Source organism: Amborella trichopoda, chromosome 6 (genome assembly GCF_054954075.1).
Source record: "Amborella trichopoda isolate Santa Cruz 75 chromosome 6, AtrichopodaSantaCruz75HAP2 v2.0, whole genome shotgun sequence".
Taxonomy (NCBI): domain Eukaryota; kingdom Viridiplantae; phylum Streptophyta; class Magnoliopsida; order Amborellales; family Amborellaceae; genus Amborella; species Amborella trichopoda.
This window is the reverse complement of record NC_142341.1, coordinates 41629701-41765142: the sequence shown is the minus strand read 5'-3', so window position 1 is coordinate 41765142 and position 135442 is coordinate 41629701. Positions and strand designations below refer to the sequence as shown.

Sequence of the window (135442 nt, the reverse complement as noted above, 5' to 3'; positions counted from 1 at the left end):
CAAACAAAAGGAAAAATTTTGTTTAGTTTTTTGTTTTAGCTGAGTTTCTTTTGAGGGTGCACCATGAAGGTTGCTCCACCACCATCACCCAGAGTGAACTGCTTGGTGGGGGAGGTAATTCTTCTATTTTTATTTTCTCCAATAGTAAACTCTTAATAGGTGTTGTATTTGACTCGGTGACCAGACAAGATTGATTCTCAATGTTTTATATTCAATGAAGTACGACAGCAATGGGTTACCTCTTATTGACCTTTTCTTTAGTGGGATATATTGGATTTTGGAACGCCTTCATGTATATTTTAGCAGAAGGTGGGTGATGCAAGTGTTTGGAAAAGAGATTTGACTTTGAAAAATATTTTCAGAGCGTGAGAAACGATGGACATATTATATAATAAAAAAAAGTTTATTTAAGGTGTCAGCTTTATGTTATAGAAATAAGAAGCATCTAAAAATTACATTAGCAACATTGCATAACTCACTTAATAGCCACTTTTACAAAACTTCCAACTATATGGATAGAGAACCTTATTCATAGCCAAAACAAGTGATTATAGGAAGTGGTGGCAATGGGCAGGACCTGCGCCGAGCCAAGCCGGCACTAGTCCCTACAGGCCCGACTTGAGGCTGAAACCTAGCCGACCCAGACCGGGCTAAAGAACCCATACCTAGGCTCATCCTTAGTAAGCCAGACTAGGCTAGACAATATATAGTAAAAGTAAACAAAAGAAAAAAACCAAGAACAAAAAAGGTCGGGGCGAATGGGCCAAATAGGTGAGCCCAGTCATAGAATTGGCCCAAGCCCGGTCAGGCTAATAATATGGCTGGTGCATAGTTTTTTAGGCTTAGGCAGACCAACCGGCCCATTGCCTGCCGTAATTATAGGAGAACATTCGAACATAAAAAATAAAATAATAATAATAATAATAAATAACTAAATAAGAGATTAGGTCAGATCACACATGCAAATAATGGACAATGAGTGTTTACACATGGTTAAAGGACATTTCGAGACCCTATAAGGAAAATTTTTCTTCGCAGCCAATAATTGGTAGCTAATTTATTTGCTTATTTACATTTAATAATAAAATGTCAGATGCTTATTTCTTTAATAAATGATTTTAGTAATTAATCATAGTCCAATTGCTCAATAGTAAGGCAAAGTTGAAACTAGCTATAATATATAATGCTCCAATCATTTTGTTAAATCATTTTAAATGCCTATTTGTCCATTGATATTAAAATTTTCATTAAAAATGGTGGATGGAGATACCTCTTCGATACGAGGTTAAGCTGAAAGGCCACGACTACCTACTATTATAAAAATGGCGCGACTGTGCTCTTGCATCAGCATACTTCTCATTTGTTCCCTCCTATGAAACATTTATTGATGAACATATTTTGAATATGAAATTTTGGGATCTAAGGGTGTGGTTTGTATAGAGTCGAGGCTCTAAACAATCAAAATAAAGCGTACCTTCAAATAGTGTCGAAATTTTTTTTTCAATACTGGAAATCTTTGTGATAGCTTTAAAATATATTTTCATCTTTAATTATAAAATTTAAAGTTTCAACAAGATGCACTATTATGAAAACTTGAACTGTAATTTTTTCCTCGTGTCCATGCATCTTGATGTCAAGATGATCAATTCAAGGATATTTGGACATCAAAATAGCCTCTTCTAGTGAAATTTTTGACGTGGGTTCTAATTTGATTATTTAGAGCCTCGGTTCTATATAAACTTTTCCCTTGTAAATATGGATGTGGTTTTTATGATTCCATGAAGAAATAAGTCGACTCTTAAAAATCTATTTTTGAGATGCATTTTTTAATCCAATTTTTAAGGATATGTAATCTCTAACATGGAGATCATGAATAAATTAAATAAATAAATTTTAAAAAATAAAAATAATAATTTAATAAAGAAAAAATTTGGACTGTCAGCTTCAATTGTTTTAAGATGAACCACCTATTTGCATCCATCTCTAAAATGGATTAAAGATGTATGCTTTATACCTTGAGGCCGTATGGCTTAGAGATACGGTCCAGCCCGCATGAAACAATTTTCCTTTAAATATTGACAAGCACAATGAGTTAGAAGTATTCTTTTTGGACTGTAGTGTTATTCAAGACGGTGGGGAGAGAGAGGGAGGACTGTAGAACCAAACGTGCAAACCCCTTGCCTTTCTTAGATAACTATTCTGTTTTTGTCTTTTTTTGTAAGTCAATACTATAAAGTATAAACTCATTAAATCAGTGATTGAAATCTTGGTGAAATCAGTGATTGAAAACTTGATGATTGTTTGTCCGAATAGCTGTTTTTTTTAGGTCCCTTAAAGTCTCACTTCATTAACCCTCATTTTAATTTTAAGCTTTAATATATTTCTGAATCCCAAATTCAAACTAATCCGGACCTCTGATCCATTGATCCAACGAAGATACGGGGGTGAACAATCCACCCCACTGTTCTGGGTTAAACACCACATTAAACACATTGATTTTCGCCATTCATGGTTAACATTGGGCTGAGTTGAAATCTCCGAAATTGGCATGGGACTGGTGGGTTACTGGGCCAGTTTCGATATAACACTTACTGTAACAAGATTTGAGAGAAACCCTAGTTAAGGTTTAAACAGGGTTACTAGACAGTAGGGCCATCATATGTTTGGTATTAGTGTGCTTGATGAATATATAACAGTGCTCTCCATCCATACATATCTAGGTAGTAACTTAAGGATTCCCCACTAATCCCATTAATTAGTAGGATGGTCCACTACCGAATAGAAGGGCCCATAGCCCTGAATAGCATATGGACCAAATTATTTTCTTTGTCACTTCTAATTTAGGGGAAGTAAATGGACTTAATGGTAGTTCGACAAAAAAAAAAATGGAGATTTTGATGCAGGTATGTAAGTAGAGACATGATATCTTGTTACCACTAGAGAAAAGACCTTAGCACCTGATGTTCAGAGTATGCAAGTGATTCGGGGTCGATGAGTTGTGGAAAGGTTCAGCAGGAGGCACATGGGTGATATTGGACTCCATCTACTTTGAAAAGAGGCGTCATTATGATTGGAGCCTTTTTTCAACTATTTTAGGTCGGCTACACATATTCTGATCTACTATTCTGTTTTATCAAGGTTCCTACCCTCAGTGAGCTTATTTTTTCTCGCAATATTTTGAAGAAGATACATTTTGTTATAGGTGATAAGACTTAAGACTTGCTCAAGATTTTAAAAGGATTGTCTTGTATATTTGATCCAAACACTTATATTGAGAAGATCTTTTATGGATGGCATATCTATCATACATAATCAATTTCAATTACCATATTATGCGGCGGATGATTTCAATATCATTAGATGGATGGATGAATCGAATGCCCCAAATTGCATTTCCCCATGTATAAGATTATTCAATGGGTTTCTTGCTTTGAATGATCTCATAGATATTCCAATCCTTGGTGCATAGCATAGATGGTTCTGCGCCCCACAGCCCGCACACCAATGGTGGCTCTTTTTATTGCTGCATACATAGTAGTAACACAAGGGATAAGGAGTACCACTCATTGTCAATACCTGTAGACAGTTTCCTATCTATCATTTTCATGTATTATACATTTTCCTATAAGGATAGATTCTCCCTTGCAGTTTCCATTGTCAGTTGTGTATGATTTTCTTATAGAAAATAACATCAAATATAACAATGTAGACTTTCCCAGGATAAATATTTAACATCAAATATAACAATGTAGACTTTCCCAGGATAAATATTTAGGTCGCAGTGTATTCATATTGTTTCCGTGAAGGGAAACTATAGAATGAGACCGTTTACCTTTGGTACAAGATGGTCACATTAATTTTGACCATTGGATGTGAAATTACGTGGCTGCAATTATTCCATTGATGAAGCTCAAACTTCAAAAGAAATTTTCTCGAACTTTGTGACACATCTAAACTATCAAATTTTACATCGGATGGTTGTAAGTAATTGTAACCACCTTGTATCAAAGATAAATGGTCTCATTGTATACAATCCTTTCCATGAATGTCACTCTTTCTATTAGGCTCTAGCTTTGAAGAAAAGAATAATTATTTCATGTGGGCTGGACCACATTTCCACAATTTGCGGTCTAGAAGTATAAAGCATCCATATTAAAGATGGATGCAAATTGGTGGTCCATCTAAGAACAATTGTAGCTAAGGTCTAAATATTTCCTAATATAATTATTATTTCTAGTTTTCAATATCTATTTATTTTTATATTCATGATCTCCATGTTAAAGATTATATAGTCTCCAAAAATTAGGATCAAATAATATTTAAAATATATATTTATTTGCTAAGCCTGCATATCTACATGTGCAAGGGCTTGGCCGCATGCTAACCGGGTCCTAAAGAAAATATCATCAGATAATTTAATTCTCATGCTGCAAACAATTTGGACCTACAAAATTTAGGTTTGAATCATGTTGGTTTTGATGAAGGGCTGCATGATTTAGTGAACATGTGTGGTGTTCCATTCGTGTCTTTGGTCATGGTTTTAGAGTACCAAAATTGTAGCTTCTAAAGCAGCAGTTAGTTTTATGGAAAAAGGACGAGTTTAAGAAATTTTTGAGAAAAATTTAATAAAAATTTAGAATAAATGAATTCAAATGATTAAACAATATCAAAATGGCCAGGACCAGTTGCTAATAGAAGAAATAGAGGGGCTTTTTCTAATATAATTAAGAAAAGGAAAAAGGGGGCAAGAGATCCCAATTTATTTTCTAAATTCAATAGAAATGGAACTTTTATTGAAGTCTCCTATGAAAATACAAATTACATTCTTAAATTCAATAACTTTTTCTTCATAGGCCACCACTATTTGAAACAGAAACTTGAAAACCCCAAATAAAGCAATTAAATCTTTCTTTCGATTCCCACTGCATTCTTACTTGCAAGGAGTATGGGCCACAAGTATACATATGTTTGGAGATGTTTCTAGAGCCATTTTGGAGCCTATTTCATGAGTTATGAAGGACTTTTCTAGAGCTTCATGAAGCTACATGAACCTTTCATAAAATGTCTTTAGAATACGGTAACATGTAAGATTAGTAAACAATTGTCCTTTATGTTAGAAACTTCGACCCAAATTACAACTATGCCTTTACAAGCATTTTTTTCCAAAATTATAAATATGCCCTGAATGATAACCTTCAAAAATAACCATTTTAAAAAAGGAAAAAAATTATATAGAGCCGAGGCTTTAAACAATCAAATTAAAGCGCACTTCAAAAATTTCATTAGAAGAGGCTGTTTTGATGCCCATATATTCTCAAATTGATCATCTCCACATCAAGATGCATGGACATGATAAAATAATGGATTTCAGATTTTGGAAATAGTGCATCTTATAATGCATTTTTTGAACCGCCAATTTTCAAGATTTTCAAGTTTTCATAGATCTACTCTATCTACACTATTTTTTAAGCTTGAAATTTTATAATTAGAGATGAAAATGTATTTTAAGGCTATCATCAAGATTTTTAGTATTGAAACCACATTTCTCGACACTATTTAAAGGTGCATTTTATTTTGATTGTTTAGAGCCTCAGCTCTATACAAACTGCACCCTTTCAAAAAATATATGATAGAATATATCCAAATGGTGAGGAATGAACTAGAGTGTGAAAGAAAATTGAAACAAATATATTCAAATGGCGAGAGAAATAACTTGGAAAATATGAAATAGCATAGGAATACATATACCGCACACCGGAAGCTAAGCTTTTAAGTGTGTCGCTTTTGAGCATTATAATGGTGACACTAATACAGAAATAGTTCTTCAGAGCTACTTAGCTTTTATTCCTTTTATTTATATTTTTTACTCATTTCCAACATCAATATCATGAATAATGTATCTTCTCAAACCGCTTGTTAACTTAGCACAAAAAAATAAAAAATAAAAAATAAAAAATAAAAAATAAAAAATAAAACTTGTTTAGGCTTCAGGTTGAGGAACTATGTTTCTAGCATCTGATTCAGGTTAAGGAACTCTGTTTCTAGCATCTGATTAAGAAACCTAGCAAGTTTGATGGATGCTTCAGAGTGTGCAAACCATGAAATCTTTTTCTTTGGAAAAACCTTTTTATATGGTAGTAGGTGTAGAAAAATTATACATATCATTCCTCTCTTAATCATACGATCTAAATAGATGGTGGGGATGACTTCAATCATAATGTCAGGTCTGAATACTATTTTATTTTTTCTATAAATCATCTTAATGCAAAATTTGGGGCATGCCTTCTTCTTATAGCAGTGCACTTTAAGAAAATAAAAATTTAATATTTAAAATAAATAAAATAATAAAAATAATAAAAAAAACCTTTAAAAGTTGTAGAAGTGTTTTGGTCATTTTATTTTGTTAGATTTCTCTTTTTGCAAATTTGTTTTAGTTGAGCCCCTATGAGAGGAGGACACACACTAAATTTCAAGTTCAGGCAATCTATACAAAAATAAAATACTCTAAACCGTCTTATAAAAATCCAATAGGTAGAGGCTAACTTATGACATTGTGATTAAGCAGGCATCCATTTAGATCAAACGACTAAGAGAGGGATAACATATATAATTTTTCATGTGCCTAGAAATTCGCATTTTGTGAAACCTTAAACACAAAGTATTTCTTTTAGTCGAAGCCAGCCAAAGTGCTCTATCTTTTCAGTCCCATAAATTGCTTCAAACTGGTCTGCATTCCTATTTATTAGTTTGGATAAGAGACTATCTGATTTAGAATTCTTTGGTTTATATATATATATATATATATATATATATATATATATATATATAAACCAAAGAATTCTAAATCAGATAGTCTCTTTTATTTATATATATATATATATATATATAAACCAAAGAATATATATATATATATATATATAAACCAAAGAATTCTAAATCAGATAGTCTCTTATCCAAACTAATAAATAGGAATGCAGACTCATTTCCGTACGAAGGCACAATGCCATAAGCAAAGAATATTCTTGTGGGAGTATATAAAGAGAGCAACGACTTTTAGTACAAGGAGGTGAGGACTATTATTATTCATCAAATTTCAAATCAAGTGGTTTTAAGTGTACTTGTGACTAAATACAAAGCTCTATAAAAAAAATTCTTGAATTTCGTGATGTATCCCAAGACATCCAAATAGACATTTAATAGTTAAGATTAATTATGATCTTTTTGTACTAAAGATTAATGGTCTCGTAGTATACAATACCTTTTAATAAATATGGACTGAGCCTCGGAACTAAACCTTGGCAAAGTTGGGCTCGATTCCCATTTTTTATTCAAATAAATGACCTTAAAACGGATACTTTTTTTCTCAAATGGACTTTTTTTTTTTTAAAAAAAAAAAAATGAACAATTGATAGTGGGTTAGCAACTTTTTAAATTATTAGTTGTTTTCAAAAGGAGTTAACAATGGAAACCGAGACTAATAACCGAGTCAACTGGTGCTACCCCCTTGACCTCAACCGCATTCCTTCCCAAATGGACATTATAAAGGTATCGATTTCAAAAGGATAATTGGTCCTATCACAACAGTAATATACTATTTTGGTCAACGGTTGTTATTATAAAACAAGATTTAAAACACGATTTGGTGACATGGATGCCACTCTGGAAAACAGGTATAGATTGGAAAATTAAAAGCATTAACAAATTGAGGAATAAAAACTAGAAAATTTATTAAAAAAAATAAATTAAGAATCGGCTGGTTCCCGATATTTGAGGGGATAAGAATCACTCTAACTAATTCCCAATCCAAACCACCTGACTTTTAAAACCTCAACGAAAAATATAGAAGATATCTACAACATTACCGGAGTGAGATAGGGCTTTGAATTCACAAAAGAAAAATCTAAAGGGAAACTATAGAATGAGACCATTTACCTTTAATACAAGGTGGTCACATTAATCTTGACCATTGGATGTGAAATTGGGTGGATACAATTATTCAATTGATTTGTGACACATCCAAACTATCAAATTTCACATCAAATGGTTATAAAGAATTGTGACCACCTTGTATCAAAAGTAAATGATCTCATCGTATATGATCCCTATATAAAATATGCATGCAACATATGTGAAAGGTGCGCCAAAATGGGTTCCAAGGCTAATTTGGCCATATCAGGAAAATACCAACGCTATTATTGTAATATACATTAGATATTTGTTTTTTTAAAGACATTGAATAATTGTTTCATGCGTGCTGGACCACATTTCTAGAATATGCGGTCCAGAGGTATCCATCTTAAAGATGGATGCAAATAGTTGGTCCATCTAAAAATAATTGTAACTATTGGTCCAATTTTTTTTTAATATAATTATTGTTTCTAGTTTTCAAATTTTATTTATTATTCATATTCATGATCTCCATGTTAAAGATTATATATTCTCTAAAAATTAGGATCAAATTATATTTAAAAAATATATTTATTACCAAGCCCGTATTTCTACATGTGTGGGCTTGTCCGCATGATTTTTATAGTGTTTCTATATATTAAATCCTTGTTTTTCTCCTCTGAAATTAGGCATTCTCATTATTTTTGCAACAATATTGGAGATAATATAGTTAGAAATTTAAAGATAAATTTTATTTATTAATTTTAAAAATAGTTCTATATATTTTATACTTTACATGTCAGTCCCACATTTAGTGAGCAAAACAATATTTTAAAATTTTATCACATGCCTAAAAAAATATTAAAGAAATAGTTTAAAATAATAATAATAAAATACCTATAAATATTCAAGAGTATTTTGATAGATTTATTTATTTTAAATAAATTTTTATCGGTGGATGATGGTGAAAAATATCAATACACCAAATTTAAACTCAAATTTAAGGGACACGTTATATGCTTTTAAAAAGTGAGACTGTAAAATATGATATATATGAAACTTTTTTTAAATTCCAAAAATAGAAGAGGACTTCTCTATAAATTTCCTATTTTTGCCGACCTTTCCTTTCCATTTTTTCTATTTGCATTTTATCCAAAAATGCTAGATTTCCAAGGGACGTCACCAAAGTGCATCCAATCACCACCCTTATCTTCGTAGGTCATATTCTGTGTCGTTTGATATGTCAACTAATTTGTTCTCACTTGAATACTCGCTTTGATTTGAAAAATACATATAATATAATGGAAAAGTATAGAATGAGACCATTTACCTTTGATACAAGGTGGTCACATTAGTCTTGACCATTGGAAGTGAAATTGGGTGGATGCAATTATTTCCATTGACCAAGCTCAAACTACAAATGAAATTTTCTCAACTTTGGGACACATCTAAGCTATCAAATTGCATATCAAATGGTTGTAAGGAATTGTGACCACCTTGTATCAAAGGTAAATGGTCTCATTGTATACAATCCCTAATATAAATAAGCAAAACAAAGGAGTAACTTGTTTTTTATTTTATTTTATAAGTCAATTGGAGAGAAGGCCCTCTACCCGTTTTTCATTAATATGAAAAAATAAAACAGGTTACTGCTCATTACTCTTACAACCCTAGAATAGGGCACTTGTACCAAATCATGAGTTAACACATGAGAAATATAATCAGGCAGACAAGAATGCCAAACTGTAGCTTGAAAGCGGGTATCAGCCACCATGTTGGCCTCACGGAAGAAATGGTTCACCTATGATTAAAAAGTCGGTGTCGACAATTTGCTGGAACCGTATATAACGTCAATGGATGTCGGCAACGTTTTTGAATAACATTAATGAGCAAAGCTGAATCACTTTCAATCTGAAGAGGAGCGCACTGCAACTGAACTGCTGACCTTCATCAAGAGCGAAGAATTCTGCATAGTGATTAGAAGCAATTCCAAAGGATTTAGCAAACGTCGAAATAAATGTACCATCACAATATTTAATAACACCACCCCACCTGCACGACCTGGGTTATATAAGGAGGCCCCATCAATGTTTAACTTGAAGTGGCTAGGGCTAGGAAATGACCAAGCTACCAAGATGGTGGATTTAGCCTCCTGCTGATGTCATGTGAACTTTAAGTTATCAATAATCACTTTTTCTGACAAATGAAAGGTTTAGGATTTAGCATCAGCTAACTCCCGAATATGAGAAATTATATGTCTAAGCAATTGTTCTCTTCTATTTGACATTGACTGGAAAAGCCTTCGATTACACCCCGGCTATAAGAACCATATAGTTGTAAAAATAAGAAAGTCTAGATATTGAAAAAAGCATATGATTTTAATCTAAAAGACAACTAATTATTCTTTCACTAAATGAGTAACTACAAAAGGCATCATGCTGAAACTTTGCCCAAAAAAAAAGCCTTCGTTAAGTTTGCGATGTATTCTCTCACTAAATGGGGTTGTAATGGAGGAGAGAGAAAAATATACAGTAAACAAAAGAAAGCAATTATTTCTCTCTCTTTTACACTCAGCTATGTATGGAAGGGAAAAGGTTTCTATACTTCCTCTATGAATAGAAGATATATACTTCCCCATCCAACAGTATGATCTAGATCCGATGCCTCAAAGTATTTTTTGTGTTTTTTGTTTTGCCATCATGTCAATGAGGCATACCTAAAAAAAATATTAATTTTTTTTGATAAAATATAATGATCAAAATGTCTCTTAAAACTTTTAGGAATATTTTAGTTATTTTATTTTATTTAAAATATTTATTTCATATTTTTTATCGGTGCGAATTTAAGAAAAGAATGTACGCCCAAATTTTCGTGTCAAAATATTTTACAAAAAAAATTAAAAATAAAATAATATAGAGACATATGATTGGGCTCATCTATGGCGACCATTTAGAATAGACGGTTGGATAGGAGAAAAGTATATAAATTTTATCACCATAAAATGCATCCACGGTTAGATAGGAGAAAAGTATATAAATTTTATCATCATAAAATGCATCCACTAGAAATTGTTAAAAAAAATTATTCACAAAATGCATCCACTAGAAACTAAGTTAAAAAATTTGTCTTTATATAATGCATCAACTAAAAACTAATTTAAAAGAAAGTGAAAGGGTATACTTGCTGCCTCTGTGTGGGAGAGATAATAAGCAGCAACCAAATTGAATTGGGTGAAACAATAAAGATATGCCAAACTTGTCTCCACTAAAGAAGGTCAGTGGTTCCCAACTCTCTTTTCATCAACTCCTCTTTCATCATCTTTGCTCCTCCTCCTCTCTTTTTCACCTTGATTCTCACATAATACAGAAAGGCCCCACAAATAAATTATGAGGGTTTTTCTTCTCCATTTTTGCATCACCATCTCCATCATTTTACAAGCTCCATAGTATTCCAGTTGCTTCTATTTGATAAGCTTGCTGCGATAAGCTTGCTGCGAAACACTCGAATTCTCTCCAATAACTTCTCAAGTTGTTCAATAAGGTTGTTGCGAAACCCTCAAATTCTCTCCAAGACCTTCTCAAGCTCTTCAGTTGCTCACCTGAAATAATCCCGGGTTCCGAGCCTCGAGGCTGAAACCTAATGATGTCCTTAACCTCCTCTTACTTCTGCAATCCCAAAAAACAATCTCAAATGCAGCCTCTCTATTGTAGAAGCTGTTCAATTGGGCCTCGAACTAATACCATTTCCGTCATCTTTCTCGATGATATATAATTTTGTTATCTATGCTTGTCGAAGTGGGGTTTATGAAAGAAACAAAATCCATGATTCAGTCCATGGAAGATATCGAGGTTGTGCAGAATGTGGGAGCTTTCCATATGTTCATTAAAGTGTATGTTAAGTCTGGAAATTGGGAGAGTGCCGAATCGGAAGGAACCAAACCCAATTGGCATTTGACGTTTATTTGGATATGATAAAAGCTAGTATCTATATAGATGTTCATGCATTAGAAATGCTTGTTGCATTGTCATGCACAATGTTTTAAAAAACAGTCCGCCTGGCGCTTAGGTGCTTGCTTGGGCGGCCTGGATAAAAAATTTGCCCACCTAGATCCAGGCGGCCCTACACGGACGAATGTACTTGGGCGAGTGCCTAGGCGGGTGCCCAGGGTAGATGTACTTGGGTGAGCACCCAAGCAGGCTAGGCGGGCACCCAAGGCGGATGTACCTGGGCGGGCCCCCAAGCAGGCTAGGCGTTTCTCAGTTTTTTAAAACTACGGGGCGCCGGCCTAAGCGCTGGGCCCAAGCAGGCTGCCTAGGGACCACCTAGAGTTTTTTGAAACCTTGGTATGCAAGGACAAAAGGGTTGGAGAAGCTCGAAATCTTCTTGAGCGAGCATCTCATTTTGGTTTCAAGTGGAGCCAAATGGTTGTAAATAAGATTGTTAATGCATATTGTGAAGGACATGATTTTCACAAGCTTTTGTGTTTCTTGAATTAACTGGAATGTGCACCAGATGCTCTTGTTTGTAATAAGATCATAACTTTTATTTGCAGAGAAGGGGGCACAAGAGAAGCCTAGTTATTGGTGAAAAGGTTGGAGGATATAGGTTTTAAGCCTGATGAAATAACCTTTGAAATTCTTATAATTTATGGTTCTAAAGAAGGCAATCTTAGATGCGAACTCATGTTTTTGTCTGAGCTTTTCTCAAGAGGATTGAAACTTGATTTCTACACTTACAATGCTATCATAGCTGGGGTGTTTAAAGAGAGAATGGGCCATCATGCCAAATAAGTCCTCTACGATATGATCAAATGAGGGATTGCCCTTGATTTATCTACTTTTAGGATTCTATTGGCTGGCTATTGTAAAGTGCTTAAGTTTAAAGAAGCCAAGGACATTGTGAGGGAGATGGTCACCCATGGTTGGATTTCACCACCCTTGGTCTATGAGGATCCTTTAGCGAGGGCCTTTGACATCTTGGGTCTAGATCCTTTGATTGTCAAAATTAAGAGGGACAAAACTTTAGGGCTTCTCAAAACCAACTTCTTTGACACTTTGGGTAATGGACTGTACTTGGACACAAACATTCAAGAGTGTGAGAGTATTCTTATGGGTATCTTGGATGAAGCGATGATGTCTCTCAACTTCTCTCTTTTCATAGTGAGAGAATGTAGTGTAGGTCATCTTGAACCTACTTTGAAATTGAAGGATGCAATGGTTTGAGTCCCACTGCAATTGCCTAGTCTGAAATAGTTAAGGGCCTCTGTGCTGGAGGTTATGTGGAGAAAGCTCTTGATGTCATAGAGGAAACACTCAAACTTGGTAAAATATTGGACCAAGAAGAATTGAGTGTCCTGATCCAAACTTTTTTTGAGAGAAAAATGTGATGTCGGTTGTTTCCTGGATTCCCTCAGCGCACGAACGGGAAAACCCTCTCTCGAAAAACCGCTGAGGTCCGGCATGCCATGGGCGCGCAGGAGCCTCCTACTTGCATATAGGAGACTGACTGTGAGTGAGATTTTGTGACTGAAGCGCGAACCGCTCTTACACTGCTAAAGGGATTCGGGGATACGCCTCGACAGATGACCTTTTAGAGCAATGACGAAGCCCTCCGGTTGTTTATCAATGCGGTTTGGACAGGAAGCCTCCCCAGGATCTCAATCTCTCTCATCTCCCTCCTTCGATGCTATGGGGATAAGACTTTGATATCCCACCTTTCTAAGTACCCTCGTGGAAGTGTTCGCTGGCAGCTAAAAGAAAGAAAGAACAACAGAGGGGGGCGAGTGAAAGCCAACGGCGGAGGCCTACAGGTTGGCTAGCGTCTGTGCACTCGTGGGCGGGCATAAACGAGGTCACATGCGAGGAGAGAGGGATATATATATATATATATATATATATATATATATATATAGAGAGAGAGAGAGAGAGAGAGAAGGGATGACTCGACTCAGGAGAGGTTAGGTGGCCTGCATGATCGGGGTGTCTATGGGGCCGCACACTCAAGGGGAAGGGGCCGCACACTTAGGGGTATCCGTCCCTTTCAAAGTTTTCTCTTTCTCCCTTTCAAAGGAATAGCCTTCATTCCAGCCGAGAGCTCTCAATGGGGAAACCAAAAAAGAGTCTCTACCTTACCCGAATTGTGTCCTCTTGTGTGTTTCCCTGTGTCTTTTATAAATGGGGTAAGCTTGCTTATATAGAGGATTCACCAAACAGAGGTGAAAGCTCAAAATTCAAGCTTAATTACAATTAAAAATATTGAAAACAAATCCAAAAATTAGGTGTAAATGACCAAAATGCCCTTATGATCTTTTGCCTGAATGACGAGATCGTCCCTGCATGCAGGCTGCTCTACCATGGGAAGACCTTGGAAGCTAGTCTGGGTACTTGCGGCAACTGTTTGGTTGTTTCAGCAAGATATTCTTGTTCTTCTTTTGATTGCGAGCATTTTGATTGCCTTCAATCATGTTGTAGTGGCCTTCTTCCCCAGGGTGAATGTTTGACCATTTTTGCGAATTTTGTTTGCCAGTGCATCTTCAAGCTGTGTCATTTTAGCTCCTGGCTCTGCTTGTAAGTCAGAGAGGAGGTTGTTGCAGTCGTTTAGCACCAAGTTTGGTCCGATTTGGTGTTGATTTGCGCCTTTGCTTCGTTCGAGAGGTTGCTGGAGAAAGAGATTCCGGCAACCGACTGGATTTGTTTCCTCGGCATCCTGAGGACTTGCATCTATTGAACAGGGGATTGGATGCAAAAGTTACACCAGAATGTAGCCTTGTGCGAGGTGGTTCTCCTGAATCTGTCCTCGTGCTGGTCCATGATCTGGACATCGAGCTATGCTTCACCGAATCCGGAGCTTGCTGGACCCCGTTTTCCTCTTTCATTTTTCCGATCGCTTTCTTCTTCGGAGCAATGGTTGTTCTCGATCATGCCATAGTGAATGCCATAGGTCACAATGAAGAGGCTGGCGTGATCCATAACATGTTACAATTTGGGCTCCGTCTAATTCCGGAGGAAAGCGTCGTGGGTTGAAGAAGCTGCCACCGGAAAACCTTGTCGCAGTCCTCATTTCCGGGAATGGTAGGGTGAAGCCGCATCGTGCTATGGTAGAACCCGTGAGTTGTGAGGCCGCATAACTGTAGACCGTTCTAGAATGGTCTGATTGGGCCCAAATTTGGTCCTCGGGAGTTCTTTGACGTTTTGAGCACAATGGCGATAGTCTGGTGCCGTGCTGCAACCGCCATCACAGGTTACAGTGCAGGGGTCCTCTTTGGTCCAAGGGTACCACACCTAGAACACTAGGCTGAAGGCTTTATTTTTCAGCACAATCATAGCCTGCAAGTGTCCTGTGAACCTGCGAGACCAGCATATCGCCAGCTCTCTCCTTATTCACAGGGGCTCATGGAAGTACGTCAAAAATGACATACAACAACTTGCCTCTCCTGATGTTGTGCTTTAAGAGAAGCGAGAAGTGCAACATTCGGAAAACTTTAATGTCGCCGCTCTTCTATCCAATCCTTGCCGAGACAGGTTTATTGTCTCTCGAAATTTTTTTTTTTTCTTGATCACCAGCACAACACAATCCTCGAGAGGTAGACCTTGTCAAGCTTTTCCCTTGCTAGGGGGTTGACCAAAGTTCTAACAGTCCAGTGCCTTATTGAGGGGCTTGCTTTGGGTCCCACCAGAATCTATTTTTTTTTTGTGGGAGATCACGCTGATATTCTGCCGTCGGCGAGCTCACGACTTCTCAAACGCGGACTCCCGATTTTCCAGCCAGTGGGGGCCGTTCTTGTGAGCCTCTTCCCATTCTGGCCGGTGAGGTCATGACGTTCCAGTTGGCGGGGGCCCTTCTTGTGAGCTTTATCCCTATTCAAACAAAAATGCTAGGAGCAACCGAGGTACCTCTTCGGCAATCATCCTACTAGCATAGTTGGGGGTTGCTTGGCTCGTCCCGATTGTCCAGGCATGATAGGAGGATGGTCTCAGAAGCAATCCCATTTTTGGGGACTTCACCTTGGATGCTTGTTTCCTCTTTTTTTTTTTTTGGATTGGCAGCACTAAGGCCTGGAATGAAAAAAGGTGGCCCGAAGGCCGAAAAGTTTGAGTGGTGGCATTAAGGCCCAGGATAAAAAAAGGTGGCCCGAAGGCCGAAAAGTTTGTGTGGCGGCACTAACGCCCAGGATAAAAAAGGGTGGCACCGGAGCACTAAGGCTCCAGTGCCAAAAATAAGGAGGCACAGGGGCCGGAGTCATTTTTTTTTAGAAAATTAATTGAGAGACTAGAATCATTTTTCCCTGAAAAGAATATAACATAAGGGATTGTCCATAAAGAGACCATTTGACATACCCAAGCTATCAGATTTCACATTGAATGGTTGTAAGTAATTGTGACCTTCGTGTATTAAAAGTAAATTGTCTCATTGTATACAATCTTTTTATCTTTTGTACAAAGAGGTCACAATCAATCCCGCTTAGTAGATATCAAATTGGATGGCTTGGAGTGAGTCATGAAGTCCGAGAGTATTTTTTTAAAAACTTTGTGTCTATTAAAGACACTCTTACAACCACCCATTTTGAAATTTAAGGGACTAGAATAATTGCAACCTCCGTAGATAAAGGTCTCTTTACAAATAATCCTATAACATAAAGGTGAAGTTTGTATAAGGTGTGTCATTTTATACTAGACCATTGAGATGTAACTCAAAATTTTACTAGAAGATATAGTTTCGATATTGAAAACCTTACAATGGCTGGTAACTCTATGTAGAACGTGAAGATCTATCAAATCTATAACACTTGAAAAATCTTACAAATAGACGGTCCAGATAACTTGTTACAAGACATACTATATTTAGGACTTAATTTTTTTTTCTCTTTACATCCATACATCATAAGATCGAGATGATCAATTAGAAGGTTTTTTAACTTCTGAACGTTCTTTTTTTACAAGATTTTTGAGATGCACTTACTTCTACAATACAAGGTTATAACCTTATATAAATTTTTCGTAACATAATCAAGTTTTTGGAGCCCCACTAAAAAGTGGAAATTTAATATATAGGAGTAAGGCCAAGTGGGAGTCTCTCTTTCTCTCTCTCTCTCTTCGTGGTTATTAAGCCATGGTGTATATGGCCTTCTCATGTACACTCCCACATAATTGATCTAAAATTTTGGAATCCACATTTTACAAATGCTAGAAGAGTATTTTCAACAAAAAAAAAAAAAAAGGAAAATTTGGTTTAATGACCTACTCATAGGATAAGCATCGTTATTATTATTAGAGGAGTATTTTCAACCAAAAAACAAAAGATTTTGGTTTAATGACCAACGTATAGGATAAGCATCATTATTATTATTTTTATATAAATTTGAGATTGTTAGGTTGAGGAGATTGCATCAATGAGATTTGGGGCATTAAAAAAAATGCTATTCAATAGGATTCTTACTTGGGGGTCATACATACAATCCTTTGGATGAAATCCTTTCGTTTTTTTGCTTTAAATGTAATTTTTTTAGGAAAAAAGTTTATATAAAGTTACATCCTTATAATGTATAGCTATTGATGCACCTCAAAAATCCATTGGAAAATGTAGTTTTAATGTTAAAAAACCCTTTGATTGATCAGCTCAACATTAAGATGTATGACCATGAAAAATAAAAAGATTTTAAGTCTCAAAATAGTGCATTTTACAGCATATTATCTTTACCATCCATTTTCAAGATTTTCATATGTTTATAGATAGATCTACTTGATTTTAACCATTTTTTAAATTTAAAATTTTATAATTAGATATAAAAATAGATTTTGAGATAATCCTAATAACATTTTACATCAAAATTATATACCATGATAAAATTTGAAGGCGCACCTTACCACTACAGCTACGGATGCATCCGTATGCCAACTGCACCCTTTTCTTAAAGGTACTCTATAAATTAAAATAAAAATTTTCAACCCATGATTTTGGAGTTAATTAGAAAATGTTATTTCTCAAATTTGAAATATATTTAAAAATTTCCATAAAATTATTTTTCTGTATTTTTGTTAATTTGCAATCAAATATGCAAAAGGTTTCTACACTTCCCCTACAACATAGATCATATATGCTTCCCCTACCATCCAGCCTTCCAATTTTGATCAAGAGAGCCACACACCATTTGATCTTAGATCGACGTCTCAAAGTATTTTATTTTTAATTTTTTTATAGAAATTGTATTGATATAAAATTTGGCAGTTGCCATCTTCTCATTGGGGCGCACCTATAAAAAAAAATATTAAATATAATTTTTCGATAAAATAAAATAACCAAAATACCCCTTGAAGTTTTCAGGGGTATTTTGATCATTTTATTTCAATGAAAATATTTTTATATATATATTTTTTGCTAGTGCGAGTTTAATAGAGGATTAGACATACAAAATTTGGTGTCAAAATAGTTTATATAAAAAAAATAAAAATAAAATAGTATAGAAATGTGAGATTGTGATCGGGGCAATCTTAGCTCTCCAATCAGAATGCATGGTTGGAAGTCTATAAGTTTTATGATGTAGGAGAAGTATAGAAAGCTTGCCCATCATATATATCCCTTTATTTTTTAGCAACGAGGTCTCTATATTAGTTTATTAATTGACTTACACTATAAACTCAAGTTTTTATATTTTCTAAAAATTTCTATCATTCCTTATGTTTTCTTCCATAAATTTTGGGCCCTCATCCCTGAGGAACTCCTTTTTATGGTGAGAGGGTTTATGTCAAGGAACGAATTTTTTAAAGGGGTAAGCTCGACTTTCATTGTTTTAATTCCTAAGAAATCAATCATCGTATAGTTAAAAACGTGAGATATATATTGGTTTTTAAAGGAATCTCTCTTTCTCTCTCTCAATCTCAATATGCTCTCTCAATCTCTCTCTTACACGTACTCTCTCTCTCTAAAATTAGTTAAAAACATAAGATACATATTGTTTTCTCTCTCTTTCCCTAAAATAGGTTCTCTCTCTCTTATACATACTATGACGACCCTAAAATTTGTGAATTTAAAACATAATATTAATAGTATTGATAGAAATAAACACAAAATAAATAAATGAAATAAAATAAAATACTTAAAAGAAATATTCATAGCGATAATTCATTGTGCATTATAGGGATCATTATTTTCACTTATACGATTTTAGCAATTCTTTTCTTAAGTTTGTGCCTCACAAGTTTGTTAGTATGGACCCTTGGTCCACCAACTTTTTGTAAGAAGCTTTGGGTAAAGGTCAGTGGAACGTCCACCTGGGAGCTCACTTACATCATGTTAAAACACTCGAGGGTTCAGCTTCATTTGGGTGGACCTTAGATCCACCATCTTGAACTTCATATCTTACATATCATTGCTTTTAAGGTGGCAGCTTCATAGTTCCAATGCACCACGACCATCTTTGTAGAATTTGTAGATATGATTGACCTTCCTTTGTAACTTTTGATCAAATGCATCATTATAATTTTTGTTGGATAAAAAAGATGTATATATCAAGACCTTCATGTTAATATCAGTTGTGGGCAGAATTTGTACATATTAAAATTACACTATTTGGTGCAATTCGAATATACTAGTAGAAAAAAATAGTATGTCACACCTCGGAAAGGTTAATGAACTCAGGGTATCACAAAAATAGTATCCGAGCAATAGATTTAAGATCTTATGAAATCTGAATAGAAGTATATTCTAAGTCATACTTATTGTATGCAACCATAGAGCCTAGTATACTCTAAGTGATACTTATTGTATGTAACCATAGAACCTAGGAGAATATGGTATGTAACCATAGAGCATGGGAGAATATGGTTGCTTTATGTAGCGTTGAATGGGGAATGCAATCCACCCAGGCAGTGAGTTATGAGTAATGCAATCCACCCAAGCAGTGAGTTATGAGAAATGGTGGGTATATATCGAACAATTAGAAAAAATATTTAAAGTAAAGGAATGATCATGATAATAGGAAATTGACCCAACACTACATCGTAACATTTGAGCAAATGAGCTCTCAGATGTTGTATTCTAGAAAGAGAAAAGTTTGCTAATAAATTTATGAGGTGGTAATGTGTTCTTAATAAGAGGACTGGTGCAGGAGAATATAGAAAATATTTGAAAAAGAGTATATGTGCCATAGTCATCGCGTAGCGGAGTTGTGGTGGGCCCATAACCCATATAAACAAAATTTAGAAAACTAAATTTCTTTAAGGGGGGAGAATGTGACGACCCTAAAATTTGTAGAATTAAAACATAATAGTAATAGTATTGATATAAATAAACACAAAATAAATAAATAAATAAAACAAAAAAAATTCTTACAATAAAAAAATATTCAGAGCAATAGTTTGTGCATTATAGGGACCATTATTTTCACTTATACGAGTTTAGCAACTCTTTTCTTAAGTTTGTGTTGACAAGTTTGTTAGTATGGACCCTTGGTCCACCAACTTTTTGTAAGAAGTTTTGGGTAAAGGTGGGTCGAACCTCCAACTTACGTGGCAGCCCAGTTACATTATGTTAAAACACTTGAGGGTTCAGCTTCATTTGGGTGGACCTTAGGTCCACCATCTTGAACTTCATATCTTATATACCTTTGCTTTTAACGTGGCAGCTTCATAGTTCGAATGCACCTTCATGTTCATATCGTTTCTGGGCAGAATTTGTAAATATTAGAATTATTACATTTGGTGCCCTTCGAATATACTAGTAGAAATTTTAAATTTGTTCTATAAATAGATAGATAGTACAAGAATAATATATCCCACCTCAAGAAGGTTAATGAGTTCGGAGCGTAACGCATACTCTCTCTAAACTTAGTTTAAAAGATAGAAAATATATAATATAAAATATCACCCCATAAAATTTATATGTACTCTCCCTCTTCTTTTTTTTTCCTTTAAAATATATGTACTCTCTCTCTTCTTTTAGAGTTAAGATTGTGTCTTACAACCTTTTACAATTAAATACCTAAATTTATCTATACTCTCTCTTTTTTCTTTTTTTTTTTTAAATATAGGTACAGTCTCTCTCTTCTTTTAGAGTTAAGATTACGTCTTATAACCCTTTATAATTAAGAACCTTACCTATTTTCGCGACATGTGTCTACCCCTTAACTCTTACTTAATATAAATATAGATGACTCCCTTAATATTATCGAGCAATATAATATAAGGCATAAGATCCCATTAAAGTTGAGATCGTTTTCATCCATATCCCTCAATCTCTATCTATCTCCTTTTAGCATGTTTTTAGGGAAACTAATATGCATATCTCTCAATCCCTATCTTTATCCTTTCAGCATGGTTTTAAGGAAGCTAATATGGATGCTGATAAGTACGTTAGAGTGGAGGTTTCTTATTTTTTAGATTTTTATTTTTAACGACATAATTATCTCGTGTTCAACGAAGTTTATCAATAAATTTATTATTATCGGTAAAGAATAAAACCTAAGTTATTTGGGTCAAATATTTTCCACTCTCTGTTTTTTTGAGCTTTTTAAAATCTTATCCTAAGGATAACTAATTTTTTGGACATATAGCCATCATTATATTAATTATATTAAGTTTTTTGGACATATAGCCATTATTATATTAATTATCAACCATAGTCACAACTTCAAATAAACCATTTTTTTTTGTCAATGGGTCATAAATTTTTAATAGTAGGAAAATGATTTGACAGGGCTGCAGCTCTATCAAAATAAGTAAAGCCTCACCTCATAACTCATTGAAAATTTCAATTTAAGCATGGAAAAACCTTTACATTGAAATGAACATTATGGTTGTGAAAAGAAATTAGAATTTTAAGTTCTAAAAATAGTTTATATTATAACAAATTACCTAGACCATACATTTCACATTGAAAAAAATGTTCAAAGCTCTGTAAGTTCTGTGCTATTTTTTTAGTTTCAAATTTTACTGTCGGTGTTGGAAAATAATTTTATTGTCAAAAAAATTTATTCTCGATGTTGGAAAATAATTTTTGAGCCATCATAAAGATTTCTATTACTCAAAAGTGTCATCAGGACAAGGATGTAATGTGAGGTTTTATTTTGTTTTCATAAAGCCTAGGTCTTATAGAAACTTTGTCCAAAAAAAAATACGTGATGACTGATAAAACCCAAATTAATAAAAGGGTGTGGTTTGTATAGGGCCTAGGCTCTAAACAATCAAATTAGAACTTAGCTTCTAATAATGTCGAGAAATGTGGTTTCAATAGTAGAAACCTTTGTGATGACTTTAAAATATATTTTCATTGTTATTTATTAAGTTTAAAGATTCAAAACTAGTGTAGATCGATAGATCTGAAACCTTAAAAATCATAAAAATTGATGGTCCAAAAATACATTACAAAATACATTATTTTCAGAACTTCAAATCCAATTTTTTCTTATGTCCGTGGATCTTGATGTCGAAATGATCAATTTGAGGATATTTGGGCATCAAAACAACTTCTTTTAATAAAGTTTTTGAGATAGGCTCTAATTTGATTGTTTATAACCTCGGCTCTATATAAACTTTTTCCTTAATATAATCTCATTTCGCTCGCACTATAAAGTGGCCTAAGGAGAAGACTTGTTTTGTTGTGTCGGTGGATAAGCTTATTTCAGAATTAACTTTTTTTTCTTGTGAAAATTATCGCCAAAGGATGCTCCCATAGGATTATTATATAGGAGTATACTGTTCATATAATCTCTCGGACTATATCATATTTTAGAATTTTTTTTTGTCAAAATTATTGGCTCCCATAGGATTATATCCAAGTATATTGTTCACATAATATATCGCACAATAACCCATCTAGGGGTAATTTTGGGAGCCCAAAGTTTGAGACTTCAAACTTTCTAACCCATGGACTAAACTCAATAAAAAGAAATCCACGTTGCGCTCACTAACAATAATGTCTCAAGATTGAATTGCGAACATCCATTTTTTTTTAAGAGCGAGATATAGTATTATAAACCACAAAATTCAAAATTTTTTTATGAAATAATTATTCAGTGATTTTTAAGTGGTTCCCATCTTTAGAGATTGAAAGACAATAATAGGTGTATGTTCCTACAGGAGCATAATATAAGCACTAATAATTATTTTTCCACTAAAAAAATTAGTGCTTAAGTTTTTAAAAGCATATATCAATGGTGTACCAGCTTGAACGGGCTTATTTTCGTAGGTCCCTATCATTTTTACTTTTCGAGGTCACTTGCTAGGCTAGGGGAGGTTACATCACTCGAATATGACGTATATAAATAAGTATAACATAAAAGAAAAGTATGCAAGGAGACCAATGGGGATGATAATTACTCTCCTTTATAACGTTTTAAATTAGGTAGTTGTGAATGTGTCATTGGTTAAATTTATATTAAAATAAAATAAAAAATTCAAATTTTAACGTACATCTGAAAGCATCCAATTTGATAATTAGAGACCTCATTGTACCAAAGATCGACATAGCATACGACCCCATATAAAATTGGTCTTTAACCGAGGGAGCATACACCACCTGCAGGAGCATAAAATCTTTTTCCGGCTTGTACGAAATTCCATATCCTCCGAAACTCATCTTAATTTCGCCGCAATAAACCCGAAACGTTGACTATTCTACAGATCGCTAGTACGTGAGCAGAAGCCCATTCTATTATTTTGCCCCTGCTCGTGGTTTTACTATTTTGCCCCTGTCAGTATTTTTACCATTTTGCCCCTTGCAAGATGTATGCTCCCTATGATGAGCACGTGCAGCGTCGCCATGAGGAGAAAGGCCGCCTCCATACCTGGTCAGTGTATTCTTCTTAAAAAAATATATTTATATTTATTTTCTTCTATTTATTTATTTTTGGGGAATTTTTTTCTATTTATTTGCTATATATGTATGTGGTTTTTCTTATCTTAAAACTTTTGAGAGATGTTTTGATTTTGTGATGTTTGTGGGTTATTCTGTTCTCTCTTTATGTGGGGTATTTCAGGTTTCCCTAAATTTTATTTGAATTCCCTGATAATTGTAGTTTTACCACATTATTCCCTTTTGTCGCGCTACTTCAAATTTACTGATTTAATTTATCTTGATTGTAACTTGTGCATTTTCTAAATAAAAAATTTATAGAAAGTCTTCAATCATAGATCTAAAAGTATATTATTTATATAATTTATGTAGTTTGGTGATTTTTAATTCATTGCTTTTTTTTAGATTATTTCTATGTCTAAATCAAAAATTTTCAATAATCGATTTTTGTTAGATTTTTATAGACAATAGTTTCTTTTTTTTTTTTTTTTTTCTTTTAACAAATTTGTTTGAGTTTTTAGCTTGTTATATCCTGTACAGGCCCGGTTAGTCAGACAGCTCGGGGCAGGGCCGAGTCCAATGCCCGAACCGAGTTTGAAAACATTGCTAATTCATGTGAATTTCCCTCGCTTCCTTATTTTCTATCATTTTAACGTCATTAAAAAAGAGACAAAAAATTGGTGCACACTTAATGAACAAGAAAATTAGAGTTAAGTTTGAATTTTTTTTAGAAAATTAGGGGGTTATTAGCTACAATTTTTCATTAGCTTTTTATTCAGGCTATTAGGATTCTTTTCTTGTAGTGTATGCGGGTTATTTTGGAGTTTTTTATTCGGATATTCCAAAATTTGCTGTAATTATTTGACTTATTGATTTCTCTTCTTTTTGGTTGCAGTCTTTTTGCACGGTGCTCTGCTTTTGCTATCGCGAGACATGTCAATGCTGCCTTGATGTCCTCATTAGCTGCCGCTAGGTTTTTTTTTTTTTTTTTTTTCTTTTTTTTAGATTATTGGAAAATATAATAAGGGATTTGTATACTATTTTAAGAATGAATTTTCTGTGAGATCATGAGCTTGGAATGTGATCGGACCTGTATATATGAATCCGCTAAACACTAAGTTAAAAAAATTTGCCTTTAAAAAATGCATCCACTAAAAACTAAGTGAAAAGATAGAGAAAGAGTGTACTTTCTGCCACTGTGTAAGAGAGAGTGTTTCTTATTCTCTCCATAATAAGCAGCAGCAGCAGCCAAATTGAATTGGGTGAAACAACAAAGTTATGCCAAATTTGTCTCCACTTAAGAAGGTCAGTGGTTCTCAAATCTCTTTTCATCAACTCCTCTTTCATCATCTTTGCTCCTCCTCCTCCTCTCCTCTTCACCTTGGTTCTCACAGAATACAGACCGGCCCACAAAGAAATTATTGGGGTTTCTCTTCTCCATTTTTGCAACACCATCTCCATCATTTTACAAGCTTCGGAGGAGATTCCAGTTGCTTCTATTCTGACAAGGTTGTTGCGAAGCCCTCGAATTCTCTACAAGACCTTCTCAAGCTCTTCAATTGCTCACCTGAAACAATCCGCAGGTTCTGGCGGCAGGCCTCGAGGCTGGAACCTGATGATGTCCTTAACCTCCTCTTACTTCTGCAATCCCAGAAAACAATCCCATATGCAGCCACTCTGTCGTGGAAGCTGTTCAATTGGGCCTCAAGCCAATTTCATTTCTGTCATCTTCCTCAATCATATATGATTTTGTTATCTATGCTTGTCGAAGCGGGGTTTATGAAAGAAGCAGAATCCATACTTCAGTCCATGGAAGATATCGGGGTCCTGCCGAATGTGGGAGCTTTCGATATGTTCATAGAAGGGTACGTTAAGTCTGGAAATTTGGAGAGTGCCATGATGATGTATGATAGAGCCAGAGGTCGAGGTTTGATCATCTCTTCAGCCTGTGGTAGGGGTCTTCTCCATTTTTTGATCAAAAGGAACCAAACCCAATTGGCATTTGATGTTTATTTGGATATGATGAAAGCTAGTATGGATACAGATGTTCATGCGTTGGAGATGCTTGTTGCATTGCTATGCAAGGACAAAAGGGTTGGAGAAGCTCGAAATCTTCTTGAGCGAGCATCTCATTTGGGTCTCAAGTGGAGCCAAATGGTTATAAACAGGATTGCTAATGCCTATCATGAAGGGCATGATTTTCACAAGCTTTTGTGTTTCTTGAATGAATTGGAATGTGCACCAGATGCTCTTGTTTGTAACAAGATCATAACTTTTATTTGCAGAGAAGGGGGCACGAGAGAAGCCTGGTTATTGGTGAATAGGTTGGAGGATATAGGTTTTAAGCCCGATGAAGTAACCTTTGAAATCCTTATAATTTGTGGCTGTAGAGAAGGCAATCTTAGAGGTGCACTCATGTTTTTGTCTGAGCTTTTCTCTAGAGGATTGAAACCTGATTTCTACACTTACAATGCTATCATAGCTGGGGTGTTTAAAGAGAGAATGGGGCATCATGCCAAAGAAGTCCTTTACGATATGATCGAACGAGGGATTACCCCTAATTTATCTACTTTTAGGATTTTGTTGGCTGGCTATTGTAAAGAGGCCAAGTTTGAAGAAGCCAAGGAAATTGTGAGGGAGATGGTCACCCATGGTTGTATTTCACCACCCTTGGTTTCTGAGGATCCTTTAGTGAGGGCCTTTGCCATCTTGGGTCTTGATCCTTTGAATGTCAAAATTAAGAGGGACAACACTTTAGGGCTTCTCAAAACCGAATTCTTTGATACTTTGGGTAATGGACTGTACTTGGACACAAACATTCAAGAGTATGAGAGTACTCTAATGGGTATCTTGGATGAAGCAATGATGTTTCCCAACTTCTCTCTTTCCATAGTGAGAGAATGTAGTGTAGGTCATCTTGAAGCTGCTTTGAAACTGAAGGATGCAATGGTTCAAATGGGTTTGAGTCCCTCTGCAATTGCCTGGTCTGAAATAGTTAAGGGCCTCTGTGCTGGAGGTTATGTGGAGAAAGCTCTTGATGTCATAGAGGAAACACCCGAACTTGGTAAACTATTGGACCAAGAAGCAATGATTGTCCTGATCCAAACTTTTTTTGAGAGAAAAATGTCATCAAGGATCAGGCCATTTTTGAATGATGTTATGCAGAGAGAGCTTCCCATAATGAATGATTTATATACAACTTTACTTATAGGTTTATGTGAGGAAGGGAGCATAAAAGAACTTGATGAGTATTGGGCCATTGCTAGAAGGAAAGGGTGGTTACCCGGCTTAAACAATTGTAAGACACTTGCGGCCTGTCTATGCAGAGAAGGAATGCTCGGGAAAGTGATGGAACTTGTTGAAATAATGATATCGAATGGCAATCACTCAAGCTCTAAGATGTGCAACCTCATTCTTGAAGAACTTTGCTGCAATGGTTTCGCACAAGTTGGGTATGATTTGGTGCATCAAGTTCATAGAAGTAGTCTGACTTTGGATCATGAAGCCTATAAACATCTCTTAATGGGGTTTTGTAAAGAAAAGAAGTTTTCTGAAGCCATATACATTCTTGACATATTGTTGGAGAAGAAAATAGCCTTATGTTTTGATGCATACAAAGTAGTGGTACCTTGTTTGTTTAGGTGGAACAAACTGGAGGAAGCTCTAAAGATACATGAAATATCCATCAATAAACAGCTTGGGGCAACTGTGGAAGTCTATAACATTCTTGTTATCGGGTTATGTGAGGCCGGGAAGGTCTGTGAGGCAACAAAGCAATTGCAAGGTTTGTTGTCTAAGGGCTTCTTTCCAGATAAAGATACACTCGATGCCATTCTTCAAGGCTATTGTAAAGAAGCCAACATAACCAGCGCAATGTTGCTTCTATGTATCATGTTAAAGAAGAATTTATGCCCTTCTATCTCAAGTTATAGGCAATTAGTACGTCAACTATGTACAAAAAGCATGTTATGTCATGCTTTGAGGCTGGAAGAGCTCATAATGTTCAGTGAAACAGAGAATCATCTGAGTGTTCATTGCAATATTCTACTCTTCCATCTATCTCACATGGTAGACAGCTTGCTACTATCAGGAGTTGTAAACAAAATGAGGAGTAATGGCTTCGTGGTTGATCAGTTTACGTGCAATCTGCTGATTGCTAGCCATTGTAAATGCAAGAATATCTCTAAATCATTGCAAATATTAAAGCTCATGCTTCAAAATAATCTTCAACCAAGCATACGTAGCTTCAACATTGTTATTAGTTGTCTTTGTAGGCAAGGTTCCCTTGGTGAAGGACTGGAATTGAGCAGCATAATGGAATCGAAAGGTTGGGTGTTTGGTTCCATGGTCCAAAGTTCTTTGGTTGAGGGCCTTCTCTTGGCTGGTAGAATTGAGGAAGCTGAAGCTTTTCTAAGTCGGATTGAACAGAAAGGTTTAGTTTCTTGTAATGTTGGCTATGACTTCCTGATCAAGAGATTGTGCAATTATGATAGGGTGAATAAAGCTATCAATCTTCTCAATGTAATGCTTAAGAAAGGGAGCATTCCAAGTGATACCAGTTACAATTCAATCATCCATGCATTGTGTGTCCGAAAAGAATTCGATGAAGCTCTTGACTTCCATGCGGAAATGCTTCATAAGAATCTTGAACCCAGCATGGAGGCATGTGAGGCATTGATTTTTGGTCTTTGTGGTGATGGAAGAACAGAGGAAGCAAAAAGGCAATTGGATGATATGTTGCGAAGAGGTCAGATCCCTACAAGTATCATGTACCAAACTGTGGTTGATACGTATTACCAAGCAAACAATGTTAAGGGAGCATCACAAGTACTGAGAGATATGCAACATTGTGGTTATGTGCCTGATTTCAAAACTCATTGGTCTCTCATAAGCAATTTAAGCAACGATGACAAGGAAAGTAATAATAAGGGCTTCTTATCTCGACTTCTTTCACAAAGTGGTTTCCTTTCAAAGGACTCTTCTTTGGGGCGTGGATGAGCTCTTGAGGTCATATGTAGTTTTCAAATGATGAGCCTCCTCAATTCTATGCATCTGTTTTCTGCGTTCTTCATATTAAAACCTTGGGACATTTCCTGCACATGTGAGTAATTACTGGGTTCCTCTAGGTATACGAATTCTTTCTTGATAGGTAGTTGTTTTTAATTTTCATTTCATATTCTTTGGAAAATGAAAAGATATCTGCTTGTGTATGATGTTTCGAATTTTGGGAAAACGTTGGCTCTAATTTGGTTTGAATTTTGGGAAATGTTGACCATAATTTGGTTTTGGAGTATAGTTTTGGGATCCATTTTTAGTATTTGTAGCCCAAATTGGCTGAGATATGCACATTTTAGAAAGAGAAATTCAGCTGTTTCCAACTAGATTTCAAGGTTATTTTCTTAATGCATATTATGACATTGCATGATTTTCGAAACTTGCATCCAAAGTTCTGCTGAAATTTACATTAGAAAGCGGGGTACTTTTCGAAACTTCTCTAGTTATCTTTTTTTTTTATTTTACTTTTACTCGGAGAGAATTTTGGCCATATTTCTGCCAGACATCAGAAACTATGATTTTTTTTTTCATTGTATTGAAACTTTAATTCAAGAAGTAGGCCTCTTATTTGTAGTGGCACATTCTCTATGTATATTTTCTGTCCTTGTGGTTAGTCTTGCTCTGAGAGTCCGAAGGGCAACAAACTTGGATTTGTTTTAATTTATTTTGTTCCTTGGCAACCTCTTCTTATAGTGTTGACATCTTATTTTCAGCTGTTTGAAAGTCTTTAATATTTTTAAATTTCATAGTTACGATTTGTAAATTACATTAATAAGCTTGCATGTACTTGAAATCTGGATCAAGGGGTGGGCAGGTATGTTGTGAGGAAAAGGCCACTTCTCTGCAGAGCAACTTGATGCACTTTATCCAAATGTATCTTTGGATGCATTTTAATAATTTCCTTTTCTATGATTTCAAACTATTTGTTTATTGGTATGACAATCTTCTATAGTTGTAAAAACTGCCAATCGGTTAAAATCTATCGTGCATGGGATTTTAAGCATGGGCTTGATTGGTTCCGGCATTGAGATTGCAAAACTATGTCCTAGGTTCTAATCCCACCATTGACCTGCCCAAAAACGTAATCTGTTATGTATGCCCAAAACAACATTTAATTATGAAGTATGCTTTGCTTGTCGTCTTACAAACGATCTCAATATAAGGTGTTTTTGTCTTTTATTTTGATAGTCATTGATAATGTGTACTTTTGAGAGCAAATTGCATGCATGTGGAATCATTTATATTCACCGAGTACATTCAAGGAATTATGAGATGAATACCAGATATCACTGGTTAAAACTGTCTCGCTTGCTTTTTTGTTTTTTTTTTAACATAAATGTCTCACTTGTTTTCTGTTCACAGAATATTGACTTCCTAATGCATGGGCAATGACATATAACATAGGAGCGCTTGCTTTACGGGGATGTGGCCAATGGAGTATGTGAAGCATAGCCTCCATGGTGTTCCATTTTCGAATAAATATCTCGGTACTCAGGTGCTTCAATTTACACCCTTCAAATGAGATATCTGTACAGCTAAAGGAGTTGCAAAAATTTATGTCAATTAAAAAATGAAAAAGAGAAAGGAACTATTAAATTCCTTAAACAAGTATAGTCCTAGGTCTGGATACACGAACTAAAATAAATTTTTTTTTTCTGGTGTATCTATTGGGAATTGTTGTTTTACTTTTCTGATATATTTCTGAATGTCTAGTTTGTCTTCACTTTCATAAATTTTTTTGTGGAGTTTCCAAACGAAAAATTGTATGAATTATTTTTTGATTCTTGCCTTCTTGGTGTCTTCTAATATTGCTTCCATCATTATTCCTTATCAAAATATGTGTTTGTAATAGATCATGGGACTTGGTCCATGTTCACCTGTGGTCTTCTCATCTTGCCTTTTCTGCTCTATTCCCTGTCAATCGACATGATGAAGTATGTTAGACGTGCAGCAATTCTCAGTCTTGGGATAGTGATATCTACATACTTTGGGCAAGAAAACTGAGTGGATTAGAGAACAAAGGGCCCAAATCATTGATGTCAAATGTGGCTAGATTTTATCTGCATGGTTTAGAGGATGAACTCTAGGACATGCTATTTGGCCCCACCAAACATTTTGTGCCAACCATTTTCCTATGATATGATATTCTATGTACTGCCACAAGAGTAAAAAGTTATTACTTTTAATTTAATGTGTGCTTGTAGTTCTCTGGGCCAATTTTTCTCCTTTTCCTGTTCCTGTTCTAGCTCATAATCATCACAATCAGTATCAATGTCACTCTACATTTGGTTTTTTTATTTCTGTCCTTCTACATTTGTTATTTTCTGCAACTAAAAATAAATAATAAAATGACAGGTCAGCTTGTTTGTGGTTTTGGAACAAACTTACAGGGTTCGAGCCATGACCTCCCTCACCTAGACTAAAATTGTCAGACTTCATGAAGTTTTACAAAGTTTCAAATGTATTTGTTACGTATATAAATAAAATGCATTTGTCTTTTTTTGAAGGTAAGAAGATTCTCCACAAGCAATGTCTCGTATGGAGTCCTTGATTGCTGGACAGTTCAGGAGAAACATATATATCCTTTCTCTTCGAACCACCTTGGAATGAGATAGCCAGGGCATACTTCTAAAAGGCAAGTATAAACCTACTAGTTTTCTCATATTCATTAAGAATGAGGGGCTACATATCAAAATGATCAACTCGTTTTCTAGTCTGCATGCTTGTAGTCATTCTCTGTTAACTCTGATATTTTCCTTGAGAGTTAAAGATTTAATATAATATGATTTACGAGTTTATGCTCTGTAGTTTCCTGGGATGCTGGTGGATAATAATGCTTTAATTAGTTGTGAAACTAGAAAACTGCTTTGAGTAATGATGCTGCCAGACCTAGAAGTGTTCAAAACCTTATTTCTGGGGTCTGCTTTGAATCGAATGCCCCAAATTGCATTACCCCATGTTTGAGATTATTCAATGAGTTTCTTGCTTTGAATGATCTCATAGATATTCCAATCCTTGGTGCATAGCATAGATGGTTCTATGCCCCACAGCCTGCGCACCAATGGTGGTTCTTTTCATTGCTGTATACGTAGTAGTAATACAAGGGATAAGGAGTACCACTCATTGTCAATACCTGTAAACAGTTTCCAATCTATCATTTTCATGTATTATACAGTTTCCTATCATGATATATTCTCCCTTACAGTTTCCATTGTCAGTTGTGTATGATTTTCTTATAGAAAAGAACATCAAATATAACAATGTAGACTTTCCCAAGATAAATATTTAGGTCGCAGTGTATTCATATTGTTTCCGGAAGGGAAACTATAGAATGAGACCGTTTACCTTTGGTACAAGGTGGTCATATTAATTTTGACCATTGGATGTGAAATTGCATGGCTGCAATTATTCCATTGATGAAGCTCAAACTTCAAAGGAAATTTTTTCGAACTTTGTGATACATCTAAACTAACAAATTTTATATCGGATGGTTGTAAGTAATTGTGACCACCTTGTATCAAAGATAAATGACCTCATTGTATACAATCCTTTCCATGAATGTCACTCTTTCTATTAGTCTCTAGCTTTAAAGAAAAGAACAATTGTTTCATGCGGGCTGGACCGCATTTCTACAATTTGCGGTCCAGAAGTATAAAGCATCCATCTTAAAGATGGATGCAAATAGGTGGTCCATCTAAGAACAATTGTAACTAAGGTCCAAATGTTTCCTAATATAATTATTATTTCTAGTTTTCAATATCTATTTATTTTTATATTCATGATCTCCATGTTATATAGTCTCTAAAAATTAGGATCAAATGATATTTAAAAAATATATTTATTGCCAAGCCTTCATTTGTGCTTGACTGCATGCTAACCAGGTCCTAAAGAAAATATCATTAGATCATTTAATTCTCATGCTGCAAACAATTTGGACCTGCAAAATTTAGGTTTGAATCATGTTGGTTTTGATGAAGGGCTGTATGATTTAGTGAACATGTGTGGTGTTCCATTTGTGTCTTTGGTCATGATTTTAGAGTACCAAAATTGTAGCTTCTAAAGCAGAAGTTAGCTTTATGGAAAAATGACAAATTTGAGAAAATTTTGCAGAAAAATTAATAATTTAGAATAAAGAAATTCAACTGATTAAACAATATCAAAATGGCCATGACCAGTTGCTAATAGTAGAAAGAAAGGGGCTTTTGCTAATATAATTAAGAAAAGGAAAAAGGCTGGAAGAGATCCCAATTTATTTTTCAAATTCAATAGAACCATTTTAAAAAAGGAAAAAATTTATATAGAGCCGAGGCGCTAAAATATCAAATTAGAGCGCACTTCAAAAATTTCATTAGAACAGGTTGTTTTGATGCCCAAATATCCTCAAATTGATCATTTCGACATCAAGATGCATGGACATGAGAAAAAAATGGATTTCAAGTTTTGGAAATAGTCCATCTTATAATGCATTTTTTGAACCGTCAATTTTCAAGATTTTTAAGTTTTCATAGATCTGCTCTATCTACACTATTTTTTAAGCTTGAAATTTTATAATTAGAGATGAAAATATATTTTAAGGCTATCACAAAGATTTCCAGTATTGAAACCATATTTCTGGACACTATTTGAAGGTGTGCTTTATTTTGATTGTTTAGACCCTCAGCTCAATACAAACCGCACCCTTTCAAAAAATATATGATATAATATATTCAAATGGTGAGGAATGAACTAGAGTGTTAAAGAAAATTGAAACCATTATATTTAAATGGTGAGAGAAATAACTTTGGAAAATATGAAATAGCATAGGAATACATATGCCCCACACCAAAAGCTTTGTGTGGCTTTTGAGCATTATAATGATGACACTTATACACAAATAGTTCTTCAGAGCTACTTAGCTTTTATTCCTTTTATTTATATTTTTTAACATCAATATCATGAATAATGTTTTTTCTCAAACCCCTTGTTAACATAGCATAAAAAAATAAAAAAAATAAAAAAAAAACTTGTTTAGACTTCAGGTTTGGGAACTATGTTTCTAACATTTGGTTAAGAAACCTAGCAAGTTTGATGGATGGTTCAGCATGTGCAAACCATGAAATCTTTTTCTTTGGGAAAACCTTTCTATATGGTATTAGGTATAGCAAAATTATATATGTCATTCCTCTTCTAGCCATTCGATCTAAATGGATGGTGGGGATGACTTCAATGACAATGTCAGGTCTGAACACTATTTTATTTTTCAGTTTTCTATAAATCATCTTAATATAAAATTTGGGGCATGCCTTCTTCTTATAGCGGCGCACCTTAAGAAAATGAAAAATTAATATTTAAAATAAATAAAATAATAAAAAACTCCTTAAAAGTTGTAGGGGTATTTTGATCATTTTATTTTGTTAGATTTCTCTTTTTTCCAAATTTGTTTTAATTGTTCCCCTATGAGAGGAGGACATACACTAAATTTGAAGTTCAGGCGATCTAAATAAAAATAAAATACTCTGAACTATCCTATAAAAATCAAATAGTTAGATGCTAACTCTGAAGCAGGCATCCATTCAGATCAAACAACTAAGAGAGGGATAACATATATAATTTTTCATGTGCCTAGAAATTCGCATTTTGTGAAACCTTAAATACAAAGTATTTCTTTTAGCTGAAGCGAGCCAAAGTGCTCTATCTTTTCAGACCCATAAATTGCTTATTAGTTTGGATAAGAGACTTTGGTTTAGAATTCCTTGGTTTAAATACTATATATATAGATTGCATAGTTGCAACTCATTTCCGTATGAAGGCACAAGGCCTAGATTTTGAATTGATAGCCATTTAAGTTGAATATATATAGGGAAAAGTTTATATAGAGCCAAGGCTCTAAACAATCAAATTGGAGCCTACCCCAAAAAATTCACTATAAGAGGTTGTTTTGATGCCCAAATATCTTCAAATTGTTTATCTCGACATTAAGATGTATGGATATGAGAAAAAAAAAATGGATTTCAAGTTTTGGATATAGTGTATTTTGTAATGCATTTTTGGGACCGTAAATTTTCAAGTTTATATAGATATGTCGATCTACACTATTTGTGAAGCTTTAAACTGTATAAATAAAGATGAAAATATATTTTAAGGCCATCACAAATATTTTCAGTATGAAAACCACATGTCTCAACACTATTTGAAGGTAGGCTCTAATTTGAGTGTTTAGAGCCTAGGCTCTATACAATATATGTGTGTCTGTGCATGCAGAAAGAAAGTAATGTTTTCTTGTAGTTGGTGCTAAAGAAGAGCCGCATGTTTCATTTGTTCTTCTTGTTAAAAACACTAAATTGAATAAAGTTTCATTATATATTTTTAAAAGAATAAGTATGTAAAGAGACCAATGACTTTTCGAAAAGGGGTCACAACTCAACTATTCGTGTTAATCAAATTTCAAATCAAATGTTAGTAAGTGTGCTTGTGACTAAACTCAAAGCTCAACAAAAAATTCTTGAACTTCGTGATATATCCCAAGACATCCAATTGGACATCTTATGGCTAAGATTGATTGTGACCTCATTGTACTAAGGATTAATGGCCTTATAGTATACAATCCCTGGATTGAGCTATCTCAAAAATTGCCTGAACCGCATGAATCAAATCGGAACTGAACCTCGGCAAAGTTGGGGCCGATTCCCATTTTTTATTCAAATAAATGACCTAAAAATGGATACTTTTTCTCTCAAATGAATATTTTTTTTTTTGTTTTTTTTTTTTTTTTTTTTTTAACATGAACTGTTAGTAGTGGACTATCAATTTTTTAAACTATTGGTTGTTTTCAAAAGGAGTTAGCAATGGTAGGGATGGAAACCGAGACTAGTAGCTGAGTCACAGGAGCTACCCCTTAACCTCAGCCCCATTCCTTCCCAAACAGACATTATAGTGGTATCAATTTCAAAAGGATAATTGGGTCCTATCACAACGGTAATTTAGTAATTGATAGGGGGCATTTTGGTTAAGGGTTTTACTATAAAACAAGATTTAAAAACACGATTTGGTGGCGCAGATGCCCCTCTAGAAAACCGATCTAGATTGGTAGATTAAAAAAATTTAAAAAGTTATCAATATTTAAGGGAATAAGAATCAATCCGAACCACGTTACTTTTAAAACCTCGATGAAAAATATAGAAGATATCTACAATATTACTGGAGAGTGATAGAGCGTCGAATTCACAATGGCAATTTTTGGTCTTTAAAGGAAAAATCTCAAGGGTGTTATTGTCATATATAAAATGTGCGTGCATGTGAAAGGTGCGACGAAAGGGGTTCACAAGGGTAATTTGGTTATATCAGGAAAATGCCAGGGCTGTTATCGTAATATACAAGATATTTGTTTTTTTTACCATTAAATATACATTAGATATTGAACAATTGTTTCATGCGGGCTGGACTGCATTTCTACAATATGCGATCCAGAGGTATAAAGCATCAATCTTAAAGATGGATGCAAATAGGTGGTCCATCTAAAAACAATTGTAACTAACAGTGCAAATCTTCTTTTAATAAAATTATTATTTTTAGTTTTCAAAACTTATTTATTTTTCATATTCATGATCTCCATGTTAAAGATTATATATTCTCTAAAAATTAAGATCAAATTATATTTAAAAATATATTTATCGCCAAGCCCGCATTTCTACATGAGCAGGCTTGGCTGCATGATTTTTATAGTGTTTCTCTTGATTAAACCCTTGTATTTTTCCTCTTAAATAAGATGATTTTCAATTTTAGGCATTCTCATCATTTTTGCAAAAATATTGGAGATAATATAGTTAGAAATTTAAAGATAAATTTTATTTATTAAAATTTTAAAATAGTTCTATATATTTTAGATTTTACATTTCTGTTCCACATTTTGAGACCAAAAACATATTTTTAAATTTTATCGCACACCTATAAAAATATTAAAGAAATAGGGTGTGAGATTACTATCTTTTCATGACATGTTGTACCCTCTAATTTCATTAAATCTCGGGAGTTTGAGGAACCTTTATACTTAGGGAATATATATAATGAGACCATTTACTTTTAGTACAAAGTGGTCACAATTAATTTTGACCATTGGATGTGAAATTGATTGGCTACATTTATTTCATTGACCAAGCTCAAAGTTCAAAAGAAATTTTTCCAAACTTTGCGACACAACCAAGCTATCAGATTTCACATCGGATGGTTATAAGTAATTGTGACCTCGTTGTACCAAAGGTAAATAGTATCATTATTGTATACAATTCCTTATATATATATATATATATATATTAGAATGGTTTCAGGAACCTTTGTAATAAATTAGGCATGTCTAAAATGCCGTTTCCATGTTAAATGAAAATAATACAGAAAAGGTATTTATTAATTAAGATATTCAATGCTCACAATCTTTGATTTAAATTAGATAATCCCATCAAAACAGGGGTCCCTCTCAATAGAAACAGAAAAGTGTCCCATTAGGATAGATTAGATAATCACTCTTCCCTCCCTCCAATCCACACGCGCGCACACACAGAGAGAGAAAACCCAAACTGTTCCAACAAAAGGGAATATATGAGAGAATCCAAACTGTTCCAATAAAAGAGAATATGGGCGTGTTTAATAAGTGGGAGTTTCTGGAAGTGGGAGTTAAATGTCCCACTTCCATGTTTGATATTACTGTGTGGAAGCTGTAAGTGGAAAGGCGGCCTTCCATGCAGCTATTTTTTAGTGTTAAAATGAGTTCATTTTTGGAACACATCCCTTCCATAAAAAATGATGGAAGAACAGTCTTCCATAATTTGTGGGAGAGTCCCTTCCACTTCCAAAAACTCAATGGGTCAAACGCACCCATATGTTAAATTTGGAAAATAGTTGGTTGAGGTTTTTATGCTACATTAAATTTTAGTAGATATGGTATGAAGAAAAGGGATGACGATTACGCTATAGAGTATTTTTTTTTTTTGTTAATAATACTGAATGACTCTAAATTATGAGGAAATAAGAGACTCTTTTTTGTTGAAATTAAATATTTCAAAAAATAAACTTCCCAACTAATTTTGCAGTATCCAATGCCCCTCTAATTGTTGGACAATTTGAAACTTGCTTTCTATTTAATTGAGTTCCTTCAATTTTGATGCTCTCTCTCTCTCGATTTCTGTGGTATTCTTTCTAATGAAGAAATGGTTTTGCAGCGAGGCGATCCAATTGAGGAGAGACACAGGGAAAATACAGAACGAGGGCCTATTGTGGAGCAGCTCATTTATTGCATTAACGGCTATAGAGAAGCAGCACTTTCAAAAGATCCTAAATTTGATCACATTGAAAGATCCTAAATTTGATCACATTGAAAGATCCTAAATTTGATCACATTGATGGTGCAGATAAGCAGAAGGTACAGAAGTGTATCTGTTCAACAACAAATAAGCTTTTAGTACATTATCACTATATTATTCATTAGTAAATGTTGTCTACTTGTATATTGAAGTTAGAAAGTGTTTAGGGGTTCGAGGGCTTGATACCTCTTCAGGATTTGATTATCGCTTTTCTTTTCCTGTTTTCTGAGTATAAATATTTATTTACTTAGATGTGGCGAAGTAAAAAAGGAATGGGGTTGAGGTCAAGGGCGGTAGCACCACCTGTGCCTCAGCTACCGATCTTGGTTTCCATTCATACCAATGCTAACCCCTTTCGAAAACTACTAACGGTTTAATAAAATTGGTAACCCACTACTAACGGTTAACATTTAAAAATATATATTTATTTACTTCGGTGTTGACCTGGTTTGGGTCTCATTTTACTTAGGTGTTGACCTGGTTTGGGTCTCATTTTACTTAGGTGTTGACCTGGTTTGGGTCTCATCCAATAATAGAATTAGTCAAGAAATTGTTATCACTTTCCTTCTGCTGGACCACTTGCGGTGGTTTGGGTCTCATCCAATAATAGAATTAGTCAAGAAATTGTTATCACTTTCCTTCTGCTGGACCACTTACTGTGGTTTTGCCTTCCAATTTCTATAGTCTCGTAAGTCTTCAGTCTTCAGTCTTTGTTATGTGAAAACAGATTACATACCCCTTGTAAGTCTTCAGTCTTTGTTATGTGAAAACAGATTACATACCCCTCTGTACCTCATACCAAGGGTCTGGCTGTTGCCTTCCAATTTCTACAATCTCGTAAGTCTTCAGTCTTTGTTATGTGAAAACAAATTACATACCCCTCGTAAGTCTTCAGTCTTTGTTATGTGAAAACAGATTACATACCCCTCGTCAGTCTTCAGTCTTTGTTATGTGAAAACAGATTACATACCCCTCTGTACCTCATACCGAAGGGTCTGGCCGTTGGTATCTTCAAGCCCTTAACTGAAATTGAGCAGAAACTAAGCATGTTGAAACAGAAGAAGTCTCTGTTCGTATGTCCCAGAAATAGTTTGTATGAAATAAGTTTTGGTTGAATGTAGATCGCATCTCTTTTATATGTGAATAATTGCAAATTTCTAAATTAAAAAGCTAGAGATTGGCTCGGAAATTGTGGAGATTTGTTGAAGAAAATGGGTGCAGCCATGTTTAGAAGGGACACTGTTAGGATCCCAAGATTGGGTATGAAACAGGAACATTAAAGAAACAACGAGTTTTTTATTTTTTATTTTTGATAATTCATGCAAAGTACACTTTCTAGCAAGGAAGATCCAAAATAACTTTTTACTCTTCTTGCTGATCAGTGAAACTAAAGTTGCTTTTCTTTTCTATTTTTTGAAACAAATTTTCCCGTTGTTTTCTTTTAAACCCTTTTTTTTAGGGAAAATTATAATTTGTACTCTGCAAATTACTGCAAAACTCAATTCCATCGAAATCTTCTCTCTCGAAGAAAAAGAACCTACTCTTTTTTCTCTCTCAAAGAAAAAGAACCTACTCTTTTTTACCATACAACCTCACTTCGCTGTTGTGATTACTCTATACTTTGCAGGGACATCATTGAGCATATGCTTTGATAAATTTCCTTTGAGAGGTAACATATGAAGTATCGGTGAAATAAACAGTAAAAAGCTTTTAGTAAGGCTTCTATGATCTACTCTTTAAGAGCCCAAAACGTGCACCTGCTTGTTCCTCATCATGGTGCAGTGGAAAGGATGTGTGTTAATTGGTTTCCTCCTCGCACCTATAGGAAGAATTATTGCCTTTAAACTACTGTGAAACTTCTAAAATAAGTTGTTACTATTTAGGATTATTTTTCTTTTGATGAGTATTGTAGCTTATCATCGCTAAAAGTCCTCCAGTTCTGTGTCATGTGGTAATTTCTTAGTAATGATGACTAGTTACATATTATTTTAGCAAAGCTCAGTTCATGTTTGATGCTTCTTTAACTGTTTGGCTGAGTTGAAGTCATATTTGATGTTTATTAAAATGTCAGGTTGTGAATGAGTGTACTGAGGCAGAAGCCTGGTTGAGAGAGAAACCTGGTTGAGAGAGAAAAAGCAGCAACAAGATGCATTGCCCAAGCATGCAAATCCTGTCCTCTTTTCTTCTGACTTGAAGAAGAAAGCTTAGACCTTAAGACAGGTAATCTTGAATGCTATATCTGCTGGTTCTTTCTTTATCAATTATTTATATCCTCACTTTTTTTCCCCACGAAACGAGTTACTCTTCTCTATAAATTTCTTTTTTTTTTTTTTTTTGTTTTGTAAGTTACTCTTCTCTATAAATTTCTTTTATTTTTTTATTCTTTTGGGTGAGTCAGTGGGGAGAGGACCCCTTCCCTTGGTAGGAATTGAGCCTAGGATGTAGTGTTGCAAATCGTCAGGCGCTAACCAATTAAGCCTGTGCTCTTTTCATGTCTTCCCAATAAATTATGAATGCCATATATGCCATTTCTGTTTTCCTTTTTTAGTAACATAGAAAAGGAAATCTAAGCGGATTTCAAATGAATTATCTTTTCTACAGTTATTCCAGAGGAATTCTTATGAGGTAAAGTATAGAGCACACATGGTAACCACCAGGGCCTTGTTTGACGCTTCTCTACATGTTACATGTGGGTCATGTTTTCCTCCTGTACATGCGAAAACTATTATGCATATGGCCGTTGTGTCAAAATTAACAGAAATTTAGTTCCATTCAAGGATGAAATTCAGGGTTCAAATGCTTTGACGTCATAGTAGCCAGCTTTTCTTTCACTTTACCAAAAGCAAAAAAGCAAAAAGAGGAAAAAGAAAGAGGAAAAAAGGCTTGTCTTGATCGATTGAAAATTTGCCTCTAATTTATGGGGTGGAGTAAGTCAAACTCCTGTGGTTGTTTGCCTACTGTTAATCTATTGAATATCTATGATACTGTCAATTCTTTCTATAATGATTTCTTAACATGGGAGAGAGATCTTCAACATTTAAAACATTAATACTAACTCAGGAATCTGGCTTGGGTCAAAGATGGTAGAGGCTGAGTTTTTATAGCCTAACGTCTCAAGTTCCATTCCTATGTAAACTTGTCCAAAAAAAGAAAAAAACATTGATTTTAACTCAGGTTAACTATTTCTTTCCTTTTTGGGTTCAGGTAGCTGACAACAGGTTCTGTAGACCTATCATGACAAAGCCAAAGCCTGCACCTGCCAAATCGCCAGCTCCTGCTGAGGACCTACCCCCTCCTCCCCATCCCACCGAAACCCAACAAGAGAGCGTGAACCCTAGTGAACAGGGCCCCGAGGCTGAGGGCCAAGCCCCTCCCCCTGACACTGAGCCCATGGAAACTGACAAATCTGAAACCGCCTTTCCTGAGTGAAAGCTCAAAACAACCTCCCAAGGTATGAAAATCGTTGGGAAGTTCTAAAAAAGCATGCTGCCTGTTCAGTTGTTATTCATTAGACGAGCCTCCTTTTTTTCCAGTAATCATATTTGGTATGTATTTTCTCTTGTTTATTTGCCCCATTATCGGCAAAAGCATTTTGGTTTGTAGCTGAGGTGGGGAAGGCAGTCTTGTTGGTGGTGTGTTTGAAAGGTTGGAGCCTCTAAACTTTTGGGGGGCCTCCATGATTTTGAAGGTCGAGAAAAATTTAAGAGTTCATGCCCTTAGAAATGGGTGCGTTTGTAGGCATTGTGGAGTGTGGGCCGTAAACCTATTGACTCCAACTTCGCAAATCAGAACTGGATGCAGACCTCTTTGTTCTACAGAAAAAATGTGACAATCATGGCAGGGGAGGTGGAAATAAGCCTCGAATCAATTCATGGAGAGAACGTAAGGTGAATGTGTTCGGCCAGTTGAAATTGTCTTCTGGGACTCCTGCCCCTCGAAGATCTTCTAGCCTTTGGAATTAATATTATGGTATCGTATGCGATGGGGTCGAGGGCCCTACAATTGGGTAGCCCTACAATTGGGTAGTTAGTCGTGGTTGTTCGCTTTGCAAAGTGGGCGCCTGTAGCGTACTTTGTTGTGCAATTTTTTTTTTTTTGATAATCAACTTTGTTGTGCATATTGTATAAATAATTTTCAGGTCTTCAAATCTAAAAAATTGATACCTACGCATCATTATCTGGAAAATGATTTTTTTTTTTATTTTGTCTTATGTAAAAGGTTCATATAAGGTTACAACATTAAAATGTAGAATTAAATATGCACTTTAAAAATCGAACGGAAAAGGTCGTTTTAATGTTGAAAAACCTTGTAATTGATTGTCTTGACATATGGAAAAAAAAAGAGACTTTGAGTCTTAGAAATCTAGATCATCCATTTTCAACATTTTCATATGTATATTGATCTATTTGATTTTAACTATTTTTTTAGTTGAAAATTTTATAATTAGATATAAAAATAGATTTTCAGATAATCCTAAAATTTCTTATACCAAACTTACATGCTATGATAAAATTTGGAGCTGCGCTTTAATTGGATTGTTTAAGGTTCTGTGTTTACTTCTAGGGTGTGGTTTGTATAAGGTTGAGGCTCTAAATGATCAAAGTAAGGTACATTTTCAAATAGTGTGGTGACATGTCCCAAGCCATCCAATTGCACATCCAATTGTTAAGATTAATTGTGACATCTTTGTACTAAAGATAAATGTATGATAGTATCTAATGTATACCATTTTAATAAAATAATTAATATAGATTATTACAATCTTATTTATACATATAAGATTAAAATTTTATATAAGCTTTTTGTATTTTATATACCCTATTTTATAAAAAAATATACAAAATGACTTTTTATTTTCTACATAAGGAGGTCTCAATCCCTTTTGTCCGATTTTAAATCGAGTGGCTATGAGTGTGTCATTGATTAGACTCAATATTTAAATAAAATTTTTCAAAATTTATGACACATTTCATACTATTCAATTTGAAATCTAATGGTTAGGAACAATTGTGACCTCCTTCCAATAAAGATAATTGGTCTGACAATATACGTTAAAAAGGGTGCAATACTATAGCGAGATTATATATTGTTCATTACTCCCTCACTCGAGAGACTGACTTGGCGAATTTCTTCAGTATGAAAATTTAGGAACCACCTAAAATTGCTAGATGATTATTTAAAAAAAAACTGAGTTTTGAAATTTTTTGACACATATTTTCCTTAAAAGATTAGATGGTTTCTATACAAGCTGGAGACATTTTTTTTTTTTCACGGCATAGACGATTCACTTGGGATTTTTTTTCTTAAATTAGCAAATGTGACAAAGTTACATCCCAAAATTCAAGGTTCTCAAATTACAACTACATTGGATTTTACTCAATAGTAAATACATATTATACTCCCATACAAGTATAAAATTTCTAAACTTTAATAACAACTTTGACCCATTGGATTTTACTCAATAGTAAATACATATTATACTCCCATACAAGTATAAAATTTCTAAACTTCAATAACAACTTTGACCCATCATCATCATAGCCTTTATCTAACTATTTGGGTTCGGTTATTAACAACACCAATAATCCTGCTAATAATAATAATTAAAGAGGGCCAATATTCTCCACGTTTTTCTTTGATGCACTCAAAACATGGGTGGGCATAAATTGCAAAATATTTTCTATTTCCATTCATCTGACATGTTTTGACCTTTTTTTATGAAAGGAGTGAAGAGGAAGTAAGGAAAAATCCAAAGATAAAAATTGGCAAGGAAAAGGAAAAAAATATGGCATCTTTATTAGGGGGAATAAACTGAAAAGTTTGTTGGAAATTGGGACATAAATATAGTTAAAACTTTATTGAAACTTTGTATGCGAAAGAGAATTTAAGGGACTAGAATGATACGCGTAAGAGACTTAAGGGACTAGAACGAAGTGCTTGCTGTGAATCTTGGGATTTTGGGTAAGCAATAAAAGTAGGGGCAAAAGAGAAAAATACCCGTTCTTGCATCTTTCCATTGGACATCCGATAGCCATAGAGGTATTATGCAGATAGTATGCTACATGTAAAATCAAGTGTGCATACTCCACAAGAGATAGCTGACATGAATCTCACATTTGCTCATGCCCATCGCTATAAAATCAAACGGTGGAATGAGTCATTTAGCATCCTGGTGCGGATGGTTTGGTTGAGATTACATGTATATTATTTAAGGACTGTACACTATGAGCCTATTTATTTTTCGCATAAAGAGTTCAAAATTATTTTTAGCCTATGGATGTGATATTAATCAGAGTAGAGTGCCTCACAACATTTGAGAGGTTTTTTATTTCGGACTTTGTGCCCAACAAGAACACGTCAGCAGCAACTCAATCTTAAAACTAAGGGTCAATGATGATTGTGACCTCTTTGTTCGAAAGTAAATGGTCTCGTTATATATATTTCCTATTATTTATGTACCGCATGTCGTGCCAATATGGGATCTTTTTACAAAAATCACTAGTATAAAGTTTGGGATTGTCTACAAAGAAACCATTTATCTTTTGTACATAGAGGTCACAATCATTCTCACTCATTGGATAAATTGAATGGTTTGGGGTAAGTCCGAAAATTCGAGAAGTTTTTTTTGGAACTTTGTATCTATTTAATGATACTCTTACAACCGCTTATTTTGAAATTTAAGGGTACAAAAAGACAATTTATCTTTTGTACATGGAGGTCACAATCATTCTTATCCTTTAAATTTCAAAATGGGTTTGGAGGAAGTGTCACCAGAAAGAAAACCTAATGCTGTGTTTCGATGAAGATATTCTTTGTGAACAATTTTTTTTTATGTTATACATATAAAGTTTATTTTTAAAATATCTTTTAGAAAAATGTAGGAATGCTTGGATGACATCCTATTAAATGAGTCATTTGTATACTAGTGATAAGTTTAGCTCAAAGGATTAACATTTGGGTGACAATGAGTCATTAGTATACTAATGACAAGTTTAACTCAAAATATGGGATTAATAGTTTGGTGACAACTTGTTAATCGGTAGTTTTTTAGAATGGACTAGGGCTCTAATTGGAGCATTGGCAGTAGCATGCTAAGCTTCATGACTAATCCCTTTTTTTTGCTTTCTTTTTTGTTAATAAGTATATGCGAGTCTCAGAGTTACACTCGGATCTCAACTCCTATAGATTATTGATGTGACAGTTACTACTTATATGTTATCTATAAAAAGAAGTTAAGCCCCCAAGAATATAAAGAAGACACTATATAAAAAGAAGAAAGAGAAACATATACAGGGAATGAGATCACTAAAGGAACTCTTAATTTGCCGCCAACTTGATGACTTGGTCTACAGGATTTGAATAGAAATTTAAGTGTGTATGTAATTTAATGACAAATCTGAATAAGTTGTTCATTAATATCAATTTTTACTTCATTTTTTTTTTGAGTAAATTACAAATAGCCCCCAAGACTAGACTTTCTATACGAGTTACCCCCAATCAAACTTTTTTGTCTTTTTTTTTATCGTAAAATATAAGTTCTTAGCAAATACCCCCTACCTAAATAAAAAATAAAAGAGGTCTAAACTACCCTCCCTTACTTTTCGTTTACCCACATCCCTCTTTCCTCTTTCCCAAGAAAAGGCGGTCTGACGTATTCTTAGGGTGGTTCGACAATGCAATGTCGATTCGGTAAATAATAGTGGTCATCCGGTAGTACAAGTGGAGGTCCAACATTGACAAAAAACGGTCCAGCAATAGGCCCATGCAGTCTGGCACTGCCAAAAAGCAGTCCGACAACGAGCCCATGCGGTCCAGCAATAGGCCCAAAGTGCAATGTCAAAGAGCGGTCTAACAGCCCATGTAAAGCCATGTGAATGTCCGGCCAAAGTTAATTTTTTATGGAAGAAAAAAGGTATTTTCGTCAAAAAAATGTACCATTTTTTACTTTAGGGGGTATTTGCTAGAAAAATGTATCTTGAAGAAAAAAATGAGAAATTTTTTTGGTTAGGGGTAACACACATAGTCTAGTCTTGGGGGTTATTTGTAATTTTCCCTTTCTTTTTTTTATTTTTTTACTGGGATGTACAATGTCATGGATCAATTTTCCAAGGCTCCAACCTAAAGTTCCAGCAACTTTGTCATCCATCTCCACGACATTGTTTTGATGCCTCAAGGTACTTCACCACTAGCCGCATAGGCACAAACATCTGTGGTCCATGCCGCACTTTCCTCACTCTCACCGAAGGTTGATCTGGGCCTGGCAATGCCCCGAGCGGCCCAGCCCTAAAAAGCTACGGCCTAGGTTGCAAACTGTGGCCCGAGGGCCAATGTCAGCCTTATCCATCTTTTCTTGTTTTTTTTTTTGTTTTTTCTTCATCTTATTTCGGCCTTGTTCATATTTTTTTATTTTTGGGTAATTCAGTGGAAAACATACACTTATATCGCTTTTTCAAATGGTTCAGGAGTTAGTTTTTTTAAAGTTAGTTTTTTTAAAATGTTAATGAGATGGTGACTAGAGTATAAGGATGCTACTATCACGACCCCAACCCCAACCCCACCTTTTCCCTTTTGGCCTGGCTGTTACCACCCTTAGGTCGGTCAAGACAAGGCAGGAGATACTCATCAAGAGAGGTAGCTAAATCCCCCCGTAGTGGAACCATAGTTAGTAAATCACCGTATTATACACGATTTTTTTAAAACATCGGAGTTTTTTACAAAACCGTTTTAATCAGCATATTATTCAAAACAACGTAAAAAAAATCACGTTTTTTTCATTAAGAAGTTTAAAACGTGATTTTTTTATATTTACAATAAATCGTTCCAAAAAAAACTTGACTATTAATAACATCTGAATTTATTTATTTTTTTTGAAAAGTTCATTTACCTGTTTCAAGTTTTATAAAAGTTCATTTTTTATACCTTCAAAAAAAGTTCATTAACCTTTTTTCTGCTTTTTGTTTCTTTCCTTTTTGTTTTTTTAAATCCTAAAACGGGCTACTTGCATATGGCGGCTGATCAATTGTAGAAAATCATTGAATGCTCACAGAGATTTATAGGTTTTATTGTATTGGAGCTTTATATTGTAGTGAACACTAGTTTATTTTTATTTTTTGAATTAAATCTCATTTAATATCTGATTTTATTTATGATTTATTTACTAGGTATTAATCCTTACTTATAAAGCTCGATATAAAGCTCCAATACAGAGAGAGAGAGAGAAAGAGAATAACTCATAGAGAGAAATTAAAGGAAAATAGATTAGAAAATTTATTTACTAATTATCAATCACGGTTTATAATGCTCGTTATCAAGCTCCAATACTGAGAGAGAAAGATAACCACTAATAGAGAACCATCTCAAAGAAATTAGAACATACTTCTGGAAAAAACATAGACTGAGATATTATAAAAAGTGTGCAGTTAGCATACAGATGCATCCATAGCTGTAGAGGTAAGGTGCACCTTCAAATTTCATCATGATATATAATTTTGATGTAAAATGTTCTTGGGATTATCTCAAAATCTATTATTATGTCTAATTATAAAATTTTAAATTTCAAAAATGATTAAAGTCAAGTAGACCTATAAATATATGAAAATCTTGAAAACGGACGGTGTAGATAATATGTTGTAAAATGCATTATTTCTGAGACTTAAAATCTTTTTATTTTTCATGGTCATACATCTCGATGTCGAGATGATCAATCAAAGGGTTTTTCAACATTAAAATTACCTTTTCCGATAGATTGTTTAGGTGCATCCGTAGTTCTACATTATGGCATCCCTATATAAACTTTTTCCTTATAAAAATTCCCCAAATTTAACATCCTAAAAAAAATTTAGGGAAAATAGATTAAGGCAAAAAAGAGAGCCGTGTGATAGAGAAAACTTTCAAAGCACATATTCAACATTAACTATCAAAAATCCCGAAATTCAACATAGCTAAAAAATCCCCAAACTTAATCATAGCTCAAAGAATATTACATTAAGGCAAAATATATTAGGAAAAAACAAATAGGTTCTGCTTCAAAAGACAACACCATCTGAAAAGCCTCTGCAGGTGGCTGCTCTTCAGTGGTACTCTCTGAGAGATCCATAGTCACCTCCTCCCCCGGTTCTCTTTTTCTCTGCGTTCATTTCTCTCTAATTCTTCCACGCAACAACTCTCTTCCCTCTCCTTCCTCCATTTCTTCTATTAAAAACGATTGCTTTTTAGGCACGTATAGAAAATGATGCTTTAGCTTTTTGGGTAAGTATGACACGTATCATAAATAAAATGGGTAAGTACCTCAAAGAAATTTGGAATTCATCAATGTGATAATAGTTAGTAAGGTGCAGAGCTTTGAATTACATGTCTAAATGAGTAATATGGCACGAATTTTTAATTTGGAATTCAACAGGACTAAATGGTTAGTATGGTGCATAGTTATGATAGTTAGTATCATGCATAGTTAGCAGTGATAACCTATCCGTTTTTTTCACTTCGATTTTTTTAACCTAGTCCGATATATTTGCGATATCTTTGTATAGAGTTTTTTTGCCTATCTGTATTTTTTATCAGATTTTTTCATCTGATTTTTTAAAATAAAAACTATTTATTTTTTATTTTATAGTGAACCGATATATTACTATTCCCGACTTGCTGACTGTGAATGGAACGCGTCCATAAAAGACGTGTCTTATGTGATTTGTTCAGTCACCGAGGGAGATGCATGATGCTATTAATAACCCACCTTTGGAGCCGAACAAACCCAATCAAAGAGGGACCTCCACAAAAGAAAGAACAGGTGAGAAGTAGTTGTAATGTGCGTATCCATCATGTTCTTAACAAATCTCACTTATGATTAGTAGTTTCCTATACCTTTCTATTCACAACTGCTTGTAAGTCCGCGTTTAAAACGTGACTTTTAAAAAAATATGGAGTTTTTTCTCAAAAACGTTTAAAACTGCGATATTTTGAAAAGACCGACAAAAACAATCGTTTTTTCACATAAACGTTTAAAACACACCTTATTGATCCTTATGAAAAAATCGGTTCAAAAAAAACTTTGCCTTTTTTATCTATATTTTTTTCTTCTAAAAGAAGAAAATTTTTTTTTATTTTATGTAATTGTTATTTCCATGCTTTCTAAAAAGTATATTATTTCCAAAAAAAAAAAAAAAGTTCCCTAAAAAATACATTTCTATCCTCAAGTATATTGTTAGAGTTTATTATCTTAAGGTTTATGCACAAATCCATTAAATCAAAATAGAATAAAATACCATAAAAACCATTGAATAAAAAATCGCCAAATTTTGACTTGGCAAAATTCCACCAAAAAATCCTTCCAAATTAGGGCTCAAAGACCCGGATTATCACAATTTGTACAACATCTTAAATCCATAAAACAAAAGCTTAAAAAAAAAAAAAAACAGATTAGAGCTCAATCCCCAAACCAAATTCATGACTGGAAATCTTGGATTAGTAAATCCCTAAAACAAAAGCTTAAAAAAAAAAAAAAAAAAACCAGATTAAAGCTCAATCCCCAAACTTAATTCATAACTGGAAATCTTGGATTAGGGTTTATGTCTACCATGTTCTTCATTTTCTCTAAGATTTTATGTCCATCTTGTTTCTCTGTGCCTATGCATGCTCTCTCTCTCACTCTGCAGTTCTTTATGAAAGATTTTGTGTTTGCTTCTCTCTCACTTTTGCGTAATATTCATCTTCTTGTTCTGTGTTTCTTCTTGGTCGACCGTCTATGTATGATGGGTAATGCTTGTATGGAAGGTGGATAACCGTGACCCACTAGCTCACGGTGAGTATGGATGATGGAATGTCTCACCGGGTCATGAGCATAGGCCCGACTCACTGGAGAATGTTGAAGGGTATTGGAGATGGGCTCACTGGGAAGGACGTGAAGGTGGTATGGGCGTGCGGATGGGCCGACTAGGGGAAGCATGCATGGAATGACCTGTAAAGGGCATGCGTGCAGTGGAGGGGCACACGTGTGTGGAGGTGTGTTTAAGGTCATGCCACCGGGACCTGAGCAAAGCAGTTTAATGTCATGCGGCCAGGACGTGTGCTACAATTTAGGGTCATACAATTGGACCGTTGTGTAAAGTAGTTTAACGTCATGCGGCCAAGACGTGTGCTACAGTTTAGGGTCATGCAACTGGACCATTGTGCAAAGCAGTTTAATGTTATGCGGTCATGATGTGTGCTACAGTTTAGGGTCATGCAACTGGACCGTGGCACGAAGCAGTTTATCGTCATGCTGGACCGTGGCACGAAGCAGTTTATCGTCATGCGGACAGGATATGTACTACAATTTAGGGCAATACAACTAGACCATGGCGCCAAGCAGGACTGTGTATGAGTCGTCATGTATGTGGGTTGCCAATGAGGGGTGGACTCACTGGGAGGTGTAAAGTCGATGAGGCTCTATGGGGAATGGGCCTGTGGATGGTGGTCTAATTCACTGGGGATGAAATGGCTGAGACCATTTATGGATAGTGGGTTCAGGTTGTGAAAGTAGTTTAGTAAGGGATGGTAGGCGGAAGTGAACTCACTGGGGATTAGGAAGTGGGTACGACTCCCTGGGATAAAAGATTAGGGCATGAATATGACTCCAATGAGGATGGCTAGGTGCTGAGGGTTGAACTTTGCCGATGCGCACGTGAACGGCAGGTAGGGAAGGCATGCGGGGAGGTGCATGCAAAAGGTGTGGGCATAGAGGCAGAAGGGTTGCGCTCGACAACTTGCACGGGTGGTGGAGGTGCCCTATCAGATGTAGGGGTATAAAATCACATGGTTGAGGTTGCGATCACCTCTTTGGGATACGGCATTGTAGAAGCGATCGCATGCTTTGCTTTAAAGCCTCACAATTGAAACTATGGTATACCTCTTTGGGATATGGCATTATAGCGGTAGTCGGATGCCTTGCATGCTTTGCTTTGAAGCCTCACAGTCGAAAGTGTGGTACACCTCTTTGGGGTATGGCATTATAGCGGTAGTCGCATGCCTTGCATGCTTTGCTTTGAAGCCTCACAGTCGCAAGTGTGGTACACCTCTTTGGGATATGGCATTGTAGAGGTGGTCGCATGCCTTGCTTGCTTTGCTTTGAAGCCTCACATCGAAATTGTGGTACACCTCTTTGGGATATGGCATTGTAAAGGTGGTTACATGCCTTGCATGCTTTGCTTTGAATCCTCATAGTCAAAACTGTGATACACCTCTTTGGGATATGGCATTATAGAGGTGGTAGCATGCCTTTCATTCTTTGTTTTGAAGCCTCCCAATTGAAAAATGTGGTACACTTCTTTAGGATATGGCATTGTAAAGGTAGATGCATGCCTTGTATGTTTTGCTTTGAAGCCTCACAGGCGAAACTGTGGTACACTTCTTTGGGATATGGCATTGTAGAGGTGGTCGCATGCTTTGAAATTTCACAGTTAGAACTGTGGTCCACCTCTTTGTCGACGAGGTGGTTGCATGCTCTGCTTCGAACACTTAGAACTAGAACTGTAGTACAACTCTTTGTGATACGGCTTTGTAAAGGCGGGCGCATGCTTTGAAGTGCACGCTTTGCTTCGAAGCCTCATAGTCAAAACCGAGGTACACTTGGATTAGGGAGGACACCTCGGAGGGGTGGAGTCCTTTCACCGGGGGCTTGTGAAAAAGGATGTGGTAGGGGATGTGTAAGAGGGTATCATGTGGTAACCCCATGGAGACATGTAAGAACATAAAGCAGTTTATAGTCGTGCGACTGGACTGTACATCACACAGTTTAATATCTTGCTACAGGGACGTGACGTGACATTTTTACTTGTAATGACCCGTAGGGCACGATCAACACTCTTATCATTCGAGTGTGAGTGCCCCCAATGGTTTTCACCATACCCCTTTTATTTTGACAATCTTGCCCATAGTGCCCTTGCAAGTTTTAACTATGCTCCTCTTTTTTTTTTTTCCTTTTTCTTTTTGATATATTTTGCCCATGGTGGCTTTTGGTAGTGCACACCATGTCAGTCATTTCTTTTCTCTTCTCTCTTCTTGACATATTTACCCATAACACTCTTTTGGGTTTTCGTCATGTCCGTTTCCCTCTTTTTTTGTGGAGGCGTGTATAAGGTCATGCCACCGTGACTGTTTATTTGGCGTGTTTTTTTTAAAGTCATTCGTCGAGACCTGAGGGCATGTTTAAAGGTCTCGCCTCCAAGAAGGTGGAGGTGGAGGTGGAGGTGGAGGTGGAGGTGGTCATAGGAGCACGGGCAATTTTAAGATGCCAGTTTTTTTAAGTATATAGAGATTGAAAATTAATTTTTCTTTTTTTGGGTATATAGAGATTAAAAATTAATTTTTGTTTTTGTTTTTTCTAGATCATTCTCTCATGGTTTCCATGCAATTTTAAGATGCCAGTTTTTCGTTTTGGTATACAGAGATTGAAAATTATTATTATTATTATTATTATTTTTTGAGGTTGGATGTCCGGCCATAAAGATCACATACCCAGAATTTGGGATACAAAAGATGGTGCAATTTGTATAGAGCCGAGGCTCTAAACAATCAAAGTAAAGCCGACTTTCAAATAGTGTCGAGAAATATAGTTTTAATATTAAAAATCTTTGAGATAGCTTTAAAATATATATTCACCTTCAATTATAAAATTTAAAGCTTAAAAAATAGTGTAGATTGAGCATTTCTACTATAACTTGAAAATCTTGAAAATTGACGATAAAAAAATGCGTTACAAGATGCACTATTTTCAAAACTTTAAATCCATTGTTTTCTCATGTCAATGCATCTTGATTTCGAGATGATCAACTTGAGTATTTAAGTATTAAAACAACCTCTTCTAATGAAAATTTTGAAGTAACCGCTTTGATTGTTTAGATCCCCGACGCTATATAAAATTATCGGATATATGTAATTTAAGTTTCGCCGAGGGAGTAGATGGATAGTATACTCCCTCGGCAGTGGAACTCTTTTTTGCCGAAGTGTTTGTAGAAAGAGGGGAGAGAGACGGTGTTTTTGGCGCGTTATCGAGAGAGAGACCGTTGTTTTTGGCGCCATTGTTGGAGTTCGGGTGTGACGCAGAGAGATATCAGGCTGAAGTGTGATGCCTAAGATCGTTAGCCTTGAAGAAAAAGCAGAGAGAGAGAGCATTCGTCTTATTTTCGCTTTTTGTCAAACCTAGTATGCTTTGCGTCTAAGCGAAATTCAACCGAGTTTAAAGCCACTCATGCTGAGAGAGAGAGAGAGATTTTCATACCTGCCCAAGAGCCCCATTCCTGTTAGATATCTGAGATTCTGAGAGAAGAGAGATGGATCTCTGTGTTCGTCATCACTTACTGGTTTTCATGGTTCTGTTCCCTGTTTCTACTGCATTAATCATGGAACCAACTGATTATGTCTCAGCTCTGGGTGATTCTAGAATGAGAAGGCATTGGAGTCATGGAACTTCTGCAATGAAGTGGGGCAAGAGAATGCCAAAATGGGTAGCCCAAGATTAGCTGATTGTGCAGATTTAGACTGTCATCATCCAATTTTGGTGGGAAAATTCTATGATTTCTCAGTAAAATTTTGAATTTCAGATGAGTTGTTGAATTTCCATGCATTTTTCATGATTGAATTTCGCCCCATTTATCTTAGTTGTGACTAGTTGGTATTGAGAGAGAAAGATTCGTTCTTGATGAGAGAGGAAGTCTAATAATGTATAAGGAGAGAGAAAAATTGCTTTTTGATGAAAGAAAAGGGGCAAGCCCAATTGTTGAATTTATTTTATTTTATTGATTGAGCTATTGGCCCATCTCATCTCTTATGTGATAATCACTTTAGAGAGATTTAATGAGCATTTTTTATACTTTTTTTGGGTTCATTTTTTTTTAGTTCCTTTTGTTTTTCAATAAGGACTACAAATCATACGTATTAAAGATATGATAATTCTGCCTTGAATCACAATGCTGCAGATTTATTGTTATTTTAAAAAAAATTCCCCCTAAATTGAGATTTTTGAAATTCTACCCTTGATTCCAAGATCTGAAATGCAGGTAACCAACCAAACAAAAGGTAGTTTTTAGTAGTTTTCAAGTTTTTATCATAATCACAAATAGATATGAAGAATGGGACCATAAAAGAAAGAACGTTTAAGTAGCTCTCATATCCTTGTTTCTGATCGGAAATTTCCATCTTTAAGGAGTCCACACCACAACTGACACTTTGATCTTCTATTCAGTTTAATAATACCAAGAAAAAAAAAGGAAGAAGAAGAAAGGACATGTTTTTAAGTACAACTATTGTGCCTTCAAATACATTAACATACAGTTCTGGACATTTTCCTGTAAGATTTATCAAGATATGAGATGTGATAATCTTAAACAGTTCCATATGACCCCTGCATCTATTGTTCCTTTATTATGTATCATTTTATTCTTTCCCTTTTCTTTCTTTTGCTTCTAATTTGCTTAATTCAATTATTAGTCTTTTTTTCTTCCATCCAGGATTACTTTCTTCTCCTAGCAAAAATTGTTAAGATCATAGAATGACATTTCATTGTTTTTATTTTCTTTTATTCGGTGCTAGGCATTATCTTGGTTATTTAAACTTTTTAGAATCAGATCTGATCGGTAGTCTTCAACATGGTAATGCAGGTGAATGCAATGTGGTTTAATTGGTGACTGATGAAGACAACAAACTTCGGGCGGGTGATGTATTTCCAAACCCTTCGTTTATACCTTACAATGACACTGATTTGTATGCTGTAGAGAAGGAATTATATCTTGGTTCCCTTTATGAAGCAAACGATTGGGGAAGCCCATGGCAATTTTGGATGCTCATGCTAAAAAATGGGAACTTTGATACTAAAAGTGCACTTTGTCGAGAAAATGGGGAAAAGGTTAGCCCAATAATCACATATAGAAAATTCCCATGCATTGGTGAAGGTTGTATGAATCACCCTCTCATATATCATAATTGGTCAACGGTTGATACTCTACCTGGGTCTCTATTGGAACATTTAGTGGGACGTTTCTATGGTACTTATGATATAGAATCTGATCCAAGAGATGGGTTTGGGAACAACTCATATTTTTCGGTGACATGGGAGAAGAATATGAGCACTGGAAGTGGGGTCTTTACTCATAGATTGAGGACTTCAAATAAGTATCCTTGGTTAATGCTATATCTTTGTGCTGATGCATCAAAAGGATTCAATGGTGGTTATCATTATGAAGGTCGTGGTATCATGAGAAGGGTAGTTTTCTGCATAGTTTCTTTTTTTTGTTGTGTGTATATTTCTGGTGCAAAGGGCTGTAGGTATTTTTCTTTTTATTACTGAAGTAAAAGAATTTGTTCTGTTTAAATAATTATTAACTATAATAGGCTACAAATAATCTACATCTAAAAAGAAGAGTTAGGCCTCCATTTCCTGCAAATTGCATTGACATGGATAGAAGTACTCTTGAGATATGTGAACTTAACTTTCAAGTTTTGCAGGTGCCTGAGTCACCCAATTTTAAAGTTCGATTCACACTAAACATTGAGCATGGGGGTGGTTCAAAACAGTCAGTTTTATCTTGGATATTGGTAGCTGCTGGAAAAACAATGGTGAACCTTGTGATGGTGATGTTCTTACAGATGTAACTAGATACAGTGAGATGATTATAAACCCAGATACAACCAGTTGGTGTCGCCGTGATAACATTGCTAGTTGCCCACCTTATCACCTAACCTCCACTGGAAAGAAGATTTATAGAAACAATACTCACATGTTTCCCTATTCTGCATACCATCTCTATCGTGCTCCAGGAAATGCAAAGTACCTTGAAAAACCATATGATATTTGTGACCCATATAGTAATCCTCAAGCACAGGAATTGGTTCAGATTTTGCCTCATTCTGAATGGGCTGTTCATGGCTATCCAGTGAAAAAGGGAGATGGATGGGTTGGGGACCCTAGAACATGGGAGCTTGATGTTGAGGGCCTTTCCAGTCGATTATAATTCTATCAGGTAGTTAAAAGTGATTTTTTTTTTTTTAGGAAAATTTTCTTTTTTAGGAAAATCTGTACTTGAAAACCTCTTTTTTTGCAGGGAAAGTATACTATAGTCTAATGGGCTATGGAAAACAATATTCCATATGGATCCAATGGAATGATGGTTGATATGGGAAGAGTGGGACCAACCATTTGGGTCATGTCCTGATTTGGTGGGTCTCTCTCTCTCTCTCCATCATTTCATTGGCCTAAAAAGGCCCCAATGGCTATAGTTTTCCATGGTGCATTAGCTTATCTTGTACTTAGACTTTTGCGCAGGGATCGAATAATGGGAAACCTTTCTATATGGCACTAGGCTTAGGAATTTATATATGCCACACTCTTCCAGTCATCCGATCTAAGTGGATGCTGGGATAACTTTAGCCATAATGGCAACTGAGCTCTCAACGTTTGTCTAGATCTAACGTCTCAGAGTATTTTATTTTTAATTTTTTTTTATAAACCAACATGACATTAAATTTGGGGCTCCCATCCTCTCATAAAGTTGCACCTACAAAACTATTTTCAAAAAAAAAGAGACCAACCTACCCCTGAAACTTTTTGGGGTATTTTGGTCATTTTATTTTTTGAAAATATTTTTGCTAATATTTTTGTAGGTGCAACTCTATGAGAGGATGGGAGCCCCAAATTTGGTGTCAATATGATTTGCAGAAAAAAAAAAAAAAAAGAGTGTTTAGGCGTGACATCATGATTAAGGCCATCTCAACCGTCGATTCAGATCAGATGGTTGAAAGAGGGGTGGCATATATGAAATCCCTATACCTAGTGGCATAGGAACAAATTGTTTCTTGTGATATATTTGCTCCCATAAATGAGTTAACAGTTGCTTAGCAAAAGACAAAGTGATTTAGCAGTTCATGGCAAAAGTATTTCGTTGGATGAGTTTAATTTTATGTTCTTATTTCTAGCTTATCTTTCTCTAATGGTCCACATGATTTTTTTATTCTTGCCCATCTGCCAAAACACTTTGGTTCTAAATGTCTTTGCCACTAAAATAAATTTTTTTGGCGGCCATCATTTTCCAGGTCTTCGCCTTTCTCTTTTCTATTTAATTGGCCTTATGTAAATGCCTTGTTAGAGATTATGGCTTACAGCCTCAATTAAGGCCCCTGGGATCAGTGGCTGTCTCTCGAACAGAATATCTCATTTATCGGCTTTCATTGGTAGGCCACATTTGTTTAACTGGCTATAGTGTAAAATTCAGCACATGGGTTTGAACCCTGTGGGTGTCAGGCCCTTGCGAGTTAGTCTCATTTTGTCTCAGCAGATTGGCTAAAGCTCATGGATTCAATTTCAAGTGTAAGAGCGACCACTTTTAAATGGCTAAATATCTCATGCATTCCAAACAGATTTGGAGAGGCTGGTTGGTTAGAATACTTTCAGATGATGGAGACCATGGCACCTGCTACCCCTAACACCATTCTTGGATATATGGGTGCTTTCATAATGTTTTAGGACTATCATTGCTTATTTTTAAAGGGGCACGCACATGAATGAAGCATATTACTTTCAGTGAAATTCTTTTGGCTGTTGCAGAAATTTCATGGATGTATTAACCTTATAACTGGTGGCTCTGGTAAAGTATTTTTGGTTAAGATTCTTATGAGATGTGATCTGCATTTGTTCTATGAAATTATCATGAGTTATAGATTAGATGTCGACTATCGTTTCTACCATTCCTAGATTTTATCCTTTCTTCACAGGTCCCCTGCACTAGCTGCCTGTTAGTAGTGAAGTCTCTTACATGCTTAATATCTTTTGGATGTAAATCTACCCTTTTGTCTTTATTACTATAGATTTGTGGACAAGGGTTTCATTCATCATTTGCTAGAGGCAATGACTGAGTTTCACCATAAAGCAATGGTGACATCTTTCTTATGAAGCCATGACAAGCATTTTATTATGGTAGAATTTCTGGCATTTCTCTTAGGTGGAATTTTATCTTGCCATTTCGATATAAGCATATGTGGTTAATCCAACTACAACACTTCATTTTTCTTTCTGATGCAGCTGGAACCTTATAAAGCACCTAGTTTTACTGCAATGCTTATGCTTACTGATGCAAAAGGAGCCTAGAAAATTAAATCCAACCTTCTTTCGATCTTAAACAAGCAAGAATTTGATAATAATGGAGGAAATAAAGTGGCTGTAAATCAAGCCATGGTGAAGAAGAAGCTCTCTTTCGTTATTCATAGCACTCTACAAAAAAATATCCAATCCCCCCCCCGTAGCATAAGCCTATCTCTTCAATATATACTCCATGAACACTCTCTATTTTTGACTCTTGTGCCCCATAAACCCATTAGTCATCCCTTAAGTCAACTAATCCCACTAACTCCTATCCCAATAATATTTTCCTCTCTAAGTCCACAAATCCCACTGACTCCCATCCCAAGAATGTTTTCCCTTTTAAGTCAACAAATCTCACTAACTCCCATCCCAATAATGTTTTCCTCGCTAAGTCAACAAATCCCAGTAACTCCCAGCCCAAGATTGTTTTTCTCTCTAGGTCAACAAATCCTGCTAACTCCCACAAGAATGTTTTTCCCTCTAAGTTAACAAATCCCGTTAGCTTCCATCCCAATAATGCCTTTCCTTTACGTCAACAAATCTCATAACTCCCCTCCCAAGAATGATACAAATCTATCCCAAATCAACAAATGCCTCAAATTTAACCCAATAATAATAAAAGTAAATAAACAAGTCCAACCACAACTCCTATAAAAAAAAAAATCGAATTAGCCCTATTCTTGAACATCCTGGATGCGATTTGCATCACTTACTATGGAGAAAATATGTAATTCTAAGGGATTTTTAGTTTTTTAGGAAAATAATGAACCATTGGCTTACTGATCCAAGGGTAGATCAATCTTTTTGACTTTCATGTAATACATTACAAGGCGTGTGGGACCCTATAGGGTGATTGAAAAAGTAAATGTCAATAGTTCTCAATTTTTTGCAATTTTATCTATTTTAATTTTGAGATTGTATACTATCAAACCACTCACTTTTGATACTAGGAGGTCATAATCACCATTATCCATAAGATGTGGAATCTGACAACTTAAAGTGTTGCACATAGTTTGAGAAATTTTATTATGAACTTTGTGTCCAATCATGGACATACCCCCAACTACCTGATTTCACATATAACAGTCAGATAACGATTGTGACTTCCTTATACCAAAAGTTAAAGGGTCATATTGTATTCATTTCCTTTAGTTTTGCGTCTCTCTCTCTCTGGTCTTTGTATGTGAGAGTGTGCACATCAACATATATTGCCAAGTGTTTATCTAGTTGCTAACAAATGGACACTGCAGGATCCTGGAACGGAAACTGCGAGGAGGTTGTGGACATCACTTAACGTGGGTACTGAAATTTATGTGAGCCGTAAGAGTGAGACTGCTCAATGGTCTGTAAGTGATTTTGATGTTCTTATACCAAGTAATACGGAACTTGGTTCTTCAAGATGCTATAATTATTTATCAAGATTATTGAGCAAGTAAAACTTGTAATTCTTTTTTGCATACATGGCACAAGAGAACATTCAACCTTGTATGATTGGTGTACATTGATTGCGTACAGGTTAATGTAAATAATTTTATATTTTCTTTACATAATTGCAACCATTTAAAAAATTTAGATTTTACCAAAATAACCATGGTAAGTTCTAGATAAAAATAGGGCCAATTGCAGAGATTCCCATGACCAAATTCACAATAGATTTTTGGTAGTAGCATTTCTTTTGTTCGTCATTTGTGCTCTTATAAGTTTTTTGAAACTATTGTGCTCTTATGAGTTTGTTTTGATAAAAGAAAGGTTCCTGCTCTAAGAAAAGGATATGAATGAGAAGGGCACTTCATTTGTTTCTAGAAAGATGAATTTTGATTTGTTACCAATGACAGGCCTTATTGGATTGGAGTTGAAATTTTCAAGTTGTCTGTTCTTACAGAGTAGTTGAATTATTTCTTATTTTGTTATTTTATTTTTCATTATCCATGTGGGGCAGTTAGTGGCTATGTTGATCAACTGAAAGTTTGTAACCCATACATCTTGGTGCAGACTTTTGATCCTTATGTGGATAAGCTCAAAATTCATTTGATGTTAAAGAAAGGCACTTTCCTTTCTCAATTGTGCAGTCTCACTTTCCTGTCTCATACAGGAGTTACAAACAAGCATTCTTCGATGTATTCTCCATGAATAACTCCAAAAGAAACCAGTCTTGGTTTATCCTCCTTGGATCCTGTTTGCCGTCTAACACTCCAATACACGTGATCCGTTCTTCTATCAATTGAGAAAAGAACCAAGTCTAAGAATTCCTACATCCCTCAAGGCCTTCTAAAGTAAGTCAAAAGGCTACTTCCTTCCCACATTCCCCAAAGGTTTGAAGAAGAACGATGGCCACGTTTTGGATTAACATGAGCAGTTGTTTCCGACATATGGCTTACATAGATGACTGGCCTAAAAAGGGAAGATGTCACTGACCATGTCCTCATCAGGAGAAAGATTCAAGCATGGATCTTCCAAAGGGACTACCGATTACAAAATTGCCGAAGGATAATTGGAAACCGGAGAGCCAAGTGGCTCAAGTGGCCCAAGTCTCTGGTGAAAGACCGGAGGGTAAAATCTACTATAAGCCTGGGGCCAATGGAGAAGCATTCCCAATGCTAAATCCTTCACAAATAACACAACAGCCAGCACCAGAAAGGTCAACCTAACACTGTTCGTGACGACCTAGAAGAAGAAAGACAGAGAAGGCATAATAAATCAGTGGAAAGAAGAGATGGAATGGAGAAATTACCACTGAAGAAACCAATCAAGGTAGGAAGTAGCTCCATGGAATCAATAGAGATAAGGTTTGAACCACCAGACTCAGCCATGCCAAAACAGAATCTGCCCAGGACCTCAGAAGCAGCTATCAAAAAGGAAGAACATGAAGAACAGGAGGATAGACAAGGCGAATACCATACTCCCTAAAAACCCTCCGACGGGCCACACTAGGGCCCATTGCCCCAAAAAAATAATTATGAGCTCCCAGGGTCCACAACTGAAAAATGGGTCCTGTTGTAGGGCCCATGTAGAGTCCACATAGTGCAAAATGACATCATTTGTTGCATCACTAAGGTCCCACTTAAGAAGTGCGCTCACTATTCGCCCACTTATACGTGGAACCATCCATAAAAACCCACTTCCTTCTTAATGCCCCATTGTCCCTATACTTTCTCCTTTTTGACTCCACTAATGCTCCACCTTCTCCCATTTCTTCCTTCATGTAGTGATGAGAGGCTCTCCCGTCATGCTTATATAAGGGGGAGAGAGCCCTCATTTTTCTTAGTTCAACAAATGTTTATAAGTGTGAGATGTTTGAGTAAGATGTATAAGAACACTTGATTCTCGGGTGCTTACATAAAAGAGCGTGTGGTAAATATGAGATATGTATTAAGAATATCTAGGAACCCAAGCCTTAAGTACTAAAGTGGAGTTCTTATGTGTGATTGCAAGCGTGAGCTGCTTCATGTTTAAAGGATAGATTGAATAAAAGGAAAAGTTTATTGTGCCTCCCCTTAGTTCAAATTTAATATAGGCTACAGATGTGCCATTGAGCAAGTTGTTTTCCTAATACTTCTTCTTATTCTTCATTCCCTAGTTCTTACCCTTAAATTTCTAATCTAGAAACTTTTTGTTTATGTTTCAACTCCTTAAAGAAATCTTCATTCTAGTTTTCTCTCATACCTTCTACTTCTAGAGTCCTTACCATCTCAAAGTTTTTCAAGTTTCTCTCCAAGTTTCTTGGAAACCAGTAAGTCCCAAAAAAAGAGAATGAGATTAAGGTTGGATGGCAGCTATGACAAGAAATTTCAGAAATATAATTTTAAGTAAATGACTTTAGAAAATCTTGCAGGTCAAGGAAATGGGTAAAATTTCCAAGCTCTATAATAAATGGAGTTGATATTGTACTCATTTGCAAGACTAATCATGCTCTGTGCTTTGCCTGCTATTGAATCTTAAACTAAGACAAGCAGTAAAGAATTTGCCTTTCACTGGATCTTCACCTTATGGGTTTAGGGTAAACCATAAACCCTAAATATTTCTATTTTAGACTACAAATTTTTTTACTGCATGTCTCAGTTGCTAATGTCCTAAGATCCAATAGAAGGCGAAGCACATAACATCAGTGATTAAACCAATGTCTTGCGAGTCTTGACCTGCAAGATTTTCTAAAGTCCTTTTCTTGAAATTATATTTTTTCCAATTTTTGGTCTTACCTGCCATTTGACCCTAACCCTATCCTCTCTTCTCATGAGTTACAAGACTTACCGGTTTCCAAGCAACTTAAGAGAAATCGAAAAAGCTTTGAGAGGTATTCTAAGGCTTGTGGAAGTAGAAGGTATGTGTTTAGGAGAAGTAGAATGGGGATTTCTTTAACACGTTGAAACATAAAAAGGGCAGAAATTTTAAGGGTAAGAACTAGGGGAAGAAGAATACGAAATGTTAGGGAACCAATTTGCTCAATGGCACATCTATACCCTATATTAAATCCAAAATAGGGAGAGGCACAAGAAAAATTTACTTTAAACACATAGAAATTGATTTACATACCAGGGTGTGGAAACACCTTTTCCCTTTACTCAATCCATCCTGCAAACAGGCAGCAACACACACTTACAAGCATACAAGAGAACTCCGACTTAGTAGTTACGGTTGATTTCCTAGACACTCTTGATACATATCTCATACTCACTATACACATTTATTAAAGTACTCGAGAATCAAGTTCTCTTACATATCTCACTCATATACATCTCACACTTAACACTCAATTGTTGAATGAAGAAGAATGAGAGCTCTCCCCCCCTTGTATAGGCATGAGAGGACAGCCCTTCATCATTACATGAAGGAAGAAATGGGAGAAGGTGGAGCATTAGTGGAGTGAGTGGCTCAGAAGTTACGTATCCCTACTCGGCCATATAATTGTCCAGACCAAGAAGGTGTTTGGCAGTGTCCCAGACGTTCGTCTACCAATTTTATTTAGGAACAGTTGCAAGTATGTCTTCAAACTCATTGGCTTCCCATCATGGGGGAGTGTTGAGTCGATCCCTGTCCATCATTGCAATGCTATTTTTCCTCGTACAGTCTCTGCATCTTTGGTTGATCTTGTGAGATATTCTCAAGTCAGGAAATCTTGAAGGGAATTCAACTTGCCTAGTAATAGTCTCAATTTTGGAGTCGTAGATGGAAAAATTGGTCTGCCATCGCCAAAGATCTGGGTTGATGCCAAATCTTTAGCATTGTTTTCTAGGATTCCTTTTAATGGTTTGCAATCCACCCCTAATGTAAATCTTTGATTTATAATTTTTATTTGGAATTTTTGGATGGACTTTGGGGCAGCTAGGACCTCTCTTTTGACGGGGGCGGATTTTGATTGGCCATCATTCGAGGTTCCAGAAGCAAACTATAAACTTTCTTCCTCCTTTTCCCTTACTTGTTTCAAGACCCCTCCCCAACCAATACCAGGACCCCTTCCCTATTTTGGTTTTATGTTTACATAGTTCTGTGTATCTGTTTTTTCTTCTTTCCTTCTTTGTTCTGTATAGCTCACCTCCCATCCTAAGGAGTATCTTGTTACTTGAATAATGGGTTCAAATTGTAGAACTTAGATTTCTGACTTATGTTTAGGCTGATGGGAGAATGATCATTGTATATAAAAAGGGTCATTGAATAATCGGTTTAAATTGTAGAACTTAATTTCTGACCTATGTTTAGGCTGATGGGAGAATGCTCATTTACATATAAAAAGGGTTACAAGACACTTGTTTAAATTGGGATAATAAGAAAATACCACCTTACTTGGAGATGTTAAGGACCATTCCAAAATAGAATTAATTATTTGATAAATAAATACTCAAACCCTGGAAAAAATTAGGGTATCAGCATTGAAAAGTGAGAAAGGAAGTGTTGGGAGGGGTTCATTTTCTTAAGGGAGTCGGATATTTGCTGTTTCAATGAAAAATAGGGTAAAAGAATGAATCTACATATGATATTCTTTGAACATTTGAATTGCGAATCTCCATGTTGTTCATGCTAAAAAGTCACTTGGGAAGTGGCAAACTTTCATTGTGTATAGCCAAATTTATTTACAAATCTTAGCAAATATTTTCATTGTTGCTTTGTTTGTTCTCTTTTCTAAGTTTTTCTGGGTGATGAAAGCATTCCAATTATATCAAAGACTTGAAGTGGTCAAGTCCAATTTATCTGTTTGCTAAACAAGTAAACTAGTCATGGGCTCTAGTCCTCAAGGATTTCCATGCAGTTGGGAAATGGGATGATGACTTGATGTGAGCATAGAGACTGGTGGCATTCTCAAATCTCAAGATCTGAGTCTTGCTCAATTTAACAAGCCAAGCTAATAGAGGAGTCCCTAGAGTTCAACTTCAATGGAAGATCCATCGAGAAGGCAACCCATTTGTTGTAGTTGGGCTTTTCAGTGGTAGATTTTCATGGGGTCTACCATGTCCTGGAGGCGATCTGTGACTTTACTAAAGTGAAACCCGTAGCTCACTTGACATACCTTGTTTTCTCTCAGTTTCTAAGGGATTTTTTATTGTGGAGAATGAGCGGCTCAATGTTGTCAGGTTGACATCGAGAGAAGCTGCATGCGCTTGGAGGAGCACATACCTTATAGATGAGATTTTTGACATCAATGACCTAATGACAATCTCTTTACCAGGTACTTAGAGATGCCAATAATAAGGCTTGTTCACAAGGGAGAATCTTCCATTATCTGACCCTGCCTGTATATATGTCTTATTTGCTGATTGTATTTCTTGCATAACTAGATGGAAGCCTAGTAATTTTATTCTTAAAGAAAGTTCAACTATCAACTTACAAGCATCTTTCCCTGTGCTTGTTCAAGTGGATAAATCACTTAAATAGTACTTGTGCTATGAGATTGCTCCTGATTGTTTCGAGAACATGACAAATATTGCAACTGATTTTCATTTTACATGTTGAAGTTTTCTTCTATCTTCCTTCACCATGGACGAGGTGACATTAAATTTTTATGTTCATTAGAGACAAAATGTCACTGCCTTTTCTGATAACAATATTACTGATTAACTTGACATTCCCAAATCAAGGGAAAGTGTTAGGACCAAGAGTACATATGTTCTGGTGATCTTCTTCATAGATTTACTATGTATTTCCTGGAAAAGTAGTTTGTACTTTTGTATGTTTATTTTGTTGTTTCGTTGTTGCTGCTTCCGTTTTCCCTCTATATATGCACAAAAGTTTGTCAGTGAGCTATGAAATTGATCTTTGTCATGGTTCTTGTTCGTTTAAAGCCTAAATTTGAGCAAAAGCCATTTTGCCTGATTCACTGCAGCTAACTCCCCAAGAGCCACTTTGCTTGATTAACTGCATCAAACCCTCCTCAAACCACCCCCCCCCCCCCCCCCAACCCAAAAAAAAAAAAAAAAGCTAAGAGAGTAGCACGAAATCCAACTTTGCCTGATTCACTGCATCAAACCCCCTAATCGCTATGAGACTAATTTTGCAATTAGGTGGTTTCACAATTTATACTTGATTTGATTGTGCAAGTATAAAATGTGAACTGTGAAGCACATACCAAACAACCTACCAAGTACTTTGTTTTGACACGACATCAAAATCCAGAGTTGATTTCATACAAACAGAACTTTTGTGCATCATTTGCCACTGAACCCCCGAAGATTTGGTAAGACCAACTTAGTCAGAGGTGACTACTAGATTGCAACCAATTTAATCTACATCCCGTTCAAGGAAAAGATGGAAAAGAAAATAATTCTCTGGTCAAGTTTCAAGACCTCTTTCATCTTCTTGGTAGTGATATGGAAAAAAGACCTTCTCAAAATGTACTAGAGAAGGTGATTACAGAAAGGGGTAGTCAGTGTAGCTAATGACCGGATCAGGGGTATAGAAAGTCCCTCTGTTATATTTATTCAATGGAGCATTCAGTTCGAATCTCTTAGGTAGGTCCGGATTAGCCATGAATTGGCGCCCATAAGCAATGAGATCAGCAGATCCCTCCACAATGGCCTTGTTCCCAGTTTCTTTAGTGTGCCCCCCTGTTGAAATAAAGTTCCCCTTAAAAGCTGTCCTCATTGGTAGAAGGCTATGGTTGGTCTCAGCTTGACCCTCAGATTTCACGATTCTTGGCTCTACATAGTGGGCATAGAGAATGCTGTATTTATTCAAAGCTTCAGCCATGTAGAGGCCAAGGGCCTCAGGATCACAGTCTTCGGCTTCTGCATGAGCTCCAAAGGTGATAGCCTTATTCCCAACTTTATCGGGTCCAATCTCTTTTGTTACTGCATCCACTACCTCTAATGGAAAGCGGCAACGGTTCTCTAATGTTCCGCCATAGTGTTCGGTCCTATCATTTACACTATATTTCATGAATTGATCAAGAAGGTAGCCGTGGGCCCCATGGAGCTCAACTCCATCGAAGCCTTTTCCAAATTCAAAAAGAGCATATGAAACATTTAGTTAGATAGCAATTTTCAAGTAAAAGATGAAGTTCATAAAGCCATTTAAGATGTTTGCTTTAGGTGGAAGGCATGGACAAATTGAAGAATGAGCATATAAGAGTCTCTTCAGGTAGTTGATCTGACACAAAGAAGTTCCATCTAACTTTTTCAAATAATTTTCTGATAGAAGGCATGCACACATACCTGCTTGCATGAAGTATTCCAATTTCCAACTATGGAAATGTTTATGCTCTTAACATTTGCATGCTAATGGATTGTGCATGTAAGGGTTGAGGTGTTTATTCAAATAGGCTGTTACGCATTTATTGTGCTAACATTAACCCTAATGGATCACTTTTGGTCTGCCTAACTGAGCAAATAATCATCAATATAGGTTATTGTGAATTGCCTTTGGCAAATTATGTAAAACACAGCTATTTGAATTTGTGCTGGAGTTACTTAAGATTCAAACGTTTGGCCTTGTATTATGGGTAAAATTTGTCACACCAAAAAGCCTTTTGTTAAGATTAGAAGCCTTCCAAGTTGTTATCCTTGGTGTGAATGCCCTAAGTTAAATTTTCATTGTAAAGTATCCCTTAATGTTAACTTCATCAAAAAACAAAAGTATCCCCTAATGTTTTTTCGTAAATGCTGACATTCAAATAGGCTGATACGCATTCGTACCAACTTTTCCTTCCTCACATTTACAAGTGATAATCCCAGCTTGGTCTACCAATATTCATGGGGAGCTGTTTCTTTGTAACTGCATTTATCTGGAAAAAGTGGCTAAAACGCCTGTGCGACAAAGAAAAAACAAACATGTCTTCCCTCTATTTCCTAAAATAAGCAGTCTATTTCTTTGATATGACATTAGCATGTCGAAATGGAGCCTAAGAGTATTTGAATGTGAAATACCTTGTGTTTTCCTGTAAGTCAACCAAACTACCCTAGTCTTGTCCCTGGTTCCTTGCATGGAGTCTAAACACAAAAACATGTTTGGCTTTCCTTGGATATGGACTAGAAGTCCAAATTGACTTTGGTGATGTTGTATATAACTGAGGTATCGTTTAATTAGATAAGAGCAAATTCTCCTCCTATCATAAAAATACTAAAATTCCTTAATGATCATAGATCAAATTTCCTGTTGATTAACAATGGCCAAATTAACTTACTACTAAGTTTTCAAAAGTTTACCTGCCTCTATGGCGTTTCTTGCTGCAAGCCTGAAATCATTTACAATGATAGGGATTTCGTCAGTGGCCAATGGTCGGGGAGGCGAGAACTCAGCCACATCCAATTCGTTTGATTTTAGCTGTGGGGTTAATGCCTTGTTGCTAGAAGAGATTGGAGCTTGCCCATTAGGCTGATAATCTGAAGAGAAAAATTTAAGGACTTAACAAAGACGAGATTTCAACGTAAATTTAAGAGGGTTTTATGTGCATGTTTTAGGTTCCAAATCTTGCAATGGGTGGGGGACCCATGGATGTCGATTGAACATATTCATGCATGTTAGAGGAGTAATTGTCTCAAAAAAAAAAAAAAAAAAGGACCCGGTTTTTAGGCAGCCAAGCCTGCATATATAGAAATGCAGGCCTCTTAATAAATCTATTTTTGAGATGTATTTTAAGACTTAATTTTTAAGGACATCTAATCTCTAACATGGAGATCATGAATATTAAAAATAATAAAAAAATATTTGGACCGTTATAGATGGAACACCTACTTGCATCCATCTTTAAGATGGACGATTTACACTTTCTGGACCGCATATGTAGTCACGCGGTCCAGCCCGCGTGAAACAATTTTCCAACAAATAAAACACAAACTGACCCAGCCTTCTTTATATGATACATCAGTAGGACAATTATGATCATGCCATTAGATGCTGTATCAAGGTGCCCACCTTGCAAGAAATGATTACCATACGCACTGTATGGTTTCACTCAAAAAATACACACTGTATGGTCCGGTTAACATCCTTTCATCTCCACCACCTGTACTCGGTAATGGATGATGAAGATCAATCGTCCCCTTGCTTAAATGAAAATGACAAAGATTGAGACTACCGTAATGAGAAACTCTCCCTACATGCCAAATTTGGCAAAAGAAGACACCACCCTTGTCATGAACAGCATCCACAATGGGTTTCCAAGCCTCAACCTGCTCCTCTGTCCAAATACCAGGTGTATGTGCGTACCTTAGTAGAAAAACCCACACTATAAGATTGAAAAAATATCAAGAATTTGATGAACACTACTAGAAAGAAATCCTATTTAATTGAAATAAAAATAACAATAAAATCTGTCTAAAATTTATGTATACCAAGATCCTAATTCATTAACATAAAAAAATTTAAAATAAAATTGACTAAATCCTTTGTATACCCTTGAGCTGTGTCGGAGACTCCAGTGGCTTCAGTGATGAGGAATCCTCCTTTAGAGGTTCTTTGGGAATAATATAAGATTGCATGAGGCTGTGGGACATTGCCATAGGATCTCTCTCTGGTTACTGGTGCCAATACCACTCTGCAAAGAAAAGTTGTTAAGAGGAAAGGAAAAGCAAGTTTTAAATTCACACCTCTAGCATGAAACTTACAAATGTACATCTCTCTCTCTCACTCCCTAACACACGCACATTTTACTAAGACATTAGTAAACTTGAAGGACATACTGCAATTTTTATAACCAAAAGGGACCTCTAATCATGTGTTTGTGACGATCACCACTACCTAATCAATGGTTTGGAATGGCGATAAAGACCGTGTGGAACCTAAAAATAGGACATGACTAGGATGGTGGATTCCACTCACTAGTCTCGATCTCCATCCAACTCATTGATCGGATGGTGATGAAACTCATGAGCACAATCTGTGACATTGTTAGCTTAATTCCAACCATCTAATTAAAATCAGATGGTGGTTGTCTTGAAAAACGAGAAGCATAGATGTATGGTGGCACATAGAAAGGATTTCATGAAGAAAAAATCACGCTTGAAAAAAAGGGAAAATATCTCCATACCCTCTATTTTTAAGTTTTATTTCACAATAGACCCAAGGTTTTAAATGATATCTTGGGGTATTAAAATTGTAGATTTTATTTCTTCTAACCCTTGAGTTAATTTAAACTTGGTTTTATAGTCCAAACAAATCTAAAAAGATGTGTCTTTTATAAAAGCTATCTTCCCAAACTTCTAGAGAGAAAAGGGCTTCATGGATGCGAGAGGTCACTTGGAGGAGAGAGAAGGAGAGAGAGAAAGAGAGAAGTTTGGGGTATATAAATGAAGGAAGAAAAATAATTGGGTTTAGAAATAACATGTTTTTCTCACATTTGTTTAAGTTAAAAAACAGGTTTAAAGTGGTCAAGGGTTAAAAGATATTTTTTGAAAGTTTGGATTTATCAAGAAATGAAACATAAACATAGGGGATATGGAGATATTTTATCTAAAAATAACAGTTCTTAGTAATTAGTAAAAAAGCAATTTAGGGACTATTGCTCTAAAGAATACTAGACAATCGCAAATTGTTTCAGAAAATTACAAGGGAAAAATAACGGGAGGTTGTACATAGATAACTTCCTCAACCATCCGATGTCAACAACAGATGCTCTAGGTCTGATCAAAACCTCCCTGGGTTGCACAGAGGGAGAGAGATAGGGAACCTGCTTATTTACTGTGTCCGTGAGAGAGGGGTTGATGCTAAAGCATGCATATATACCTATGAGAGAGGAAAAAATTGCCCATTTTGTAAGGTGTTAAGAGAGGCAATGTATCCATCTTAACTTCTTCTTCTCCCTTCTCACAAATTGCCATCTTTTATGACCCAAAGTTTCATTCACCAAGCATGAATATATATGGAGAGCTTAGCCAACCATAGGGCAAAGAGAATCAGACAAGAATAAAGTTGACACCGGAAGATTTGTCTTTTATGGGAAAGATTTGGTCCAAAACCCCTATCTTTTTCGTATATAACCAAGTTACCCCTTTTCTCTTTACATCCAGCCATTATAATACTCAATAAGTGAAAATAAAAAAGTTCAACTCCAATTACATTGTTATTTATGAAGAAGATTGTGTCCTTTGTGAGAAATATGGGGCTATTTTTGTGCATAATGCCCCCAAATCATTCTATAACCCCATTTTTCTCGATTTCAAATTCTAGGGGTATAATGGGTATAATACTTAGAAGCATGGGCATATGAGTCATTTGGCATAGATATCTTTGAACCAATTGTTTAAAAAGCCAATCCGGATCGGGAATCAGCTGAATCGTTCGGATTAATGCTTCAAAAAAATCCGAAAAAATTATTAAAATTCATTATAAATGTTGTTTTTTAGGAATCCAATAAGAAATGAGAGTACTACATTATTAACTTTCATTTTTTTCATCAATTTGTGAATATTGAGATGCTCTTTCCCTGTATAAACTTAAGTATTAAATTTGCATCACATAAAAGAAAAATCATAGAATTATCATAGATAAAATATATAATTATACATGGACTATAATAAAAAGTAGACTAAATCATTGAAAGAATGGCTATTAAAATCTCGTTTTGGCGAAAAACCCTAATGCGCTAAACTATAATTCAAAATTATTACAGTCAAACTAACTATAATCCAAAATTATTACAACTTAACTAATTATAATATTATATATTGAAATTATAATTATTAGTTTACATTTTATAATTATTTTATTAGACAAATAATAACAAATTAAAAATATTTTATAATATTATCTAATTTAAAATGTATTATTGACAACTGTAAGAAAAATAGTACATTACATGATTTATAATGTTAAAATTAATAAATAAAATAAAAGATTTGATTATCAATGTAAAAATTAATAAAATGCGTACAAATTATGAAAATAACACTTCAATTTTTCAAAAATTTAATTTTTTAGGTTTCTATAATAAATTTAGTGAAAGAGATTGTTAGTAGAAAGAGGGAGATTTCAAATAGAATAAACTTTTTATTTTTTATTTTTTTATGCCTTTCATATTGTTTACAAAAATAATTATACCACTATATACAACAAAAATTAACTGCTATACAAAAAATTAAATTTTATTTTTCATTTTTTTATGCCTTTTATATTATTTACAAAAATATTTATACCACTATATACAACAAAAACTACTATACAACATATATACAACGCCCAAGGTGATTCAACATTGGGACATCAAAGCCAAAATCAGAGGTCATAATCATCACGCCGTCTCGCCGGATGTGATTATTAATTGCTGATTAATAGAATATATTTACATTCTTTTTTTCATTTTATGATGTTTGGAAATTATCTCATATCGAATGATGGGCATGCAACATTGCTATATAAATACCTATGTACTATGAAATAAGGTATACGCGTGGAAACATTGGGGCAACTTCACACGTAGTGTGTGGCACGTGATTTTGTCACACGTGTTCGTGTTGGAGTGGTGACGTCAGAGCCGCTGGTTGATGATGTCATCGATGGTTTACTGTTTAAAACCGCCCGGTTCTCTCTAAACACGGGCGGTTCCCATTTTATGTGTAGAACCGGCTCGTTCTGTGGTGATTCCCGAGTTGAACCCGGTGAGTCCGGCTCAACTCGGTGTTTTTTTAAACCCTGCTTTGAACCATGTGATTCATTGAACTCACCGCCAGGCCTGCCTGTTTTAACTCAGGAGGCCCATTTGCCATTGGGTAGGTCAAGTATCCCGTTCACCTATGTGGACGGGTCATATGGCCATCTCCAAGGGCTAAAACTTAGTGCGGACATGGCAAGTGGGCGTGAGGGTGCACAGTATGAGTGAAGGGGAGAGTGGACATGAGGGAGCACTACATAAAGTAGGTGGACATGCAGAGAGAAAATGCAAGAAAGAGAGAGAGAGAGAGAGAGAGAGAGAGAGAGAGAGAGAGAAATGTCTAGCTCAGCAGTGGGTACTGCCTTGCGGACATAGAGAGAAGAAAGAAGAGAGAGAAAGAGACGAGAGGAGAGAGAAAAGAAGAAAGAGAAATGTCGCTCTGTAGTGGGTACTACCGTGCAGCCGTGCAGACAGAGAGAAAAAGAAGAGAGAAAGAGGGAGAAAGAAAGAGAAAAGAAAAAAGAGGAGAGCAAATGAATGAAGAGAGAGAAGGGGAGTAAAACATGGACGACGACTTATGCTGCCATCTATGAAAGAGATCAGAGAGAAAAAAGAGAAGAGAGAGAAAGAGAGAAGAAGTTTGACCCGATGGCTAGACTGACACAGTGACAAGACTGGCGTGGCGGCTGGTCTGGCGTGGCGGCTGGTCTGGCGCGGCAGCTACATGGGCATGATGACTAGACCGGCACGACGACAAGACTGGCACAACGGATGGTCTGACACGGCAGTTAGACGAGCACGATGACTAGACCGGCACGACGGCTAGACTGCTTGACGACAAGACTGGCACGGTGACTGGTCTGACGAGGCAGCTAGACAAGCACGGTAACTAGACCGACATGGCGGTTAGATTGCTCGGCGACAAAACTAGCACGGCAGCACAAGGCTCAACCTGCCCTCTGATTAAGCAACCAAAGGTGGGAAAGAGGAGAGGAGAGAGAAAGAAGAGAGGGAAAAACGAGAGAGAAATGAGAGAGGGAAAGAAGAGAGAGAAAAATATAAGAGAGAAAGGATGAGGAAAGAAGAGAGGGAAAGAAAAGAGATAAAAGAGGAGAGAAAGGAAAGAGGATAGAGAAAGAAGAGAGGACAGAGAAAGTTACTTTTGAGGCCTAAGGTACCCATCCAGATTTTTTCTCTCCTTCGTATTTCTTTCAAACGTGATCCAATAGTGAACAAAAGATATGATTTTTATTAAGCCAAACTGAATCCTCTGTATAATGTCATCACGTGATATATATATAGAGTGTAAGTCCAAACATGGGTGGAAAATCAAATTTTGACCTAATTGATGAAAATTAACATTTAATTGACTTAAAGAAATTCTAAAAAATTGGGGGCAAAATGATATTTTGGCCCCTACACCAACAATCTGTGAAATTTCAAATCAGTCCTTGTAATGATCGTTCATCCGTCCAAGGATTTCGTGGCTGATTCGGGGCCTTTCCGACTCTCTCCTTGCCAAAATAATATTGTATTCTTGATAAGTTCGAGAAGACGGTCGTTCTGGAATACATTTCGAGCCATGGATCAGAGTTTTAGATCATAATCATGACGTGGTAAAAACATGAGAAAACGTGCAACTTTAGATTTAGGATTCACCCCGTTTCTTAGTGTTCTTCGCTGTAGCATGATGACCAAGTTGCCACGATCATTCTGCAAAATGAATGGCTCAATTTGATGCCTGGATGACCGCTTTCCAAATTGGAAAACTTTAGTTGAAATCTAGATTCCGGTGGTCGGAATTTGCCACTGTTCATCCCTGATTTCTAAGGAATTTGACCATCCATCACGTGTGAGGTTTTACAAGAAGGAAGCTCCCGACCTTGTGGTCGTAACGAGTTCTATTTTATGATGATTCGATCCACAAGCGCTGTGATGCAGGCGTTCGATCAAGGGGACGTGTTGCTGAAAATTTCATGTTGCTTTTGGAACTTTCCGGCGAACTTGTCTCTTCTATTTCTCTCGACTCAGGCCGTGCCATCGTGCGTGCCACATATCAAATCGACCGGGTCAATGAGACAAACATGCTCTCAAAATTTGGGCTCCATCTGACCAGGGATGAGGAAGGTACGGCCATGTGAAGTTTGCTGCCAAAACTGAGAACCACAGTTTCTATTAATGGAAATTTGTTCACCGAGGTTGCACCGTAATAGTGTATAAACTATCCATTTTGGGTAATGTGACGATAACTTGCTCTAGAGGCATCTGAATGTGTCGAAAATTGATACCCCGGGATTTTTTGACATTCTGAATCCAATGACGATGATTTGGAGACCATTTGACACTCTGATAATGGTGTTGTAGTTCAATGTCCATTTCAGCATGATGGAAGCAAAATTTCCCGAAATTGTTTTGTTGTATGCACTGCTTTAACTCGTCTGATTGTGACGAAACTTGGCAGGTGTTCTTAGGAGACCCTAAGGCACAATCTTGAACCTTCTTGGGCCATTCTGAGACTTTTGAAAATCTCACTTCTATATTAAGTCTTATTATCCTACAGCTTCCGTAGTTCACAAGCATTTTGGTACCTGCGGACCTAGGTCGCAAAATGCTTTTTCCTTATTAAAAGCATAGTACAAATAAGGTTGACACCTTAAATAGTAGAATTAAAGTGCACCTCAAAAATATATCGGGAAAGGCTATTTTGATGTTGGAAAATCATCATCTCTGCCTCTAAATTTATGGATATAGAGAGAAAAAAAAAAGATTTTAAGTCCCAAATATATTACATCTTGCAACGCGTTATCTAAACCATCCATTTTCAAGATGTTCATGCATTTATAAATCAGCTTGATTTGAATCATTTTTGGAGTTTAAAATTTTATAATTAGAGATCATCCTAAAAATTTTCGATACCGAAATGTATGTTATGATAAAATTTGGAGGTGCACCTTTGACTGTTTAAATTTTTATACAAACCTCACCGATATTATAATACTAGGTAATTATGGATCACAATAAAGGGGTGTGCTTTCCATCCTAATTTAATTTTGCACTAAATGTGATAAGAGTGCGCACCCCACTTTCCTTCTTCAGGACAGCATTCAATCAGGCTCCACACATGGTCTATTTCTCCTTTTGAGAAGTTATAGACGTATGAAAGCCATACCATTGTGTAAATTGGGAGCACCGACAAACTCAAGCCATGTTTCTTGTATGGTTGCAAATGAAAATGAATTTGGAATTTTCTTATTTAAAAATGCAGATCGTGCCTGCTTGATTTTCATGAATTGCACCTGGATCAAATTGTCATGATAGTTCAGCTCTAATCTCCCTTATTAGCTATTGCCTAATAGTGGGCAATGGGCACAAAATATATACTTCCAAAACATTTTATGGAACTGTCAGTAATGGGTATTTTGCTAATAATTTGATAAAGAAGAATCACTCTCCATTGACCTCGATTCCTTCCTCCTCTAGAGCTATCCTGGTTTAGACCATAGTGAGCAACTCGGGGAATGCTTTAAAACCATTGAACTATGTCCTTACTTAGTATCAATTTTTATATCCTTACCATGTTGTTACGGCACAAAACATATGATAGATTTATTGCAAGCATACAATAAGACCACAACGGTGTATGCAGATGTTGCAAGCATATTGAAGTACGGAATTATTTTTTATTTGTTGGAAGCATAGCCCAAGGTATGGGATTATCTTTGGAAGTAAGAAACAAATATGATTTTCAATATAGGATTGCACTTCACAGAAACACATGAACCCAAAAATGAATAATAGTAATTCATCTAAATTGCTATGTTATATATAATAATAAAATGGAAAAATTGAAACAAAGGAATTAAACAGACTTCTGTGGCAACGGAATGCTTAAGCAAATCCACATATTTGAAGCTCACCCTGAATTCCTTACTACTTAAATTTTAGTTGTGCTCTCACTTGCTATTTATAACGACTCTCTGTACTTAGAAGAAAATTAGATTTTTCATCGAACGATATATAGTGGTTTTGATGGATCATTTTTTTGGAGAATATTTTGCATTTCCTCTTTAGGGCACATGTTAGGAAAAAGTTTTTATCAAAATTTTTGTTAAATCAAGATTCCTAAATTACTTCCACTTTTAATATGCTTATCTCTAACCTAATTCAAAGATATTAAATCAACGAAATGATAAAGGTGTAGGAAAGAAATTTTTTAAAATAATTATTTTGAAAAATATAAAATGCGGACTTATATTATTTCCATTAAAAAAACACAAATTTTAAATATCTTTTAAAAGAATCTAAGTTCTTCGTGGATTTCAAAAGATCATAGATGTTTTTAAAAAATTATGTTTTAAACAGAGCTCAAACAAGATGGATGCCTTACGAACCCAATTCAAGACTTTCACACTATTTTGTCTCATCCTTTACCCCAAGAAGAAAAATGAGGAAAACATGAAGAAAGGGAGACTCGGACCCGCTTGTTTGAATCACTGACAATTCGGGAAGATTCTACTGTGACAATGACAAATGATAAGGCGAATATTTTGGTTTATTGCAACCAAAGCCGAGCCCCAAACTAAAGGGAAAAGTTTATATAGAGTCGAGGCTCTAAACAATCAAATGTGAGCCTACCTCAAAAATTTCATTAGAAGAAGTTGTTTTGATACCCAAATATTCTCGAAATGATCATCTCGACATCAAGATACATGGACATGAGAAAAAAATAATTTTTGAAGTTTTGAAAATAGTGTACTTTGTAACACATTTTTGGACCGTCAAATTTCAATATTTTCAAGTTTTCATAGACCTGTCAATCTACAATAGTTTTGAAGCTTTGAACTTTATAAATAAAGATGAAAATATATTTTAAAGCCATCACTAAGGTTTTTCAGTATTGAAACCACATTTCTCGATACTATTTGAAGGTAAGCTCTAATTTGATTGTTTAGAGCCTAGGCTCTATACAAACCGCACCCCAAACTAAATCCATTAAACTTTGTACAAAACATCTCAAATTTTCAGTGAGGTACAATTTGATCTACTATTACCGAACACCAAGCCCCAAGTTCAAAGCATTGAATCCACCAAAATTTTGGCAAAAGAAAACATCCCAGAGTTACGGTGAAGTAGAGGCATGGCCTGCAATCCTTCATCTCTCTCTCCCTTCCACAGAAACCCAAGAATCAGTTCAGGCATGATCTTCAAATCCTGCATTTTCTTCTTTTCCATGGAAACCATTTAACTGCTTCCAGGAAAGGGCTCAAAATTCACCATTAACTTTTCATGTACGAAAAATACGAGCGTAGGACCTCATTTTATTCGATTTGAAAATGCCTCCAAACCATGGTTTGGGATGGAATTCCAATGCACTCTTAGCAATTTAACTCGAAATAGACACGAGCAATGTAATGCCTCAAGTTTGATTCCTACCACTGAACTAATTATAAAGCTATTTGACGCTATTTGACTCATCAATACATAATGAAGCTATTTGACGTTTCCTTCCATCTTTTGAAAGCATTGGCATCTTATGCCATGCCTATATGTGTTTTTATGGTACCCTTTTTACTTAATAATAGTTGATGAATACTTCTTGTTAACTCAATTGGTGAACCTTTTTATGCGTTTCCAAAACCTTTTCCAAACTTTTATGCATGTCATTGGTTCTTGTTAACTCAATTGGTGAACCTTTTTATGCGTTTCCTCTACCTTTTCCAAACTTTACTTTTTCCAAACTTCTCCTGCATCGTTTTTATACATATATTTGATCATAAAGCTTAAGAATAGAACAAATAGTTCAAATGAATGACCCGGGTCTTATTTTTTTTTTGGGTGAGTCAGTGGAGAGAGAGCCTCTACCCTTCGTAAGAATTGAGCTTAGGACGTTGCGTTGCACATCGTCAAGCAGTAACCAATTAAGCCCGGGCTATTTTCCCAAAAAACTCTCCTTTCCTAAGACTTGAAGAATCAACAAAACTGCATGGCATCTTAGAGTGCTGCAATTCATTTGGAATATCGTTGACGCAAGAAAAGGAACACTGTTGTGGCGGCTGCAATCAAATATGGAAAGACCGTCCATATGCCCTGAATAAATATTAATTAGTATGGAAACATTTTAGAGTTTGACAGTGCATATAGAACAATTGCAAAAGAAAGAGAATCAAAGGTGGGCTTGCTCATACCACAGCTGTAGCAACACTGGTAAGGGCCACAACTGGCCGCTCTCTCAAAAAGAATCCAATCCCGAACTGTCGCAAGAATAACATTTTTATGAGTGATAATCAGAACTGAACATAATGAGCATCTGAAAGTGGAGATGATCATGGAATCGAGATAAATGAACAAGGGCACAGTTGAAGAGATACGATCAGACATAGTGGTTCAATGGAAAACATATCCATGAAACAAGGCAGTGCCATTGTATGACCTGGATGGGAAGAGTTATTAAACCACCACAGCAAACTCCAGCAAAAAAACACTCAGAAGATATCCCCTGCATCACCATTCACAACATAAAGCAAGAATTGTAATTATCATATATTCATATTTTCTTAACATGTTCAGGCAAACATCGATTTGAAGAAAAATCTAGCAATTATGCTGAGTCAAAAGTAAATGACTTTTTTTGGTGAGTAAATGTATATGACTAAGCCAACACTTTTTTAAAGCAAAGACTAAAAAATCTGGGAAATGTCTAGAAGAAACCTAGAAATATATTGTCATAGGAAATATTTTACTGGCGTAATGTATTAATATATATGTTCAGAAGAAATCTGGGAAATGCATTATTACTATTTTGGCTAAAAAATATTGTGTTAATTTTATCGGGGCAGTAAGGTGGTTGTTTGACATCTTAAAAGTTTATACCTTCTCTCGCTGGCCATAAACTCTCAATTTTATAGGCACTCATCCATAAATTTTCTCTCTTCCAACCAATTTCTCTCTAAAATCTGCAGGAGCATAAACTCTCAAATTTAAGCACTCATCATCAAATTTTCTCTATTCCAACCAATTTCTCTCTCTAAAATCTGCAGGACCATAAACTCTCAAATTTACAGGCACTCATCCTCAAATTTTCTCTTGTCCAACCAATTTCTCTCTCTAAAATCTCCAGGAACCCATCATCAGAATCCCCTCTCTGACCATAACCCATTGTCTCTCTCTCAATTTTACAGTACTCATCTTCATAATCTTCTCTCTGGAACAGTGGCGAAGAAGAATTACCCCAACCTTCTCCAATCGCCCAATTTCATTGGACATAATGAAATCACCTGTGAGCCTACGCATTGGCATCACCTACACTTGATTGAGCATCCAAAAATGGCTCGACAATGGCTACAATATTTGCCTTGCAACTAACCAAATCCAGCAACAACATTTGCCCTGCAACCTGTGAATAATCAGAGTTTCTTCGTGGTTCCATGGACCGGGGAGTTTTCTAGGGCGAGGGGGTTTTCTAGGCCGGAGTATGGAGTATCCGTTAAAGCAGCAGTCATATGGAGAAGACCATAGCTTCTTTGCAGCTATCCTTCATTAAATCCCATAAACTTAGCTTCTTTAAAACCCAACTAAAGGCCCCTAACCGCCATCAAAACGCTAAACCAACAAAACCCATCTCCAAAAGGTCTTACATCAAAACTCCCCCAAAAGAAGAGCTCACCCTTACGATCCCTCTAGGACTCAGATGATGGATCCCTCCTAAACTTCTTCGTGGAATGCAAGGCCCGAGCAAGGAGTTCCGCGACATGTTGTTGAGACTCAAGAACCATCTCTTCGTGGGTCCATGGACCAGGAGGTTTTCTAGGGCAAGGAGTGAGAGAGGGCTCCAGCTCTGTGTCTCCTTCGGGTAACGAGGAGGAGGAGGTGGGAGTCGCGAGAGCCATGGGCAGAGAGAGAAGATGGAGACAAGGGTCGGGTACAGAGAGAAGAGGGAGAGTATGGTTGGGTAGAGAGAGAAAGAGGGAGGCGAGCTTTTCTTTTTATTTGAGGATGCGTGCATAATGGATTACTTAACAGGCGCGTAATAGATTTTTTAGTCCCTCCCTACTCGTAATGAGTTTCATAAATTTTTTTTAAATATCAGATAATTTATTTTTTATTTTTACTTTTTTGTAATTTGTTTTCAATTAATAGATTTTCAAGTACCCAAACGACCCTAAGCGAGAAGATTCTAAAATGCTTCATGTTGCATTCATTGCTCAATGCTAGTTTTGATTGTTTTCGTGTCGTACTTAATAGTTCATAAAAGAAATAACAAATTGAGAAAAGGCAATTCTCAAGCATTATTAGATATCTAAATGAAATCACAAACTTGGATCTACAAGAAATCCACACTAAAATTGAGAACCTAGAAGCAGCAACATGCAACCATGGGACGGTCTTGACACATTGAGACAGAGAGAACGTAGAGAGCAGAGGTAGGAGACGTGGTTGTGACTCAGGAAGGGATCATGGTAGAGGTGATGGAGGCAACCATCATGTAACTCAAAAGCATACGCATTGTGGGTAATTAGTGTTGGGATAAGATTGGCAAGCCTTTTAGGGAAAATCAAGTTACTTACACCTCTGAGGGCAATGATGTCTATCTAAATGGGCCTAATCATCACCTATAGTCACATCCTGCAAACAGCTGCCTTGTGCTTATAAGAGAAGAATATAATAAATTTGTTGAACAAGTACATTAGCCTACTGCCCATCCTTCTACTTCCACAGCCATCCTTGCTCAGGTAATTTTATTCCTCATGCATCTCACAGCCATTCTTGCTCAGGTAATTTTATGCCTCATGCATCTCAGAGACCTACTCCTTGGGTTACTGACTCAAGAGCTTCTGACTACATGACTAGCTAGTCCCCTATTGTTGTATCTCTAGATAAGTGTATTTCTTATTTCTCTGTTACTTTGGCTGATCAATCGTTGTCTAGTGTGTCCAGACAACGTATAAGTATGCTTTCTCTGTCTTTTGTGCTAATGCTTCAAAATTTCCTCTCAATTTATTGTTTGTAAGCAAATTAACTAAATCTCTTCATTGCTCTATAACTTCTTACCCCTCTTCTTGTATCTTTCAAGATCAAAGGACGAGGAGGATGATTGGTGACGGGCATGAGTCCGGTGGTCTACATATTTGGATGATAATCTGATTGGTGTTGCACTCCACTCTGCTGCCTCTCCCTTCTTATGGCATTGCGGGTAGGTCCATCCTTCTCTCAATAACTTGAAGTTGTTAGTCCCTTCATTAGAGTCTATATCTGCTTCAAAATGTGAAGCTTGCCAGAGGTGAGCATCATAGGGTATCATTTCGTCTTATAACTGCTAAACATAAACCTATTCCATTTACAATTGATCATTCTAATACCTGGGGTCCTACAAGAATACAAAGTTTGCCTGGCCATAAATAATTTGTGACTATCATAGATGATCATACACGAATGACATGGTTGTATTTAATAAAACAAAGATATAACATTTTCTTCATTTTTAACTTGTTTCATAATGAGATGCAATCTCAATTCAATAAGAACGTGCATTTTACGTTCTAATAACGCTAAAGGGTATCTTTCTAAACAATTTCAAAATCGTTTGCTCAAAAATGAAATTTTACATCAAGCTTCTTGTGTGCATACTACTCAATAGAATGGGGTTGCTGAAAGAAAAAACCGACATTTATTTGAACCCGCACTTAACCATATGCCCTCTTCAGTTTTGAATTGCAAAAACACCACACTCTGTTCTCTTTTCTGATACTCCATTTTTTGTTGTTCCTCCATGAGTGTTTGAGTGTGTTTGCTTTGTTCACGAGTTGGGTGCTTGTAATGATAAGTTAGATCCTCGAGCTGTCAAGTCTGTTTTATGGTTAGTCACGCATTCAAAAAGGTTATTGATGCTATCATCCTGGTTTACAAAAAATAGAAGAATGTGTTGATATTACCTTTTTTAAAAACACCCCATATTTTTCATAAGACGGTTTCATGCTTGATATGAATTTCTTTTATCTTGCTCCAGAAGAAGTCTTACAGTCCTCATCTTTTATAGTTCATCCTCCTATTCTTGTTTCACTTCTTCTTCACCTCAATTGCCTGGACCAGCCAAATCCATTGCTTATAGACATCATACTGCCCTCAAGAGTAGCCATAAAGGTTTACATGACAAGGAAAGTGTATGATCAACACCCTCCACCGGCTCACCCAACCACTCAATCATCATCTTCGCCTATATGTCTGTTGTACGTCATTTTTTATGTACTTACATCCTTGGTACAAATAAGAAGAGAGCCAATGACGACTTGGTCCTGCTAGTGCCCAAGGCACCGTCAGACCAAGAGAACACTGCAAAATAAACCTAACACTAGGCAACCTTGGAAAAAGTACTATCATGTCAAAAAGAGACATTACAACTACAACCCTATGATAAGGGCTTCAAAACAATACCATACTACTACCATTGCATCCAGAACGTCGAAAAACCCTCGAAGACCAAATTTGGGCTCAATCGGACCTCCCAGGAACATTTTGGGCCCAAATTACCTAAACGGGTAAAGTTGTACACTATTGTAGTATGGCCTCACCGAACCAGTCCCCAATAATGGAGGCTGCGTTCTTCAAATCTCGGGATGATCTGCAAATGCCCACACGTCACTCATTTGGAGTCGGAACAAGCTCAAATTCAGACACAGGCTAGGTCTCGACGACCCGATCATTTTGACATATGGTACGCGTCGTGAGATGACCCAGAATCAAAGCTTTTCTAGAGAGAAGTTGAGCTCGAAACCATGGAAATCAGAGCTTTTGAAGAAAGGACATCTCAAATTTCGTGAAGCAATAACTCGAGATCTGTACATCGGATCATCATAGAAAAGGTTAGATAAGACCGTATAACGAAGGGCTACAAGCTGGCATAACTTTACACTCAATCCAAGGTCAGATAATCACAAATTCCATGGTTGAAGAAAAGGAAGATCGCCCGGTCGCCAAAACCCCTTTTTCCGACGATCTCCCGAATTCAGAAAGAACTTCAAGCAAGAACCAAAACAGACAAAATTTGGTGTAAAACAATTGTGGTAGTCTCCTCTTTAGTTGCAATCAAAATAAAGACTCGAAACACCATGGATTGCATTGCATTAATGGCCAAAGTTCACGATCTAGCAGGATTTCTATCTCTCGGGAAGAAGTCCGTCTCAAGACGACTTCTGTCTGAATTTGATGGATCGGGAAGAAGTCCATCTCGGGAAGAAGTCCGTCTCAAGACTACGATGATGGATCGTCTGAATCACCGCCATAAGCATCCAAAAAAGCCTCCAAGATCTGGCAATGACGAAAGGCCCCTCAGAGAGGGATGGTTTCATCATTAGCACAAAAGGTTTAAGGGGCATTTTGATCATTATTCCTAAATTTGGGATTTTATTGTAATTTTTTTTAATTGTTATTAGGCTTAGTTTTGAGCATCCATCCTTGTTCGGTGGGTCCTCTATATAAACAAGCTTTGGTCAATTGTGAAAGGGCTGGATCATTCATTAACGAAATAGAGGTATTAAGCTTGTTTCCACTTGTCTTTTGCTTCTAACCCTTAGATCCAGCATCAAGGAGAGAGAAAACCTTCATAGACAAACTACCCCTGGCCCACCCTAATCGCACGGCTCCATTCTCTCTCTCTCTCTTCTTTCTTTCTTCTCTATCTTCACTTGTGCTCGCCCCTCGCAGTAACCTAGGCCCGCAACAAACATGTAGTCCCGTCTCTTTCCCCTTGCATCTCGAGCGTAAACGCAGCAAACCTGCGGCTCTGCATAACATCTCGCTATCCGACATTCGCTCGACTCAATACCTTTTAGAGTCAGCCTAAGAGTTCCAACCTTCGGACCATCGCTCTGACTTCCTCTCCGTACAGTTGAGTTGAGTTGTGAGAGACGCATATGCTCTCTCCCTCAATCACTCAGGAGGAGTCTTCCAAAGCCAATAGTCAAGATAGTTCTAACCCTTCGGTTGCCCTGATTGCCCGAGCGCATAGTGTTTGCGCGGATAGGGGGATTCTCGCCATCTTTCTCCCTTATCCCTTCTTTTTGCCTGCCAGCCCTCGTTCGAGTGAGCCACTATAGAGGAGTACAATTGAATCCACATTACAGTTTTCAGCACAAGAGAACGAAGCGACGTGCTAAAAGCCTGAAAAGAGTCTGTGTCCAAACCGCGCTGGCAGACAGCCGGAGGGATTCATAGCTGTTCTAAGAGGGAGAACTGCCCAGGTGTGTCCCCGAACCCCAAACAACGAGGTAAGAGTCTAAACGCGCCCACGTCGTAAAAACTCTCTTTGTTGGTTTCTATCTGGCATGGAGAGCACACGTGCACACACTCACCGATGTGCAGCAAGAGCGGACCCTCCACGGTTGTTTGAGAGGATTTTCTCCCGTCATTCGTGCGAGAAAAAATCAGGCCCCGACCAATGTCTACTTCTTGCTTCTAACTCACATATTGTGTCCAGAGATGATAGTGCTCATATTTCCATGTGTGTACTCAATAACCCATTGCTCATTTTGTTACCTTTCCAAATTTGTTCCTGTCATATCAAAGTTTTGCTTTAGATCTTTCATCTATTTCGATCCCTGAATCTTATCAAGAAGCATTTTCTCATCCTGAGTGGAAGAAACCAATGGAAGAGAAAATGAATACACTTGACTTGAATGATATATTGGAGCTCGCGGATTTTACCAGCTGGAAAAAGAATTGTAGGGTGTCGCTGGGTTTATGCAGTCAAATATCAGCCAGATGGCAGCATCGAGAGAATAAATACCAGGCTGGTTAATATCAGCCAGATGGCACCATCGAGAGAATAAATACCAGGCTGGTTGCCAAAGGATATACCCAAACATTTGGGATTGATTACTCTAAGAGTTTTGCAACTATTGCCAAACTTAATTCACTTTGAGTAGTAATATCTATGGCAGCAAACAAGGTCTGGCCATTGTGGTAGCATGTGTGAGAATGCCTTCCTCCATGGTGATTTACACGAAGTTTATATGGAACAACCCTGGGTTTGTTGCTTAGTAGGATTTAGATAAGGTATATAACTTGAAGAAATTCATTTATAGTATGAAGCAGTCCCCACTGGCCTAGTTTGAGAAATTTTAATGAAATTGTTGTGGCATATGGCCTTCGACGCAGCCATGCTAATCATTCTGTGTTTATTTCGAAACAAGACTCCAGGATAATTCTCCTCGTTGTATACGTTGGATGATATTGTCATTACAGGCAATGATCAAGAAGGAATCAATCATTTGAAAAGGCACCTGAAATAATGTGTAAGGATTTGGGTAGTTAAGGTATTTTCTAGGAATTGAAATAGCCAGATCAAAATATGGCATTAGTTTGTCACAAAGAAAGTATGTGATTGATTAGTTGACTTAGACTAGAATATTAGGGGGCTAAACTAGATGATACTCCTATGGATTCAAATACAAAATCATTGGCTGATAAGGGCGAATTGTTTGAGAATCTAGGAAGGTACAAAAGATTGGTAGGCAGTTTGATTAATTGAATATTACTAGGCCTAATATTTGCTTTTACGGTAAGTGTAGTGAGTCAGTTTACGCACCTCCAAGGATTCGTCATTAGAGATGTAGTTTGTAGAATTTTAGGATACCTAAAGGGAGCTCTAGATACTGGTGTAATTTATAAGTCAAACAATCATTTGACCATTGAGGGTTACTCAAATGGTAATTGAGCAGGCTGTCCATCAGATAGGTGGTCTACCATAGGTGGTTGTACATTTACTGGCGTAAATCTGGTTATATGGAGGAGAAACAAAATGTTGTCGCCAGGTCAAGTGCAAAGGCTGAATATATAGCAATAGCACATGCTACATGTGAATTGATGTGGCCAAAGACATCGATGCATGAGATGGCATTTACTATTGCCGAGCCTATGAAGATGTTGTCATAATAAAGATGCTACTTATATAGCCAACAATCGTGTGTTTCATGAGAGAACTAAATATATTGAGTAGCCTAGACTGTCATTTTAATGGAGAGAGACACTCATACGCAGGTGTCTACAGCATATGTGAAATCTAAAGATCAATTGGCAGACATCTTCACCAAAGCTCCTAGTCGTAATCTATTTCAAACAATTTGTTCCAAGCTGGGCATGGGTGACAGATATGCTCTAGCATGAGGGGGAGTGTTAGAAGTCCCTTTTTTAATTCTTACTTACGTTTTATTTTAAGTTAATAGAATGTATGTCCTATTTCAGTTTGTATGGACAGTTTTGCCCTTTCACTATTTTTTAGTAATGTAAACGTCGTATGCGAGGTGCGTGAGATCCAATTGGGAGTCTCACTTCACTCACCCTTCCTCTCCCTCTTTCCTTTCATCCCTCTCTCCCTTTTCTGACAGTATGAGGGAATAATTTCTGCAAAATTTGTGACTCTCTAGTATTTCTATTTTAGGTGTTGCAAAGAATTTCGGCATTGGACTGTAATATCCAATACCTAAAGTGTACCACAACATGACCCTATAAAACTGTAACATGAACCTATAGAGATATAGATATATTAAAACCATCGTTACCATGATCTCCTACTTTGGTAGGCGATCCCTTGTAGGATCTTGATTCTCACTCCTGGAATGGATCTCTCATGGATCTCAATTTTTAAATTTTGGGATCTCGAACCCCACTAATATGGATCTCAATTCCTGCTGTTAAGGATCCCGATGCCAACCTTAAAGACCAAGACAACAACCAAACTGATGATTTTCTTTGTTTATAGTCAACTAGCAACACAACTATTGCTTGCTAACAATAATTAAGTCCCTATTGAAAAAGTATACATAATCCAAGATTATCAGGCACTTTAAGGTTGGTAATATGATCCGCAAAAAGTTGGGATCAAGATCCCAAACGGTTGGGATTAAGATCCCCAAAGGGTTGGAATCTCGATCCTTAACATTTGAGGATCGCGAGCCGTAACATGTGCATTGTACGGACAACGTTCCCAACCATAGGGATCACGATCCCTCGCTCCCGATCCCAATCCCGGTACCGTTCCAACTCCCAATCCCAACAACTATAACTAAAACCCAGAAATGAAACAAATGGATGGAGAAAGGGTACTCGAACTTTGTTTTGAGGGACCTCTTTCTTCTTTAGTTTATCAGTCTAAATAAATATCCCACCTAATGGGCCATGAATTAAATTTGTTGACAATATTCAAGGTTGGACAGAGCATATCTCCCCGCAAAAGGTCCAATGCCCCATAAGATGCAACTCACAAAAGATCTGCTAGTGGCACCATAAACTGAGTTTCTATCCTAGAGCTGTGCTTACCAAAAAAAGCCCTACTATAGTTATTATGACATGTCAATCAAAACAACGGTCAGCCACTTGCATTGTTGTAACTTATTTTCTGTGAAACTTAAAAATCCTTGGCTCACAAGATTTACTAATTTAATGACAATGATGATGCAGTTCTGATAATATGCACCCTCATTTCATCACAGATTTCATTTGCACTACTGGGCCAAGTACTCAGTATTTTAATGACAACCAGCTCCATCATCTATCAAAGTTATCGTTTAGACGATGAACATCTTATTTAAAGAATTAGAAGCCAGCTCAACAACTCAACAGAAAACCTACCACAATAACTGAATTCGGAAGTTAAAAAAAAAAAAAACTAGGCTTACAATGGTTCTATAAAGAGAGCAAAAACTTATAATCTAATATAATCCCATGTCTGATAAATTCGCATGCTCTTTAGAAGCAACTATTGGAATAACAAAAACTGTAGCTGGTCAGTTATTGTTTGAAAGAGTGAAGATAACAAACCATGGCCCCTGCAAAAAAAGCCGTCGGATTCCGTACGCCAAGTGAGAACCTCTCGACTGCAACACAAATGGTTTTGAACTTGTAAGCATAAATATCATAGTACGCAGTGGACAAAAGAAAGAGCTTGCGAAATGAAAAAAAAGGTCTCTAAGGTTCCAAGCAAATAGGATATGTCGTGATCCAAAAATTCATGCACAAAAAAAAGCTAGAACACACTACTACTAGTGCAGAAAAAACAAATACGCTAGAATACAAGAGACTAAAACCAGATTAATCTTTCTAAAGGCATGTAATTTTGGACAGTAGAAACAACCTTTACACCTTGGCAGTAGCTTCAGTAATTGTTAGCACCTTACATTTACTAGCATATTCTTAACTTGTTCTCTCCTATGTGACTAATTGATAAATTGCTGTCGACTCGCAAGACTTCCATCAGATTTTGCTGGCTGACTTAACTGAAGAGTTGATTATCAAAACCGGAAGGAAAATAAAAATGTCCCAGAGAGTACTCAAATTGTTTGAAAACACATTCAAAGCACATCAAGAGTTACCAAGTCACAATCTTAAACAAGAGAAATGTGATTTACAAGACCTTTCAAGTCATTTATTTTTGAAATGTCAGGACTTTTAAGTCATTATATGGAATTATGGATGATTTGGAAAAATAGAGCAAATTAATTTCAGACAACAATGCTTAGTATTTAAAAGAAGAATATATTATGCATTCTCCCAAAAATTTTCTATTGCAGTCATCTATCTAGACAATATATAAAGCAAATAATTCAGGTCTTATAATAGTAAACAAAAAACAAACATATTTCCTTAGAAAGGAACTACTGAGGCTAATAACACACTAATACTTTCTTTTTCTTACAGCATATAATCGTGGAACTAAGGTGTCACAATTATAATGCCAAATTGTTATTTTGTTTTATGTCAGGTCTTATATCATTGTTTCTAATGCCCAAGAGTATAACTGAATTCTACAAACAAGAATTCAAGAGGTGTTTTCACAGTATATATTACAAGTTTCACTTATTCTTTTGTTGGAAAACAACATATATGCTGGGCAGAGATAACGACAGGGTGCTCAGGTTGGAGCATCCACCGTCCAACAGTAAAGTAGACATCGAGATGCCACAGAAGAAGACATGCCATGTTTACAGCTACACTATGGTCTATGCCCAGGAAGCAATGCACATGTCAATAAATTCTTTAAACACATTTTAAGATGAAGGATCTTGAGCAGGAGAGAGTTTTTGGGCATCAAATTCATAGGTCATCAAGTACCTATTGGCTTCATCAGAGTACATCAATGCCTTATTGATTTAGCTCACTTTACGAATCATAATGTCATTGACACACCTGTGGGGTTTAATGTTAATTATTCAGAGGATGATGGTCATCCACATGGCGGACTTTAACTCATAGAGATGGTTGATATTGCCCACAGCTGTTATGGTGTCAAGCCATCAGTCTTGATTCTTGTCACCTACATCTCAGTCATTCATCACGATCCATTATATGTGTGAGAATATGAGATACTTCGGATAGAGGCATTTAATACATCCCTCATCCTCATTAAAGTGGTACGTCCACTGGAATGTTTATTGAGTAGGTTTCCTTGGTACTACCAACTCCACAACAAGTTCTTGTGTTTTTCTAGAAAATTCTCTCATCTACTGGAATTGAAAGCAAACTACTATTTTCAAGTCTGACACTGCATTTGAACACCGCAAAATGCCTTCCACCAATTGTGAGATTATTTGGTTATTATGTGATTTTTACAACCTTGGCTTCTTCTAGATTCCCTTGTTCCCTTGCATGATGACAACTTTAGAGTCGACGAGATTAATTAAAAATTGGCCATGACTGTGAAGCACAATCCAGCAAGGAGGTTTCCAACTGCAATATGAAGCAATCAAGTGCAAGGCAGATATGGCAGAGCATGGTAAAAAGTCTTTAGGTTGATTTCTTTTTTAATAAAACATATGTTGGTTAACAGGTGTTGGGAATTTTGGGGAGACATAGGTCTAAGGCTGGTCAAAATAGATGGTTGAATAGAAGATGATAGATAAGGATAGGATAAAGAAAAAAGAATGACAGAACAAATGATGAAACAGGACAGGACATGGATAGTAAAGGCCAATGATTGCAGATCAATTAGGAAGCCATACTTCAACGCATGTCCCACTAGACTCTCAAACCCCTAAATCTCACACTCGAAACCCCAAAACAACATTAATAGAACAATTCCTATTTCTAGGGGAAGATTATCTCATTAATAAATCTGAGCTAAATATTCACTTACATAGAGTTATTAAGAAAGATAAACGAAAGACATGCCCTTAGGGGAATATGCTCGCCCAAGAACAGAGAACACTATTTAAAGATGTATACACATTTATAGATATACAAGTACACCTATTTTAATGGCCCGAAAACAAAGAATAATGACTTAAGACACTATAGAAAGCCAATTAATCCAAACAAACCCAATAGGATAGGATAAGGAACAAGGTATATATGCGCTTCATCTCATAAAAAATAGATAGCTCCACAGAGCTGCATTGAGATTAAGTCCTGGAGTATAGATGGGATTCATTTTGTCAAAAATATTGTTCGCTAGAGAGCAATTACCTTCTCAGCCGGAAGAGCCTACACACAAAAGGAATATGTTCCCAGGCAATTTTATACAAATCTTAAAGTATGCAAACATATCCATCGCTGGAAAACATTAAAACTTAAAAGCATCTGGAATGGTATTATCATTTTCTTCTTGTAGCATTCCTAGAGTCTTAGACCAAACACCCCAGAAACACATATTAAAAAATTTTTATGACATATTTCACCAAGAAAAAGCATAAAAGAGAAATTTACATCATGTTAGAAGGTTGACCACATCTCAGCCATGTGAAGATGCACAAAAGCTTTGCTCGAGAAGAGATAAAATCAACAAGCCTTGGACAGAAAAGATCATTTAAACCTACAGATGTATGAGAATAAAGAATTTCCAAATTTATGGAAAGAGAAATCTATGTATAAAGATTGTCGACTATAACCAGAAATTTGAGAACAAAATGTTTAATTGAACTCATGCCGGCTGCACTGTACTCACCAAATCCTATGAGATTACCATACTTCTGGACAGCACTGGCAACATTTTCTGACTTCTCCTTAGATATTCCCAGCTATAATTCATCCAAAAAGGCATTCAATATGGTATCATCAAATTCTAGACAAGTATGTGAAGAAAACTGAAAGGAATGAAGCAAAATGAGCTCAGTAGCACTTCGCACAATCTTTTATCAAAAGAAAAGTTTCCTTTGTGTAACTTTGAAAAAGATAATTTACTTTGTATACTGTAAGCAAAAACAATGTACAAGTGAAACTTGAAAGGTTTGGCACCTAACCAAAACAGAGGTACTAGTTTTGTCCAATATCAAGAATCATGTAGAACCCTTTACAAACCTTAGAACAAATTTCATCAGGTGCCTTGGTCTTCTGCCTAACAAACTGGCCAAGGTAAAAAGGTATCATGTCACTGATGCACACCCCCCTGAAGGTTTGCATTATTTATGTAAGAATGGCGGCATAGCCAGTGTTCCAATATAAGGATAAGATAAACCATTATCCGAACATGATTATCAAATTGTAAATAATATATGCCCCACGTACAAAGACTAATTTGCCTCCAAATCATGGTTCAGAAACCATCAATGTAGCGAACAACACCAATAGGTACCACTGAAATAGCTGTTTGAATTGAATAATGTGGTATTTTAAAATAACGGTAATTATATAATTGTATAAAGCCATTATAGCATGTTTCAAATTTTGGGGAAAGAAAAGGTATCATATCCATTACGAGAACACTTATGTCTGTTGTTCTTTTAAATATGTTCATCTCTAAAAATATATATGATGAATATTTAATAAATAAAAGAACAAACCCATCATATCTGTCATTTTTGGACATGGGACACTGTAGTATCCATTATAACCCACAATATCTTTTATCTTACAAATAATGCACAATCTAATGCTATTTAAAATATAATCAGTATTTGATGTTTTGTTTCATAATCCTTTTTGTTTGTTGATACTGACAATCTCCATATCATTGACTTGCCACTATATAGTGGCAGTGGTCCCTGCCTGATATGAAAGGTCGAAAAAAAGATTTTGGATTGTTAGTTCAAATCATACATCCCAGCTTGAAATGCTCTCTCTAATTCCAATTAACATTTTTCCTGTAACTTATTATCACTCTTAAGTATGAAAGTTGAAACGAAATAGCATATGCAAAGAAGAAAATACCAGTAGACCCAAAGAATTGTAGAAATGATGTAGGAAGAATTATTTGAAAATGACAAAGAGAATGTCTTCCAAGAGCCATCAAGGGAAAGCATTCGAGCTAAAGATATGCCAACCTACAACATTAACCCCAAAAATGGATTAGTGCAAGGTGTATTTAAACCAATTTCCAAGGCAAAAGTAAAGCATCTCATAGTAATAAGATGGAATATAAAAGTAGGATAAATCTAGAATGAGCACTCTTCGAGTAATAGTTTGGTTAAACAGAAGTACCAGTGCAAAGGACAGACCCATATATTGAGCGCCTCCTCACTAATGAAAAGTCCACATCCTGCAGCCATAAGCAACCAGAAATAGATCCACCTGCAAGTACCCAGGTTGGAAGCATAACTGTTAAACTTCACACAGAGAAAAACTCATCTACTGAAAAACTGCTGGAAAAATGTAGGAAAACTGGACTCCACCTTATTTCCATAAACTAGGCAGAAATTTTTTTTTTTTATCATCAAAATTTCTTGTTGTTCGTATAGATGTAAAAGTTTAACTAAATGGCTTGTCTACTTGTCTCCCAAAATCTCCAGCAAGAATAGGAGGAACATTACCAATGAATAACTTTTTTAGTAGGCTTGAAAAACAAATTTCTGAACAAGATCAAACTAATCCAAACCATGATTCACCTAGACCGTTCCATTTGTAATGTTTTCTTTCCCATAGATCATATCAGCCAACTTGTTCAGTTTGATTGAACGAATTCCCACTTTAGATCATTCTCTGATTTCAGCGAATAAAAATTCATATGTAAATCATAAAAGCTCACAAGTTAACTCAATTCCCACCTGTCAAATTTTTATAAATGAGATACTTGGGATGTGCCTGAGTTTTTAGTTATATGCATCTTTTGGGAGGGAAAGATTCGTGTACTTTGAATCCATCATGTTACGGTGGATAATTCTTTTGCACTGTCCATTATAGAGATCAAGACAAATTAACTGGGATGAGCCACTCAATGGTTGGTAACTAAATATGGTCTTTCCCTTTTTACTCTCTCCTCCCCTTACAAAACCTCTCATTTCTCTCTCCCCCCTTTCTCTCTACCACTTTCACCCTCTCCTCTCCCTCCCTCTCGTCTCAATATAATAGGCTGCTCTACATCTAAATTTTCTCTATCATCATCTCAAGGACTTTTTTTCTTTTTTGATGATCCAAAATTCAACTCATTGATAACCATTAAACAAAACATCATCCAAATAAAGATCAGAAAATTCTCATAAACTAGACCTCCAGGAAGAAAAAGTGACTATCAATGATTAAACAAACAAGTCATTTTAGAAGTGGACAAGTACCAATGGGTCCAGAAAAGTGACTGTCAAGGCACTCCACCTAACCCAGTAATCGTGAACCTCGACTGCTTTCTCAAACCAATCCAATGAGACCCATGACCTATAGTCTCTTGAAGGGTCCATGGTTGGCTCATCAAAGCTAGCCAATAAATAGTGGAACCACGGTCCAGGAATGTGGATTACAGGTTCCCCACCTTAAGAGCAAGATACGCACATATCACTATAGTGCAAGGAGAACTCTAATCACAGTTACACATTCCTTTTCAAGTTTGCTTCTCGATAATGCAGATGTTCTGTGCACATGCCGTGCGAAAGTTTGTATAGGATTTAATCATCGCTGTCACAGGCTTATGTTCACACACAAGAGACCACGAAGCTCTCCTCGCCTACGGACCATCCCTGGGCATCTCTCCCACCTCAAAAAACGTTCTTCGGTAGTGCCATATGCTCAAAAAGTAAGGGTTTTGGACATGACCCGGACCATAGACCACCAAACCCTAGGTCAGTCAACCAACACACACACTCCAACTAAAGTGTAGAATCCACCATAATTCTTCTTTACATGCTCTCACAACCTTTAAAGGTCTCAAAACCCCAACAAAAAGGAGGTGCAACATGATGATCTATAGCATGCCAACCTTCCCCAGTTCATCTATCTCCAATTTTTCCTTAAAGGAGTCAAGGCCCGGGAAGCCCTACTAAATTCCTGGGCCTACACGCTTGGATGAACAATACTTCCAGAATCCTTGACGGAAAAAGTGGTTAAGGGAGTTCATCGAAGCCCAAAAGATCCACTTCCAGCAACAGTGGATCATGCCCTCAAATCTGGGAAGATATTACCCTCCTAAACTGTCTAAGACAAATAATCAGGAACGAATTTGTGGCCTTTGAGGGAATAGATAGACTTCAAAAAGGATATCTGAAAGTTCAGCAGAGGAGATTCTGGTTGTACCAATACAACCAGCAAGAAAGAAGCATGATCAGGGATGAATAGATTGAAGCCCAAAAAGAAGGAAACGATCTATCACTTCTATATTATGTTTATGGAGGATGATTAGTGACATCTAGGTGATATTGGATCTCTGCAAGAGGAAATGTGATAGAAGTGTCTACTATTCCACAATTTGAGCCAATCTGGTTTGTGGGCAATGAAAAAAAATCTACAGTTCCAATCTGTGTCTGAAGACAACCCAAGCCAAAACCTACTCCATCAACAATTGAATTGGACCAGTACGGTGCTACATATCAATCACAAGTTAAGAGAAGATCATGGAGAGCAGGTCAATAAATTGTCCCTTTCTACGGACAAACTCTAGAGGACCCATGCCACAATTTGGCATGAGCCACAGACAACTTGAGGTAACTCAACCTCTCGAACTCCAGTTCTCTTACAGCAAAAACTAGCATTAAACCACCTAAGCTAAGTGAAGGAGGCACTGCAACTTCTGGCATCAAATTCAGTGTTGACTATGAAAGCAACAATTGCTTGGCCCTTTTCCACCTCTAGGCAAGTGGAAGCAATGCATGGAGGTGAATCAGGCTCCAAAAACAACGACACCTATTCGTGCAGCTTTCTCACAAAAACCAACTAAAGTAGAAACTGTGCCCATAGATCTCACCAATGAAGATCCCGTCCCTTTCTAAAGGGGATTACATGACAGATCAATATAGCCCTGGTAAGTTAATGGCCAGAATTCTGAACAAATCAACAATATGCTTAGACTCACGCTCCGACATTTTTTCTCCGTGATGTCTCCTTTTGTGATACTTTTGAGGCCTCCTTTGACGATGGTGGGTCCAATTTGACGATAGAGGAAAAGTGGACCTATGGGGATCTATTTAGCTAAGAGAAGATGAAACAGCCAAAACTGATGCCTATGGATGAGAGATTCCTAATCCTATTGAGCTTAATGGCTACAATCCAGGTCCACTTCTATAGTGCCATGGAGGATATGGAATGCAAACAATAGGCAAGCAATGTTAGTCATGCCCACCTCCTCCTTAACTCGATACAGCTGGTAAGAGCAAGCCTTCCTGCAAAGAGTGTATCACATACCAGATATCCAGAAAACAATACACAAAGAAAAGTTCCTCAGAGGACTCCCTAACAAGCTAGAAGAGCTGATCCGAAATCGTTTCAAGGGAGACAAAATGGATAAAGTTACTGTCAGACACCCTTTGCCATGACAGAATCTGTTATTATCGACTGATGTACAAAAACTACGTTACCAAAGCCACCGCCTAAAACTATAAAATAAGCAAAGAAATGTGCATACAATTTGGTATATAGGATATGACGGTGAAGGAAAGAGATCCTCTAAGCATCACTATCAATGGAGAAGTAGAGAGGAGACTCCTAAAAGGAGGCCTCAAAAGTATCACAAAAGGAGACATCAAGGAGAAAAAAGGAAGTCCAGAAACGGCAAGCCTAAATTTTGCAACTTCAAAAAAGGAGTCTACTTCTGGAAAGACTGTTAAGCAGAAAAGTGAGTAGAAGCAGCTCAGATAAGGGATACTAAGGAATATATTCCCATGTAGAATTTAAGTCACAACAACCATGCAGATGCTTGGGCAACACTCTTGACACCAAAGAAGAATCTCAGTCAGATATGTCTGGCAACATTTGTGTTATCAAATAAAGCTCTGACTCAATCCAGAGTCTTGAGATACAATTTGTGATACTGATCTTTTTTTAGCCTTTTACAACTCTAGCTGAAAAATTACTGGCTACGACTTGTAACTCAACAATTTCGAGACTTGCCTAATGAAAATTTAGAAGGATTCCTATAGCTTTGGGTTGAGGGAAGTGCACTCACAAGGTTCGGGTGAACTGCAAGTTTCCAGAGTACCTACGAGTCCCTGTGATGCCCTCGAGATGGGGGAATGTCAAAGTGATTTCTTTGGAACTTCCACACTTACAGGTGCAACTGGACCCGAAAGAGAATCCCAGAAGCGCACTTCATTTCCTTGAAGGTTGTAGATAGACTCATCAAACTCTTTATTGTAGAACGATCCTACAATGCCCACCCAAGCAGAATTTCAAGGTGAGTTGAAACAACTGAAACCTATGCAAAGTCTTGGGAAACAAGGATCAGCATGCTGGAAGACCAGCAGAATCAACTCAGAGAACCAAGTAGGCCACTAGAGTTGTGGAAAATAAAGGACCTCAAGAAGGATTCCCAAGGACGTCCCCAGGAGAGAGAGTTATCAGTCGGATGGTTCATGATGCGCAACGATGGGCTTCCATAGCAATCACAAAGATCTGAGGGAAAATTTATAAAAAAAAATCTCTTTGCCAGGGGTAAAGAAGTAGGAGGCCCTCATTACCAACAGGGCTATTGCAACATTCCAAGAAGAGTATCTCCATGACTCTTTCGAGTTCGAGCGACGGGGGTAAAGAAGTAGGAGGCCCTCGTTACCAACAGGGCTTAGCAACATTGCACAAAGAGTATCTCCGTGACTCTCTCAGAGACCACTGGCTCAAAGAAACAGATAAGCAACAGGGAACCCACCTTTCGAGGAACCAGATCAGGACCTTAAAAGGAGAACAGAAAATTGGTTCCATGAACTTTGTATACAGAAGAAAGATGGTGGCAGTTACTAGTTACAAAATCAGTCTAGACCTCAGCTGCTGGCAAGGAGCTGAAAAAGTTAACTTCCCCCCATTTGAACCATTATGATCGGATGAGGGCCTGGAAATCCTTTTTGTCCTCTTTCACCCACTTCCAAAGCTCATCAGATTGCATCCGCAGGAAGGAAGTCGAATACGTTTTTGGTCCGACTTATGGTTAGGCCACACCCCCCTCAATGACCTCTTTCCCTCTCTTTTCTCTCTATCTTAAGCTCCATTGTAGCTGAAGAAATGCCCCTTAAGGTTCACTCGAGTGCTTGGAACCTGAAACTACTGAATTTATCAATATTTCTGCCCTGCTTCACTCAACCTGTCTTGCCCCAGTGGCCGTGACCACATCATCTGGAGCCCCTCACCCTCGAGATCCTTCTCTGTGTCCTCTTTCTACAAAATGCTGCTCATGCCACCTATTATCCCCCTCTCTCCCACTTCAATCGTCGCCCAAGCTGGACCTCCATAGCCCCTCCCAAAGTCCAAGCCTTTAATTGAATCGCCCTCCCTGAAAGGGCCCTCACGGTTGACCATCTCCAAAGAAGAGGGCTCCCAATCCCCAATAGGTGTGTCATGTGCCAAGCACATGAAGAAAGCAACACCCACCTATTTCTAAATTGTCCTCTGGCCCAGGGTCTATGGGGGGCATTACTCCAACTGATCAGCGCAGTGGGTCACCCTACTGTCCATTCCGGCTCTCTTTCCTTTGACTCAATCGAGTCCTTGGCCCAAAGCCAGCAGGATTTTGTGGAAAGCCACAATAGCAGCTACCATTTGGGTCATCTAGACTAAAAGAAATACTACAATTTTCAAAGACGAGAAGTGTTTGATGGCTGCTCTCACTGACAAGATCACATCTTCAGCCATATTTTGGGCTACTAACCACAAGAGGTTCAAGGGCAACCCTTATTCAGCCTTCTTCCAAAGTTGGCTAGCCTTGCTGCACACCAGTCCACTGTGTTTCCCTCGGGCTCACCATTGGTCCCCACCCCCTCAAGGACATACCAAACTGAATTTCGATGGTTGCTTCCTTGGCAACCCTGGCCCAGCAGGTGTCGGTGGCATCTTCAAGGACCACAATGGACATGTCCTCACCTCCTATTCCAAACATATCGGTCACGATGACGCCCAGTCAGCCGAGTCCTTTGCCCTTATGGAAGGCATCAAACAATTCAATCCCCTTTGGAGCCAGCCTCTGATCATAGAAGGAGACACACAAAACGTTATTATTTGGGCATTAGGCTCCCCACCTTGCCCCTAGTTTCTCACCAGGTTTATGACAAAATTACTCATATTTGCAGGGATATGGTCATCTTATGGAGGCATTCTTGGTGGGAATCCAACGCCGAGGCAGACACTCTCGCTAAAGATGGAGCACACCACAGCCACACTTGATTTTTTGGAAAATCAGTCTTGAGTAGCCTCTTGTATTTTTGTTTATAGCTCTTGGGAAACCTTTTCAGGTTTAGCCCCAATTTTGTATAGGGCTTCCATTCAGTGGGAAGCCTATTTTTTGGGTTGGTGCCCCCGGCCTGTGGGTAGCATCTATGCTTTACTTGTATCTCCTCCACCATTACTAGTAGAACAGTTTACATTTTAAAAAAAAAAGAACATCAAAGATTTAGCATCAACCCAGATCATTGCCCTCTAGCAGGCAGAGTTTTCCCCATATGATTCACCATCAAATAAATTCCAGGAGCAGAGAACTCTCTTCCTACTTCCTAACCAGAGTATACCTGACTAGCGAGAGCACCTGAAAAGGGGTGATGACAAGTGAAGAACCAAAAAATGCAATAATGGTGAAGACATGGTCATCGTTGTTATAACTTCATCCCAGGCCACAAACACAGCCAACATCCTTCTAGGCCCCACCATTTCGAGACCAAATGGCATTCCCTTAGTTCAGCTAAGGCAAAACAACTCCTGATGAGGACAGGAGCTGCTGATGTTCAATATGGCATAAATAAGGGGTCTTACTTTATCGCAAGAATGTTCAAGACTTTCAGAGAAATAGGGAGCACGCATCATAAGAGATGTTATGCAGGGAGCCTCTTTCACCTCCTGCGTCGACTACAAGATCTCCTTCAAAGTATTCACCAGTCACCACTAACAACCCTGCTAGAAGGCATTCATGGTGTGTGCACAAGATTTAGACCATTGGACGAACCCCTCAGGTTCGATGAAGAATGGCAACCAGATTTGGCCTACTAAAGGTGCCTATATCTGACGAATGGTTAAGAAAATCCCCTCGTATCAAGGTCAAAAATGCCGAAGTACATGAAACCCATGCAGCCTTGGATGAGTATAGTCCACCATAGATCTGCAAATGAACTAACAAGCTTTGGAATGAAAAGCGATTCATTGGGAATGACAACACAAAATCTCTAGTACAAACTCAGTAGCTGACTGGTGACAAAAAAACTTAGGAATCCAATTAGTAGCAGCAACTGCCTACTCAAAGACCTATACCTAGGAGACCACTGAGTACCTTAATTGAGGAAGTGCAAAGAGAGGCACAGATGGAAGTAATGTTCAACTGATGAGGTGAAGAGGTGGAATGAAGAGACATTGTGCTTAGTGAAAAGGCTCAATCTGGAAAATCTGAGGACTTGCCAGAGAGTAAAGCAGAAACTGGAGGATTGTCCAAACGAAAGCTTGCAACCAGAATGTGGGAACCATGTCACGTGGATAAGGATAGGCCTTATATTGGATTACTCAGCTCCAATGACTAGACCCACTACTCAACCAAAAGAATCCAATTCACTTGGGTGTCACATGGAGCATATTATTCCTCTCTCTCTCTCTCTCTCTCTCTCTCTCTCTCTCTCTCTCTCTCTCTCTCTCTCTCTCTCTCTCTCTCTCTCTCTCTCTCTCTCTCTCTCTCTCACACACACACACACACACACATCTATCTCTCTCTCACACACACACACACACATACATCTATCTCCTATATGAAAAGTTGTTGACATAAAAGATGATATGATTATTGTCTCCGTGGTAAGCTGATGTAACTAAAGTGATATAATTATTGTCCATATGGTCAGTAAATAACAGCCCCTAATAATTATAAGGAAACAACCACTCCCCTCTCCTCCTCCCCCAAGAAAAAACTTATATTAAGGAGGGGCTTACATCTCCAAAGGAGTTCTGGTGTGTTGGAAAGAAAATAAGGAGTTATTTTTCACTCTTCTCTCTGTTCTTCTCTCTGTTTTCCTCCTCCTTAGGGTGGTGCTTTGCAGTCTCAGTCCAGACCTGGTAACTAAGTCCCATGTATGAAGTTCATCGGCCAAATGTAGCCTGACTGCTAAAGGCCAGAATCAATAAAAGGGTTGTGATTATGTTTGATTTTCTTTTACCCTGATGCCTGAGCTCCTCCTTATGTCTCTGTGAATCAGTCCCACTTCTTTGTTTCTTTTTTTGAGTGATTCTCTAGGTCCCTAGAAGTGTGTAAGACTTGTAAATCCCACTAATACTGATTGAAAGGGCTAGGCACCACAAGGATAAAGGTGGAAACCTCAGAAAAGAACTGGAAAGTAGTAATTAAACTCCATGTGACACCCACTTGAACTGGATTCCTGCAAAGCAGTGGATCCAGGTCGTAAGTGCTAAGTTATCCGATGTGGGGCCTATCCATATGTGCATGACGTGGGTCCCATGCTCTGGCTGCTGTGTCCCATCGGGATGATTCTGTTTGCTCTACTCATCAACGAGTTCTCAGCTTTTCCACTTTGAGCCTTTTCACTACTCACTCTAGGAAAGACCTCAGTCTCAAGTCCTAACTGCGATCCATACCTACTCAAGTCTCAGGTGATCTTGAAAAGAGCCGAAAGAAGTCTTATAAAATTTTCAAGAGCTCTAGGAGGAGAATGAAAGAAGAAAAGAGAACAATAACAACACAATACTAAAGCAAAGGAACACAAAACGCAAACTACCAAAGAGCCCTTTCTCATGAGTGACTTGGAATAAGGTAACATAAATCTGTGGTACCATAGATTGCAGAATGATGGATCCCAGAGAAGCCTTATGCTTTAACTCCAAGGGCTTGACAAATAGGGTTCTAGGTGTATTTCTATTGGTAGACACCAGGCTTTGGCCATTCAGCATCCAATCTCAGATCAGGTCCTCTTCTCCAAACCCAGAGATTTTTTAGACAACAGCTCTGAGATCGTCAAATCCTTGACATGTTCCCTTAGTCACTAGCAAACTAGAAAAGAGCCTATCAAAAGATTATTATTTCTCTCTTTCACAAGCTTGAAAAGATAGTCAAGGGACAAATTCTCTGTAGAAGGCAGACTCTCACAAGAAGCAATCAGGAACCATGGCCCGTGCTTCCCTATAATTCATTTGGGCAAGACCTAGGAAAGTCAGAAACAAATTCAGGAAGAAGTACCAAATCCTACACACGGAGGAACAGTGTAGAGAATGTGGTTTATGACAGAAAACAACACCATGAATACACTTTTGTTCCCTGAGGTTTTATTTATAGCGCATCTGAGGCCAAACTGATGCAATCTGACTAACAAAAAGATAAGAAGTGGATTGGATGGGCCATGATTCTCAGGAGTTCTTCACAATTTTAGAAAGGCAAACACCTACTTAAGCAACTCTCAGAGCATGAGATTAAATAAAGAGCTATATGAGTGAACCACCACCTCAGTTGCAACAATACTTAATAGAAATGTCAGGTATTTGCTGCATTTTAAACAGCCTTCCTTGCAACCTATTAAGTTGAGATCAATAATTTCTTCCCATGTATATTTTGATTATAATTCCATCAAAAGACATTAATTTACATCTGTATAATATGAAATAATAAAGGGCTAATAAAGCAATAAAATATTGATAGTTGCCATCTATATGCATTACAAAAGCATTTGAAATGATAATAGTAAATTATCATTAAAACATGCATTTATATTTCTGAATATTCAAAACGCTTTCTACCTAATGCTTCATATATGATACAAAATTCATAGGGTACTACCAAGGAGGTAAGGACTAGGAAATGAGCAATTTTCCCACTTGACATTCGACTCCATAAAGAATTCAACAAGCCATCGAAAAAGTCTCTTGTAGGATAATAAAAGGGTCTATTGTATTTGCAGCAAACATAAATCATTCAGAGATTTCTAGGAAGAGGAAATACAAGCGATAAAATGCATACCCCGGTGTATGTTCTGGTAGGAATATATCATATCCAAATAGTTTCAAGGTAAAGCCAACAGGAACAGTTGTGGAAACAGATGTTGATGAACCATTAACTAGAAAAGGAACACCAAAAGAAGACCTCAAAGAAGGCTTCTTAAACCAGGCACATAATATAGTGACTGTTGCAGCTACTCCCAATGCAACTGCTAATTTAACAATCAGTGAGCTCCCATGACTACTTGTGTCAACTTCCCATTTTTCTGATCCCTCACAAGGAACTCTTTCATCATCTCTAGAAGGAATATTTCCATGCCTTGAAGCCTTGGGGGTTTTGCTTTGTAGAATCTGATGATGCAAGCTTCGCGACCTACATCTATTTAAAGAAAAGTATAGGATTTAAAGATCACCATAAAATCAATTGAATGATTATATATTAATTCATCACCAATAAGCAATGCTGGAAAAATCCATCAAAATGACAGCAAAAACATGGGTTAAACTTCTTGCCACAATTTAATAATATCAAAAATGTTAAAGATACTAAATTAAATAAGTAAATACATGTGCAGGACGTAAGCTTCAGTAGAACCCTCAATATCACCACACAGAAATTTACATTTGCAATGCCAAAACGGCACATAAGCAAAGAAACAAAAAGCCTAGTCAAATGTTTTCCCTGTTCTAACAAATCTCAATATATAACAAATCACAAAATCTATACAAATGTGAGACTAGTGAATATCAGTTCATTCCTCATTGATTCTTTAGCGCTATGAATGTTACCCTTTCTAGAATTTTCTTTCTTTCTTTTTCCTTTTTTTTTCTGTTTTTTTTTTGAGAGTAATGGACAAGAGAAATTAGGGCTTTCGAGACATTAGAATTCTGATAAAAAGAGCCCAGACTTCGAGATATGGGCTATGAAATTTCAGTAAGAAATATACCTTTTGATTGGAAGAACGAAAGAATTAGGACTTTTGAGGAATTACGTTTGATGAGAAAGAAACCTGGAGTTGGAGATGCAAGCTGAAAATTTCAGTGAGAGAGACAGGATGAGATAAGGGGAGCTCCCTTTGTTAGTTGTATTGGGTGTTGATGAGGGGAGTGAGACAGAGAGATTAGGGTTTAGAGAAAGAGCAAGGATAGGGTTTAGAGAGAAGAAGATAGGGATAAATTTGGTCAATTTCGTTTCTTTTTTCTCTTCCAGAGATTTTAAGACTTTGAGAGAGAATTTTGGTTCTCCAAATTCGTATATTAAGGTGGCATCTTCACTATGTGATTAAACAATACATATTTGAATGTTAGAGTTTGTACAAATTACTTAAATGCACATAAATGTCACATTGCAAGCTCATCATGGTGCATAGCATTTCTGATGGAGGGAAAATTTCTTCTTTTTTTTTATTTCTATTCAATTTCAAGGATGTATATTGTAGTTTTAGTTTTAAGAATTATTTCCAGGGTTTTTTAGTTTTTTAGGGATTCTAGAGATTTTATTTTTTATTTACTATTCATAGGTACTATTTACAGTACTGTTCAAGTTACTATTCATGCATTAGTGTTCAAAGGGGTATTTTTGAAATTATAGTATTGTTTTAGGGGTATTTTAGATTCTTAGATGTTTACTTGGATCTCAAGTTAAATTCGGGTTTCATAGGCTTATATACGGTTGGATGTCATATTTTGGGGGGCATATGTTATTGAAATAAATTTTATTTTATGAAAGAAAAAAGTTCTTCTCTTGGCTTGATTTACAGCCATGTTCTTTCGCTATTATTGTTGATTTTACTTGTTAAGGTTCAAGAAAATGGTGGATTCAATTTCGGACCCCCTAGGGCATCAAGTATGTATCCTACATTTGACAACCTTTTATACTAATTAGTCAAATATTCATAACTGATTAAAGGGCTTTAGTGAAGGATGAAGAAGTAACAAAGGAAGGTGAAGAGTTTATTTTCAAAAATTATTAAATGACAAACACAATGGGAACATAGCGGTAGAAAGAACCATAGGCATAAAGGAGGGCGGAGATCATAGATACATTTGTAGGATTGGGATATCATAAGTGAAAGAAGCTTTGAAAATGATGGAGATAGGAAAGGCTTTAGGACTAGATGGTATCTCAATAGAGGTGTTGAGAACAAAGAAAATGTCAAACGAATGGAGGAAAAGTATTGTGAGAACTATTTATAAGAACAAAGGAGACGTTCAAAATTATGCAAACTTATGAGCCACACTATAAAGCTCTAGAAGAGAGCGATTGAACAACTACTAACGCATGAAACGAGTGTATCAGAAAACCAATTCGGTTCTATGTCAGGAAGGTCAACAACTGAGGCTATTTTCCTACATAGGCAACTGATTGAGAAGTTTGGGACGAAGGAAAAAGACTTTCACATGATCTTTATTGATCTAGAGAAAACTTATAATAGAGAACCTCAAGATTTAATTTGGTGGGTGTTAAAAAAGAAAGAAGTCTCTAGACACTACATCGACTTGGTGAGAGATATGTACGATGGGCCTAACTAGTGTACGAACAACTAGTGGAGAGACAAGTGAATTTTCAGTGAAAATAGGTCTATATCAGGGGTCAGCATTGAACTCATACCTCTTTGTCTTAGTTATGGATGACTTAACTAGGCACCTACAAGATGAGGTACACAAAGAACTTTGGAGGGATGCTTTAGAATCTAAAGGTTTTAAAATTAACCAGACTAAGACAGTGTATAAAATGCAAGTTTAGTAATAATAGGGTAAAGAGGAGGAAGTAGTTACGATTGACGGCCAAGAAATATCAAAAAGAGTGAAATTTTGATATCTTGGGTCGATAATCCAAGAAAATGGAGTAATTGAGGAAAGATGTCGCACATAGAATTAGAGCTGGGTAGACGAAGTGGAGATGTGCAACCAGAATTCTATGTGATCGCCCCATACCCATGAAGCTTTGAAGGGTAAATTCTATACGACAGCTATGAGACCAGCTTTGCTCTACAGGACGGAATATTGGACGGTCAAAACAATATACCTATAGAATGAGTGTAGAGGAGATGAGGAAATTGAGATGGATGAGTGGCAAGATAAGAAGGGATAGAATTCAAAATGAATACATTCAAAAAAAATTAGGTATGGCACCAATAGGCAATAAGATGAGAGAGAGTAGACTTAGGTAGGCTAACCATGTATGGCGCAGATCCAGTATAACACTTGTTAGGAGGTGAGAGTTAGTTCAAGTGGCAGGCTCAAAAAGGGCAAGGGATAGGCCCAAAACCACATAGTTAGAAGCAGTGAGAAAAGATATAAGAACCTATGGGCCTCATTGAGGGTATGGCTCTTAATAGAGCAGAATGGCGGATCAGGATTCATGTAGCCAACCTCAATAAGTTGGGAAAAGGCTTTGACGATGATGATGAATCAAATATTCATAATTGCTTGGTTCTATTATTCCATAATGTTGGTCTTATCTAGGATGTTAATTGGGAAAGCCATAAAGTTAGAAACCTTTTCATCTATACTTCTAGGAACTTATTAGTGCTGTAAATATCACAACAATTTTTTTTCTTCAACTTCTTCATGCCTTGCATCAATGACATGAACTCTGAGAAGACATGGGAAATTGGCTTGCACGGTTTACTTTTATATTAATTATTATTTTATGAAGATTTCAATATTGATTGATTGTAGTCATTGTAGACTGGCTAACTAGTCAGTAGTTCCAGAGAATAAAAGATGTTGTGTTTGCTAGTCTTCGTTTGGCTGTCTAGTGTGCCTCTCCTATTCTCTAGAAATTAGGATTATATTATCATACTCACGAAACAACAATTACAATTTACCTTTTGAGACATAAATCTGAATTTTTTGAATACCATATATTGAAGAAATTTTCTAAGTTCCAGAAGTATAAATTAAGTGCATGAGTTGTCAGAGTGTATTTCTTGGTCATGCTACAAGTTAGGTAGGTCTGACATGTTTAGATTCTGAAACAATAAAAATTTATTTATTTGGATATGCATCGGCATCATTCTTTGAAGGAATACTCTAACAACCACTCTCATATGCATCTGTGTGCCTAAGACTGGTGCTTCATTACAAAGCGTAAAAAATCAAATATGGCTTGGGTCTAGGCCCCTGCACAAGTCAAGTAAGGTGCATTAGAGTAGAATCCACCAAGTTGTGTACATGCCCAAGAGGCCCCAGAAGTTTTCAAAACATATGATAAAAAATAAAGGTAAACATGTAATAAACAACATTTAAAGTATAACAAAAAAGAAAATACATATATAGAAGATGGAATATGGAAAAAAATGATTTATAGCTTGAAACAATTCAGAAAAATCCAAAAAAAGAGAAAGATAGAAATATAGAACAAATCATAATAAATATATACATATTTTTTTGCATCCTTTATTCGACATTTAGTAAAAATGATAAATTTTTAGGACATTTTTAATAATCCCAAGTTTGCCATTATAACTCTCCTCAGCAGAGTGCCAAGGCTAGTTAAGGCACGCCGAGTTTTTTGATACTACTTTATTGACATCTCCTTCAGATGTTTCTAATCAACACTCTTCCCATAGTTATGCTATTCTTGTTCATTAGAATTTTTTATTGTTCATTTTATTCTTGCTTTCTTTCTTTTTGTGGAAATCCTCCACTTACAAAAGTATTAAAATCATGCGTGATAGGGTGATGCGAAAGGAGCCCAAGAAATTAAATACGGTCTTTTTTCGATCTTCAACAAGCAAATTAAGCAAAAATGGAGGGGAACACAGCGGTTGAAAACCAAGCCCAAGATAAAGCTATCTCTTCATTTATTAAGAAAACTCTTCTGAAAAAAAACAAGTCTCAACTCTCTAAGGGCCACGTTCTTCTTTAAATATGCACTAAAAAATTAACTTCCTCAATCTCTCTCTCTCTCTCTCTCTCTCTCTCTCTCTCTCTCTCTCTCTCTCCATTCATCTTCTACCCACGTACTAGCACTTCACTTATCCCCTCACGCTTTTCCCCAATCCTTTTCCTTATTTCTTTCCTATAATCTTGCACCCCATATTAAGCCATGAGGAAACTCATTAGGAACTCCCACAATGATCTACTCCCACCAAATAAGACTCGCAAAAAGGAAACTAACTAAAAGCCCCATCCTGATAAATAAGAAGTTGACCAGCTTTTCCCATGACAGTAAATTAAAACCTCATTTAACCCCTACACAATGTTCGAAAATTCGATCGCCCGAGGTGCTAGTTAGGCGGGGCACCTCGGTGGCTTGCGTATGGGCACCCGCCAAGCCGCCTAGGCACTACTGTCTAGGCACCGCCTCGAGGCAGGTTGCACAGGGCAGAAAAATGACCTCGGCTGTCAAAATTAGCCATTCTACCCCCTAAAAAGAGGGGTAGAGGGTTTTAGGGGATATTCTAAACCCCTAAAACCAAATCCATGCCATCTAAAGAGAGAAAAACTCCACAAAAACCTCTATTTTGTGATTTATCGAAAGATCAATAAATTTTTGTAGGTATTTTTGGAACGCCTAGTAGTCGATTTTGAGGACTTTTGGTGATCGGATAGATGAAGTTTGGGCTGATATCGTTTTCATTTTGATAATTTTAGGGCATTATGCCATTATGATATTTGAATAAGGGTTTTGAGTTTTTTTGCTATAACGTAATATGTTTTGAATTATTTGCTTTTTCTTTTTTTAACTTTTTTTTCTTTTATGATATATTTACATTTTTGTAGTTGAAAGATTGATTTTTTTTGTAATTAATTGATTATTAACTCGTTTGGATGATGAAATTGGTCTTATATTATTTTATGAATAATTGGTACTTATTTTGTACAATGTGTGATGTTTTGATATCCTATTAATTTTGTTTTATTTTTTTATATTTTTACACATTTGTAGAAGGAACATGCACCGATTTGGACTTATATTTTGTGAATAGTCATAAACTTTGGATGAAATTCATATTTTGTGAATATTTGATATCCAAAACCAAATCTTATGGATATTAATTAATAAATAATAATTATAATATAACTTTTAATTTAATTAATAGCCCACCCGTCCCTATTCCTAGGCGCTTGCCAAGCCACCTAGGCGGTCAGGCCCCCAAAACGCCTAGGCAGGTGCACACAACATTTTGAACGCTGCCCCTACACTACAATTCCCAGTTAATCCTAACAAATCAATAAATAAGTCCAAATTGTTGACTATGTGGCCTTTCAATGCCTTAAAACCAAGAGTCTTTCGCTCAGTAGGAGCTAGAGAGAGACTGAATCTGGGTGCTTGACGCATTGGAGCCCAGATTCATTTACCCCAAGTTTTATGAGGCATTGAGAGTTTACGTTTTGAGATAGTGATCTCTCAGGGAGGTGTGAGGGTTACCTTCGAGTCAGGACTATATTGATTAGAGTACCTCATAGTTGTTACAATAAGCCAGGGCTTGGAGAATCCAATTGAGTATAATAGAACCCGAGTATTTAAAAGAGTATTCGCCCGGTATGGAATAGTCGGTTCATAGGACATGAGCCGTATCCTGACACGAGACCGTTCCACGGCATGTGCACCCACAGTCGTATGGGGAAGCCACACTTCTATAGTATTATCCAACTTAGAAGAGCTAGTGCATATATGTTTTGAGATGACCCTTGTATTAGAGTAACAACATGTCCCACAAAGGTGCACCATCAATCTATTGAACCCCCGATGACAGGAAGCTCTGGCTCAACGACTTTGATGTGACCAATTATGTGTTCTCGCCATAGACCGTGGAGTATAGGTCCATTGGGTCGGCTTGAGACACCAGCGAAACTTCATTCGGGTTAGCCCAATAGAAGACTCCGACTAGTGTTATAAGTCTAAAAATCTCATTTACCTTTGGCCCAAATTAATCTAAAATTGATAAGAAAAGATTTTATATTGATGAGAAATTGTGTAATAATATTGAAAAATCATTTAGAGAATTTTTGGAATTTTTGAAGAATTTTTCAGAATTTTTAAAATATGTGATTTTCAAATTTATTTGACAAAAATACCAAATAAGGACATCATATGGGGATGTCACATGGATCCCAAGTGGCCATAGGGATGCCACGTGGCACCCCCACCTCCCCACTCGTGGATGACATCATGCTGATGTCATATCCATGTGGGGACTTATTTGTCACTAGTTCTTTTGGTGGTATTGTGTTAAAACACGTTATCTTGTCTTGTTATTTAAAGTGGTATATATTATTATGACTTAAGTTCGATTTAAATCACGTCTTTTTTTGCTCACATGTGCCCCTTTTTTGGCATGTGTGAAGTCATGAGATTTTGAGAATTAATTTGATTTATATTATTATATATATATGATTTTGTGGCATATGGGTATATCTTATGTGGTACCACCTTATGGGCTTGATCCATGTGAAACTTTAGTGTTGTTGAAATCCTATTGGTGGTGTCATAAGATATTTTATTCACATGTGTGGATGTCCGATATTACCTTTATGTTCATGTCCTTGTCTTTTATTGACTCTCCAAAATTATTCAAAAACCATGAGCGTAAGTGTAAACATGAATTTGGACTTAATGGGAAATAAAATATGGAGAGAAGGGCATAGTTTCAAAAAGCGCTAGGTGGGTCATAGGCGGCCTGCAGGGTCTAGGCCACCCAGCGCTTAGACGGGCGCCCAGAACCTGAGAGGCCCAGTTGAATCCAAAAAGGATTCTACAATTATATATTGTATAAAATATAAGAATTAGGTATTTAGGGTACATCATAATTGAAAGTATATTACACTTTAGCACACACTCCATAAGCATAACTATAAGTCGGTCCATAATCCATATCTAATTAAAACTTAAAATTTACCATTCATAGTTCAATCAAAGTTCAACATTTAATAATTATTCAACATTCATCATTCATCATCAGAAAAATTAGGTGTCAGCTGCGTTGGCATCATATTCATCGGAGTCGTCACCCTCCTCAACATATTGGTCGTCCTCCTCAACATAGAGATGAGAGATCAGCAAATCCGTCATCTTTTTTCATTTTACCATATTCAAAAAATTGGTTATTTCCTCTTTAACAGCATCAGGAGTCTTCTTACATGGGGCAACATCCCCCCTGATACCGGTAAGATGTTTCTTAAACTGGTTTATGCCCCCTTCTATATCCTTCTCACAAAAATTGCATCTTATACAATTTTTATCATTAGGATCTGGGTTGTAGCCATATTTCCAACCGGGATCACCATTCCTATTAGATCCCGAAGAAGACATCTCAAAATAATATAATTTATATAAGCAATAAAAAAAATCAGTTACTTTGAATTTGATTGCTCAATCTCCAAACTTCCACCTCAAAGATACTTCTAAAGATTCAAAATCTTCTAAAAAAAAACCCCAATAGATTTATAAAACATCAAAAATTAAATCTATTATCAATGGGTGATATTTTGATCCATTTCTCATAACTTTAAGAAACCCTTCGATCCTAAAGAAATCACCAAAAAACTAGTTTTAGGGGGGCTTTCTCTCTCTAAAATGGACTCCAATAAGTTTTAAGTTTCAAATGGACCTAAAACCCCATTTTTTGCCCTTTAGTATAAAAAAAAAGGACAAAAAATGCCCCTCACAAAACTGTTTTCCGCCTTTGGGCGTGGCGCAATCCCTGGTAGGCCGTCCAGGTTTAGACGCTGGGCAGCCGCCTAGGCAATTTCCTGGACGCCCAGGCGGACGCCCAGGGACCACCGCTTTTTAGGGCACCTAGGCCTGGGCGATGCGCCCAGGCCCCCAAATCCACCTAGGCGGCCTCCCAAGCACTGGGCGGTCCGCTTTTTGGAACAATGGCTAAGAGCTTTAAGGTAAAATGACTATAAACCTAGGTTTTTAGGAGTGAAGGGTGTGAAAAGCTCATCTATTGATCTTGGTGATAAGATATGAATGAGTGGCTTGGATAAAAGCCTCTCATGTGTCATTGATCTAAGGCATCAAGGATCAAGATCAAATCGGCTTTTAAGATCTAAGTATAAAAGTAACTTATGGGATCAATTATAACCCTAACTTGTGTATTCACTTTAAAGAAAGAGAGAGAGCCCCCTTGACAACAACGTGGCCACCCATGAGACTATCTTCTTCCTTGAGCTTTCATTTGAAACCCTTATATGGAGTAGTCCCTCATGTGTGATCAAGCACATACTATTGCTTCACTAAAGTATTGATTTTTCTTCTTATAATTCAATTCCTAACTTATTTTCATTATCAAAGCTTGTTATAATTCTTAATTTATAGTAGCTTTCTTCATTTTTTGTCATGAAAAATTGATATTTGTAGAGTCCCAAAGCAATAGTGTAGTTCATATACATAGTATGTGTAGACTAGCTCGCTTACTCCATAATCTTGAGTAGTTTCACCTTGATTTTTTTTATCTTATTTTTCTGGAATTTTTACTGAGAATATATAATAGATAAGAGGCTTATTTCATCATATTTGAGCATATAAAATAGCCCCTTGAGTTCCTTTTTGAATTTTGAAAAGTTCATGTGGTCCCTTATGAAGTAGTTTTACCATAACTTCCTTATTTTTTGTAGTCTCTGTCTGAAACTTTGAAGGACTATTTTGATACATGTCTCCGTCACGATTTGATCCACATTAAGTGAAATAAAAGTGATCATTTGCTTCCCATAGGATTGATCTCCTTGAGTTATTATTATCACCCGTGCTTTAGACAGTGGGACAAAATTAATTCCTCAAAAGACCCTTTCGTGGCCCAGGCACAAGGGGTTCAAACCATGGCTTTTCCCATGTATGTTTTCATATTAATTTGATGTATTTACAGTTTTTGAGTGATTCATGATTGATTAAATTGAGTATGTTATGTGAATATTGAGAATGTTCTTATAATCATATAGTATGAGCTTTAATGCAATGTTATATTGTTTATGTGAACTGAAATATCATTGGATTATCATGATCAAGTGTATGATGTGTACGAGACATTGTGATATATGATGAGGATGAAGAATGAAGATGGAATTATCTTGTACTTTTGATATAATGAGGAATTTTGAGTACAAGTCATGTAATATGTCATAGAGATGTATATTGTGAGTATTTGGACATTGTATTGAGTTTAATTGTATTTTTGAGTAGGAGATTTGTAAGGGACCTATTAAGGATGAATTTTTATTATTCAAATGTGTATAAACCATGTTTGTAGGCTGGAAGATATGTATTATAGTTTTGTATCGAGTTATCCATGCATTTAAACCTTTGAGTTTTAATACAAAGAAAAAAATTTAAAAGATTGTGTTTCTAGCCCATTGGTCTTATACCACCAACACAAACCCCCACTAGAGTTTCTCCATAAAAAATTTCAGCGTAATTCTTGAATGCCTTAGAGCGATTTGCAGCATGCCCCTCAAGTTGAAAAAAAACTCACGCTCGAGTTTTTTGTTGTTGCATCATCCTCTTCCCTTAGCTGATGGTGAAGCCCTATGACTCCACACAATTGTTCTTTGTAACGCATGAGGCGGAACATCCTGGGTGCATCTATGATGGTCATCTACTTGGCATACAAAGTGGGCAACGCGCTGCTAACTGAGAGTACATCGTCAAATGCCCTCGCTGAAGAAGAAACATTGCTTCACACTGAAGAAGTTTGACTCCTTATAGAAGATTTCCCCCAAGTGCAGTCTCTCTCAATTCTCCTTCTTAGAAGAAATGAATAGCCAACTAAGTTACAGTCATCAAAGTTTTGCCCTGCAAATAAACAGGCACTTTCTGGCTCCACAATTTCAGCATATAATGAAGCAGTCACTGCTCCCCAATAAGTCCCCATTATGTGATGAGGGAATTTGAAATGAGAACATCAATAGATGGCATGACTGCGAGCTTATCGAATGTTGTGCTAGGTTATGGAAAACTGAATTTGGGGGGGCACTCATTATCCATCACTGATTTTACTGCCCGGCTCAAGGATTTGTTGGATGCTTTAACAAGACTATCGAAGCCTACTGAATTGCTCACCATGGACGTAAGGAAGAAAGGTAGTAGGTCACACACCACACAAATCATTGGCATATTTGCCAATTGTAAATTTCAGTAATGGCATAGGGAGCACTGAGGACCCCAGCTATATAAACAACATGGCAAACATCAACACCTTCAGCTCACACATAACCATTACCCATGTTAAAACCCTTTTTTATCATGTTTTGGAACCAAGCATCCCAAGTACATTTGCATGGGTAGTTTTGTCCATAGATTTTTTTTAATAAAATATAAGCTGAGAGGTGCATGAGGGTAAGGTGAACCTCAGTTACTCTCTCCTCTCTTCTCTTTCATCTTTTCTCTTTCTTTTCCTCTTCTTTTCCCTTTCTTTCTCTAGTTTTGACACTCCTTACTGTTCATAGCACTGTTCATGGTAGTGTTCACAGTATTGTTCACGAGTATCATTCACGAGTATTGTTGACACTCTATATTCTCTGACACGGTATCAGAGCAACTTCTGAACTAATTCTTCCGTCTTTACTCTCTTTTTTTAAATCATAAAACCCTAGTTTGTGATGTTCGATGCTGCTGTGCATGTGATTTCTCTCCCGCGATCAAGATCTACAAGGAGATCGTGATCTAGTTTGAAGTTGCTGCCAGTCTAAGCTGCTGTGTGTGTGTTTTCTCTTTCAAGATCAAAGTCTACAGAGAGACCGTGACCTAGTTTCGATGTTGGCAGCATGGTGATGCTCAGATGTGTTCAATGTGGTGTTGCCCTAATTGTTCAAGTGTGAGAATATGATGGATCTGATTGATGACTCTCTCCTTTTTAAGTCTTTCTTTAACGTTGTACTAGGCTTGTGTGAGTGACTGAAATTGGTCAATCGTGGTTGTCCTTATTCTCTTTTATCTTTTTATGCTCATGGATAAAGAAATTAAACCTGGAATTAGTTTTCATGAAAATGTGGGGATAGAAATCATGTAAAATCATATGAGTCCAATTATGTTGTATGGGCTCAATCTGTCAAAGTATCCCACGGTGCAAGGGGAAAACTGAAATATAAGACTAAGGAAAAGCCTAGTAATTCTGATAGTAGATATGAAGAATGGATGAGGGAGAATAATATAACTATAACCTGGTTGCATAATAGTATGGAACCCCAAATCAGTTCTAATGTGATGTATCCTTTTACAGCTAAGAAAATTTGGGACACTTTGAAAGAAACATATTCATCCAATGTATCGAGACCCGGCTGAGGCCAATTGGACACTGCCGAGTTACTCAGCCTCGCTCTAAGAGTTTTTACCCCAGTAGACGGTACCAATTTTTAAAATAATAAATATATAAATATCAACTATATATCGTAAGAGCTTGAAAGTTTTGGGTAGAGTAAGCACATGTTTGTCAACAGGGCTGGGGTTCGAATTCCCCCAGGTAATGCTGCCCTATGCCTTTTTTTAGTCTTAAAGAATAGGAGCCTGAAAAATAAAAAAGAAAAAAAAACAACCCCCCCCCCCCCCCCCCCCCCCTCCCCCCCCCCCCCCACAAAGAATCGAACACAAGACCTCTTGCAAAGAAGAATCTTGATGTCAAGCGGCCTAACCAGCACACCATTTGCTATTTGGTTAAGAAAGTTGGCCGTTATATTATATATACCAAGTTTTTGTCTTCCTTTTCTTAAACAAAATTGAGCTAGACTCTCGGCCATGGCCCAAGTACCTTGGCTGAGTTGATTTTCTGAATACCATATTCATAAACTAAAACCATCTCCCGGGTATATGAGCTGTTTAGATTGCAACACGATAACAGGGCGTGAGTGAGTATTATAGTACCTTCAGGGTATGTGGGAAGAGTTGAATCTATATTAGCCTATATCTGGTAATATGGAATTACAAAAGAGGCAAAGTGAAGAATTTAAAGTTGCCAAATTTTTATCTAAACTTCATCCTGAGTACCAAATTTTTATCTAGCCTTAATCCTGAGTACCATTACATATGTGGATAGATCTCAACAACAGTGAACTCCCATCTCGCACTAATGTTTACTCATGCATTCAACGGGTCAATATATCTGCTTCTCCCTCTCCTACTGACTCAAGCATTAGTAATAGATCAGCATTGGACACAATTGTAGGGAGAGGTGATGGAGGTAGAGGCTGGGGTAGAGGTCATAGTGCTAGGGGTCAAGGACCTCGCAAGTGTACACATTGTGGGCGTACAAATTATACGGTTGATAAGTATCGGGACAAGATTACTGCACCTGCTTGGGCAAACCAGGTTACTTACACATCTGAGAGTGATGAACCCTATCTGAGTGGACTCATTGATCACCAACAGCAGCTGGATTCTGTTGGTGACTTTGTTGTGTTTTCCAAAGAAGAATATAACAAACTTGTTAAACAAGGACAGCAGTCTACAATTCTCACTTCCTCTTCTACTGCCACCCTTGCCAATTCAAGTGCTCATGTGCTTCTCGCCTCTCAAAAACCTGCTCCTTGGGTTATTGACTCAAGAGCATCTGATAACATGATTGGTGAGTTCCCTGTTTTGGTATCTCTAAATAAGTGTATTCGTAATTCCTTTGTTACCCTGACTGATGTAGCATTGTCCAATGTGTTAGGGCAAAGTGCGGTTACACCAACTTCTTCCCTTTCTCTGTCATCTGTATTATACATTCCAAAGTTGCCCTCAATTTATTATCTATGAGCAACTTAACCAAATCTCCTGATTGCCTTGTAACTTTTCATCCTTCATCTTGTGTCTTTCGGGATCTAAAGAACAAGAGGACGATTGGTGGCAGGTATGAGTCAAGCGGCCAGTACTACTTAAGATCATAATCTCATTGGTGTTGCTCTTCACACTGTTGATTCTCCTTATGCATTGTCAATTGGGTGATCCTTCTCTCAAGAACTTGAAGTTGTTAGTCCCTTCTTTAGAGTAAATGCATGCTTTAGAGTGTAAAGCTTGTCAGTTAAGTAAGTCATTTTGTCCTAGAGTTGACGAACGGAGACTTGTTTTGTTAACTGTGGTTCATTCTGATACATGGGTCCAGCTATAGTACAAAGTCTGTCTGGTCATAGGTATTTTGTAAGATGATTATTCACGAATATAAAATGGTTACATCTTTCACAAGGAGATCTAAACTCAATTCAATAAGAACGTGTACATTTTGCATTTTGATAATGCTAAATAACATTTTTCTAAAGAATTTCAAAATTATTTTGCTGAAAATGGAATTTTGCACCAAACTTCTTGTGCACATACTCCTCAAAGTAATGGGATTGCTGAATGAAAAAATCAACACTTGAAGTAGAATGTTCTCTACTTATTAATATGCATGTTCCAAAGGTTCATCGGGGAGATGGCTTATTTACCGCATGATATTTAATTAATTGTAAGCCCTCGTCGGTCTTAAATGGAAAAACACCACACTTGGTTCCCTTTCCTGATGCTCCACTGTTTGTCGTTCCTCCTCATATTTTGGGGTGTGTTTGCTTTGCTCGGATGTTAGGTACCCATAATAATAAGCTAGATCCCCGGTGTCAAGTGTGCCTTTCTTGCAGTGTTCAAAAAAGCGGACCGCCCAGCGCCTAGGCGGCCGCCTAGGCGGTCCAAAAGGCCTGGGTGATCACCCAAGCCTAGGCGGCCAAACTGGGCAGCAATCCCTAGGCAAACGTCTAGGCAGGCGACCAGGGCCTGCGCCCCACCTAGTGGCAGAAAGTCTTTTTTTTTTTGGTTGTATTGATTTTTTTTTAAATATAAAGGGTTTGAAGAATGGGTTTTAGGTTCATTTCAAACCTAACCCCACAAGAACCCATTTTAGAGAGGAAAAAACCTCAAAAAAACTAAATTTTGTGACTTTCATTAGATTGAAGTGTTTTTCAAAGTTACGGAAGACAGATCCAAACATCCCCACGTAGATTTAATTTAGTTTTGGAGTTTTATAATTCTATTAAAGAGTGATCTTTATTATTTTAGCACAAGAAAACATCTCAGGGGTGGGAGTTTAGAGTTCGAGCAATCAAAATACGTGCAAAAATTTATTTTTTATATTGCTTGTTTTATTTTGAGATGTCTTCTTCAGGATCTAGTCGAAGTGGAGATCCGGGTTGAAAATATGGATATAACCCGAATCCAAATGACAAGAAATGCATTAAATGCAATTTTTGTGAAAAAGATACGAAAGGCGGCATAAACCGATTTAAGAAACATCTTGGCGGTATTAAGGGGGATGTTGCCCCTAGTAAAAATGTTCTGGAAGCTATCAGAGAGGAGATTAAGCAATATATGAGTTATGTACAACAAAAACAGGAACAAAATCTTTGTCATTTGAATAGGTCTATTTCTGCTACTTCTAGAAGAAGTGATCCGGGTTGGAAGTATGGTTGTAACCCAAAACCAAAAGATAAAAATTGTATAAAGTGTAATTTTTGTGAAAAAGATATTAATGGGGGTAGTAACCGATTCAAGAAACATCTTGCCGGTATTAAAGGGAATGTTGCTTCTTGTAAAAAAGTTCCTAACACTATCCGGGATGAGATTAGACAACTTCTAAATTTAAAAGAACCAGAAAATGATGAAAATGAGCTTGTTCTGTGGAAATATCTTCTCCAGGTTCTTCTAGAAGTGATGATCCGGGTTGGAAGTATGGTTATAACGCGAATCTGAATGACGAAAATCGTATTAAATGTAACTATTGTGGACAGGATACTAATGGGGGCATTTACCAGTTAAAAAACACATTGTCAGTATTAAGGGGCATGTTGCTCGGCGTAAAATTGTTCATGAGACTACCAGGAAGGAAATTATACAATATTTGAGTTTAGGGAAGCACAAAAGGATAGAAAAGTGTAGAGTAGTCAAGACTCCTAAGGCCTCATCGGCACATACTAGTAAGAGGGAGGTAGAAGAAGAGGAGGAGGAAGAGGCAGATTCAGAAGAAATAGAGGAGGACGAGCGTTATATTGAAGAGGGAGATGACTCTGATGATAATGGCCTCGATTCTGATGCATATGATGAAGCTTACCCTATTCTTTCTGACGATGATGATTGAAGAGTGAAGACTCTTGGTGTTGACTGGTGACTATTGTGTCCTAGACTGTATATTTTCTTAATTTCTTTATATTTTCTTTTTCTTATTTTTAGTTTCAAGTTCTACTTTCTGGTTTCTAGTTCTACTATCTAACATTTGTGTATAACGTCTACAGTGTATCAGATTATCAGTGTATGCTTGTATGGTTTTACTGTTTTAGCATTGTATGAAAATATGGATTATGGTCTTATGGATTATCAAAATTTTCTTTTCGACTTCTATCTCTATTTTTTAACTGGGATTATGGTCTTATGGATTATTAAAATTCTTATGGATTATGGACTTATGGATTATCAAAATTCTTATGGATTAATCATTATCAGTCATCACTCATTAGTTTTTTCATCAGTTTTTGTTTTAATCAACTGGGCCGCCCAAGTTCTGGGCGGCCGCCTAGATGCCACCTAGCGCTTTTTGAAACATTGCTTTCTTGGATATTCACGCTTACAGAAAATCTATTGTTGTTATCATCCTAGTTTATGAAAGAAATTTTTTGTGCTGATGTTATCTGTTTTGAAACTACTCCATACTTCTTAGAAGAAAGTTGTATGCTTGATATAAATATTATTCTACTTCTTATTAAATCTCAAAGTCCTGGCCGTCTATAATTCCTCTTCTTATTCGTGTTCATACTTCTTCACCTCAGTTACCTGACTCCACTTAATCTAGTACACCTACACATCATGACGTTTCTCAAGTGCAGCCCATAAAGATTCACACCAGAAGAAAAATATGAGGCGAGCATCCCCCACCAACTCAGCCAGCCACTCAATCATCATCTTCGTCTATTGACCCCCTTCCCTCTTGTGATGATGATGTACCTATTGCCATCCATAAAGGCATCAGGTCTTGTACTCAACATTCAACTGCACATCTTGTTACCTTTACAAATTTCTCTCCATCACATATCAAAAGCCTTTCATCTATTTCTATTCCTAGGACCTACCAGGATGCACTTTCTCATATTGGGTCGAAGAGAGCAATGGAAGAGGAGATGGATGCCCTTCATTCAAATGATACATGGGAACTCACCAAGTTACCAGCTAGAAAAAGGACTGTTGGGTGCTAATGGGTTTAGGCAGTCAAATATCAACTTGATGGCACTATAGAAAGATTAAAGGCCCGATTAGTAGCCAAGGGATGACCATTGTGGCAATTTGATGTCAAAAATACCTTCCCGATGGTGATTTATAAGAAGAGGTGCATAGGGAGCAACCACCTAGGTTTGTTGCTCAGGGGGAGTCAGATAAAGTGTGTGAGTTGAGGAAAGCCATTTATGGCGTGAAATGGTCTCCACCGGCACGGTTGGAAAAGTTCAATGACATTTTTATAGCATAGAATTTTAAGGTAATTGAAGGGAGCCCCAGGTCGAGGTTTATTTTACAAGAAAAATAATTATGTGTCTATTGAAGGTTACTCAAATGCTGATGGGCTGGTTCACCATCTGACAGACGGTCTACCACAGGTTATTGTACATCTATTGGGGGAAAACTTGGTAAGATGGAGAACTAAGAAACAAATTATTGTCGCGAGAACTAGTGTAGAGGCCGAATATAGAGCAATGGCACACACTACATGTGAATTGGTGTGGCTGAAAACATTGATGCTGGAGATGGGCTTTATTGTTGCAGAACCTATGAAGATGTATTGCGAAAACAGAACCCTACCAAACATATTGAGGTAAACTGTCATTTTATCCGAGAGAAAGTTGCTAGTAAGTAGGTGTCTACTTCATATGTGAAATCTAAGGATCAGCTGGCAGACACTTTCACCAAAGGCCTTAGTCGTAATACGTTCCAAACAATTTGTTCCAAGTTGGGAATGGGCGGCATTTTTGCTCCAGCTTGAGGGGGAGTGTTAAAACCCTTTGTTATCTATGTTTTGGACCTAAGTGTCCTAATTATATTTGTATAGATAGTTTTATCCATATCATAGTTTTAAATAAAATATAAGCTGAGAGGTGTGTGAGGGTAAGGTGAACCTCACATTACTTTCTCCTCTCTTCTCTTTCTTTTCCTCTTTTCCTATTATCTTTCTAGTTTTGACACTTTTTACTGTTCATGGTACTATTTACCAAGGTTTCAAAAAACGCTAGGCCGCCCCTAGGCAATCTGCCTAGCGCCCAGCACCCAGGCGGGAGCCCAAAACCTTAAGCGCCCTATTGTACAAGTTATGTAGATATGTAGTATATACAAGTATATTTGTGTCAATTTTAGAATTTATTACATTTGAAAATATTGTAACATACTTTTTTTATGTACAAAAATATGACATATCGCATGTTGAGAATAAATTTGTTCAGAATTTCAAAATTCAAACCATACAAAATTTAAAAGTCTAATAGGATATGTATTAGCAATAGTCTCCAGCTCTCCATATTTAATAATTAAGTGAAAACATTTAGGAAGGTTCTTCAAACCATAAAAAATACTTTTGATTCTCAAAAACAGGTATAGCTAAGAGATTGAGGGTTTATGGAATTTTTCTTTAAACTTTGGGGATTGAAAATAACCCCCATAACCTATTTAAACTTCAAAATTACCCCATTTTCCCTTTTGGGTATTTAAAAAAAAACAAGGCCACCTCCCTGGGCACCCTCCTGGCTCGCCTGGGCCCTTGCCTGGCCCGCCTGGGGGCCCGCCCAGGTACATCCACCTGTGTAGAGCCGCCTGGGTCTGAGAGTGCGGTATTTTGGTCAGGCCGCTAGGCGCCGAGCGGACCATTTTTTAAAACACTGCTATTTACAACATTGTTCACAGTATTACTCCCAATTATTGTTGACACTCTCTATTTTCTTTGACAAGCCACATAGCTAGTGTTGAGTTTATTGCAACTCTTAGTAGCCAATAAAAGCTCGACATGGATCAAGAAAAGATCAAGCACTTCTCTAAAACCGGGACGCTTTCGAAACGATCCAATTGCTAGATTCAAAGAAAAGAACCACACCATTTCATCCCTCCAAAATTGGTATATGCAAAAGCTCAAACGTTTTTTATAGTGCATGGTAAGAACTATCTCATTTGATTCAATACCCACTTGAGGTCTTAAATTCAGCATGGTAGCATGGGCTTGCTTTACATGTTTGAAAATGACAAAAGTTGTGGATGCCAACAAGAAGTTAGCGATAGTCAGGTCACTTATTGTCAAGCCCAAAGCCATGAATTTCCAAACAGAATTTAGAGCTCTTCCTTCATATGATCATGGACAGCACAAGCTCCCATCAGAGAGTCCCATCTAAAAACACCTTGATCACGCCAATTTTTAAAAGAAAACCATGCAGTCTTCAACGAATCAAATCCGACATAGAGTGCAATAAAAGAATATCCATAGAATCATCTAAACCTACGCCCCACTTAACACCTATCAAAAGAACCTGAACGCCCAAGACTGAGTTTCTTAAGTTCAAGAAAAAGCACGTGTTGACAATAATGGGGAAAGCAAAACTACTTGTTGTCAGCATGGCAAATCATAAGAGGAAAGATTTTTATCACTTCCAAAAATACCTTCTTGATTTTTATCACTTCCAAACATACCTTCTTTAAGAAGTCCACTCAAAACAACCTCACAAAAATCTTCACCTCTGTATTTCATTGACTCAAACATCAAGTTTGCAACAAGTAGCTTGTCGACTTTGCAACAAGGTAGTATGAGTGCATTGGCAACTCAAAGATAATTATTGAATACACATCTCAGAGCTTCCGTACGCGCTTGATTAACGACTCTCCATACCTGCGCTGCACCACTCTTATTGCAAATACACTAGCAAGAGGAGAATGGGAAAATCGAAAACCATATATCTTTGTCTCCATGACATTGTAAGCCATTATTAAAGAAACCAAACAAATTTGACCACGGATTTTGAAGTAGACTAAGATAAGCCCTGTGTTCAATGCAGAGTTTCTTTCATCTAAACATGGTAAGTTGCAGTCAAAGCTCCCCACTCCAAACACAGAAGTAGCTCAGACTGCGGGATCTTGATTTTTAAGTTTTGAGATCGCAACCGTATTATTAGGGATCGTTGTTCCCATAGGGATCTCGATCCCTTGACGACTAGGACAACCAAACTGATGATTTTATTTATTTATAACCAATTAGCAAGACGACTATAGTTTTAGTATAGTTGCATTGCTTGCTGGCTATAAAGAGATTCTTACTTTATATATAGTGTAGATCCCAAAGGTCAGGATCAAGATCATCAAAAAGTTGAGATATCGAGCCTAACATTTGGGGGTCTTCACCCTAACATATGCATTGTATGGATGACACTCCCAAATGTAGGGCTCCTATAGCATTTTGATCCCCCGCACTTGATCTCGATTCTGCTCCCAGTCCCATTTCCAAACCCAACAACTAAACCTGCCTTCCAACAATGAAGAAAATATTGTCAATTTCTTGGTGCACATTGTCTTAATTGATGTAAACAGCAAGTAGGAGTGGGAATCGGATCAGGTCAACCCATGGAGCCGACAGTTTGACCTGACTGGTCCCAGGTCTAGACCTAGATTTTGGACCCGATGGAAAGGGTCTGGATCCATTTGTACCTTGCTCCACTTGGGTTGGGTCCAGGTTCGGGTCCAGATTAGATCTTGTTGGGTAAAGACAAGTCCAGGTCGGGGTCAATCCCCCGAACCAACATATATTAGTATAAATACATAATAATAATATTAAGTATCATCATCATAATCCAAACCTTAATCGAATTATTTTGGGTCGATTACATGATCATGTTCCCCCATTCTTCTCTATCAAGGGCCATATCCTCAGTAAGACCAAAAGTCACAATATCTTTTCTCACTACTTTTATCCATGTCTTTGTGGGTCTTCTCCTTGCCCTTTCCCTTTTAGAGCCTTCACTTGAACCAAATTGCACCTCATAACTGGTGTTGTATTAGGTCTACGTTGTACATGACCAACCCGTCTAAGTCTACTTTCCCTCATCTTATTACCTATTGAAGCCACACCTACGTTCTCTCATATGTATTCATTCAAAATTCTATCATTTCCTATCTTGCCACTCATCTATCTCAACATCCTCATCTCCGCTACACTCACCCTATAGATGTGTTGCTTCTTGACTGCCTAACATTCCATCTCATAAAGCATGGATGGTCTTACAGCCATCCAATAGAACTACCCCTTCAGTCTCAACGATATGCGCGATCACATAAAACTCCAGATGCACATCTCCATCTCGCCCACCCAACTCTAATTTTATGTGTGACGTCTTCCTTAATCTCTCCATTCTCCTGAATTGTCGACCCTAGGTATCAAAAACAATCTCTTTTAGGAATTTCTTGACCATCAGTCTTAACTACTTCCTCTCTCCTACTCTGATTATTATTAACTTGCATTCCATTTATTCTATCTTAGTCCGGCTAATTTTAAAACCTTTAGATTCTAAAGCATCCTTCCAACGTTCCAACTTTGCAATCACGCTGCCTCTAGTCTCCCCAATCAAAACTATGTCATGCGTAAACAACATACACCACAATACCTCATCTTGTAAATGCCTAGTTGACTCATTCATAACAAAAAAAAATTATATATCATATATTTTATATTTCATATAATATGGAATACATCATATATTTTATATTTTTTGTTTTTGGTCGAGTCCAATTGACTTGGACCCTAACATCCTTAACTACCACCATCCTTAACTGCCATCATTAACATAATTTTCCTCTTCAAAATTTAGTCTCTCCTCCCCAAACTCCAACAAGTAGTCAAAAATTGAACTTTTCATAAAATCTATAGCCTCGTAAGGGTTCTCGTCATAGATTGGTGGACAGTCCCAACCTATGACTTGCCGATTTTGGGAACTGCTTCAATGGAATATATTCCTCCATGGTCAGCCTTGGAGAGGATTGCATAAAATTCAAGGAAGTCAACTTGAATACCCGGTTCACACTCTCTTCGCTTGGATCTTCCCGTATCACAATCCCGCTCATGTCTATCCCCACTATCCATGCCCTATGCCAATCTAAGGGCCACGTACTACCTTTAAAATATAAACTAAAAAAGTTAACTTCCTAAAATCTCTCTCACCCCCCTCCAAAAAAATAATAAGAATAATAATCTACTACTCACATACTAGCACTCCATTTATTCCTCACGCACTTCCCCCCAATCCTTTTTCTTCGTTATTTTTTAGAATCTTGTACCCCATACTAATGCCATGAGGATACCCAAACGTAACTCCCACGATGGTCGACTCCCATCAAATACGACTACCGCAAAAAAAAAAAGGAAACTAATAAAAGCCTCATCCTAACAAATAAGAAGTTGACCATCTTTATCTTTTGAGAATAGAAGTTGACCACCTTTCCCCATGACAATAAATCAAAACCCAATTTAACCCCTAAACTACAATTCCCAAAAGTTAACCCTAACAAATCAATAAATAAGTCCAAACCTCTAAAATAAATTTCAGTGTAATTCTTGAATGCTTCATATGCGATTTGCATCATTGTGACAAGCTATGATGTAGGATATCAAACCTCCTAAACAAAATGGCACTTGGGATCTTATACCTATTGTTAGGGAAGAGGCTCCAGTTCAAATAAAGTGGATTCATTATGTCAAAACCCTGTCAAAGGGGTTTGTTAACCATAAAAAGAAGGGTATGTCAATAGGTACAAAGCAAAGCTACTAGGAAGTCAAGGTATACGCCAAAGACATTCATACCTATCGTGTTGGGATTCAACCGTATTTCTTTCCTTTTCTTTGGGTTTTTTAATTTAGAAGATAGAGAGGATATAAAGCTAGGTAGGAGAGATATGGAGATAGAGATTACGGCTGATCATTTAGGATGATAAGGAAGATAAGGTTTAGTAGTTTAGAAGGGACCAAATAATGATTTCCTTTGAGTTGCCATTAGATTAGTTCAGTTCTATTTTCAGGTAGAAATATAGCTATAGAAGATACCATGTAACTCATTTGAGTAACGAATTAAGGTTTTTATTATTTGGGATAACAGGAGATATGTTTTATCATTATTTTTTTGTGCAAAAGATGTGTGATCCTAGCATTTGGTATCAGAGCCAACAAATGGGACACAAATGGTCGAAACATGATATCAAAACCTAGAAGCGGAGATTAAGCAAATGACAAAAAACTATAAAACAAACTACAAACGAAAGCACCAAGTTCTTACAAAGATTTTGTAGACTCAAAACAACTTTCAACCACCATCGAAACATCTAAGGCAACGACAGTACAAGAAACACCAACCAAGGACTAATAAAGAAAGTGCCATCTAGACAAGGATGGTGCTAGTAGATCTTCTCCATTTTGATGGTGAAGATCCTGCCTGTTGGATTTGTCAAGCCCAACATTTTTCTAATATTAAAATATTCGAGAGGACAAAAGGTTCTAATGGCATATTCATCTCAAAATTAAAGCCATACAATGGTATCAGTGGCTAAAAAGGGCCATGGGACCATTTGGGACGTCCGAATTTGAAGATTTTGTTAGGGCCTTAGAGAAGTTGAGACAAACCATGTCGGTTCGCAAGTATTATACAAAATTTGAGAGGCTACCTAATTGGACCTTTCGGTTGTAAGACGAGTTTCTCATCAATTGTTTATTATGAGGGATGAAGGACGAGGTCTGGTATGATGTTCAGATGCTAAAACCTCGAACAGTGATTACAGCTATGAGTCTTTTGCAATAGCGAGGCGATAAGTTGGAATCCCAATGGGTACACCAGTAAAGGCATAATAGATTTGCCACCATACAACTTACAATGTCTAGCTTGGCCCCAACGCTGAAGTCCACAACTCCACCCATTAGGCATCTTACGCCAATGGAGATAAAAGAACGACGTGACAAGGGGTTATGTTACAACTGCAACGATGAGTAGAACACAAGTCAGTATTGCAAATCCCAAAAGTTATTTGTTACGGAGGGGAATTGGTTGGATGAAGGAGAAAATTCAGGGGAGACAGTTGCAGAGGGAAGGGACTAGCATGGCCTCAACGATGCAACTTGGTCGCATCTCTATAAGCTACAAAAATAATCTCTATAAGACCATGAGAACAAGGTCCACTTCAAGGGGAGGGAACATTAGGATCTCACCTTATTACTTTCATTTTCCTTAGGTTTTTCAATTTAGAAGAAAGAGAGGATACAAAGTTCAGTAAAAGAGATATAGAGATAGAGATTACAATTGATCATTTGGGAAGATAGGGAAGATACGGTTTAGCAGTTTAAAAGGTACAAATAAAGATTTCCTTTGGGTTGTCATTAGAATAGCACGGTTTCTATTTTTAGGCAGGAATAGACTTGTAAAAAATACCTTGTAACTCTTTTGAGAAGAGAATGAGGGCTTTTATTATATGGAGTAACCCATAGGAGGCCTTTTGTCCCACTCAAACTGGGCTCTTCTCTCTTTTCTTCTCTTTTTTATCACTATTTTTCTATGCAAAATCTCTGTGATCCTCGCATTTAGTATCAGAGCAAGCAACTGGGAAACAAATGGCCAAAACATGATATCAAAACCTTGAAGTAGACATTAAGCAGATAAAAGAAAACAATGAAAAGAACTTGGAACTGCAACACTTAGTTCTTGAGGAGATTTTGCCAACAGCTTTCAATCGCCATCCAATGACCCCAAAGGGAAACATCTAAGGCAATGACAGTACAAGAAACACCAACAAATGGGACTAATAGAAGCGACATCCAAACAAGGACGGTGTGAGTAGATTTTCCCCATTTTGACAACGAAGATCCTATATGCTGGATTTGTCGCGCTGAACAATTTTTTTAATATAACAATATTCAGGAGAAACAAAAGGTTATAGTGGCATCCTTTCATCTCGAATGGAAGCCATACAATGGTATCAGTGCCTAAAAAGGGCCACATGACCATTGTCATGGGAGCAATTTACAAAGGTGTCGAGTCCACAATTTGGACCTCCAAATTTGAAGAGTTGGCTGGGGCCTAAGCCAAGTTGAGACAAACCATGTCAGTTGGTGAATATTAAACAAAATTTAAGAGGCTATCTAATCAGACCTCAGGGTGGAAAGAGGAGTTTCTCATCAATTGTTTCATTTGCAGGCTGAAGGATGAGGTCTGAAATGATTTCAGATGCTAAAACCTCGAAGGGTGGTTACAGCTATGGGTCTTGCGCGATTGTAAGGCAATAAGTTGGAATTCCAACAGGTATACCTGCAAGATTAGAATAGAGTCACCACCGGACAACTTACAAATTCTAGCTTGCCCCGGTGCCTAAGTCCACAACCCCACCCATAAGGCATTTTACTCCAGTGGGGATGCAAGAACGACATGGGAAGGGGCTATTGTACAACTGCAATGAGAAGTACAATGCAGGAAATTGCTGCAAATCACAACAGTTATTTTTCTTGTGAAGGAAGGGACTAGCATGGCCTCAAGGATGCAAGTGGTTAGCATCTCTATTTAGCTACAATAATAATCGCCGCATGACCCTGGGGACAAGGTCGATTTCGTAGGGGAGGGAATCTTAAGATCATCACTAGATTAGTTGCGTTTCTACTTTTAGGCAGACATAGAGTTGTAAAAGATACATTGTAGCTCATTTGAGAAGAGAATGAAGGTTTTTATTAGTTGGGATAACCCTTAGGAGGTCTTCTGCCTCCCTCAAAGTGGGCTCTTCTCTAATTTTGTTTTGTTTTTTATTACAATTTTTCCATGTGAAAGCTCTGTGATCCTATACAAATGGGAGCCACTTCCTCAAACTAAACAATGCGAAATATCATATCAGGAGGTTGAAATCAAATATGTTGCTCCGTTTGTGAATCAAAATCATTCCCCCCTTTCTAGTTTTCATAAGATTATCCCTATTTCAGTCATCTACGCAAGTTTTTGCACAAGTCAAGACATATAAATCAAGGAGAACTATTATCTCCATTTATAGACAAATATTTTGCAATAACGACACAAATCATTTGAATAAGCGAATCAACAGCTAACCAACAAGAGAAAAAGACGATGTATCCAACCATAAACAACCAATCCAAATAACCAGTTCCAGTACAGATAAAATCCCCAGAGAATAATCCAAAACACTAACAGAGCAATGTACTAAAAAAAATAAAAATAAAATAAAAACAAGATTACTGGAAACAATGTCAAAAAAAAAAAAAAACACTGGGGCGGAATTCATTGATAGAAAAAGTACACACAGCTTTGGATCAAAAAGCCGTCTTTAGGACGCATGCAGTTACGATGATATTTGAAGCCGAAGAGACCCATACCTCAAAGTTGAAGAAGAGAAAGCAAAGAGAGGCATAACAAACTCCTGCCTCTTCTTCATGTACTTGGAAATGCACAGCACCATTGAAGAAGCAGAGTTTGGCTTTTGGGCAGGCGGGAGCATGGGTAGCTGAGGGCCCCCGCCATGGAGAAGAGTTTCGGGCGCCATAGCTCACCAAATGGTCCTTTTCCTCTCAAAAGACTTCATGGCTGGAGAGAGACAGAGAATATGCGAGTGTGGGCGATAATATTCCAAGTGTTAAGAGAAATGTCTGGTCCAGATCGATCCACAGAGGGATGAGAGAGAGAGAGACAGGGATCTTTTAGGCAGTGGAGAAAAGAACAAATGGAAATGCACTCCAGAGCAAAAATGGAGCAATCAAAAGAATTGGAATTATAGAATAGGCGGCAACCGATTTAGTATCGAGTCTGGAGCCTCGAGTTTTTCTCTGACGATTCCAAGGCCACACGGTCGAGATGACTTTTTGAAAAACGATTAGGACGTGGTAGGCTGAAAATCACGTTAGGCATAAACAGCAGGGTGTGGTTTCCATGAGGTTGCAATCTTAAACCATCCAATTAAGGCGCACCTCTAAATTTTATTATAAATGTAATTTTGATGTAAAAAACTGGGTTTGAGAATCTATTTTAATCTCTAATTATAAAATTTTAAACTCTAAAAATGGTATGTAGATCTATAAATGACGATCCAGGTAATGTATACATTATTTTGCGGACTCTAAATTGTTTTTTCTTTTGATGATGATACATCTCGATGTTTTTTTTTTACCGAAGTTATAATATTTTATTACTTAATTAGGCATCGATTACATCATTCAATAAAGAAATAGAATCCATAGAAACCCCCCTCTTAGCAAGCGTATCAACCTCAAAGTTGCTCTCCCTATATACATGCTGAAAGAAAATAGAAAAAGAAGCTGCCAAACCTATCACTTTACCCCAAAGTGATATGAGAGACCAAAGAACTCGTTGCTCATGTTTACACCACCTAATAACATTCAAGGAATCGCCTTCAACCAATATAAAGTTCCCCATATTTATATTTTTAATGAAATGTAGAACAAAGAGTATCCGCAATGTTGCGATCATCAATTAGAGAGTTTTCTTGCATCCAAACAACCTTTTATGATGGATTTTTGAGGTCCACCTTTAATTCTACATTTTAATGTTGCAACCTTATTTAAACTTTTTCCTAAACAGCAAACCTTTGTGTAATTACTTGTTATTTTAATTTCAAATAAGAGATGTGTCTTCTCACCACCAACTTTAGGCTTATAAGCCATTAATCAAGTTACTAGCAATATCATTGCTAAGAGTCTTAAGTTGGTACTAAATTACATCATTAGCCCTAAACAATTGTCTTTCCACAAAAACAAAGTATTTTTAAGCAAAATTTAATTGCACATTAACTTAAAAACATTTTTTGTTTGAAATTTGACGTCCATAAAGCTGTTGACGAGTATTTGAGAAAACATACCAGTGGGGTGCATCGTCCACCCATTGCTCTTGAGTCGGATCATTGGGTCATTAATCTGGATCGATCTAAATCGACAATTTGAAAAAAAAGAAAAATTAAAAATAAAGAGAATTGAGAGAAGGCCCATTTGGATGCCTAGAGAGGGCTCTCTGACAGATACCTCTCTTGGTATTAGCCTAGCTCTCCTGCAAAGATGCCTCTCTCAATTTTGCCCCAAAAACAAAGGGAGCACTATTCTTCCAAGACCATAGAACTTAGTTTGATACTAAAATGTGGATTCGAGGGCCACGTACAATGCACGGCTAATGTTACAAACAAGGGAATCAATAGAGGAAATTATATATATTTAGGAATCAATGGGGTCGACCTCCTCACATGCTAGGGCCTTGTACGCCGCATACCTGAGATTAGAAATAAGGGAATCAACGGTGGAAATTAGTTCAGCCAACATCTTAAAGTTTATTTTTCTCACACATCTATACCCCTCTCTCTTCCCTACCTTTCTCTCTTCCCTCTTCTTCTCTACTTCCTGTTTACAGTTGAATCCAAGCCTAATCTAATTTCAGCAAAAATTTGCTCTAAGATTAGTAACCTAAGACTGAGTGTGACCCTGTCGAATTCTGATATAAAGACGACTCAATCTCAAAGGAAGATTAAACCTTCTATAGATCACCGGCAGCATAGATTATGAATCGCATCGAAATCAAGGAAACAAGTAAAAATAATAAAAATATAAAATAAAATACTAAAATAAGAGATTGTCTATAAAGAAATCATTTACCTTTTATGCAAGGAGATTACAACTATTGTTACTCATTAGATGTTAAATTGGATGGCTTGGGGTGAGTCACGAAGTCCAAAAAAAAAACATGGAATTTTATGTCTAATCAATGACACTCTTACAATCACCCATTTAGAAATCTAAGGGACAATAATTATTTTGACCTCCTTATACAAAAAGTAAATGATCTCTTTACAGACAATCCTATAAAATAAAGCAAAAATAAGATTTTTACAACCATCGGGACTGCTGGCCTGGCATCGAAAGTAGGAGCTTGGATAAAAGTAAATTAAATGATTGAATCCCTCTTATCCTTTAGAGAGTGAGAATGCTCCCTTCGACCTTAGGATTTGAATATTAAAAGGATTCCTCAAAAAGTTAGGCTTAGGTCATGAGATTGATGTATTAAGAAATTAGGTTTAGGGTTCAACTAAGACTCTTGAATGAAAATTAGCGTTTATGGGGACTGGAATTTCTATGGCTCTCTGATCTCTAAGGGTTTTGAACGACTTTACAGTTCCACCTCCGAAAGCGTCAAGAATGAGGTATATTTATAGGCAAAAGTCATTCAAAATATGGAAGGCAGTGATTCTACATAAATCCTGGGCTAACACATGGCTAGGCCACATCCTATCATGATGGATTTCTCGTTGCTATGTCGCACCATGCAGCGCCAATAGTTAATCAGATTCAAGTTACATCGATTTTATTGGGATTTGATTCTAAGGGGTCATTTGGGTGCTTGGAAATATATTGTGTGGGGAATATGTTAATGGCGTAATACGTTACCTGCAAATGGATTGTTATTATTTGGGTAGCATCTAGATGCAACCCGGAAAATACATTGCTACTATTTGGCTATGTCAAAAAGAAATATGAGAAATACATTACTAACATTTTTACTAGGAAATACTACGTTAATTTTATCTATAGTAACATAGTTTTTTTTTTGAGTTTTTTTTTTCTTTTAGGACAGAATATCAATTAAAACTACTTTGTTTTATAATATGTGAAGGTAATAACCATATAGGTTAATTTTATCTTTCAACCTATAATTATTTCATTAATAGGTGAATGACTTCACTATTTTCCAAAGGGAGAATATAGTGATCATCACAAGTTCACAACTATAGCATTCAAATCTAAAGGATCGTTTTAATGCCTTTGAACGTAAGACGAATCAACCATTAAATTACCAGAATAAAAAAGGACAAAAATTTAATTGCACCTATCAGCCTTTATTTTCATGTACAAATTTTACACGGCGTACCAACATTTTTATCCAACTAATGGCATGGACAGTTTGTACACCATCTTATACTTAATATATTGAGATAATTTCTTTTTAAAGAAAATAAGATGTTTTAGTCCAAAATTCAATAGCGAGCACAAAGCGCATGAGACCTGATACATAAATAACTAATGGCATGGGTCATTTGGGATTTTATCCAATTAATGGCATGGGTCGTTGGCGAACAAAAAAAAACAAGGATTTTTATCCAACCTTTGCCCTTCTATATTAGAGAGAGAGATGGACTTTTAATGCCAACACGTTATAGAGAGAGTTTTTTTATGGCCACATGTGGAATGACATTTATTATATAGTCTTTTGAGCGAGTGAGAGGCGAACATCAAATTCATTAGGATGTATTGCGTATTTTCTACTGGATATGTTGTTTGATATTACCCTTCAAATCTCTTAATATATTTTTTTACCTACTAGGGTAGTTAATAAAATTCACACTTTTTGAAAAATTTTGAGTAATGTGTTTTAATAAATTTCACACTTTTTGAGAAATTTTGAGTAATGTGTTTCATTTCATGCCCACTATGAGCGTACCTAAACACGGGAAATGGTGTATTTCTTCGTATTGTATTTCCCCGTAATAGAAATACAAGTATCCAAAAGGCCTTCTTTACTTGACATTCCTAATCAAAATACGGTGGTCTAGCAATTTCCATAATATTTTCCATCCATTCTATTACAAAACCAGTCTTTTCTGGGTAATTGGGTTTTCCAAGCTTGGGATTTATGGGATTTAGAATATATTTGAAAATATTTGGCTAGACTATGGTCTAGGTTGTCTATGGATCATGATACATTAAGCTAACATGTCCATAGGGATTAAATGGGTTATTCTAAGGTTGTTTTCTATAAGTTTATGGCTCATTTTCTATACCTTGAGATTTAAGAATGAGGAAAAAAGTCAATTTCAAAATAGGCGTCTACACTTCCTTACCTCCACCCCTCTTCCTCAATCATTCCCACCTCCCCGCCCTCTCTCTCTCACTCTCTCTAAGACAAAACCAACAATATGAGAAATGAGACTGCCACTACTGTCCAAGATCCCCTATAAAGTTTTGTATTTTGGCTTTCTTCAAAATCTGCATCAAATGTCTATAGGATCGTATGTGGAATTCATTTTTTCCTTTTAATTTTCAAGTATAAATTCAAGTTCACTATTTTTTCTTGCATTTGATGGAATCTTATTCCTGACTCTTTATTTGATGTTGATTATATTGCCTAATTTTTTAAAAAAAATTTCAAGTCCAGATTCATTTTTCATTGTTTTCTTACATTTTGTGGTATCCTATTCTCTATTCATTAGTTGATTTGAATTGTTTTTGAGCACTTAATAATAAGAGTGATTGCTTGAATTATAGTTACCAATGTTGATTATGTTGCCTTTTTGGTGAAATATGGGATGCAAATAAGACTGGAAATGGAATGTTGGGGTTGTGTTGTAGACTGTAGATCAAGTATTCAAAAAATCAATTCATTCAAGTGGAGTTCATAGATGCTAATGACCATGATTGTTTTATTTTTTTATTTTCAAATAGATGTTCATGACCATCATATTTGTACTTTTCTAACAACTTTTTTATTATAAAAACGTGATTCATTCAAGTGGAGTTCATTGTTGCACAATAATTCATTTTAATAGGTAGATAAAAAAAGTCTGGTTTTGGAATTCACTATAATGCCTAGTAAAATTAATAATTAAGATTCATAATTTTGCTCTATAAAATCAAATAATCGAACCCATGTTTTTTCCATAGAATGAGATTAAAAGGACAGGATCATACTCTCAATATTCAATAGTAGATGCCATGTCTAAAGTGTCCCATCATTAATTATGCTTTTGAAACCACATACAAAACCCACTCATTTAGTATGCATTTTGCAACCATATTTGGTGTAAATCCCTAGTTTGATGTACTAACTCGTTTGAATTTCAACATGGCACTCCCACCATTCAACTGAAATGATATGCAAATGGTGTTGTAAGAAAGGGTCGAAATATTCAATATGATGTATGGTATGAAAGACTATATAATTAGATTAGAGATTATTTAGATCCAATGGTTTAAGAAGCGGATCGGTAACCCGGATCGGGCACTTCAAAAACCGATTTGGATCAATGAATCGGCGATTCGGATCAGGAATCGACTGAATCGGTTGAATTAAAGCTTCAAAAAAATCCGAAAAAATTATTAAAATTCATTATAAATGTTTTTTTTTAGGAATCCAATAAAAAATGAGGGTACTACATTATTAACTTTCATTTTTTTTATCAATTTGTGAATATTGAGATGCTCTTTCCTTGTATAAACTTATTTTAACTATTACATTTGCATCACATAAAAGAAAAATCATAGAATTATCATGGATAAAACCTATAATTATATATGGACTATTATAAAGAGTAGACTAATCAATGAAAGAATGGCCATTAAAATCTCGTTTTGGCGAAAAACCCTAATCCGCTAAAAAAACCCAAACTATTACAGCCTAACTATAATCCAAAATTATTACAACCTCATTAATTATAATATTATATACTGAAATTATAATTATTAGTTTACATTTTATAATTGTTTTATTAGACAAATAATAACAAATTAAAAATATTTTATAATATTATCTAGTTTAAAATGTATTATTGACAATTGTAAGAAAAATAGTATATTACATGATTTATAATGTAAAATATCATAAATAAAATAAAAGATTTGGTTATCAATGTAAAAATTAATAAAATGCGTACAAATTTTGGAAATAACACTTCAATTTTTCAAAAATTGATTTTTTTACGTTTCTATAATAAATTTAGTAAAAGAGATTGTTAGTAGAAAGACGAAGATTTCAAATTGAATAAACTTTTTATTTTTATTTTTTTTATACCTTTCATATTATTTACAAAAATAATTATACCACTATATACAACAAAAATTAACTGTTATATAAAAAATTAATATTTTCATTTTTCATTTTTTTATGACTTTTATATTATTTATAAAAATATTTATATTTATACCAACCACTATATACACAACAAAAATATTTATATTTATACCAAGCACTATATATACAACAAAAATGCAACACATGCCCAAGGGGATTCGAATACAACAAAAATATTTATATTTATACCAACCACTATAT

General features: G+C 36.5%; 3 protein-coding genes, 1 long non-coding RNA gene and 1 pseudogene across 15 annotated transcripts; 3 read left to right on the top strand and 2 right to left on the bottom strand.

The window, feature by feature from the left end:
* Positions 1 to 24568: 24568 nt before the first annotated feature.
* On the top strand, positions 24569 to 42233 carry LOC110006889 (Pentatricopeptide repeat (PPR) superfamily protein). 2 transcript variants are annotated; one of them, XM_088870852.1, is made up of 7 exons: positions 24569 to 28774; positions 30091 to 30223; positions 31236 to 31363; positions 37920 to 38119; positions 40132 to 40280; positions 41265 to 41511; positions 41664 to 42233. In XM_088870852.1, the coding sequence occupies exon 1, from the start codon at positions 24952 to 24954 to the stop codon at positions 28669 to 28671; it is 3720 nt and encodes a 1239-aa protein (XP_088726978.1). In that variant the 5' UTR covers positions 24569 to 24951; the 3' UTR covers positions 28672 to 28774; positions 30091 to 30223; positions 31236 to 31363; positions 37920 to 38119; positions 40132 to 40280; positions 41265 to 41511; positions 41664 to 42233. The 2 variants fall into 2 exon arrangements, with proteins under 2 accessions (XP_088726978.1, XP_088726977.1); XM_088870851.1 differs by having other exon boundaries at positions 41265 to 42233.
* A 12232-nt stretch (positions 42234 to 54465) lies between these two features.
* LOC18429927 (uncharacterized) lies at positions 54466 to 59709 on the top strand (annotated as a pseudogene). The gene is made up of 3 exons (XR_016058544.1): positions 54466 to 55293; positions 55536 to 56050; positions 59415 to 59709. The product of XR_016058544.1 is annotated as an uncharacterized LOC18429927 (transcript).
* Positions 59710 to 65828: 6119 nt separating this feature from the next.
* On the bottom strand, positions 65829 to 70471 carry LOC18429930 (putative 12-oxophytodienoate reductase 11). Of its 3 annotated transcripts, none has more exons than XM_020664677.2 (5): positions 70312 to 70471; positions 68984 to 69124; positions 68666 to 68796; positions 67794 to 67970; positions 65829 to 66581 (listed from the first exon to the last, which is right to left on the bottom strand). In XM_020664677.2, exons 1-5 carry the CDS (start codon positions 70404 to 70406, stop codon positions 66001 to 66003), a joined length of 1125 nt encoding a protein of 374 aa, XP_020520336.1. In that variant the 5' UTR covers positions 70407 to 70471; the 3' UTR covers positions 65829 to 66000. The 3 variants fall into 3 exon arrangements, with proteins under 3 accessions (XP_020520336.1, XP_088726976.1, XP_088726975.1); XM_088870850.1 differs by having other exon boundaries at positions 65829 to 66505; XM_088870849.1 differs by lacking the exon at positions 70312 to 70471 and adding an exon at positions 69195 to 69238 and having other exon boundaries at positions 68666 to 68767.
* A 7396-nt stretch (positions 70472 to 77867) lies between these two features.
* On the bottom strand, positions 77868 to 129254 carry LOC18429931 (uncharacterized). 8 transcript variants are annotated; one of them, XR_016058537.1, is made up of 11 exons: positions 128719 to 129254; positions 102432 to 102788; positions 92593 to 92665; positions 92306 to 92418; positions 91457 to 91544; positions 91104 to 91176; positions 90866 to 90971; positions 87986 to 88041; positions 78606 to 78671; positions 78361 to 78426; positions 77868 to 78262 (listed from the first exon to the last, which is right to left on the bottom strand). XR_016058537.1 is itself a non-coding variant. In XM_006840099.4 (10 exons), the coding sequence occupies exons 1-10, from the start codon at positions 128883 to 128885 to the stop codon at positions 78182 to 78184; spliced, it is 1140 nt and encodes a 379-aa protein (XP_006840162.1). In that variant the 5' UTR covers positions 128886 to 129254; the 3' UTR covers positions 77868 to 78181. The 8 variants fall into 8 exon arrangements, 2 of the variants coding, with proteins under 2 accessions (XP_006840162.1, XP_088726974.1); XR_016058542.1 differs by having other exon boundaries at positions 92576 to 92665; positions 128719 to 128875; XR_016058541.1 differs by lacking the exon at positions 91457 to 91544 and having other exon boundaries at positions 92576 to 92665; positions 128719 to 129219.
* LOC110006890 (uncharacterized) lies at positions 79837 to 89616 on the top strand. The gene is made up of 3 exons (XR_016058543.1): positions 79837 to 80904; positions 81246 to 81365; positions 88926 to 89616. It is a non-coding gene; the product is annotated as an uncharacterized LOC110006890 (long non-coding RNA).
* Positions 129255 to 135442: the final 6188 nt, after the last annotated feature.

What these genes read in the sequence shown, in the direction of transcription:
- LOC18429931 (XM_006840099.4), bottom strand. Translation starts at nt 128,885, where the DNA reads ATGGCGCCCGAAACTCTTCTCCATGGCGGGGGCCCTCAGCTACCCATG. An exon ending in TGGTAATCTCATAGGATTTG is followed by an intron (nt 88,042 to 91,103) that starts GTGAGTACAGTG and finishes TTTGTGTTGCAG; the next exon opens with TCGAGAGGTTCTCACTTGGC. An exon ending in CTTTTTTTGCAGGGGCCATG is followed by an intron (nt 78,672 to 87,985) that starts GTTTGTTATCTT and finishes ATGGTGATGCAG; the next exon opens with GGGATATCTTCTGAGTGTTT.
- LOC18429930 (XM_020664677.2), bottom strand. Translation starts at nt 70,406, where the DNA reads ATGGCAATTTGTGAGAAGGGAGAAGAAGAAGTTAAGATGGATACATTG. An exon ending in GTCTCCGACACAGCTCAAGG is followed by an intron (nt 68,797 to 68,983) that starts GTATACAAAGGA and finishes TTTTCTACTAAG; the next exon opens with GTACGCACATACACCTGGTA. An exon ending in AGGGAGAGTTTCTCATTACG is followed by an intron (nt 67,971 to 68,665) that starts GTAGTCTCAATC and finishes TTTTCTCTTCAG; the next exon opens with ATTATCAGCCTAATGGGCAA.
- LOC110006889 (XM_088870852.1), top strand. Translation starts at nt 24,952, where the DNA reads ATGCCAAATTTGTCTCCACTTAAGAAGGTCAGTGGTTCTCAAATCTCT.